This window comes from Perognathus longimembris, chromosome 1, assembly GCF_023159225.1.
Source record: "Perognathus longimembris pacificus isolate PPM17 chromosome 1, ASM2315922v1, whole genome shotgun sequence".
NCBI lineage: Eukaryota > Metazoa > Chordata > Mammalia > Rodentia > Heteromyidae > Perognathus > Perognathus longimembris.
Genome location: NC_063161.1, coordinates 55206122 through 55340522, shown reverse-complemented (window position 1 = coordinate 55340522; position 134401 = coordinate 55206122). Strand labels below are relative to the sequence as shown.

The 134401-nt window shown below is 44.4% G+C and overlaps 4 protein-coding genes and 3 non-coding genes across 18 annotated transcripts; 1 reads left to right on the top strand and 6 right to left on the bottom strand.

Annotated features, from left to right (window-relative positions):
- Positions 1 to 3787: 3787 nt before the first annotated feature.
- On the bottom strand, positions 3788 to 23306 carry Kansl2 (KAT8 regulatory NSL complex subunit 2). Of its 5 annotated transcripts, none has more exons than XM_048365444.1 (10): positions 23166 to 23306; positions 22350 to 22608; positions 20807 to 20985; positions 20360 to 20474; positions 17935 to 18098; positions 17655 to 17821; positions 16065 to 16161; positions 11048 to 11301; positions 5270 to 5389; positions 3788 to 4525 (listed from the first exon to the last, which is right to left on the bottom strand). In XM_048365444.1, the coding sequence occupies exons 2-10, from the start codon at positions 22598 to 22600 to the stop codon at positions 4403 to 4405; spliced, it is 1470 nt and encodes a 489-aa protein (XP_048221401.1). In that variant the 5' UTR covers positions 22601 to 22608; positions 23166 to 23306; the 3' UTR covers positions 3788 to 4402. The 5 variants fall into 5 exon arrangements, 4 of the variants coding, with proteins under 4 accessions (XP_048221401.1, XP_048221421.1, XP_048221408.1 ...); XM_048365464.1 differs by lacking the exon at positions 23166 to 23306 and adding an exon at positions 21101 to 21261 and having other exon boundaries at positions 22350 to 22412; XM_048365451.1 differs by lacking the exon at positions 23166 to 23306 and having other exon boundaries at positions 22350 to 22672.
- Positions 4717 to 4853, bottom strand: LOC125341581. The gene has a single exon (XR_007209014.1). It is a non-coding gene; the product is annotated as a small nucleolar RNA SNORA2/SNORA34 family (small nucleolar RNA).
- LOC125341586 lies at positions 6172 to 6304 on the bottom strand. Its single transcript, XR_007209015.1, has one exon. It is a non-coding gene; the product is annotated as a small nucleolar RNA SNORA2/SNORA34 family (small nucleolar RNA).
- Positions 15834 to 15969, bottom strand: LOC125341578. Its single transcript, XR_007209013.1, has one exon. It is a non-coding gene; the product is annotated as a small nucleolar RNA SNORA2/SNORA34 family (small nucleolar RNA).
- A 9660-nt stretch (positions 23307 to 32966) lies between the features above and the next one.
- Positions 32967 to 61451, bottom strand: Ccnt1 (cyclin T1). Of its 3 annotated transcripts, XM_048365412.1 has the most exons (9): positions 61134 to 61439; positions 59741 to 59822; positions 54229 to 54357; positions 49109 to 49169; positions 44991 to 45053; positions 40518 to 40563; positions 37190 to 37353; positions 36961 to 37031; positions 32967 to 34929 (listed from the first exon to the last, which is right to left on the bottom strand). In XM_048365412.1, exons 1-9 carry the CDS (start codon positions 61292 to 61294, stop codon positions 33520 to 33522), a joined length of 2187 nt encoding a protein of 728 aa, XP_048221369.1. In that variant the 5' UTR covers positions 61295 to 61439; the 3' UTR covers positions 32967 to 33519. The 3 variants fall into 3 exon arrangements, 2 of the variants coding, with proteins under 2 accessions (XP_048221369.1, XP_048221376.1); XR_007213693.1 differs by lacking the exon at positions 37190 to 37353 and having other exon boundaries at positions 34791 to 34929; positions 61134 to 61451; XM_048365419.1 differs by lacking the exons at positions 37190 to 37353; positions 40518 to 40563 and having other exon boundaries at positions 61134 to 61442.
- A 4131-nt stretch (positions 61452 to 65582) lies between these two features.
- On the top strand, positions 65583 to 86526 carry Tex49 (testis expressed 49). The gene is made up of 3 exons (XM_048365433.1): positions 65583 to 65836; positions 82288 to 82410; positions 85561 to 86526. Exons 1-3 carry the CDS (start codon positions 65758 to 65760, stop codon positions 85713 to 85715), a joined length of 357 nt encoding a protein of 118 aa, XP_048221390.1. The 5' UTR covers positions 65583 to 65757; the 3' UTR covers positions 85716 to 86526.
- A 546-nt stretch (positions 86527 to 87072) lies between these two features.
- Positions 87073 to 111790, bottom strand: Adcy6 (adenylate cyclase 6). 6 transcript variants are annotated; one of them, XM_048365382.1, is made up of 22 exons: positions 111736 to 111790; positions 104507 to 105368; positions 100127 to 100330; positions 99421 to 99542; positions 99217 to 99328; positions 98924 to 99051; positions 98271 to 98429; positions 98052 to 98193; positions 97544 to 97672; positions 97030 to 97055; positions 96665 to 96812; positions 96369 to 96466; positions 96128 to 96215; positions 95876 to 95992; positions 95445 to 95603; positions 94999 to 95177; positions 93297 to 93332; positions 93082 to 93211; positions 92100 to 92363; positions 91021 to 91225; positions 89395 to 89519; positions 87073 to 89190 (listed from the first exon to the last, which is right to left on the bottom strand). In XM_048365382.1, exons 2-22 carry the CDS (start codon positions 105365 to 105367, stop codon positions 89065 to 89067), a joined length of 3558 nt encoding a protein of 1185 aa, XP_048221339.1. In that variant the 5' UTR covers position 105368; positions 111736 to 111790; the 3' UTR covers positions 87073 to 89064. The 6 variants fall into 6 exon arrangements, with proteins under 6 accessions (XP_048221339.1, XP_048221356.1, XP_048221347.1 ...); XM_048365399.1 differs by having other exon boundaries at positions 104507 to 105371; positions 111736 to 111762; XM_048365390.1 differs by lacking the exon at positions 111736 to 111790 and adding an exon at positions 110476 to 111003.
- Positions 111791 to 134401: the final 22611 nt, after the last annotated feature.

Sequence of the window (134401 nt, the reverse complement as noted above, 5' to 3'; positions counted from 1 at the left end):
GGAGGGTATGTGTTTTAATACTTGAAGGATATTAAACAGGGAAGACGACACTGGCACCTTGACACAGCCCAAGGAAGGAGGGGCTGTAGGCAGATTCATATGAATCCCCAGGGGGAGAGGAAAAGGAAGTCGATGTTGGAAAAGATTGCTGGTGGTGTTTTCCCTGTGAATCCTTTTGAATTGGCTCAGCTTCATTAAGTCCTTGTACTTGAATAAGTATTAAGTCTCTGGTCCAAAATAAACTATACTCCCTGGAAATAAGGACACCTAAATGACAAAGACAGCAAAACATCCACAATCAAGATAGGCTCAGTCTTGCTGATGGTTCTATAGTAAAACTCCTCACATGGTCATCCCATCACCAGCTGGAGGCACGATTCAGATGATAAAGCACTGGCCGATCAAGTGTAAGGCCCTGAGTTCAAATCTCAGTACCAAAAAAAAAAAATTCCTCTATGGTATCTTCAATAAGATCACCAAGTATTCTAAGACAGAATGTCCTTGTTCCTGTTAGATTACCTCCAAAAGGGTTATGCATCTGAAGGATACTCCAAGACTCCAAGGCTTTGCCTTGTCTTGTCTTGCCAGCAAAAAAGCCAGAAGTAGAGTTGTGGTTCAAATGGTAGAGTGGCAGCCTTGAATTAAAAAGCTGGGTTTAAACCCCTGCTGGCACCAAAAAAAAATGGTAAGGCAACACTGAGGCTGAAAAATGCAAAGGTAGAACAAAGAAAAGGGCGAGGAAGATGACAATAAAAGACTAAAAATAGCTCTGATGCGGGATTTTTAAAAAAATAATTTGTTTTAGCCAGGCACTGGCATCTCACACCTGTAATCCTACTCAGGAGGCTGAGATCTGAGGATCACAGTTCAAAGCCAGCCTGGCCAGGAAAATTCATGAGACTCTTATCTCCAATAAACCACCAGAAAACCGGAAGTGGCACTGTGGCTCAAAATGGTAGAGCACCAGCCTTGAGCAAAGACCTCAGAGATGGCGCCCAGGCCCCAAGTTCAAGACCCATGACTGACCAAAAAAAAAAAAAAAAAAGTTTTGCCCTAAAATAGGCTTTTAGGAAGAACATATGTAAACACAGTGCTTCACAGTCTTCCTTTTTTGTCACTTTTCCTCTCCCAGCAAGTTTCTGGGGTCCAGGCAGAATCCATCCTAGGTCCTCTTCCTCTTCCACACTGTTCTTTGTTTCCTTCTCTCATTTTTATTCTCACTGAACTCCAGTCCTTGCACATTTTCCTTACTCTCTTCTGTTTAGGCAGATTACCCTAACCTTAGAGATCAGATTCTCATTACTGAAAATGAGCACACTATCTCCCCAGCTCCCTCTCGTGGTCATAAATAATAAATTGCAGACACCTGCCTTGCACCACACTGGTCGGAGCTGATGGCAGACTCTTCCACTGATCACACTGGAATTGACAATTGAACTGAGCTTCCTCTTTGTATCCAGCACTTGTCTGCTGCTAAAAAGTCGGTGACATTAACAACTAGTGCTAAATTTTTATTTCAACAGCTGTTTTGGGGCATTGTTGAATGCATACAGCTATCAAGAGTCACAGATTCATCTTGCCAGACACCAGTGGCTCACACCCATAATCCTAACTACTAAGGAGGCTAAGGATGGAGGTTCAGCCTAGGCAGACTAATCTCTTATCTCCAATTAACCAGCCAAAAAAGCCCAAAGTAAAGGTTGTAGCTCAAGTGGTAGAATGCCAGCTGTGAGCAAGTTTCTATGAAGCTCCAGTTTTGGCGCACACGCGCGCGCACACACACACACAGTCCTGGGGCTTGAATTTAGGGCCTTGTGTTCTTGCTTGGCTTTTTCACTCAAGGCTGACACTCTACCACTTGAGCTTCACCTTTGCTTCTGGCGTTATGCTGGTTAATTGGAGACGTATCTCTCCGATCTGTCTGTACAAACTGGCTTCAAACTGGAGTTCTCAGATCTCAGCCTCCCAGTTAGCTAGGATTACAGGAGTAGGCCACTGGCACCAAACACAAAAGAATTTCTGAAGTGCTACGAGCACATATTCTCTGGCCTTTCAGAAAAAGCTCATGAGCCTATGTTATGACTTGGATATTAAATGACTTCCAAAGGCTTTATGTGTTAAAGGTTTGATTTCCAGTTGATGAGCTATTAGATGATCAGCCAGGCACTGGTAGCTCATACCTATAATCCTAGCTACTCAGAAGGCTGAGATGTGAGGATCACAGATTGTAGCCAACAAAGACAGAAAAGTCCATGAGACACTCATCTCCAATTACCCAGCAAAAAGCCAGAACTGGAGCTATGCTTCAAGTGATAAAGCACCAGACTTGAGCAAAAACAGCTAAGGAATAGTACCCAGGCTTAGGTCAAGCTCCAAGACTGGCATTTAATAACTAGATCATGAGGGCTCTCACCTTATCAGGGGAGTAGCCCGTTCATGCATTCATGGATTCTTAATGTGATGACACTATTAGGAAGAAGAGTCTGGCTGGAGGAAGTAAATCACTAATGCATATTGCTGGCTTTACCTCCCCATGCTCCAGGCTCCAGGTCCCCTCCACCAAGCTGACTCACCAGACCCATAGCAATCAAGGTAGTGTAGTGGCCAGTGACCAAATCCGTAAGTCCAACTCTGTTCTTTTGACTCAGGTATTTGTCACAACATCAACTGGCTTCATTTATCTTGGCGTATCTGTATTCTAGATCACATATTGTTAAGACAGGATACCTACTCTCTTAATCATTTGGGCAGGAGCAATATCATTCTTGCTCATAGCTATGTATGAAATAATGTTTGGGAGGTGGCTATAGGTTCACCACTATACCACCATACCGCATAAGTAATTTTTGTTCTTGTGGGCAAAATGCAACTACCAAAAAAAGCTATGGAAACTAAAGAGTATTATTGCAAGACCTATCAAAATGACCACCTCCATTTAATTAGAACAAAGCTCAAAATAACCTTTGACCATTTGGTTGTATCTTACCCAAAGATGTGGACTGAAAGTTCTGAGCAGTACTCCTGCAACCCTCTCACAAACAACTCCACCAGGAATAGATCTTCACATCCATGTATATACTTTACAAACACTTCCTTCAGGAAGTAGAGCTGTGGCTCAAGTGGTAGAGCACTTAGCTTTGAGCAAAAAATAGCTCAGGAATAGAACCCAGGCCTGAGTTCAAGCTTTGGAACAGGCACAGGCACAGGCGCGCACACACACACACACACCCCATACACAAAATCCTAACAAATCTTTCCTTCAGAGCCACGAGATTACTTGAAAATGAGTACTGGTCTAGTGCTGGATTAGTGTTTATGAAGAACAGCCATCTTCCTGCTGGCGTGATGTCTACTTGGTAACTGGAGATATTAAGCAGCAGCGTCTTCAAGCACAGAATGTGATATGTGCATGTGCATAACTGATGTTACCTGGGATTTAGACTTCATTCTACTCTGTCTCCTTTGTTTTCTTAGCTATCACCCCATCTTTAGCTTACTAGTAAAAAAAAGTAACTTACAAATTATTTCATCTAAAGCTGTTTGATATTAATAAATATTTACCATCTTAAAAGAACAAGAAAAGAAGAAAGATATTTGCAACTGGTTGGCTTTAATAAGCCCTCTTTTCATTACTTCTTCCAGGTCTTTACCTTATCATCCAAAACAAAATGAGTTACTTGAAAACTTATTGTCTAGAATGGAAACATTTTTCCTATTTTCCTTTTCCCATCAGAGGTGGCTCCCAACCCCCACCCTCAACAAAAGACAAACAAAAACAAATCATGCATTCAATTCAGGCAAAAGCTTTACATTTTCGTAATATTTTAACATTTAATAGAAACTATATACAATAACTTCTTACTATATTTTACACAGAATAGCCACATCGAATACCTAAGTTAGAAGATGGTTTGAGCCCAGTTTTGTGGGCTTTTCTCATAAAGTTGGAGTATACTTGGGAAAGGGGTTCTAATGGCACAGTTAAATGAAGGTGAGGAAAGGCTGAAGTGCAAGCTGTTAGGTAAGAGATAACCAGACACTGGAGCTACCAAATTCTCAAAGGCACCATTCATAAACACAGCCCCCACCTAAACATCTGTGTGAACTCCTGCTCCTGACAGGAAACCCACTACGAAGATGTCTCTTCCTAAAGCAGTCCCAAATACTCAACTCCTGAGACAGGCATTAATAACTTTCTTTCTTATGAAGAAACCTTTTAACTTTTAAAATACTACTGGTCCATTCCCCCTAAATCTGGTTTTATGTTTAGTTACTGAACTATACACCCACTAGAAAAACAATGCAGCCTGGGTTGTCCTTGTTTAGTGAGAAGTGAGTAGATACTTGCTTGAAGGATGGGAAATTCAATCCACCAAAGCCAAATGGCTCCCAGAACAAACTGTCAAGTGGGTTCTGGCTTCCCATTTGCAGTAGCGAATCCACTTTGAGGCTGCAATGCACAAGCTTTCTCAGAATTCCGAGATCCCTGGGATCTGCACCCATCTCCAGCCAGTGGCATTTGGCTCTATTAAAAAATGAAAACATTCTGTTGGAAATTTATCCGTTGTGGTCTGAAGCATAGATCTGACTCATCAGGGCCCAGTTATAACAGAAACAAGACTAAGACAGAAGAAATACAATCACTGTGGGCTGCTGCTTTTCCCAAGACCCAACAATCCCAGAGTCAAAAGTTGCTTCTGAAGCTAGAGAATTGTAGATTGTTTCTTCCAAATCCAATAGCCATTCTCCACTGAGGTTCCAGAATAGCCAGCAAACGACAGGAAGACAATCCTTTAGGCCTCTGCTTGAAACCAACAGCTATCACATAACTGCTGGTCTTCAGTCAGGGCCACCCCACCCTCTGAGTAGGGAAATCAACATCTATGGAGAAAACAATTCAGTGATGAACTTTTTTTTTTTTTTTGGCCAGTCCTGGGGCTTGAACTCAGGGCCTGAGCGCTGTCCCTGGCTTCTTTTTGCTCAAGGCCAGCACTCTACCATTTGAGCCTCAGAGCTCAGTGCTTTTTCTGTTTATGTAGTGCTGAGGAATAAAACCCAGGGCTTCATGCATGCTAGGCAAGCAATCTACCACTAAGCCATATTCCTAGCCCCTGAACTCTACCTTAAATGGTATAATTAAGACAACAAACTCTCAATCTCCACCTTTCATTTAAATAAATTTGTGTCCTATCCTAATTCTCCGGATGTGCCTACGGGTCTGATCAGGTTGCTATAGAGGGGGGAAGTCTAGCTTGGTTTTTGCACTTGCCAAGATATCCACCGGGCCTTCAGCAATTTCTTTGATTGAATGATCTTCAAGGGTCAGCGATGGATCAAAAAGCAAAGGGGAGGGAGGACACTGCATACCATCACCCACGACATCCAAGTCCTGGGAAGGAAGAGGAGAGCCTGCCATCAGCAGCATGAAGAGAACCAATACGCTAACGGTAAACATTCCTCAGCAAGCACAGGTCACCTCATTCCCTCCTCATCCCTGCCAACCAAATGGTCAACAAATGACAAGAGCCAGGAACTCTGCGTTGTCTAATCATCATAAAGGACAATGAGTTAGCAAGAACATTAAATATTTTTAATACCAAGGAGTTGTCCACTTAAAACTGGTTAAAACATTTTGTTACATATATTTTACCACAATAAAAGTTTTTAAAAAATATTTCCTGGGGCTGGGAATATGACCTAGTGGCAAGAGTGCTTGCCTCATATACATGAAGTCCTGGGTTCGATTCCTCAGCACCACATATATTCAAAAAGGCCAGAAGTGGTGCTGTGGCTCAAGTGGCCGAGTGCTAGCCTTGAGCAAAAAGAAGCCAGGGACAGTGCTCAGGCCCTGAGTTCAAGCCCCAGGACTGGCAAAAAAAAAAAAAATTCCTGAGGCTAATTATAGTCAACATCCAAGATTATTCATGATAAATCTACTAAGGACACTTAATACAGCTGAGGTGTTAATTTCACTCAATGAAACAGCAATGAGACTAAGCAATCACAAAACTAATGAGTAAGAGAGGACAAAAAGCTTAAAAGTTCCTATAAATAGCTAGGATGTACTGTTTTGGCTAAGTCTCTTTCCCTACAGAATAGATCTCTGGTTCTTAAAACATTTCAATTGTTCTATCTAAAGGGGGGAGGGGAGAAGATTTTATATATTCTGGACTATGTTTCTTCCCAACAAATGAGCCATTCTCACTGCAACAATGAACAGCCCACAGACCAAAGAAAGACATTACTCTTGGCTCCTGTTTGAAACCAGAAGCTACAGCAAGCACTGGTCTTGATTCAGGGCCTAAGATGTTGCAAAAACTCAAACAATAAAGCCTAATTTGCACACCTAAGGGTGTGCACTGCTAAGGGTAGTGTTAAACTTTCCTTACAAAGAAATGTTTTTGACTCTCATGCAAAATCTACTTCATCAAAACTGTGTTTCTAATAATATAGCTTCATAAGCTTCGTTTATGCTTTCAAATAAATATAAGAATTTGTAGTGTTGATTAAAGCTTGAAATAAAGGTAATTAAAAGCATATATTGATGGCACATGCCCATAAACTCTAGCTACCAAGGAGGCTGGGATCCACAGGATGCAAGTACATAGCCAACAGAGGCTTTAAAATAGTTCTTTAGACTCCATCTCCAAAATAGACAACAACAAAACAAAAAACCAGGCTGGAACATGGCACACGTAGTACAGTGTAAGCTAAGTAAATAAACTGAGCAAGCAAAAGGTCCACACTTAAAATCCTAATACTAGTACCCCCCCCAAATTAAAATAGGCTGTATGCAGTGGCACATACTTATATTTCAAGAAGATAAGAAGTGTAGCAAGTGATTCAATTCCCTACTACCAAAAAGAAAAAAAAAGGCCAGTAAAAATGCCTGTTATAACCTAGTGCCAGTGGCTCATGCTTATAATCCTAACTACTAAGGAGGCTGAGATCTAAGGATCATGGTTCAAAGCCAGCCCAAGCAGGAAAGTCCAAGACTCTTATCTCCAGCTAGCCAGTAAAAAGCCAGAAGTGAAGCTGTGGCTCAAGTGGTAGAATATTAGCTTTGAGCACAGAAGCTCAAGGATATCAGGATATCACCCAGTCCTGAGTTCAAGCTCCCGGACAACCCCACCCACCCCCGAAATCTACTATAAGAAGTTTAGAGACTAAACTCATTACAATGACAGAATCCATGTTTTGTTCTTATTTCAAAAATCTCATTCCCAGAAAATGAAAAATCAAAGTTAATAGCTATAATAATCATCATTGCTCTTTTCCAACTACCCTTGTATTAAAGCAGAGAAAACAGGCAAATAAGATCAAGAATAAAAGCTTTTTTTTTTTTTTGGCCAGTCGTGGGCCTTGGACTCAGGGCCTGAGCACTGTCCCTGGCTTCTTCCCGCTCAAGGCTAGCACTCTGCCACTTGAGCCACAGCGCCGCTTCTGGCCATTTTCTGTATATGTGGTGCTGGGGAATTGAACCTAGGGCCTCGTGTATCCGAGGCAGGCACTCTTGCCACTAGGCTATATCCCCAGCCCATAAAAGCTTTTTTTAATAAAATATCTGATATCTGGCCTTCCCACAAGTACCAGCAGTTAGCATTAACAAATTAGAGATAGTGTTAAGATTTTTTTAATTCGATTAAGTCAGAAAGTTATTTCACAAAATTTTATGCTAGTTAAGTATTTCCAGAATGTTATGGGAATTTTTACCCTTTAAGAATTACACTTTTTTTTGTTAATCAGTCATGGGGCTTGAACTCCGGGATCTGGGGTGCTGTCCCTGAGCTCTTTTTGCTCAAGGCTAGTGCTCTACCACTTTGAGCCACAGTGCCACTTCTGGTTTTCTGGTAGTTTATTGGAGGTAAGAATTTTATGGACTTTCCTGCCAGGGCTGGCTTTGAATCTCAAACCTTAGAGCTTGGCCCTCCTGAGTGGCTAGGATTACATATGTGAGCCACCAGCATCTATCTGGCCAGGGTGCTCTTTTAAGTAAAATTTTGTTTGGTTTTGGTTTTTTGCCAGTCCTGGGGCTTGAACTCAGGGCCTGAGCACTGTCCCTGGTTTCTTTTTGCTCAAGGCTATCACTCTGCCACTTGAGCCACAGCGCCACTTCTGGCTTTTTATATATATGTGTGGTGCTGAGGAATTGAACCTGGCTGGGACTTCATGTATACGAGACAAGCACTTTACCACTACGCCATATTCCCAGCCCTTGTTTTGTTTTTTTTGCCAGTCCTGGGGCTTGGACTCAGGGCCTGTCCCTGGCTTCTTTTTGCTCAAGGCTAGCACTCTGCCACTTGAGCCACAGCACCACTTCCAGCTTTTTCTATATGTGTGGTGTACTGAGGAATCAAACCCAGGACTTCATGTATACGAGACGAGCACTTTACCACTAGGCCATATTCCCAGACCGCCGAGTAAAATTTTGAAGCAGTATTTTCATGAGACAGCAAACAAACAAAAACAGAACCTTTGAGAGTCTCAAAACTGAAAAAAAAAAAAGGGGGGGGGGCTGGGAAAGTAGCTTAGTGGTAGAGTGCTTGCCTAGTAAGCATGAAGCCCTGCGTTACGTTCCTCAGCATCACATAAATAGAAAAAGCTGGAAGTGGTGCTGTGACTCAAGAGGTTGAGTGCTAGCCTTGAGCAAAAAGAAGCCAGGGACAGTGCCCAGGCTGAGTTCAAGCCCCAGACTGGCCAAACAAGTAGGGCTTACACAAGGTCCATGGGATTTTTATTTTTAAGGAGTAGGTTGTTGTTTTAGTCAGTTCACAAAAGAAAATGTAATAATATACCAAAAACAGTAACAGTACCTAGTCTAATTAAAGTCCTTTTCTGTGGGGACACATTACTCTGAAAATAAAAGGCTTTACTACAGGGCCAACACACAAGTTTGAATATCCAAAGTTGGCTTCTATAGGACTTCAAATTCATTTAAAAAATAAATCCACTGGGCTGGGGATATGGCCTAGTGGCAAGAGTGCTTGCCTCGTATACACGAGGCCCTGGGTTCGATTCCCCAGCACCACATATACAGAAAATGGCCAGAAGTGGCGCTGTGGCTCAAGTGGCAGAGTGCTAGCCTTGAGCAAAAAGAAGCCAGGGACAGTGCTCAGGCCCTGAGTCCAAGCCCCAGGACTGGCAAAAAAAAAAAAAAAAAAATTTTTAAAATCCACTCCTAAACATATACAAAAGGAAATGGAGGGCTGGGAATGTGGCTTAGAGGTAGAGCGCTTGCCTAGCATGCATGAAGCCCTGGGTTCAATTCCTCAGCACCATATAAACAGAAAAGGCCAGAAGTGGTGCTGTGGCTCAAGAGGTAGAGTGTTAGCCTTGAGCAAAAGGAAGCCAGGGACAGTGCTCAGGCCCTGAGTTTATGCCCCAGGACTGGCAACAAAAACAAAACAAAAGGAAATGGAGAATTGGAAATACGTCCACCTAAGACCCTGTACATAAATGTTCCTAACAGCATATTCCTTTAAATGTCAAAAATGGAAACTCTTATTTATGGGAAAGATCCAGAAGCCCCAAGCAGCTTAGGAAGCTCATTAACCTAAAACAGATGACCTGGAAAAGCTAGTCATAGTTCTCATTTTGTTTTATAAAATACCAATTTTTATTTTAATAAACCAATTGTTTTTTAATCTGTTCAACTTTCAGGGAAACAAATTGTTGAAGGAAATGGTCATCAATGCTGCAAAAATACGAAACAGGACCTACTAATACACCCTGTGCTGCAACATCTAAAAGGACCATAGATCTAAATGCAAATCTGAAGCCGCAAAAGCTTAAAAGAAAAACAAACAAATCTGTGACCTTCATAAAAGTTAGATATGATACCAAAAAAAAAATGTTTTCCTGAAATAAATGAAAACTCAAAATTTGACTTCTTTAAAACTAAACTTTCACAGGGCACAAATGGCTCACGCCTGTAATCCTAGCTACTCAGGAGGCTGAGACTGTGGTTTAAAGCCAGGTTCAAAGCCAGGTTCAAAGCCAGACCAGGCAGGAAAGTCCATGTGAGACTCTTCTCTTCAATTAACCACCAGAAAACCAGAAGTGGCACTGTGGCTTAAGTGGTATAGAGTGCTAGCCTTGAGCTGAAGAGCTCAGGGACAGCACCCAGGCCCAGAGCTCTACCTCCACAACCAACAAAACAAACAAACAAAGCCTTTCAACTCTTGTCAATGTGAAAGATGAACAGCAAAACAGGAAAAACCAGCTAGATATGCTATCTAGTAAGACTAAGTATCGAGAATATATAAACAACTCAGTAACAAAATTTCATCAACAAAAATTGGAAATATCCTGATACCGAATTTACAGAGAAAAAGTACATCCATGGTTGACAGAAGAGGGCCAAGGTACTGAGTTTCTTTTTGAGGTGATAAAAACATTCTGAAAGTAGATAGTGATGATAGTTGCCTAAGTGTTAAGTGTATACTAAAATTTTCAAGAAATCATTAAAGTTTTTATAGTGTTTCCAGTTAAGTTTGTAACATGTGAATTTACTAAGAAATGGAGCTGGGAATATGGCCTAGTGGCAAGAGTGCTTGCCTTGTATACATGAAGCCTGGGTTCAATTCCTCAGCACCACATATATAGAAAAAGCCAGAAGTGGCACTGTGGCTCAAGTGGCAGAGTGGCCTTAAGCAAAAAAAAAAAAAAAGCCACTCGGGTCCTGAGTCCAAGCCCCAGAGCTGGAAAAAACAAAAACAAAGTAAGAAATGAGGCCAGGCATGCTGGCACATGCCTGTAATCCCAGCACTCAGGAGGATAAAGCAGAAGGATGCCCAGTTCCAAGGCCAGCCTTTGGCTATACAGTAAAATACTGTCAGGAAATATAGCACAAGAAAATAAGTAAAAGAAAGAAAAATAAGTTAAAGCAGAAAGCCTAAAGGAATATGCTAACATACAAATAAAACAATGCATTTATCACTTCAAAACTCCTATCAATTCTCCTGAACACAGAAGACCAACTTGTCTCACCATTAATAAACAGGGCCTTGCCTCAGGGGCCAATAAGAGCAGAGTTTCTCTAACTTACATCACTGAACTCCAGTGGTAAACTCTCAGTGGGCTGAAGCTCAGCAGCACTCAAGTACAGATCCATGGGGCCGGCTTCCAGATGGTGTGGCACAGACAGTACCTGCTGGGGCTTATACATCTGAGGAGGCAACTGGAAATGCAGTGGGCAGCAGGGATCCTCAGAAAGGCTCACAGGAACTGGCTTGTTGCAAGGCACCTCTTCAGATCCCTGGCAGCATTTGAAGAGAACCTGATTTGTGTCCTGACAAATATCTGTAGAAAAACTGTCAAGGGAAATAAAAACATGATCTATTGGAGGTACAAAATACAATAGCATTGTCCACCATGTAAAACTCCAAAGTGTAGACCATACAGATCATCATAACTACATCTGATATGGAAAACCAAATGCAGTTATTAGTTTTTAAAGTTATCCCTCAAAATAAGTACCAGCAACGTAAAATCAGTACTCAACCAATCATCAGGAGATAGATACAATGAGGTTTCTACTGTTAAGTACACTAGCTAAGTTTATAAAAACTTATTGTTTCTAATAACATGGTAAATTCCTTTAAAGCATGTCTGTCTCAGGGGGGTAAGAATGGGGGATATTGCTATGATACCAAAGATAATTTTACTCATGAAAGCCCTGGAAAGCAGCACTCTGGGAATACTATGAGATTTGTAACAACTTTTGTTAAGAGCAGATACAAACAAGGGCTATTTCAAAGTTGGCAATGAAGTTCTACACAATGAATCAAAATTGAAATCATAATTAGACAAAATAACTTCAAACTGAAACTACCTTACAAAGTATTGTTTTGTGTGGTCCTGGGCATTGAACTTGGCCTGGGGGTACTGTCCCTAAGCCTTTGTGCTCAGAGCTAGTACTCTACTACCTGAGCCGTAACTCCACTTCCAAATCTTACGGACTTTCCTGACAAAAGTCCATACTGGATTCAAATTTCAATCCTCAAATCTCAGCCTCCTGAGTAGCTACAATTACAGGTATGAGCTGGTGCCTCGCTTTATTATATTACATTATATTCAAATGCTAACACTCCTTAAAATGATCATGTACACCGCAACTTTTTAAACCAAATAAATTTTAAATAAGGCATTTCTTCCTAGCCCTAATTGAAAATTGCTTAACTCTAAAAAGCAGGGTTTCACAAATGCAGAATTACTGACCATGTGAGCTAGGTAACTTTTAAGATGAATATAAAATGTTTCCTAACATCCCTAGTCTTTACCTTTACCTCCCACCACAATCAAAACTTTTCCAAACATTGTCAAATGGTGGAGCAAACATCCCCAACTGAGAACCACTACCCTCAATCAACAGTAGACAGTAGAGATAAGTATTTACTTAATGACTCTAATGAGAACAGAGCTGTACTATGTGCTTAAGAATAGCTAATGTGCTCAAGAAACCTAGTTGGGTGAACACATGCAACAGTGGTACTCACTACTGTGTAGAAAAATGGTCTATAAAAGAAAAACAGGGTGTAAGATATCACAAGAAATGTACACACTGCCCTACTATGTAACTGTACCCTTTTTGCACAACACCTTATCAAAAAATTTGTGCTTAATTAATAAATAAATTACAAAAAAAAGAAAGAAAAATGGTCTATACAACTTATGGGTGGGAATGGGAAAGAGAACTAGGGAAGAGAAAGGGAAGGGGTGAGACGGTACCAGAAGTATACTCTTTACCTGACTGATGTAACTGTACACCCCTCTGCATATCAACTTTATAACTTTAAAAGCATATACAACAATGACAAAAGTCAAGCCTGTTTTTAGGTAGGTGAGGGCAGTACTGAGGATTGAACTCAAGGTCATGCCTTTGCCAGGTATAAACAATACCACCTGAGCCATAACCCATGCCCAAGTCTATATTTAAAACTAATTTGCTGAATTAAATGTCTCAGCAAAATATTTCTTAATGAATTCAGAGGACTTGCATAAAGGTCTCTTATTTAATACTATACTAACCTGGACAAATTGACCCCATCCTCTTCTACCCACTTTCCTTTTAGATAGGGACAACAGAGATAAAGGGAGTGGATAACCTACAACTAGAATGTGGTCCTTCACTTTCAATCCAGGGCTTGGCTCCATTACACCAGAGTAAAGTTAACAGGCCATCAATGGCAGGCGCATCTTTCTCTGGGGTACCGACTTAAGGAAGGGTAAGTGACTTAGAAAACTATGGAGTGAGAAGAAAAGGAACATAAAAAGGAAAAAAAAACACTTCCCCTTTTAAATATATTTCATCTTCAAATCTGCTGTTTAAAAAAAACACTGACAGGCTAATAAAGTGACTTACAGCACATAAAATGTCTAAAATAGTACCTATCTGTACACTGGCTTTTTCTTTATTAAATCCTACTTCACCTAAAAATCACCAAGTAAACAAAGGAACAATGAAAAATGGACATTCATACTCTCATCATGTAAAAGTAACCACAATTCTACACTCCGTCCCAGTATTTAGTTCTGTGCACTCAAAACATCATCTATAGAATTCCATTCTGTATCAGTGTTTAATGCCTGAAAATACTGTGAAGTGCTATAATTTATTTCCCTATTACTTGCTTCTCAATATATTTTAAGACAGTCTCCAGTTAGAATTTTGGTTGTATTTGGTCGGTTGTGGGGCTTGAATTCAGGGCCTGGGCACTGTCCCTGAACTTCTGCGTCACAGTGCCACTTCAGGTTTCCTGGAAGTTAACTGGAGGTAAGTCTCATGGAGTATTGTTGCCTGGGCTGGCTTTGAACCTCCATTCTCAGATCTCAGCCTCCTGAGTAGTAAGGATTATAGGCATGAGCCACCAGCTCATCAGAAATTTTTCTAACAATACTGGCATTTTATTATGTTCTTAAATTACCTTATCAAAATGTAAATGTCAAAACTGCTTTGCAAAAAACATCTGTTTCTATCATTACTAGCAATGTTTAGAAGCCCGTTTTACCGTAACCTCACTTTTTAAAAAGTTAAACCCACCTCCAGACTTTTTACAATTATGTTTTGAGACAGGGTCTTGCTTTTCAGCCAGGCTGGGCTGGACAGTGATCCTATGACACTTCCTGTCACAGCTCCCACAGCAGATGAGCACTACCACATGCAGATGTTTCTGCTAAGGGCCTGGAAAGCTTTTTGCCAGACTGGCCTAATCTCAGCCTCCTACATAGCTGGGGGGCGGGGGGGAAGGAGGGGAGAGCGAGCCTCTCTCCAATCCTCCCAATCTCCACTCAAACAACAAGGACAATCATGAACCACTGCTGCCTGATTAAAAAGAGTTCAATTTTTGCCAGCATTAGTGGCTCACACCTATAATCCTAATTGCTCAGGAGGCTGAGATCTGAGGATCTCAGTGCAAAGAGAGCCCAAACAGAAGTCTTGAGACTCTTACCTCAAATAAACTCAGAAAAAGATGGAAGTGGTACTGTGGCTCAAGTGGCACAAAGCTAAATAAACTTGAACACAAAAAGGCTCAGGGACAGCACCTAAGCCTTGAGTTCAAGCCCCAGGACTGGCCAAAACTAATATTTAATTTTAAAATGTATGTACAAATATAGAAATTAAATTTTTTTCAATTTTCCTTTTTTCTCATTTCAACTATCAGTCACTTCTACTTTTATGTATCTGCCAAGAATAAATCAGCTTTCCCATGAAACATCAAAAAATGGTTCTCTTCTCCACTTCCCATCAAAGTTTGTTTTATTTTTGAGTCAGTGTCTCACTATGCTACCCAGACTGGTGGGTCTTACATGGTCCTTAGCCTCCCTTGTGATGGAGATACAGGAACATGACACAATAACCAGCTAAGAAAAATATACGGGGGGCAAGCTGGAATTCAGGGCCTGGGCAAAGTCCTTGAGCTTTTTCACTGAAGATCAGTGCTCTACCACTTGAGCTACAACTTTACTTCTGGGTTTTTGGTGGTTAATTGGAGGTAGAAATCTCATGGATTTTCCTGTCAGAGCTGTCTGAAATACATTTAATTTTGCAAGTATTTGGTATCTCTTGCCATACAAATGAAATCCAGCAAAATCTATGCCTTTCAGATAAATATCATATTACAGCTGCTCCTATTGTATGAACTTCCCTTAACATGTAAGAAAAATGCACTTACAAGATTCAATTTTTTTAATGGAAAAAGTTGTACCATAATAAATTCCTTTTAAAAAAAGGATTGAACAGTACAAACAGTTCTGTAGCCCAATGGTAAATACAGACCTATAGCAGAATCAAGATACTACAATGGCTCAAGTCAAATTATCTAAAAGGTGGGGGAAAAAAATTCATTCATGTGAAGAGTTAGCTTCTAATATGAAGATTAAAATATTCAAGTGAGCACACTAACCATACAAAAGACAGGACTGAAGTTCAAAGGACAGGTCACCATTTGAATTAAAAATTTTTAGTAATTATGTTTTGGGTAATAAATGTGATGGCATTATGTAACTCAAAAACTATCTAATGAGAAATCTGCGGGTAAAGACTATATAAGACATTTTTGGAATCTCAGAATTAAGACTACAAATTAAGTATTAGCCTATATTTATTTCAATGACTCTAATACTACTACTTTCCTTTTCAGGGTTTGAACTCAAGCCTCTTCAACATTCCACTTGCTCTCTTGAGCCACACCTCCCATTCAGCTTTTCTTGTTTTTTCTGGTTAATTGAAGATAGGAGTCCCCCAAGGTTTTATGCCCGAGCTGGCTTCCAGCCAGGCCTCCAAATCTCAGCCCAGAGATTAGGTTTACAGGCACAAACCACCTCACCTGGCCAAGTGTTTCTTTCTAATGAACTGACCATTACATTTCCAAAGTTCTGAAATGGCCAACAGACCAAGAAAGACATTTCTTTAGGCTCCTGCTTGAAACCAACAGCTTCAGTGAACTGTTGGCCTTGATTCAGGGCCAAAGGAAATGAAGACTTGCAGTTAGGCCAACTGGCAAATTCCTATTAGCCCTCTTCTAACTAGCAAAACAGCCTCATCAGGCAATTTGAAAAGATACGGGTAAGGCAGTGTCTGGTCATTGGAAGAGACTGATTGGAGCAACGAACATCATCCACAAAGGCCAAGCACCTCTGACTGGAACGAGTAGTGTGAGCCTAAAATGGAGAAAACAGATAAAACTGACAAATGAAGCCACAAAAAAACACTCATCTCAGTATGATGAGAATACTTACCGGTGAAAACACAGGTATAAATAATTTGTACATTTTCAGTAACTTATTACTTTATATTGTTCTAAAAGGAGATTGGAGGAGCCAACTTTCTTCTTGGCTACCACAATGTACGATGTGTGCCCTGCTATTGATGATGACCTGAAACCTCAGAAACTGAGCTGTCAATGAGACGGTGCCACATGATACAAATTAAACAGATAGAAAGAGTAACCACATGGCTCTTCTTCGTATCAACCTTGCCTCCAGACATATCCTTCCAGCTATCTCCTCTCATTCATGATGGAGCCAAAGATGGCCTCAAACTCATGACTTTCCTGCCTCAATCTCCCCAAACGCTGAGATTAGACATATGAAAACTATACCCTGCTCTTTCCACCTTTCTTGATACTAGGAATGAATCCATAGGCACTTACACCATTTAAGCCATGCATGCCCCCAGCCCTCTTGTATGAGATTTTAAGTCTTGAGCTGGGAATATGGCCTAGTGGCAAGAGTGCTTGCCTCGTATACATGAAGCCCTGGGTTCAATTCCTCAGCACCACATATATAGAAAAAGCCGGAAGTGGTGCTGTGGCTCAAGTGGTAGAGTGCTAGCCTTGAGCAAAAAGAAGCCAGGGACAGTGGCTCAGGCCCTGAATCCAAGGCCGAGGACTGGCACAAAAAAAAAAAAAAAAAAAGAAAGATTTTAAATCTTGATAACTTCGCCAAGGCTGACCTTAAACTCTTAATCTTTTCAAGTAACCCAGTTACTTTCTTCCTTCCCTCATTCATGGGGTTTTGTTTGAACTCATAACCTTGTTCTTGCTAAGCAGGTGATACCACATGGGCCTTTATGTTCATGCCCTTTATTCCTTAGTTTGTTGGATAGGGTCTAGTATATTTCCTGAGACCAGTCTCAGACTAGGAACTTCTTTTCTATGCTTCCTACATGGCCCGGATTACAGGCACACATTTCCCCTCCCAGTTTATTGGTTGTTCTTCAGCCTTGATCTTCCCAAAATTTATTTCCCAAGTTGAGTCTTCCCATTTTTAAAACAAGACAAGTGGTGGTGCTCACACCTGTAATCTTAGAAATTCAGGAGGCTGAGATCTGAGAATCACAGTATGAAGCCAGCCCAGAGAGGAAAAGTCCATGGAACTAACCACTAGAAAACTAGAAATGGCACTGTGGCTCAAAGTGGTAGAGTACTAGCCTTGAGCTTTGAAGCACAAGTCTAGTCACTAGGAAGCAGGGAAATTAGAATCCAGTCTTCCTGACCTCCAGTGAAATGCTTTTTTTTTTTTTTAAGCTAAATGATTTTACTACATATCTAGTTGTAACTCAGATTTCAGAGCAAGGAATGAACATGGTGTTTTGAAATTACTCACTACAGATGAATATATAAACCCTACAACAGGTATATAAACAAAATTACTTGTTGGGCAGCACCATCGGTGGCCAGCATTCTGCGCTCCTTCAGCTGCCTGTGTAGTAGGGCTTCCACTCCATAGCGTTGACGGTATCGCCGGAGACATTTTAATCGCTTTAAGTTTTCTCGTTCTTTGGCCAAAAGTCCCTCTGGGCCAGTCAGAAGACTACTACCTAAGAGTTATGAGAGTCACAAGTGAACCCAACAACACATCCAAATGTTTTGGAAATAAATAAGCAGGAAGTTTTGGGCCATGAAATAGATACACTCAATAGAGTAAACTTGCCTAGAGCTTCATGTTCCACTTTGCGATTATGTAAATACCGGCGCTTCTTCTCTTTGAGCAGATGTTGAAGTCGTTTAAACTGATCAATGTACAAAGACTGCAAACGAATTAACTTCTCACGCATAATCAGGGCCACTTCTTCCGCTGTGTAGACACCAGCATGTCTGGAATACACAAAGTATTCAACAAAGCATAAGAAAAAAAACAAAAACAAAACTTAGAGCTGGGAATGTGGTTTAATGGTAGAGTGCTTGCCTTAGCATGCATGAAGCCCTGAGTTCCATTCCTCAGCACCACATATATAAAGCCGGAAGTGGCGCTGTAGCTCAAGTGGTAGATTGCTACCCTTGAGCAAAAAGAAGCCAGGGACAGTGCTCAGACCCAAGTCCAAGCAGGACTGGCAAAAAAAAAAACAGGGCTGGGAATATGGCCTAGTGCTTGCCTCGTATACATGAAGCCCTGGGTTCAATTCCTCAGCACCACGTATAAAGAAAATGGCTAGAAGTGGCGCTGTGGCTCACGTGCTAGCCTTGAGCAAAAAGCCAGCGTCAGTGCTCAGGCCCTGATTTCAAAGCCCAGGGCTGGCCAAAACAAACAAACAAACAAAAAGGGTATGATGTAGCTCAGTGGTAGAGTGCCTACCTAGCATGTTCAAACCCCAGCACTGGGGTAGGCTGGGGAGGGGAAGACAACTGAACTCAAGTCTTTCTTAAAAACTCTGGTGTGCTGGTGTATGTCTATAAGCCTGGACTACATATGGACTTCAAGACTGGCCTGGGGTACACAGGAGTGACACCAGAGGAAAGGGAAAGGTTAAAGGAAAAAAAGAAAAAATCTCCAAGAGACACTACTAATACATGATCTCACAAAATGGGATATCTCATTATTACGTCATCATTTCTCCCAGGCACTGGCAATGTTTTTATTTGGTTTTGGGCTAGTACCAGGGGTTGAACTCAAAGCTTGCTTGGCTATACTTGAGTTACTCCTCCAACCTAGCGGTTTGCTGATTAATTTAGAGATGGAGCCACTCGGACTTTTCTGTTTTTCTGCCCCAAGTGGCTTCCTCCAGGACTCAGCCATCTGAGCAGCTAGAATTACAGGCATAAGCCATGGCACCTGGTTGTATTACATTTAAGCATAGTATGAATGAAGCACTGAAGATGTAAAACATGACTTTTTTTTTAGATAGCCATACCAGCTCTATTCTGCATTCTTGTTTCATTTATTGATTAAGTGGTTTGGAGGGCTGGCTCAGATGGTAGAGCACCAGCCAATGAGGGAAAGCAAGGTAACAAATTTGAGCCAGGAATCAGTGACTCATGCCTATAATCCTACCTACTCAGGCGATCTGAAGATTGCAGTTCAAAGCCAGCCAAAGCAGGAAAGTCTGTGGGACTCATCTCCAATCAACCACCAAAAAAGCCAGAAGTGGAGCTATAGCTCAAATTATAAAAGTGCTACTCTTCAGCAAAAAAGCTCAGGAACAGTGCCCAGGACCTGGGTTCAAACCCCAGGAAGGCGGGGAGGGGAGACAACAAAATAGCATAAAGAAAAAAAGAAAAGCAAAAAAAAAGAGCACTTGCCTATAATGTGTAAGGCGTGAGTTCAAGTCTCAACATTACTTCCCCCAATGAAGGGCAAAAAAACGTGGAGTTATGGCTCATCTAATAAGCACAAGGCCCTATGTTCAAACCCCAATAGTACCTAAAACACATATATGAATATTAAAAATCCATCAATTAGCTCTTGAAATCCATTATCCCTCCCTCTCTACAATACTTGGTATCTGAACTGCCAGCAGGAAGTGTTAAGACAAAAATCAGAAGGCAAAGTTTTTACTAAAGCCAAACCATGAGATGATGTAAGAGACTGTGGAATAATATGGACATTTTGATGTTTCCACACCTCCTAAGGTGAGCATGGGCTTAATCAAGGGAAAAACCTTAGTAATATATAATTGGGAGCTTCCTGAGTTTCTAAATAAGTTTTCTCTTAGGAATAAAATAAAGGCAAACTGCTTAACACTTTAGTTTTGTTTTTTTAAAAATCCATTAACATGAAATTTTGCAATAAGCACTTAAGTATAATCACCTCTTCATTCCTGAGGTTTGGAATCTGCAATTATTACACATCCATTTTCTTTTCATTAACGGTCTGAACATTTTTCTAACTACCTCCCACATCCATGCCCAAGAGTTCTCCTAATTTCTCCTCTACACTCTGATAGGTACAATTCAGTGTTTAGTAATTTTTCCAAGTTACAAGGTTTCTAGAAAAGAATCAAACCTTGCTGTGAAGCAAGATGATGATGATGATGAACCATGATACTGGACCCACCTAGGTAATTAACAACATGCCACATTCTATTCTACATACTAACTACATGAAATATTCAAAAGCCTTATGGGGAGCTACAACTTACTTTAGGGGATCTTCTTGATCACTGTCTATGCTATCAGCTTCACTGTCAGGGTCACCTCTCCATGTCTGATCCACAGTAATGGGTTCCTGGTCCCCATCACTCCAGCTGTCTTCATCTGAGGCAAGGAAGGGAGAGCGGCCATTAAGACTTCCCACCTCTGTAACTCCACCACACAAAACTAAATTACTTAAAAGATCAATCCAAAACCTTAAAATTTGAAAGGGGTGAGGGACTTTATCAAAGGAAAAAGTCACCAATTCAGGAACATAAATCTAAGCAAATTACTTCAAATTCAGAAGAATTACAAACACAGCAATTCCGGAATTGTGACCAAATCCCTGATGAATTAACAATAATATTGCCACATATGGTGAAAGTACAGAGCTGAACCAAAATTAAGTTTTCTCAACCTTCTTCCTTTTCTATTCTAGGAAAGAAAAGCCTTACCCAGTATTCGGCTGGCTTCACTCCGGCTGCTTTCTGGAGTCTGAGAACCCAGCTCTGTCTTAGCATATGAGCTCAGCTGACACAAGAGTGTCTCACCCACAGGTCCAGGGTTGGTCTTCTTCATTTGAGCGTGCAGTGCTAGGGCATTCCTACGGGCATGTTCAGCACAGAAGGACACCCTAAGGAGACAAAATATTAATATTTTATAGGTCCCTATGGAACGGGTTCAATGATTTTTCAGTCACTAATCTTTAGAACATTTTCAAGAAATTAAAATAACTATTATATTCACACTTAAAAAGGCCAGTGAACAAGAGGAATTTAACTGGCCCAAGGTCATGAGGTTTGATTTTTTTCTGTATGTCTGTTGCTGGGCAGTCAAACTTCAGGTGTCACAAATCAAAGTGCTCTTCTATTAATGGACCTTAACCAATGCTCTTGCCACCAAATCTTCACTGTAAAAATGTTGACACAATCACACAAGTCAAACACATACATCTGTTTTGCAAAACTAATGATGGAAAGTACATTTTATATCAATTAAGTGTTGGTAGTTAGATGTACAATTGTTTTAAAACTAAAAGGTACAAAATTATCCAGCAAAGTTATGTCTCTCCATGGATAACCATATAAAATGAAAGCTATGAAGTCTCTTCCAAAAGAATACATGAATATAAAATTCTGCGTATTTTTGGCAATACTCAAGTTTGAACTCAATCTTCTCCTTGGGCCACACTCCCAGCAATTTTTTGTGCTGGGGCTTGACACTCCCTTAAAGCACTTGCTCAAGGCTCCCATTCTACCATTTGAGCCACAGCTCCTCTTCCTGCTTTTGTGGTGGTTAACTAGAGACAAGGGTCTTACAGACTTACCACACAGCTTAGCTTTAAACCAAGATCCTCAGCTCTCAGCCTTTTGAGTAACTAGGATTACAAACAGGCATGAGTCATCTTTGCATTTTATTTAATAGGAAGGGGTATATTGACAGCCAAGATCCAGGTACCCCAGCATTAATGACTTAGAGCTGCCAGTGATGGCGCAGACCTTAATCCCAGCATTCCAGAGGCTGAGGGTGGGAGGACTATGAGCTTCAGGTGAGCCTGAGCTACACAGAAACAAGGCCCTACTCTCTAGAACACTGAAGGGGTAAAAAAAGGAAAGTAGTAATATTCTAGGAGTCTTCATTTTAGCAGAAATGGGAAAAATGCAGAGACAACTAAGTGACTCCAACTCAGGTATTACCACCATTTTAACGTTTGGGGTTTCCCCTCCCTCACCCAACACCAGAACATATCCATAATCCCAAAATTACAGGCATAAAACTGAGAAGCTATGCTCAAGATCACACATCATATCTCCTCTCTCACCTTAAGACAAACTAGTGCTTCGTTGGGTGGTTTGTTGTTGCTGTGTTGTTGTTGTTTTTTTTGGGGGGAGGGCAATTTGTACTGACCATACACAAGGTCCTGTGTTCAGTCCCCAGCATTAATAAAGTTTTTTTAAAAAAGCTAAAAACACGAATATGGATAAATAGAATATATACCCATCTTTCTTCTCTGGCTTTGGAGCAGCACTGGGACATCTTTTTCCATTCTTCGTCGATGTGTAACTACACTGTTTAAAAGGTGCATTCTTGTCTTCAAGGATATGTTTAATGCAAAATTCCTGGCCTTCCAGACGAGGTTGAGAGCATGGGCGATGAGTGAATGAACAAGTCAGGGGCTCCTGAGACCTGGGCACTGGGGTGATCCTTCCCCGATTGGTTGGTAAGACGTGAATTCGAATCCTGTTCATACCAAAACCTGTAGGGTCACACGAAAGATCAAGATGCCCTTTTTACCCTTCCCGAGCGCGGTCTCACTGGATCCGGCTAATTCCCCACCGCCTTCCATAGTCTCTGGTGTCTGACGTCCCCCCGGTTCTGCCTCCAGGCCTGGGGCCTCCCGGACCCCACGCTGACCCCCATCTGCGGGAACCGCAGGCTGCAGCACCGGAAGCGGAGCGCCGGCCCCACGCGGTCTGCCGCAGCCGCGCCGCCACGGGCCGGGTCCCAGCGCCAGGTCCCAGAGCAGAGCAGCGCCCCGCCCCGCCCCGCCCCGCCCCGCCCCGGCCCGAGCTGGGCCCCAGCGCGCCGCCTTTGTCCCGGCCCTCTTCAAAGCTCGCGGCTGAGCCCTGCCCGCCCTTTACAAGCGCCATTTTGTCCGACGATTCCAGGCACCAGAGGACCTAGGTCCCGGAAATCTACAGGGAAGGAAAATGACTTCGACGTCGGAGTCAACGTAGCCTCTCTAAGCGAACAGAAGGAACGACTAGCGAGGCTAACTGCAAAAGCAAGCCAAAGGCAACAGCGCCATCTTACCTCCGCAGCCGTCCTGCGCCACGCCGCTCGCCCTCGTCTGGCAGCGCCAGCCGCTCCTAACTCAGCCCTGAGCTTCTCCACGCCCCCAGTTGCTGATTGGCTGTTGCGCTTACAACGGCCTTCCCCCCCCCCCATTGGTCGTATAGGGTGGGACACTGAGGGTAGATGCGGCGCGAGTGGCTAGAAGAACTGTCAGTCATCAAAACTCCGCCCCTGGGGTGTAAGCCGGCGAGAAAGCGGGCTGCGAGAGAATCGCCCTCTCTGGGTATTTTTCCACCTTGCGGCTGGGCTCGCCTTGAGCTTTTGGTTCCGCTGGCTCTAATCCTACATCGCTGTTTTTTCACCAGCCCTGTGCAGAAAATCGGACAGACCGAGACCAGTGCATCACCACACATTTGACCCTTATCATTTTGGTGTAAAGAACTCTTGAATATTTTGGGGGTGTTTACCACAGGGAAATCACAGGTCCTATTTATTTAGTTGTTATTGATTTTTTGGAGCAATCCTAAGTGGTAGAGGATATTATCTAAATTTTATGGGTAACTTGACCAAGAAGCAGAATAGGCCCATAACTAGGAAATGGGAAACAGGCAAATTTGAACTCAGCCCTCACCCTTTATCTCTTACTACCTTTTAAATACTAAAGTGTACTGGGTTGCCTGAGAATACGGAAACATGAGCTCTGGTGTAAACCTTGCTTTTCAAAATACTGTGCAACGGTTCTCACAAATTCTCTGCTTCCGTGCCACATAATGCAGGTATTAATAGAAATGACTGGCAGTAGCAAGTTTTATCATCCATTAAAGATTTCCAGCAGGGCTGGGAATATGGCCTAGTGGCAAGAGTGTTTGCCTCATAAAGATTTCCAGCAAAGTATCTCTTCTATCATTACCGCCTCTCTGGTAGAAATGGTCCAAACTTTTCTAGATATTTCTTTGCACCCTAACCTCCCTTATCTACTCACTGCATTTCATTTAAATAAGATGTTGTCTCCTTGACCAAAGAGCAGGTGAACAAGATCACAGTATTCAGAACCCACAACCCTCAAGGGAAAAAAAAAAAAGGCTAATTAGGAACAAAAAATGATTAAAACAAATATTGCAGAAGGATACTGTTTCCAAACACTAAAGCAATCCTAGAAAAGGCCTGCACCTAAAATTCATTCATTTCATAAATATTTATTAAGCACCTAAAGTGCCTAGCATTGGAGATACAGGAGAAAACAAGAATGATTACCCAAAGCAAACATAATATCAGTAGCAACAATAATAATATACATGAACATACCAACCCTCAGAAGCGGTACAAAGATATTTTGTTACAAACATTGTATAATAAAACTGGAAAGTCACATTACAGGAAATTTGAGAATCAGAATCTGCAACCTAATGTGGAAATATTTAAAAGGAATGTTAAAAGTAATAAGCAAGTAAAGAGATAAGATAGGAATTGAATGAAAAGGAGTTTTTTTCTGATTAGAGGGACAATCTTTCTAAATTCAAGACAAAAAAAATTGTTATTTAGAAGTATTTCCAGAGGGGTGCCAGTGATTCATGCCTGTAATCCTAGATACTTGGAGGTTGAGATCTGAGGATTGCAGTTTGAAGCTAGCCTGGTCAGGAAAGTCCCTGAGATTCTTATCACCAACTAACCACCAAAAAGTCCAAAGTGGAGCTGTGGCTCAAGTGACAGAGTGCTAACCTTGGGCAAAAAAAGCTTGGGGATAATGCTATGGCCCTTATTTCAAGCCCCAGACTGGCCAAGAAGTATTTCCTTAGTGTAGGGAAGCAGAGATAAGGTTTTGTTGTTTAAATGAAGTAGATAGCTATCTCTACTTGCCTAGTTCTGAGCATTGGACCCTTCTCTCTTCTACCAACAATGCCCTTGGTTTTCTGTCTTGTTTCATCATGTGTAAGTCTAGCCTAGACCCTTCCTTTGAACTTCCACAAGCTCTCACCATATCAACCCAAAGGCCAAGACTACTTTGCTTCTGTTATGACTTAACTGGCCTTGATCCTATTGAAGATAAAATCCTCCATTTGTGTGCTAGATCCTATTTCATCTACTCAATTATATCACTCCACCTCTCTAACATTCTCATCTTTCCTATCCACATATGTACATTACTTCTGCCACTTTAAAAATAGCAAAAAGATTGATCTTACCTCATCCTTCAGCTATTGACCCATTTCTCTATTTTCTTTTGGCAGGGAAACAAGGTTTTGTTACATTTGGGATCCAAGTTTGTCTCTGACTCATCCTCCTCCATCACCTTCTAGAATTGCAGGTCTCACACCAGTTCTCATTATCTTCAGCACTTGAAGCCTTCATCTCTTACCTAAATTGAGATCTTCCCCCATGATACCTACAATCTGCTTTCAACATAGTAACCCAAAGAAAATTTAAAACCAAGATTACCATTTCTCTGTTGAAACCCCATCTCCAAAGGTGTCTGTGACCTATTCACTGTTTTCATAATGGTCTGTAAGATTTTATGGTTATCTGGGTTTCTATTGCTTCTTCTTTTTTTTTTTTTTTTTTTTGGCCAGTCCTGGGGCTTGGACTCAGGGCCTGAGCACTGTCCCTGGCTTCTCAAGGCTCAAGGCTAGCACTCTGCCACTTGAACCACAGTGCCACTTCTGGCCATTTTCTACATATGTGGTGCTGAGGAATCTAACCCAGGGCTTCATGTATACTAGGCAAGCACTCTTGCCACTAGGCCATATTCCCAGTCCCTTCTATTGCTTCTTGAATCTCATGACTTCCTAACTTTTGTTTCCAGCATGATCTCACTTGAGAATCGTTGCTCTATCAGATGATTTCTAAAATGATCTTTTAATGATCATGGCTATTCCCATGGCTTGGTGTCTCTCCTTTAGGTATTTGCTAAAATGTGTCTAGGTGGCATCTCTAACCCAACTCTCCCTCCAATTATATAACTACCCAACTTACACACACACCTTCTTTCCTAGCCTGATAGTCTTAAGTATTTATTACCACCTAACAAACTATGCTTTAAGTATTTATAAACTGCTCAAAGGCAATTTATTCATTGCTATATTCACATCAGTAAACAGTACATAGCACATAGCACTATCTCCTGATCAGTAAACAGTACATAGCACATAGCACTATCTCCTGAAGTATAAATGAAAGGGGAGTCTTTAAATTACTTTTCCATTTTTTATTTTTCACACACAGGTGTTTCAGAAAAGGATTCAAGTATCTATAGTATGATGAATGGTAATAATCTTTTTAACTTTCTAGTGATCAAATAAGGACATGATGTAGGCGCTGATCATAAATAGAAACCTAGCTCTGGTGCAGTGTCATGTCATCTCCAATGCAGACAAAAAGTAGAAAAACAAAACAAAACAAAACCAACCCTATCTCCAGAATAACTAGTGCAAGCCAAGTGCTGGTAGCTCACACCTGGAATCATAGCTAATCAGGAAGCTGAAATCTTAGAATCAAGGTTCAAAGCCTCCTCAGTCAGGATAGTCTTAACCATCAAATTAACCATCAAAAAGCTGGAAGTGAAGATGTGGCTTAAATAGTGTGCCAGCCTTGAGCAAAATGCTGAGACAGCACTCAGGGCTCCAAGTTCAAGCTTCAGTGCACACAGAGACACACACACACGCGCGCACGCGCGCACGCACAACTGGGTACCAATGGCTACATCCGTCATTCTAGATACTCAGGAGGCTGAGATCTGGAGAGCAATTTGAAGCCAGCCAGGATGGGAAAGTCTGTGAGACTCTTACCACCAATATGGAAGCAGAGCTGTGGTTCAATTGGTAGAGTGCTAACCTTAAGCAAAAAAAACTTCAGGGATAGTGCCCAAGGGCCTGAGCTCAAGCCTCAGGACCCACACAAAAACATACAGAAAGCTATGCAAAATGGTCTGAAAAAGTAGCTCACCAGTTGAGTGCCTGTCTAGCAGGAGGGAATGCAAGTTCAAACCCCTGTACTGGGGGAAAAAATATTCACTTAATCACTGGGCCCAGCTATACTCAAACTTGCAATTGATTTATACATCATCTCTTCCAAAGGCTGAGTAACCAGACAGTAATTGCTAAAATGTTAATAACTTCTGAAAATTTTTCAAGATATAAAAAGAAAAATTGAGATACTGTGGGAGAGCAATGGAAGGGGTGACATTGATCAAGATGCACTGTGTTCATGCTAGGCACTAATGGATCATACCTGTAATCTTTGCTACTCAATAGCTGAGATATAAAGATCATGGTTCAAAGCCAGCCCAGGCAGCAAAGTCCATAGGACAATTTTTGCCAATTAACCACTAAAAAGCCAGGAGTGGAAATGTGGCTCAAATGGTAAATCACTAGCCTTAAGCAAAAAAGCTCAGAGACAAAACCCAGGACCTGAACTCAAGCACCAGGACCAGAAAAAAAACAAAACAAAAACAAAAACAAACAATGCATTGTACTCATAACCTTTGTTAGAGAACTGAGATCTCTTTGTACAACTACTTAATGCAAGAACTGATCTTAACTAGACACTAAACTAGCTCATTATACAGCAATATTTCTTCCAATAGAAACAAAATCATGTATAAATAATTTTCTACTTTTGCTTTTTATTAAATTTTTTAAATTGAGACGAGATGGAGAAAATTAAGAGTAGAAAATTTGTCTAGCATGCACATGGTCCTGGGTTCAATTCTTAGCAAAATATAAGTGCTTATCTAGTGAATAAAACTTTTAACCTACCTTATTTTGGAAAATAACAATGAGTCAGATGCTGGTGGCTCATGCATACAATCTTAGCTATTCAGGAGGCTAGGATCTAATTCAAAGCCAGCCCAGGCATAAAAGTCCCCAGACTCCAAGTCCAGTCAACCAGCTTAAAAAAAAAAAAAAAGCTGGATTTGTAGGCATGGTTATGCAATAGAGGATCAGCCATGGGGGGGGGGGGGGGGGAGGAGGGACAAAAAAACATGCCAGCCTGTAAGGCCTTGAATTAAGTCTCTTTTTTTTTTTTTGGCCAGTCCTGGGGCTTGGATTCAGGGCCTGAGCACTGTCCCTGGTTTCTTTTAGCTCAAGGCTAGCACTCTGCCACTTGAGCCACAGTGCCACTTGTGGTCATTTTCTATATATGTGGTGCTGGGGAATTGAACCCAGGGCTTCATGTATATGAGGCAAGCACTCTTGCCACTAGGCCGTATCTCCAGCCCTTGAATTAAGTCTCTAGTACAAAAAAAAAAGCCAAACACATACTTTCTGCCTGGGCTTGGTGGATGACTGTAAACTCAGCTCTCAAGAGGCTAAGGCAGGAGGATCTCAGGTTCAAAGGCCAGCCTGAGTGACACAGCAAGACCCTGTCTCAACATAAACACATTTTCTCTGACAACAATTTCTGTATCCATCTTAACAGTTCAGAATTTTCAAACATACAATTATGAATCATACTGAACATGTTAGAGCTACAAATTTTTGTTTACAAGTTATGCTTCCAGGTACTCATGCAACAATACAGAGTGAAGGGTTTTTTTTTCCCATCTGTCTACAACACACTTTATACTGCCAGGTTCACTATGGTGGCCAATTCTTAGGTCTTCCCAATGAATCTTCAGTCTCCATAGGATCTTGTACAATAAGAACAATTCTATGAAAACTGAAGCAAACTAGTCATATCAATAAAATGATAAAGACTAATTTGGATCATAGCACATACAAACAACAATCAGATGGATGTTTTATCATTAACATTTATTGACAGGATGGATAAATACAGATTGAGAAACATACTTGACAGCAAGGGTATCAAACTGATAGCCAGCCTAAAAGTGTATACAACATCCTTCTTTTAAGTTTTTTTTTAAATTTTTTTGAATTTTTTACAAAGAGCCCTTATGATAATGGTCACTTACATCCTATCATTCACATAACAGCAGTACAGATCCCAAGGATAGCATCCAAAACTGAGTGCCCCAAAGAGGAAAAGAGGCAACAGCAGAATAACACGCTGAGAATGGACTTTTAAGAGCAATACAAAGAAACACACACACAAAAAATCTCACCACAAAATAGTACCTGAGTGACGTAAATTGGTAAAGTGTTTTACTTTTTTTTTTTTTCCTTCTGCTCTTTGGTCTGATATAGAAACGGAGTTTTAGGTGTATAGAGTAGGGCAGGAAAAGGTCAGTTTCAAGTTCAGAAACTTAGGCTCATCCTAAATTAAGCTGCTGCATTCTTTTCTTTGGGTGTCTAAGCCAGACAACTCTTTCACTTTGTAATCGATTTCCTTCTGCTCAACAATCAATCAGTCCCTCAGCTTTCACTGAAGAGTTCCTGATTACCTGATAGACACAGTTACTTGTTCTGGCTTCAATTAGCATGCTGTCAAGCATCCCTCTCCATGCTTAAAACCCAAATGTCTTTCTCCTCATACACCAGGAATATACACTCATAAAGGGAAAGAGTAGACATTAGTTTTTATTAAACACTTTTCTCTTCATTCCCTTTCCAACACCAAATTTTAAAAAACTTCACAAACATTAAAATGAAGCTCTCTCCAACTTAGATCACTCTGATTCTTGACCACTGTATCAGTTAACATTACAGTACCATCCTTGTTTCAAATTCATACCCACAGAGGCAAAATATAGAACTTGACAGTGTGGTACAACAGAACATCTAGACCATCAGGAGCCAAAACTCTGTGAAAAGCTGGATGTTAACAGTAAGCAACACCAACACAACTGAGGAGGTATGGAAGTCACTGAACACTTAGTAGGACCAAGGAGGGCTATGCTGTTTCTCACCATATGATGGGTTGCATAGATGTCTTAAAATTCTCCCACACAAGAGAATAAGAGCTGTGTAAAATGTTCTAGCTTCTCTTTTATCAGCATTAATATCAAAACAACTCAACAAAAGAAAAAAATCTTTAAAAATTATTCAGTTCCCAAAATAAAGGAAACAGTTATTTTGAAATCCAACCAACTAGGATAGACAGGGCCCCTCAAATTGCCTTTGTCTAGAAGCAAGGTAATAGGGCATGCATTTTCAACATGAAGAATTCGATAGCAGAGGTTTCAGGAAACTCAGCAGTGACATGACCATGATTTTACTTCCATACTCAATCCATTGCTGCTTGCAACTGGAGATTTTAATGTTTTCTGTCACCACTAGTGAACCCAATAATACTGAGTTACATAGGATACACTAAAGCAAAGCATTAAATAATTCAAAATAAAAAGGATGCAAAGCTGGGGGTGTGGCTCAGTGACAAGAGCACTTGCCTGGCATGCCCAAGGTTTTAGGCTCAATCCCCAGCATCACACACCTCACATACCAATAAAAAAAAAAAAAAGGATGATTGAGGGCCTTGGGTCTCAGATATGGAAACACAATGATTCATGAGCAGGAAGACTAGACTAATATGTTGGTGTTTTCTAAGCCCAAAAGGAATATGTCAACAAAAACTTTATTGGCTCTATCAATACTTTACTAGCATTAAGCCAATAGGAACACAGGTATCTGCATAAAAGTCCTAAAAACAGCCCACAGGTATTTGGCTTCTGCCAATGTAGGGAAATCAAGCAAAATTTTAGGGATGAGATTTACAGAACTTGAAGCTCCAAGCCTGCATAACCATCACTTATCCTTGACGGTCTAGACTAAAAAGAAACAAAAAGCCATGTTACAAGATTAACTTTGGATAGATAAATTCCCTTTCTCACCCTTTCAAAAACAGGGAAGACACAGCTTAAAAATCATACAAGCTGTAGAAGCCTTATTAAGTTTATTGCATCTGGATAATGTGCATGCTAGCTGACAGGCATAACTGCTAATCCAAAGATAATGCAGCAGCTTCATGCAGAATCCATGAGGAGGTTCATGATATATGCATAGATCTAGAAGCAGACACTGTATCTTTTTAGAGTACCAGGAAGCATTAATATAGAAAGGTCTCTAAATTGACCTAAATCAGCAACTACCTACTAGTGCAAAAGCCAGCTAGACTCCACAGCATAAAGCAGCTCTTTAGGTACTAAAGCACTTCTTTCCCGCTCACTCCTGACAACATTCTAAGTATCTTAACTACAATATTACCATGGAGAATTGGTATGACACCAAGTAGATATGTGGTAAAGGAGGGCACGTGATTAGCAAGTAGGTGACATTAATGAGAATAACTGAAGGCTGAAGGAGAGACCTTTTCAAAATCAAACCAGTTATCAATTCCGCAGATGAAGATGCAAACTAAATGGCATACTCCCTTTTGGGAAGGTCTGAATAGGAAGCAGACTCCAACTAACCAAGAACCTAAATGATACAGACACTAAAGTTACTAAACACAACTACACATTGATCATTTACCTAGCACAACAGAGTATCAAGGAGAAAGAGGAAAATGTCATCTATAAAAATGGCATTCCAAGTATTATTGATTTCGGTCAGCAGAGAACTCCTTTCTGTTAACACAATGGCTAGCACTCCAGACAGCTCAAAGATGCAGAGAAGTAGAACCACTAGAGTTCGCCTTCCTTCAATTCAGGCCTATTGCTTCCTACAAATTTCTTCCCAGAAGTAAGCAAGTACATCAATATTAACTGCCTCACTGTCTTTCCCAATCTGTTCCTGGCAAGCAGCAGCCTATGTGCAACTCTTGTCACCCTATGACTTTCAATTTTAAAAATTGGACTTTTCCCAAGACTATTAGGTATAATGGAAGCTGTATTAAAAACAAAAGACAATTTCAAATTGCACCTTCTTTTCCATAGAAAAAAAAGCCATGGCAACCAAATAGCACATAATATGATCTGTTGCTAGGTGGCATTTTCAGACAGACAGCTTGGTTTAGGCTCCTTTCTAGCTAAGATTGTCTGAAAGATTCTCTTCCTTAATACAATGCTCACTCTTAATGTCTGGGATCATGAAATCCCACTCCCAGGCCTCCCCAGAGATGGCTTTGTATAGAATGTTAAGACCACCAAAGATAGATAATCTAAACAGGAGCCTCTCTTGGCCAGGCTTGCTCACTCATGGCACAATCTCCTATCTCTGAAGTCATGAGGGCTGCAAACATTTAAGGGTGCAGCTTTTTCCCTTCGTATAGACAGACACAAGACAAGTCTTACATTCATAATGTAATTTAAAATATAATGCCCTAAGAATTCCAGATCACAACTTCATTGTTTTCAGTATCTTCTACCTCTGAGGCTTCTCCCAGATCTATGATCACATAAAGGTCTGGGCTCTTATAAGCAAGAATAGATATACCACATCTTCTTTCCTCTTCGGAAACTGAGACTGCTCTTATTTGAATACTTTCCCAAAGCCCAACTTGAAAACAGGACACATCCAATTCTGTAGGGCAGAAGTTGGCCTTGTTCTTGAGCCCATCTGCCTTATTTCTATACCTCCATTCTGCACTAAAAAGCAAATAGCCGTTAAAAAAAAAAAGGAAGCTTTCATAATGCTGTTAAGAGTCAGGTCATTGGCTACACTTGGCCAAACTAGAAACTAGAAGGCTAGTACTCAATTATAACATAAAGGGGAAATACCATGTCTAAAACAAGCTTCTTCCATCATGTTCTCAAGGCCAATCACATTCTCTTATAAAACAATGTTGAGAAGTCAAAGGATGTAGAGGGAAAGATAAAACATGATTTTAAGCACATATACTTAAAAACACACCCATACTTACATACACACTTAAAGGACTCAACACTTGCCAAGTGGCCTGAGCCTCAATTCTTGGCCAAAACCTACCCTCCCACCCACCCTGCACACACTCCCACCCTCCATTACCTCCCCCCAAGGAGTCCTTGCTATGCATCTCATACACACAGCAAAATCCCCACCCCTTCCCGATTATATAAAAAAACTAAACAGATAACTTACTTTCTTTAAATTATTTTTTAAAGTCTCTTAAAAGATTTTGACGTTTAAATACTTCCTCTCTTCTGATATATTAAACATCAAAAGAATCCCACAATTGTTTGAGAAAACAAACCCTCCATGTTTCAGTTCCAGCAAGAGGGAAGATTTACTACTCCAATCAAACTAATCAAAAGGTGGAGAGACCAATAGAGAAAGTGTTCTGAATCCTTCACAGCTTCAACACATTCCCACCTCTTTAATACCAGTAAAAACTATAATAAAATAGTTAAATGTAAGAGGCAGCAGGTATAATAACCGAGGCCCTCCACCACCCTCCCATCTATGTGTTAACATCAATTTATTCCATAGTCCAAGAAGGGTGACATATTTCATAAGGTAATTTTCTTAATCCAGTATCAGTAGTCAATTTTTTTTTTAAAAAAAGCATGTTTTGTTTTGTTTTTAAAACAGGTTTTTCCCCTCGCTTCTTCATTTTCTTTTCACTTAGGAAGGGGTGGAAGTGGTGGAGGAGGTTCTGATGGTAGAGGTGGTGGCCGGGGTTTGTCTGTATTGCCAGATCTGGAGATTCCACCAGCACGTGGGTTCAGGTATTCCCCATATGAATGGACAAATTCAAATGCAGGGGGCTGAGTAGGCTGAACCCCTTGGGCACTCAGCAGGGAGTGAAGCATATTCACAGTATCTTGATAGTCTATTGCTTGGGTTGGGTTGTGTCCATTGGCCCCAGTAGGTCCTTTATCCAGTTTCATATGGGGAACTCGAGTTTTACAGCTGGGCTGCGAAAATGAAAGGCCACTTGTGTCTGAGCTATGCCCAGGCAACTGGGCCATTGAAGGAAGTGGAGGGAAAGGGAAATTTAAGGAAGAGGACTTAGTGCTCTTGGCAATCTTGGCTGGATGGTCAAATACTGCCCCTCCAGTTTCTTCAGGGGGCCCTCTTTTACGAGTAGAGCTTGACGAGGAAAAAGAACTCGATAAGCTATAGGTTTTGTGTGCTAAGGTGCTTGCCTGACTGGCATGTTTTTGATCACCTGGACGTTTGTTCCCAGCACCAACTGGCAGCTGTGAATGAGAGTGTTTGTGTGAATGATGATTATGATGATGATGATGATGATGATTAGATGGATGAATCTTGTGCTTTTCTTTGTGCTCACGGCTCTTGGAGACACTGTCCTCTAAGGAATTGTGCTTATCAGCTGTACCATGGACTTTAATGCGCATCTTTATCTCCTCTAGTTTTGAAGAGGCAGTTTTATCTCCACCAGCCACTGGGAGTCTCATTTTGAGAGCTGTTTTGTCAGCCTTCTCCAGAAAAGGACGCTCGGGGTTTTCTGAGCCCTCTATGGGCATTTTCAGAATTACTGAAGAATGGCTGTCATGATGCGACAGGAGATTCTGGGCAGCATATGCATACTGTGATTTCACATTGGCTTCCATGTTCTCTAGTTGCCGCTTTTGGGCCGCCAACTCTTCTGCATGCTTTGCACGGTATTCTTTCAGTGACACTTTAGCTGATGGCACACTCTTATTACTCGGCTTCTGGGAAATAAATGCATTTGCACCATCTTTTTGCAAGGAATGATCAGCTCCTACAAGTGATATATTCTCACTAGTCCGATGACCCTGAGCAGATTCTAGTTTAAAAGGAGGTTGAGAGGAGAGCCAACGCTCTCCCTGCAACATCTCCACACTGGTTAGGTTGCTTGATGATTCCTCAGAGGCTGGATGAGAAGGCACTGCATTAGTGGTAGAAGTTGTTGACATGCTCATTAAACCTGCAATAGTTGTATCTGAAGAGCTCTGGGAAATCATATTGAGAATTGTCTGCTCTGAAGTATTTGCATCTGCTCCTCGGCCATCTACTTTTGTTTTCTGGGCAGCTTGGCATGGCTAGAAGGAAAGGGAAAAAAAAAAAAATATATATATATATATATATATATATCCTTCACTTCAGGCAAATAGAAAAATACTGAGATGATGTTGCAACACTGAAGTTCTGGCTAGATCACAGAATTCCCCCACCCATCCCTATACACACTGAAAGCCAATAAATATGACCTTCAAGAAAAGTAGCAAAATCAGTATCAATATTACAAGACAAAACAAAACAATTTAGGTTTATATAAAATTATTTTGTTTGTCTGAGATCAGGACTCGAACCTGACACTTTCACACATTGGTTGGTGCTCTACTGAGCCATACCTCCAACCTTGGTTTATATAAAATTCACAAACCTTTAATATAAATACTTGTGATTACAGTTAAGTCACAGTTAAATTCCAAGAATTGGGTGAGGTTTTAAATGAAAATAAAGGCTAAATGTGCTCTCAAGTCTGCGTCTAACTGTGAGGCTTGGAAGACACATTATCTTCTCCAACTCATTCAACTTAGGAAAATGAAATTAAGCTCATCAGTTAAGAGAAATCTGAGATTTTTGTTTTTGACTGTTGAAAACTGAACCCAGGGACTTGTGCACACTAGGCCCAAGGTCTTACCACTGTGCTACACACTCAGACCCCAAGGAAAATACTTCTGTGCAGGGGCTTGAACTTAGGCCTGGGCACTATCTTTTAGCTGGTGCTCTACCACTTGAGTTCCATTTTTGGCTTTTTGGTGATTAATTGAAGATAAGAGTCTCTGAGACTTTCCTGCCCAGGCTAGCTTTGAACCACAATCCTCAGATCGCAGCCTCCAGCATAGCTAGAATTACATGTATGAGCCAATGCATGAGGCTTAAGGTGCTGCTCTGGGCCTTAAACACAGAGCCAGAGAACTCCTTGAGCCTTTTTGTTAAGACTAGCGCTCTACCACTTGAGGCACAGCTGCATTTCCAGCTTTTTGCTTGTTAATTGGAGATTAAGAGTCTAGAGCCTAGGGCTGAGAATGTGGCTTAGCAGTAGAGTGCTTGCCTTAGCATGCATGAAGTCCTGGGTTCCATTCCTCGGGACCACATAAACAGAAAAAGCTGAAAGTGGCGCTGTGGCTCGAGGTAAAGTGCTAGCCTTGAGCAAAAGAAGCTCAGGGACAGTGCCCAGGCCCTGAGTTCAAGCGCACAAGGAATGACTGACTGACACCCACCCCATCCCACCCCCAGAAAAACGTCTGGAGCCTGTCTGGACTGGCTTCAAACTGCTATCCTCAGGTCTCAGTAGCTAGGATTTTAGGCATGAGCCACTGGGTGCCCAGCAAGGGAACTATTCTTAAGCTTTCTATTGAATGCTGGGAGGAAGAAGAGAAGATAGCATTATTTTATAACTTTGGACTTCAACTCATATAAAAGTTCTAAAACCATTTCAAAAGTAGGTTATTGCAATGTAGAACCAGCCTGAGTAGACAAATCCTCAAGACTCTCAGCTCCAAATATCCAGCAAAAAGCTGGAAGTAGAGGCATGTCTCAAGCAGTAGAGACCCAGCTGGGGGAGGGGGGAGGAAGAAGAGCAAGGTTCTGAGTTTAAGCCCCAGTACCAGCCCAAAAAAAAAAAAAAAAAAGATAATCTTAAACAGCAAGGTGCCATTAGCCTTAACCTCATAATTATATCTATTTTTCTCGATCCAATACTCGAACTCAGAAAAGTCATGTCTCTTTAATAGTTTCCATACATAAAAATTTTCAGCCATACTAGAGGTATGACTTAGTGATAAAGTATTTGCTGCCTAACAAGTACGAGGCCCTGAGTTCAAACCCCAGAACTACCAAGAAAATAGTCAATGTTGCTGACCAAATAGTCTCATATTGGGTACTGTACAACAGAGAGCAAAACCTACAATCAGCTATAGACACACACTTCTTGGCCAGTATCCAAGCTATGAAGTCATGATTATTGAGTAACTACAAAAAGGGAAATTCCAAACATAAGGCACATTCTCGTAAATTCACTAGTACAGTCAAAACAGAACAGGTTTGACAGGAATAATTCTTACCCTCCAATTCCGAATACGTTTGAGCCGGCTTGGAGTTTTCTCCAGAATTTGTAGAAATTCATGTGTCAATTCTACAAATAAAAACAGTCAAGAAATACTCAGAGACAAAGGTAATAAAAAAAAAGAATAACCTCAACTAACTATTATCATCTGAATCAAGTTGCCTTTGGCCAGACACATGACAGACCAAGATCAAGTGCTTTTCAAGGTCCCTTACTCTAAAACTTACCATCTAAAAGTTCCAAGGTCACAGTGGCGTCAACATACTCCCACCAGTGCTTCCCGTCAGTTGAGACTGGGATCTCCCAGTTGGACCACTTGCAAGCCAGATGGATGCAGACACAGGCCACCACAGGAGGTGTGTACTGCAGGCTAAATGTGGTCAAATGCAGGCTGACACCAGAGGGAAGGAAACAGAGAGTGTCATGAGCTCTCAATTCTCAACCCAAAGCTAAAACTCTCCATTATTTAAAAAAAAAAAAAAAAAAAACTACAGGAGAGCAAGAAGAGAACTATCCCATGCTGTCTGATTCAGCACTCAATATAATGGGTTAACAACCATTCTAAATTTCATATTTATAAGTTCAAAGAGGAAAGGGGAAAGGGTTAGGTATTATTGTTTTTTTAACTATTGATTTCTACACCAATATCCATACCTAGAAATCAATGTTTATTACCTATTATTCTGAGAATAAGCTCAGAACTTAAGGGAATTATGTGTGCATATTTAATCACTAAATCAAATAGTAAGTACCCAAAAATTATTTTAACTTTCCACAGACTATCCTGCCTAGGCTGGCTTTGAACTGCTATCCTTAGACCTAAGGAGCTATGACTACAGGCATGAAATACCAACACTGGGATTGACTTTTTTCCCCCCTGGTCAGTCATGGGGCTTCAACTCTGGGCCTGGGCACTCACTATCCCTGAGCTCTTCAGCTCAAGGCTAGAACTCTACCACTTGAGCCACATTGCCACTTCCAGCTTTCTGGTGGTTAATTGGAGATAAGAGTCTCAAAACTTTCTGGCTTTGAACCACAATACTGAGATCTCAGCCTCCTGAGTAGGTAGGACTACAGGCATGAGCTACCAGTGCCCGGCTCCCAGACTGACTTACCAATTATACTTCTGTTCTACTTAAAATAACGAACAAGCAAGTCACACTGTCTAATGTCTGTTATAGCACTACTTATATGTCTATAGATGACCAGCCTAGGCAAAATCTTGATAAGAGGCCATCTCAACCAATAAAAGTTTAGGCAAGCCTGGTCCCAGTGGCTCACACCTGTTATCCCAGCTACTCTGGAGACTAAGATCTAAGAATAACAGTTCAAAGATAGATGAGGCAGGAAAGTCTATGAGACTCTTATCGCTAATCCCCAAAAGCCAGATGTGCAAGTATGGGTCAAATGGTAGTGTACCACCCTTGAGCAAAAAAGCTCTGGGACGTGTCCAGTCCCTGAGTTCAAGGCCCAAGACTGTCACCAAAAAAATAAAACAACCCACAACTAGGCATAGTAGTACCTACCTATTATTTCAGCTATGCAGGAAGTATAAAATAGGAAGATCATGGTCTAAAGCTAGCTCGGGCAAAAATTAAAACCATAATGGAAAAATAATAAGTAAAAAGAGTATGACTCACATCATAAGAGTACCTGCCTGCAAGAACAAAGCCCTGAGTTAAAGTCCCAGTACTGGTGACTCACCTGTAATTCTAGCTACACAGGAGGCTGAGACCTGAGTGAGGATCATGGTTCAAAACTAGCCCATGGGCTGGGAATGTGGCTTAGTAGTAAAGTGTTTGCCTAGCATGCATGAAGCCCTGGGTTCGATTCCTCAGTATCACATGAACAGAAAAGGCTGAAAGTGGTGCTGTGGCTCAAGTGGTAGAGCACTAGCCTTGAGCAAAAAAAAGCTCAAGAACAATGCCCAGGCCCTGCATTCAAGCCCCAGGACTGGCCAAAAAAAAAAAAAAAAAAAAAAAAAAGACTAGCTCATGCTAGACACCAGTAGCTCATATCTGTAATCCTAGCTACACAGGAGGCTAAGATCTGAGGACAGAATTTCAAAGCCAGCCCACGTAAGGAAAGTCCATGAGACTCTTACTACTCAGAAAACACTGGAAGTGGGACTGTAGCTCAAGTGGTGAGCACTAGCCTTGAGCAAAAGGAAGCTCAGAGATAGTGCCTAGGCCCTGAGTTCAAGCCCCAGTATGGGCACACACACACAAAAGTACATAAAATGAGTAATTATCAAATCTGAATATACTTGACTGAAAGATTATTTCAAAATTATCTCTTTATTAAGTTATTAAAACTTAACCTTTTCTTTTTGCCAGTCCTGGGGCTTGAACTCAGGGCCTATACACTGTCCCTGAGCTTCTTTGGCTCAAGACTAGCACTGTACCTCTTGAGCCACAGCACCACTTCCAGCTTTTATTGTTTATGTGGTACTGAGGAACTAAACCCAGGGCTTCATTCACGCTAGGCAAGCACTCTACCACAAAGCCACATTCCCAGCCCCAAACTTAACTTCTTAGTGCTGACAGTTATTAAGGGCTCTTGATTTTCTATCAATAAACAATACTGGAAATGAAAGATGATCAAGTGGAGTTTTAGCTGAAGAGCACTAGCTTTATGCAAAAGAAGCTCACTAATGGTGCCCAGACCTAAGTTTCAGCCCCAAGCCAAGCACGGGGGGGGGGGGGGGGGGGGGAAGAACCCCTACAAACACACTTAGTGGGTGCTGGTGGCTTACACCTGTAATCCTTGCTACTCAGGAGTCTGAGATCTGAGGATTGCAGTTTGAGGCTGACCAGGGCAAAAGTCCTCTGATTCTTATCTCCAATTGACCACTCAAAAACTTGCAGTGACACTGTGGCTCAAAGTCACAAGAACACTAGCCTTGAGCAAAAGAGCTCAGAAAGAGCGCCCAGGCCCTGAGCTTAAGTCCTATAACCCACACAAAAAAAAAAAAAAAAAAATCACAGCAAGCAAGCATCTGGCAATGTAAGCTATATACTAAATTTAATATTTACACAGGTTAAGTGCTCATTTGTTTTGGGTACATGAGAAGAAAAAGTCTTTTAAACCATCTCATTCACTGCAAAACCCATTTAGATTTTAGTCGTCAATGAACCCTAAATTTACATGAATTTTCAAGCTGTGCCCTTGTATTTTTTTATCTTTGTTGGTGATAATGGGATTTGAACTCAAGGCCTTGCATTTGCTAAGGCAGGCCCTATACCACTGAGTTATATCATGATTCTTATTCTCAGATACTTTAAAGCAAAGACTGAGTAGACTAGCAAAAAGTCCCTACTAAATAATCACCTTAGCATATTAAAAAGCACCACAGAAATGTGAAGTACAACATAAAAACTGCCGAAAAACCAATATTCCCTGGAAAACTCTCCTTAGCACATTGTATCAGAGATTATTTCCAGATCGTTGAGTTCTAAATTACTAAGTAGTTCTATATACTCCTCAAAAGGTGCTAATTCCAACTTAGGTAATTTTAGTTCCGAAAACAGAAAGGGAGAAAATTAAAATATAAACCTGTTTGTTGCCATGAAGTAAGATGTCTGTGCTAAATCCTTGCTTGCTAAAAAAAAAAAAAAGAAAAAAGTTTAGTGATTTATTATTTGCAAAGTACTACAAAAAGAACAGTAAATAAAACAGAAATATTGCCTGATCATATGCTATGAACATTAATATTAACATCAATTGTGAGGGGAGTGTGGGTTGTTACAACAACTGAACCTAGGGCCTCATGTATACTAAGCAAGTAAGTGGTCTACCACTAAATTTAGCCCCTTATTGACTGACTATGCTGGTAGTGGGATTTGAGCTAAGAGCCTCATGCTTTCTCCACTGGAGGTTCTATCACTTGAGCCACACCTCCAGTCCAGTATTTTTGGCTAGTTAATTGGAGTAGAGTCTCTTGGACTTTCCTGCTGACTTCAAATCAAGAGATCACAGCCTCCTGAGTAGCAAGAATTATAGGCACGAGCACTCCCCCCAATTTTTTTTTTATTTTAATGGTAATGCTTCCAGGGTTGGAGGGAAAGTTCAGCTGGTAAAAAAGCCAGTCATTGAACAAAAACAAGCATCAGAGATAGTGAGTTCAAGTCCTAGTCTCAGACCAAAAACATTATGCTTCCAAACCTAGGAACTCAAGCTTTATTCCTTACAGCAGGTATTGGAGGTACTTGTTTAAAATACACTGGTGAGTATAGTCCCTAGAGTTCAATTTAGTGTTTGAATTCTAATGCAGAACTCACTGAGAAACACTAAGCTAGGATATGAATAATAGGATCTGGTAGCAAGGTCAGAATCCAGAAAACGTTGATATATTTTGATAACTTTTGAGTGCAAAAAAGAAAAAAAAAACTTGAGTAGTGTTTAATTCCTGAATCATCAAATGACATCAACTGTTTAATACACTACACTAAAAAAGAACACATTCCACTACTCTCCCTCAGAAAAAAACCCACCACAGTCTGGAGTTATAAAGCAATTTTTTCTCTTCTTCAGATCCTGTCTTTTCAATATTAACACAAATCCCTATATGTTAATAATAACATATATCTGTTAAGCCCTATCCTTGCTCAATATAAACTTTTTTTTTGGCAGGGGAGATGGGGGATATCAGTTGTAAGGCTTGAATTGAACTCAGGAGCCTGGGTGCTGTCCCTGAGCTCTTTTTGCATAAGGCAAGCAGCACTCTACCACATTCAGCCACAGCTCCACTTCCAGTTTTTGAGTGGTTAATTGGAGGTAAGAGTCTCACAGGGACTTTTCTGCCTGGGGTAGCTTTAAACCATGATCCTCAGATCTCAGCATCCCAAGTAGTTAGGATTACAGGCCTGAGCTACCAGGGCAGGACCCAGCTTAATATAAACATTTTAATACTTTTAAGTATGTACTTGGGAACCTTTAGGATTTCCACATGAAACACACATTATTAAAATACATCATCATTGGAAGTGGCACTGTGGCTCAAGTGGTAGAGCACTACAAGCCTTAAGGAAAAAAGCTCAGGGACAGTGCGCAGGCCTAGAGCTCAAGCCCCATGACCAACAAAAAATAATAATAAAATATATAATTGAACCGGGCACTGGTGGCTCATGCATGTAATCCTAGCTACTCAGGAGGCTGAGATCTGAGGATCACAGTTCAAAGCCAGCCTAGGCAGAAAAGTCCATGAAACTCTTTTCTCCAGTAAACCACTCAGAAAAAGCCTGAAGCGATGCTATGGCTCAAGTGGCCAACTGCTAACCTTGAGCAAAAGAGCTCAGGGACAGTGCCCAGCTCCAGAATTCAAGCTCCGGAATGGAAAAAAAAAAAAAAAGTAAAATATAAAATAGCCCTAATTATCAGTTTAGTATACAAAACTCCAACAGGCACTTAAATAGGTGTTTATTTATTTATTAAAACATTATTGTCTTTTTTATGTGGCACCTCATATATGCTAAGCAAGCACACTATACCACTAAGCCACATTTCCAGCCCCCTCCCACTTTGTTTAAAACAGATCAAACCCAGGGCCAAAAGCATACTAGGCAAGCACACTACCACAGAGCTATATATGGACAGACGTAAAGTTTTTTATTTTAAGAGTATAGAGGTAAGGGACAGATACTGTGTTTAACTCAGAGCCTATCACTTGAGCCATGCCACCAGCCTATAGATAAGCATCCCCCCTCTCCCCCAGTGGTACTAAAGTTTGAACTCAAGAGCTTTGAGCTTTGCTAGGCTCATCCCATATGACTTAAAAGCCTCCAATGGCTTTTTGCTGGTTATTTTGGAGATGGATTATAGCAAACTTCTAGTCAAGCAGGCCTTAAACCATAACCCTCAATGGAATAAGAACTGAGGGCTGAGGATGTAGCTCAAGTACAGTGTGTCTAGCTGGGCACTGGTGGCTCATGCTTACAATCCTAGCTACTTAGGAAACAGAGATGTGAGTATCATGGTATAAAGTCAGCTTGGGCAGGGGAGTCCATGGCTCTTATCTCAAATTAAGGACCAAAAAAAACCCCAAAAGTAGTGCTGTGTTCAAGAAGGTAGAGCACTAGCCTTGCACACACACACACACACACAAAAAAAAAAAAAACTAGGGAGTGTGCCCAGGCCCTGAGTTCAAGTCCCAGGACCGCACCGAAGGAAGGAAGAAGCAAGGAAGGGAGGGAGAGAGAGAGGGAGGGGAGACTGCCTATCATGTGTGAAACTCTTAGTTTAATTCCCACTGCAAAATACAATTAAATAAGGAGAACAAGGGTTCATTCAACTACAGGTACTATAATTAAATCAGAACAAAACAGAAGTCCTACCAAGAGATTTTCAATCATGAAAACAAATTCCATACCATCATTTGGAGGGCCTTTAATCAACCCTAGAATTAATGTATGATCACCTACTTCCTTAAGATTGCCAATGGAATCCAGGCATGGTTGTATAGCCTGTAATTTCAACTACTCTCAGCTACTTGGGAAGCAAGAGGATAGCAAATTTAAGGAAGGGCAAGGCAAAGCAAAGTAAGCCTGTCTTGAAAATAAAAAATGAAAGAGCTAGGGTGTGACTCAAATGACAAGTATCTGCTCGGTAATTAACAGACTCTGGGTTCAATCTCCAATACAGCCACACACATACATATATACACACACATACACAAATTAATATTAAGTATTTAATGTTTTAGAGACTTCAAAATTTGCTGACAGGTTTGATAAACACCTTTACAACACCTTCTAAAGAGAGGCTAATTAATTCTCCTTAACTGGAGCATCATCTAAAATAATTATAAGAATTGTAGGGGCTGGGGATATGGCCTTGTGGCAAGAGTGCTTGCCTCGTATACATGAGGCCCTAGGTTCAATTCCCCAGCACCACGTATACAGAAAACGACCAGAAGTGGCACTGTGGCTCAAGTGGCAGAGTGCTAGCCTTGAGCAAAAAGAAGCCAGGGATAGTGCTCAGGCCCTGAGTCCAAGCCCCAGGACTGGCCAAAAAAAAAAAGAATTGTAGCCAGTGCTCGTGGCTCACCCAGGAGGCTGAGATCTGAGGATCTCGATTCAAAGCCAGACAGTGCTGAAGAGTCCCACTGAGACCCTTATCTCCAATTAACCACTCAAAAACTGAAGTGAAGCTATGGCTCAAAGTGGTAGAGTGCTAACGTTGAGCAAAGGAGCTCAGGGACAGCACCCAAGCCCTGAGTTCATGCCCCATGACTGCCAGTCCTGGGGCATAGACTCAGGGCCTGAGCACTGTCCCTGGCTTCTTTATGCTCAAGGCTAGCACTCTACCTCTTGAGCCACAGCACCACTTCCAGCTTTTCTATATATGTGGTGCTAAGAAATCGAACCCAGGGCTTCATGTATACGAGGCGAGCACTTTACCACTAGGCCATATTCCCAGCCCTAACAGGAAATCTTTTTTTTGCCAGACCTGGGTCTTGGACTCAGGGCCTGAGCACTGTCCCTGGCTTCTTTATGCTCAAGGATAGCACTCTACCTCTTGAGCCACAGCGCCGCTTCCAGCTTTTTCTATATATGTGGTGCTGGGGAATTGAACCCAGGGCTTCATGTATATGAGGTGAGCACTCTTGCCACTAGGCCATACTCCCAGCCCCAAATATATATATATATATATAAGAATCTTAACAAGGAAAGTCCAAGTCAGACTAATTATTCTGATAGTAGACATTTTATTATTCTGTTTTTTGTTTGTTTTTGCCAGTCCTGGGGCTTGAACTCAGGGTCTGAGCACTGTCCCTGGCTTCTTTTTGCTCAAGGCTAGCACTCTACCACTTGAGCCACAGCGCCACTTCCGGCTTTTTCTATATATATGGTGCTGAGGAATCGAACCCAGGGCTTCATGTATACGAGGCAAATACTTTACCACTAGGCCATATTCCCAGCCCCGACATTTTATTATTCTGATAGTAGATAGTTTAATACAACTTTTTAGCCAAACAACTGTATGTACTTGTCCACAGCAAAGCAATTTAAGATAGCTGGCATTCCTTACCTCGAACCAGTTGGGTGCACTTTACCACATGTGTATGTGGGTGATCAATTGTCAGTTCAAAACCTGTAAGAAAAAAGTAGCTGGTTAAAGTTATTCAACACATTTCATCCTTCTTTGGAGTTATTAAAAGTCTTCCTTATCTTTATTTTCCCCGAATTGCTGTAGAAGGGCTAAGAATATAGTATATTCTCTAAGATGCATTTTCTCCTCTAAGTTGCCTATACAGCTCTCCAAAGAGCTGAGTAATCAATCCAGTTAAGATCACAAGACTGTCAGTTGCATGGCTCAAGCCTATAATCCTAGCTACTCAGAGGCTGAGAGCTGAGGATCACAGTTTGAAGCCAGCCCAGGCAGGAAAATCTGTTAGACTCTTATCTGCAATTAACCACCCAAAAACCAAAAGTAGAGCTGTGGCTCAAAGTGGTAATCTGTTAGACTCTTATCTGCAATTAACCACCCAAAAACCAAAAGTAGAGCTGTGGCTCAAAGTGGTAAAGCATTGGCTTTAAGCAAAAGAACTCAAGGACAGTGCCGAGGCTCTGAGTTCAAGCCCCATGAGCAAAAACTAAATAAATGAAAATTAATTAAATAAATTTAAAAAAATCACAAAACCTCTAAAAGATCAAAACAGAAAAATTTTAGGGCTGGGAATATGGCCTAGTGGCTAGAGTGCTTGCCTCCCATACATGAAGCCCTGGGTTCGGTTCCCCAGCACCACATACGTAGAAAATGGCCAGAAGTGGTGCAGTGGCTCAAGTGGCAGAGTGCTAGCCTTAAGCAAAAAGAAGCCAGGGACAGTGCTCAGGCCTGGAGTCCAAGGCCCAGGACTGGCAAAATAAACAAACAAATAAATAATTTAGGTGCACAGGACATAATACGATTAAAAAGGTAATCACTGAAATGACTTTTTAAAGCTTTATTTTGAGAAAAATTTAAACCTATTCCTTACCTTAGTTTGTTGCTTTGTGTCATTTCAATTATAACAACTATTTATCATTTTACCCAATCTCAAACAGTCTCTATCAAAATTGCTTATTAAGCAGGGTCAGTGTGTCTATAAAAATTACATTTGAAGCTTGGTGCCAGTGGCTCATGCCTATAAATCCTATCTCCACAGAAGACTGAGATTTGAGGACTGTAGCTGGAAGCTAGCCTGAAGAGGAAAGTCCTGAGACTCTTATCTCAACTAATCACAGAAAAAGCCAGAAGTGACACTGTGGCTTTAGCAGTAGAATGCTAGCCTTGAGCAAAAGTAGCTCAGGGACAGAACCCAGGGCCAGAGTTCCAGCCAGAGGAGGAAAAAAAACAGGTTTGAATAATTTCCTTTCTTAATTATACAAATAAAATTTCCCAATACAAAAATTCTGAGAAAGCTTGGAATATGGCCTAGTGGTAGAATGCTTGCCTCGCATACATGAAGTCCTGGGTTCCACTCTCAGCACTGCATATGTAGAAAAAGCCAGAAGTGGCTCAAGTGGTAGAGTGCTAGCCTTGAGCTAAAAGAAGCCAGGGACAGTGCTCAGTTCAAGCCCCAGGACTGGCAAAAAAAAAAAAAAAAAAAAAAAAGAAAAGAAAAGAAAATACACAGCCATGCACCAGTGGCTCACACAATGTAATCCTAGCCACTCAAGGAGGCTGAGATCTAAGGATGGTGGCTCAAAGCCAGCCAGGACAAGGAAGTATGTGAGACTCTTTTTTTTTGCCAGTCCTGGGGCTTGGACTCAGGGCCTGAGCACTGTCCCTGGCTTCTTTTTGCTCAAGGCTAGCACTCTGCCACTTGAGCCACAGCACCACTTCTGGCCATTTTCTGTATATGTGGTGCTGGGGAATTGAACCCAGGGCCTCATGTATACGAGGCAAGCACTCTTGCCACTAGGCCTTATCCCCAGCCCCGTGAGACTCTTATCTCTAACCACCAGAAAAGGGGGAAATGGCGCTGTGGCTCAAGTGGTAGAGCGCTAGCCTTGAGCTGAAGAGCTCAGGGACAGTGCCCATGCCCAGAGTTCAAGCCCCATGACCAAAAACCAAACCAAACAAACAAACAAATCCGAGAAGTTTACATGATTTAAAATTTTCTAACAGGATAACTCATTTCTTCTTCTTTTTTTTTGTCAGTCAGGCTTAAACTCTGGGCCTGGGTGTTGTTCCTGAGCTCTTCAGCTCAAGGCTAAGGCTGTACCACTTGAGCCACACAGCACCACTAGGATAACTCATTTCTGTGAATTATATCTTACTCGTTTCTGTACTTAAAAAAATAATAAAAATGTGTCACTTCAGGAGCTGGGAATGTGGCTTGGTGGTAGAGTGCTTGCCTAGCATGTATGAAACCCTGGGTTCGATTCCTCAGCACCACATAAACAGAAAAAGCCGGTACTGGCAATGTGGCACAAGAGGTAGAGTGCTAGCCTTGAGCAAAAAGAAGCCAGGGACAGTGCTCAGGCCCTGAGTCCCAAGCCCCAGGACTGGCCAAAAAAAAAAAAAATTGTCACTTGAAATATACCACTATTCCTTGATGACTTTGAGGACTGAAATAAAAAATAGCAGAAGGGCTGGGAATGTGGCCTAGTGGTAGAGTGTTTGCCTCCTATACATGAAGCCCTGGGTTCGATTCCTCAGCACCACATATATACAAAATGGCCAGAAGTGGTGCTGTGGCTCAAGTGGCAGAGTGCTAGCCTTGAGCAAAAAGAAGCCAGTACTCAGGCCCTGAGTTTAAGGCCCAGGACTGGCCAAAAAAAAACCACAAAACCAAAAAAATAGCAGAAACTAACTTGAGATAAACTATGAAGAATTCAACGGTGTGTGTGTGTGTGTGTAAAATGCAGTTGTACCAATAATTTTTTTTTTAAGGTCAGTTGTGAGGCTTGAACTCTGAGCCTGGGCACTGTCCCTGACCTCTTCAGCTCAAGGCTAGCACTCTACCACTTGAGCAACAGTGCCACTTCCAGTTTTCTGGTTGTTAACTGGAGGTAAGAGTCTCATGGTCTTCCTGCCCGGTCTGGCTTTGAACCTCAATCCTCAGATCTCAGCCTCCTCAATAGCTAGGATTACAGGTGTAAGCCACTGGCGCCCAGCTCCAATAACTTTTATTAACTTAATTTCATTAATACATTTTATGTATTGATCTTTCAAATAATATCTCATGACTTCCTACCCTTCTTAAAAAAAAAAAAAAAAAAGATAGCTCATAAGATTAAGAAAGCTGGGCACACACCTGATTAAGAAAGTGGCTCACGGGGCTGGGGATATGGCCTAGTGGCAAGAGAGCCTGCCTCGTATACATGAGGCCCTGGGTTCGATTCCCCAGCACCACATATACAGAAAACGGCCAGAAGTGGCGCTGTGGCTCAAGTGGCAGAGTGCTAGCCTTGAGCAAAAGGAAGGCAGGGACAGTGCTCAGGCCCTGAGTCCAGTCCCCAGGACTGGCCAAAAAAAAAGAAAGTGGCTCACACCTGTAATCCTAGCTACTCAGGAGGCTGAGATCTGAAGATCACAGTTCAAAGCTAGCCCAGGTAGTAAAGACTGAGACTTTTATCTCCAATTAGCCACCAAAAAGCAAAAGTGAAGCTGTGACTTTACAGGTAGCACACTTGCCTTCTATGAAAAAGCTAAGACCAGCATTCAGGTCCCAACTTCAGTCTTCAGTTCTAGTACACACGTACACACGTACACACGCACACACACACACACAAAATTTCCTATCCTTCATTAGATTTGTCTATTCAACCCTAATATTTTCACTGTTAGCTAAACACTGGTTACCAAATTTAAAAGCAAATGCTCTTAGCAACAATGACTGACAGACTGAAATAATCATGGTAAGAAAATGGTCCTTTAAGATTTTGCCACTACTTATTAGGTTAAAAAGTACTAAGCATAGGGAAAAAATAATAAAAATAAAAATGTCAATAACTACTGTTTTAAGGGTCAACTGTCCCTTCATTCCCTTTAGGATATAGTCCAGGGTTAAACTATTAGTCTGTAACCATTCTTATTCCGAAACCAATTTATGAACTTGGCAAAAATCCTGCCAAAGGATTTTCTTCCTATTTTCTATTTTATAAATATTAAGTCATTATGCTACAATAATTTTTAAAATTAAAAAAAATTAAACTTACCTAAAGTCTGCAAAATTATGCTTTCCAAAATCACTAGATCTTGAACTTGCTGCAGGTAAGCCTACAGACAAGAAAACAAATTATTCTCCCCAAAGGCATAGTATAAAATGTAAACAATTTTAACACCCTATCCCAGACAAACTGAAACATTAAAATACAATCCTTATACCTATCCCAATTCAACATGCAGTTTCCTTTATATAAAAACAAAAATAAGAAACAAAACTGGCTAGGCAGCCAAGCACTGGTGGTTTACATCTGTATCCTATGTATTCAGGAGGCTGAGATCTAAGGATCATGGTTCAAAGGGAAACCAGGCAGGAAAGTGAGACTCTCATTTCCAATTAGCCATCAAAAAGTTGGAAGTGGGGCCATGGCTCAAGTTAGTAGAATGCTAGCCTTGGGCAAAAAAAAAACTCAGGGACAATGCCCAGGCGGAGTCCAAACCAGGAGCTGCAAAAACAAAACAACTGCTGGGCGGAGCACCAGTGGTAAGCCATCTATAATTCTAGCTACTCAGTAAGCTGAAGTATGAGTATCAAAATTCAAAACCAGGGGCTGGGGATATAGCCTAGTGGCAAGAGTGCCTGCCTCGGATACACGAGGCCCTAGGTTCGATTCCCCAGCACCACATATACGGAAAACGGCCAGAAGTGGCGCTGTGGCTCAAGTGGCGGAGTGCTAGCCTTGAGCAGGAAGAAGCCAGGGACAGTGCTCAGGCCCTGAGTCCAAGGCCCAGGACTGGCCAAAAAAAAAAAAAAAAAAAAAAAAAAAAAAAAAAAAAAATTCAAAACCAGGGGCTGGGAATGTAGCTTAGTGGTAGAGTGCTTGCCTACTATGTATGAAGCCCTGGGTTCGATTCCTTAGCACCACATAAACAGAAAAGGCCAGAAGTAGTGCTGTGGCTCAAGTGGTAGAGTGCTAGCCTTGAGCAAAAAGAAGCCAGGGACAGTGCTCAGGCCCTGAGTCCAAGCCCCAGGACTGGCAAAGCAAACAACAAAAAATTCAAAACCAGCCTAAGCAGGAAAATCGGGGAGACTTTAATCTCCAATTAACCACAATAGAGGTATGGCTCAAGTGATTGCCAGCCTTGATCAAAAAAAGCTAACGGAGTGCACCCAGGTCCTGTGTTCAAGCTTTAGTAATGGCACATGTACATACACAGCACTATTCACAATAGCCAAACTATGGAATCAGATGCCCATCAACTGAATGGATAAGGAAAATGTGGTAATATACACAATCATAAAAATATGAAATTTTTATAATTCATAGGACAATAAAAGGAAATGAGATGTTAAGCAAACTTCCCTTTAACTGAAAAAAAAAAAAAGCTTTCTCTCTTATGTAGAATCTACACATTAAAAAAAAATTAACCACCAAGCCAAGCACTGATGGCTTACATCTATAATCCTAACTGCTACTCCTGAAATCTGAGGATAGCAGTTCAAAGACAGCCTGGGCAGAAAAGTCCAGAAGTGGCACTGTGACTCAAGTGGGAGAGTGCTAGCTTTGAGCAAAAGAAGCTCTCAGTGACAGTGCCCAGTCTAAGTCCAATCCCCAGGACAAGCACATATACACATAAAAACACCAAAGAGGAGGAAGCAGAGCTATGACTCAAGTGGTAGAGCATTAGCCTTGAGCAAAAGAGCTCAGAAACAGCATCCAGGCCCGAGTCCAAGCCCTAGGACTGGCACAAAACAAAATAGCACCATCAAAAAGCCAGGAAGAGCTAGGAATATGGCCTAGTGGTAGAGTGCTTGCCTAGCATGCATGAAGCCCTGGGTTCGATTCCTCAGCACCACTTATATAGAAAAAGCCGGAAGTAGGACTGTGGCTCACGAGGTAAAGTGCTAGTCTTGAGCAAAAAGAAAACAGGGACAGTGCTCAGGCACTGAGTTCAAGCCCCAGGACTGGCAAAAAAAAAAAGCCAGGAAGTAGAGCTGAGCCTTGAGCAACAAACTCAGGGATCAAGCCCTAGGACCAACAAGAATGATAGAAGTGTAAATAGAGACTGTTTACTTAGGTTTCCATCTACTGGACCAAACATCTGCTGACCACCTCATAAGAACCAAAGATTCAGGGAGTAATTAATATAAATATGTTTTTAAAAAGTGAATATTACTTGGATGTGATATGAATATGAGATGTTCTCCCAAGATCCATGTGCTTAGTGTCAGCTAGAAGTGTAGCTCAAGTGGTAGAAAACTTGAGTACTAAGAACAAAACACTATACTATGTTCAAACCCAAATATTTTTCTCTTTTTCTCTCACACACACAAACACATACAAATACACACACACACACGATTGGTAGCAACTGATAAGCTTTTGGGAAGTGATTATATCATGAAGGGTCTCTTCGTCAGTAGACTGATCCATTGATGGATTGAGAATTTGATGGCACTATTAGGAGATGGTAGAAACTAAGAAGCAGGTGAAGAAAGAAGTCCCTGGAGGTAGTCCTGGAACAGTATATGTTGTTCCTAGCCCTTTCCATTTCCTGTCTGCCATGAAGTAAGCCACCTTACTCTAGTATAAGCCCCTCACCATGATGTTCTACATACACATGGACCCAGAAGCAACACAACCAAGTTGACTATCAACTGAAACCTCAGAAACTAAACCAACATAAATACTTTCTCCTTTAAATTGTTTTCTCAGGTTGCTTATCATAATAATAATTAACTTTGTTTTTGTTGTATTTTTGTCAATGCTATGAACTAGTCTCAAACCTAAATAACAGTACAGAACAAAAACTTTGTTATCAATAAGGGCTATTACTAGTAAGACATATTAGTAATCATAGCAATCATGAGACAGAAGCAAAAAAATGCCAAATTCAAGATCAGCCTGAGCTATAGGCAAATACTGCCACCAAAAGATCCACCAATAACCCAATTAAAAATGGGAAAAAGGATGGGCTGGGAATATGGCCTAGTGGTAAAGTACTCGCCTCACAATCAGCACCACATATATAGAAAAAGCCAGAAGTGGCGATGTGGCTCAAGTGGTAGATTGCTAGCCTTGAGCAAAAAGAAGCCAGAGACAGTGCTCAGGCCCTGAGTTCAAGCCCCAGGACTGGCAAAAAAACAAAACAAAAAAAATGGGTAAAAGGAGGCTGGCAATATGGCCTAGAGGTAGAGCGCTTGCTTCATATACATGAAGCCCTGGGTTCAATTCCTCAGCACCACATATACAGAAAAAGCCACAAGTGGCACTGTGGCTCAAGTGGGAGAGCACTAGCCTTGAGTAAAAGAAGCTCAGGGACAGTGCCCAGGCTGAGCCTCAGGACTGGGAAAGGGTGGGGGGAGGGGAAAAGAGGACAAGGGGGAGGGAGGGAATATGAACAAATGCCTGTGAGGATGTGAGGGAAAAAGAAAAGAAACCCTAATACACTGTTGGTGGGATTGTAAATTAGTGCAAGCACTCTTGAAGTCACTATGGAGATTCTTCAAAAATCTAAAAACAGGAGCACTACAATCCAGGGACATCACTCTTAGTCATTTATACAACAAAGGTACCTGCACATCCATGTTCATTACAGTACTATTCATAATACTCAAGGTATGGAAATAGTTCTTGATGGATCAATCAAATGTGGGATACACACACATACCCCAAATGGAATTTTATTCATCCATTAGGAAAAATAATATTTCATTTTCAGAAAAATGGATGGACCTGCAAAATATTTAGTGAAGTAAGCCAAGCTCAGAGAATAAGAGTGCATGTTTTGGGCTAGGAATATGGCTTGGCACTTGCCTAGCATACATGAAGTCCTGGGTTTGATTCCTCAGCACCACATAAATAGAAAAAAACAGAAATGGCTCTGTGGCTCAAGTGGTAGAGTGCTCGTCTTGAGCAAAAGAAGCTCAGGGACAGCGCCCAGGCCCTGAGTTCAAGCCACAGGACTGGAAAAAAAAGAGTGCATGTTTTCTCTCATATGTAAACATACTTGAGAACACATACAGGGTCATACACAAATACACACAATCAAATTGACTAAAGGATGGTAGGAATGAGATAGATAGCATGTATATGTAACCTATGTGAACAATTAACAGGTAGTTCAACAAAATGAATACAAGGAAGTATGAATATGTTTTGACCAAGGAGTATGGGGACTAAAGAGAAGGGAGGAATGAAAAGAGGAATGGTAGGTGAATACATACTACTCAATATGAAAAGTGAACTAGGAAACTTAAAGAGATGTGTGGGGGATGGGACAGATTGGGTAGAGGAGATGCTGGAAAGATGCTGATCAGATGCATTGCATACATAAAGTGATGTTAAATTGAAACTCCTTTGTAAGACTATTTGCAGAAAAAATTAAAAACAAAAAAACTAGTGACTTTCATAAAGGATCCATAACAAAAATTTATCATTAAGAATGCACAGGGGCTGGGAATGTAGCTTAGTGGTAGAGTGCTTGCCTAGCATGCAGGAAGCCCTGGGTTCCATTCCTCAGTACCACATAAACAGAAAAAAGCCAGAATTGGTACTGTAGTTCAAGTGGTAGAGTGCTAGCTAGCCTTGAGCAAAAGAAGCTTGGGGATAGTGCTCATGCCCTGAGTTTAAGCCCCAGGATTAGCAAAAGATAAAAATTAAAAGGTAGAGATATTTACATTTCTTAAAGAGGGAATCATTTGGGGCATATACATGTATATGATGAAATTCTACCTACATATTTTTCCCCTTTACTATCAAAATGAAGTACAGAAGGGTTAGTTTCATATGTAAGGCAGTGAGTACATTTCTTGTTCAACTTGCTACCTCGTCCCTCCTCCCCCCACCTCCCCTCTACATATCTTTTTTAAAGTAGAGAACAGGGAAATATTTGGGATATATTAAGAAAAACAGAAAACAAATGCTTACATATTGATAGCTGCTCATAGAAAGGCAGCTGACTATAGTAATTCATTTATGTCTACATCTCTATGGTCCAAAATGCATCTAAATGATATATTTTCTTTGCTTCTGTACATTTTTCCATTTTACTACAATAAGCTTGCCAAAAATAGATTTCTTGTTAATAAGAACATTAAACAATCCTTGAACAGCCTATGTTCAAAATAATAGTCCATTAAAAAAATAAGAACAGGTAATTTAGTACCTACCTCACTCCTAGTGTCAGGAAGTGATTCCTGGGGATGGAGACAAGCGTGAGCTACCTTGATAACATGCTCCAATTTTTTGGGCTGTTCCTCAACCTTTGCTGCTAGAAACAAGGCTGCTGGAGCCACAGACTGCAAAGAAATAAAATTTCAGACTTATTTTTAGATTAAGATAGACCTAAGGAAGATCTCTCAAATCAAGTTCATTGCTTGCCACTACTTCATCACCTCTCATTTATTATGCTTTTCACCTACTTACAGTACTGTCTTTTCCTCTGCTATCTACTTGCCAACACCAACCCTTCAACAAATTCTACAATAGTTTTCTACTTAAAATGAGATTCTTAGCCAGGAGCCCAGTGGCGCAAGCCTATGAACCTAACTACTCAGAAGGCTGAGACCTGAGGATCACAGTTCAAAGCCAACCCAGGATTTGCGACTCTTTCCTCCAATTGAATTGACTACCAAAAAAGCAGGACGTGGAGTTACATGGCTCAAGTGATAGAGCTCTAGCCTTGAGCACAAAAGTTCAGGGACAGCACCCAGGCCAGATTTCAAGCCCCAAGACCAGGAAAACTTTAAAAAAGGAGAGAAAGGGACAGACAGAGATAGAGAAAGAGAGACACAGACAGAGGGAGAAAAAGATTCTTTCACTATTTTTTTTTTGGGGGGGGGGGTGGGCTGGCCCTGGGGCACTGTCCACTGAGCTCCTTTTGCTCAAGTCTAGCACTCTAACATTTGAGTCGCAGCACAACTTCTAGTTTTTTCTGTGATGAACTGGCAGTGTCTCACAGACTTTCCTGCCCCAGCTGGCTTCAAACCGTGATCCTAGAATTACAGGAATGAGCCGCCAGCACCCAGGTCACTGTTTTTGTTTTGTTTTGAAGACAGAGTCTTGCTAGCCCAGGCTATTCTGGACTTCATGATCCTCCTGCCTCAACCTCTCAAGTGCTAGATCACTGATGCATGTCACCACAAATGATAACCTGGTTACTGTTTTTGAGACAGGGTCTTTTTAAATTTGCTTGAGATGGCATTGAACTTACGACTCTCTTGCTTAGACTTCCAGAATAGCTGGGATTACAGGTTATGTACCACTATCCCTGAAATGCTTATTTATAATCCTGCTGTTTTAGCTATGTAGCAAAAGAAAAAAAATCCCATACAAGCAATACACAATAACAGTTCTTTTCCTTTGCACGCTTCAGTTATATATAGAATTTGCTGTGTATACATACACAAGACAAGAATAAACAAAGTCAGAGAAATATGGGCATAAAGGTATGGGCATCTAGGCATGAAAAACATTTGAACACTAAACCTGAATAGTTAAGTGAAGTAGATAATGGGCTGTGAGATACTAATGGTTTAGTAAAACTACCACAGATGATTTTAGAAAACAAATGTGGAATTCAAGGATTTAGGAAGATTAATCTGGTGATGGTTGAGACTAGAAGGAAAATATGAGATGCACTGAAAAATAAATATATATGTATATGTGTATATGTATGGTTTACTGTTTTCTGTTTATTCAGTCAGTCACAGCCTTGAACTCCGAGCCTGAGCACTATCCTGAGCTCTTTTGCTCAAGGCTAGTGCTCTACCACTTGCAGCCACTGCGCCACTTCCAACAGCAGCAGTTCCAGTTTTCTTGTGTGTAATTAGAGCCTCAAGGATTTTCCTGCCTGGGCTAACTTCAAACTGTGATCCTCAGATCTCAGCCTCCTGAATAGCTAGGATTAAAGGCATGAGCCACCAGCACCTGGCCTAACAGAGTAATTCTTATACCAGTTAAGAACATAAAATTTTCTTCATTAAATTAAAACAACTACTATAGGCTTCTTTGGGCAGGTACTTTGTATATTAAATTATTTAAATCCCATCAATTACTCTATGAAATAGGTACTATCAATGCATATAAAGATGAGAAAGAAGCCTGAGGCCTATGGTCATATGACATGCGCAAAGTCATGTAGTTAGTAAGTACCACAGCAAGGTTCCCAGTCTAGAAACATTGTTTCTCTTTGGGGGGAAGGGGGAAGGGGGAAGGGGAAAGGATACCCTAAGTAGTTCATTATTTTATATTTACATTTTTAAAAATATTAAAGATGGTAAACAATTCAATTAATGCCAGGGAGGATGGCACACATCTATAATCCTACCACTCAGAAAGCAGGGCTATATGGTAAGTTCTCAGCCAGCCTGGGCTACATAGCAGAACCACAAGGGCTTTTTAGCCCAGCTACAGTTGAAGTATAAAAAAGGAGGACCTCAGTTCAAGCCAGCCTAGGCAAAAAAAGCCTACATCAAAACTATCCCAGAGGGCTGGGAATGTGGCTCAGTGGTTGCCAAGCATGCATGAAGCCCTGGGTTCGATTCCTTAGCACCACATAAACAGAAAAAGCAGGAAGTGGCCCAATGTCTCAAATGGTAGAATGCTAGCCATGAGCAGAAAGAAGCCAGGGAAAGTGCTCAGGCCCTGAGTCCAAGCCCCAGGACAGGCAAAAAAACAAACAAAAGAAGCTCAGGAACAGGAAAACAAAACTATTCCCAGCAAAAAAAGGGCTTGAAAGCATGTCTCTCTCAAGTACTGCCAAGTTCAAATGCCAGTGCTACCAAAAAACAAAAGTTAAAATAAGAAATCATAATAAAATAATGTCCAATATATACACTGTTAAGTGATAAAGGAAAGTTGCACCAAAATGGTGTAGTAAGACATTTATTTTGTGTTCCAGTCCTAAAGCTTGAACTCAGGGCTTAGGTGCTGTCCCTGAGCTTTGCTCAAGGCTAGTGCTCTACCACTTGAGCCACAGCTCCCCTTCTGTTTGTGTTTTTTTTTTTTGTGGTTAATTGGCCCTAAGAGCCTCACAGACTTTCCCCCTTGGCTGGCTTAGCACAATGATACTCAAACCTCAGCCTCCTAAGTAGCTAAGATTACAGGTATGAGCCACTGATTATAGTTTATAGTTTATGTATAGAAAAATGGCCAGGTACAGTGGCTCACACTTGTAATTCCAGCTATTCAAGAGGTAGAGATCAGGAGATGGCAAGCATAAAGTACAATGTCCTATCTGGGAAAATAAAGAAATAAACAAAAGCAATGTGTAACAAAAGTAACAAAAGTAAATTGGGCCTATAATCCTAGCTACTCAAGAGGCTGAAATCAGAGGACCCATGCTTGAAGTCAGCCTGGGCAGGAAAGTCGGGAGACTCTTCTCTCCAAACTAAGCTTAAGGTGGAGCTGTGCCTCAAGTGGTAGAACTCTAGCCTTAAGCAAAAACAACAAACAAACAAAAAACACCACAGAACAGCACCCAGGCCCTGAATTCAAGCCCTAGGACTGAAACAAAAACAAAATCCAGGATTAAAACAAAAAGAAAAAAAGGTACAAGTGGGCCCTTTTGCCTACCAAACACCAGGCCAAATTCAGACCCCACTACCACCAAAAACTAAAATAAGTTAAAAAATAAGATGTCTGGGCTACTCTATGTCAAATGTTGATAATTACCTCTGGAGAGTGAGATTACACAAGAGATTTCCTTTTTACCTTTATACATTTCTTTGCCAAGTCAAATTATTACCTTTGTAATTAGAACAAATATGAAAAACGAACAGGAGCTTGATAGGATATGTGACATCAATGTCACAACAACTTGCTAAGCACTGTCAATTCTAACTTCATAGGCTAGACTAAATGGGTGTTATTTTTATGCTAATTCCAGAACATATCTAAAATCAATCCAACAATACCAAGTTTATCTAATAATTGGATTTCAGAAAAAAAATCTGATATTGAAAACAAGATCTCCACATTAAGAAATTAACAATGGAGGCTGGGAATGTGGCCTGCGGTAGAGTGCTTGCCTAGCATGCACGAAGCCCTGGGTTCGATTCCTCAGAACCACATAAACAGAAAAGGCCAGAAGTGGTGCTATGTTTTGTGTTTTTTTTTTTTTGGCCATTCCTGGGCCTTGAACTCAGGGCCTGAGCACTGTCCCTGGCTTCTTTTTGCTCAAGGCTAGCACTCTGCCACTTGAGCCACAGCACCACTTCTGGCCATTTTCTGTATATGTGGTGCTGGGGAATCGAACCCAGGGCCTCATGTATACAAGGCAAGCACTCAGCCCCAGAAGTGGTGCTATGGCTCAAGAGGTAGAGTGTTAGCCTTGAGCAAAAAGAACCCAGGGACAGTGCTCAGGCTCTCAGTCCAAGCCTCAGGACTGGCAAAAATAAATAAAATAAATAAAAAATTAACAATGCTAGGTGTGGCAATAAATGCCTATAATTCTATCAGGAGGTGGCTGAGGTACAAGATCAGTTTGAGGGCTGGGAATATGGCCTAGTGGCAAGAGTGCTTGCCTCGTATACATGAAGCCCTGGGTTCGATTCCCCAGCACCACATATATAGAAAATGGCCAGAAGTGGCACTGTGGCTCAAGTGGTAGAGTGCAGTCTTGAGCAAAAAGAAACCAGGGACAGTGCTCAGGCCCCGAGTCCCAGGACTGGCCAAAAAAAACAAAAACAAAAAGATCAGTTTGAGGCTGGCTTGTACTGCATGGTGAAACTATTTCTTACATTATAAGCGCTATTATCGAACTTTACAGATTGCCCAAAAGCTATTACCCTAAATCTGAAAAAAGATTCATTAAAAACTAACATTTGGGCTGGGAATATGGCCTAGTGGCAAGAGAGCTCGCCTTGTATACATGAAGCCCTGGGTTCGATTCTCCAGCACCACATATATAGAAAACGGCCAGAAGTGGCGCTGTGGCTCAAGTGGCAGAGTGCTACCCTTGAGCAAAAAGGAAGCCAGGGACAGTGCTCAGGCCCTGAGTCCAAGCCCCAGGACTGGCCAAAATAAATAAATAAATTAATTAAAAAAAAAACTAACACTTATAAAATAATAATAGAATGTGTGATCACTAACCCATGTGTTCATCAAGTTTATCCTTTATTACCCTGAGATGTTATTAGACAAATACAATCTTACCTGCAACTGGGTTATCACTATGAATTGATCTCCAAAGGATTTACAGTAACATTAAAGGGCCCATTTCAGGTAGCAAAACTGAAAATACCACTACTGTATTAACAATTCTGTCCAACGGAAATACAATATTTTATATTTAAAATAAAGTATTTTATATTTAAAATTCCTTAACAGTAATTTCCTCACTTGTCATCACATATTGTACCCTCTCCTCCAACTATTCATTCTTTGGATTTTATCATATTTTTGGAAAACTGAAGATATACTTGGTTTTCCATGATCACATTGTTTTTCACCACCATAAAAATTATATAGATGATTTTTCCCTTGAGTGTTACTCCTCCAATCTATTTTTTTAATTAGGGAATCTACTCATTATAAGGACATACTAAACCTACCAGAAACCTAGTCACTTCACAGGGTCAGTCTGAAATTCTAAAATTCAAATCCCAACTCAGTAGCAAAGGCCCAACCACAAAATAAACCCTTGAAATCAGTCACAAAAGAAAAAAAAATGGTACTTACATCTCCAGGAAACTGTGTAAAAGACTGGATCATATAGAATCGATGCATGTATACTATAGCAGTGTTGATAGTCAATTGTGAGCTGAAGTGTTCAAGTTAAGGATCAAGAACAGGTAGGCTAGCACACAATTCCCACAATACAATCTCCATCTCCTCCCCCCAAAAATAATGGCCAAACACAATAGTAGATAGTCCTAAATGGAAGTAACCTTCAAAGTGTAGGTCTGTAGGGTTATTTTTTTTTTCAGTGTATTAACTGCAATTGACGGAAGTTGTCTTCCACACAACTGATACTTTAATATAAACGTTCAAACCAAAACCTCCTCACGATGTGTGAATCCAAACTACCTAGGATCTTAAATCTTTTTTGGCTATTTGCATTCCACAAATCCTTAATCAGATTAACTAGACACTCCCTAACCTAGCCCTAAGGTATACTCCACTGTTTCTCTCCCGAGCCTTCTAAACTCCAGCAATTAACTTTTCAATTTCACTTTCCCGAACTCATAAGTGGTGATCCCGCGGTCACACACACTTGAAATGGCTTGATATTCATGCACTGAAAATACTCTCTCTCAGCACACACCTCAGGATCTTGTACTAGCATGGTCACTTTCACGAAGCCAAAAACAAAAACAAAAAAAACACCCTTTAAATGCCTTACTTCTAAAGACCCTTTCAGGCACATGAAGTATACAGACGACACAACCCCAAGGTAGCAACAACTTTAATAACTGTATTTTCCAAAATATTTGAACACTAGATCTACAGATCTACATTCTTACAAACGTAAACCGACATCTCCCTCTAAAATTCTGTACAACTCTAACAGCTACTATTAGAACGTCCGAAAGCCAAGCGTTGTGATGGGAATCGAATCAAGCGCCAAGACACCATTTTACAGACAAAAACGACTAAGATTTTGACAGGTTGCTTAAAACAGCTAACAAGTGTGAGGAGCGGATTTTGAGACAGAAACTGGGGCACTAATTCTAGACCCCCTTAGAAGGCCTTCATATACCGAGTTTCCCTAAACTCTCTTTACACAGTAAAATTCTGTAGGACACATCAGAAAGGAAAATCTCCAAGTTACACGGACAGGTCAGAATACACTGAAGAGCAGATAGAGAAGGCAGGCTCAAACATAAAGCCGGGAGAACATTCGAATTTCCACTAAGGTTGGTGGCGAGCGAGCGGGAAATTGACTCCGCCTCGTTTCCCTCGCCCAGTTTCAACCCGCGCCATTGTAAACTCTCCCCGGTTTGGGGAGAAAAAAAGAAAATCAGCTCCTGCCATTTTCTTACTCAATTCCGTCCCTGCCGGAGCCTGAACCACGGAAGCCGAAGCATGGCAGGGCCCACTCCAAGGCCGAAGGCCTAGGCCGCAAGGATACACGTAAAGACGTTGTCCCATCTCCTGGAGTAGATTGGCTGCTTGCTGGCGATAAGAAAGTTCTTTATCTGAGTCCAGGCCAAAACGACGGGATGGGCTATTTTCCAGCTGCTCTCGAGTAAAATACCATCGTTTGTTGTCGTTCTTCCTCTCTCCCTCCATAGTGCTTCAACCAAAAGGCAGCGGCAAAGGCTGCAGGCGCTTCCTAGCGTCACCTAAGCGGCGACACACATCCGCTGTACCGAGACAACTGCGACGTGACGCACTTCCTCCGAGAATCGGCCGCCAAGTGGTGACCCGCTTCCGCCAAGGAAGCGAAAGTCAAAGGGTCTACTTCCTGTCTAGATCTCGCGATACCCTGCAGATGAACGAATTAGCCACTTGGCGACTAGGAACTACCTTGAACCTAGGGCGCAGGCGCGGGTCACGTGATCGTTGAGTAATGGGGTGTAACTAGAAGTGTGTGTGGTTTTGGTTTTTTTTAATAAAACCACGTTTTTTCGCGCGAGAACTGGGCTGAGCCGCGATAGAGGGCGGTGTTGCGGCTGCGCATGTGCACGCCCACGCGCCGCGCTGTGGTTTCTTGGAGAGGTGGGTTCCTCGGTGGCTGGTGGTGGGGATCCTAGTAGAGAAAATAGGTGAGCCTGTCAGAAAACAGAAAAAGCTGAGGGTTGGTGGCCCACGCCTGTAATCCTAGGTACATAGGAGTCTGAGATCTAAGGATCGCGGTTCAAGGTCAGACCGGGCAGGAAAATCCTTGAGACACTTAGCTCTTAACTAATCACCTCAAACCCGGAATTGGCTCTGTGGCTCAAGAGGTAATGCGTTAGCCTAAGCAGCTCGCGGACAAAAACCTAAGCCCAAGGTCCCAGAGTTCAAGTCCCAGAAAAGTGGTCAGACACAGAGTCCCTGCTCCAAATCCAAAGTTGTTGGTAGCAGTGTCAGGTAGTTGGAAAACAGCCGAAGGGATTCCTATGTTTTAGTCACAGAGATCCAAATTAAAGGAATAAGATGGAATTAATATCATTTACTAAATGTTTACATTTCCCAGACACAATATGGGCCTTAAGCTAGCTAAGCAGGCTCCTCTTAAGAGGTGAGCTCCAGCCGCTGCTGACTTAAATATGTTGTTTCATTTAGTCGGCATAACTCAGGCAAGAAAACGTTATTCTAATCCTTGTCTATAAGTGGGTAAATTAAAACTGCCTTTTCTGTATGGAAAGTTCCACCACCATCCCGCACATGGAAATTTTGAGAGTTCATGACCTCTGTCAAGTATCGCAGCTCCAACGTCTAATAACTGGTTGAGCCTGGAAATACATTAACTTCTGTACCTCTTATATAAAATATAAATGATAGTACTAACGTTTAAGTTGCCAAAGCGTGGAAATGAAAATTTAATGAAAGGCAATTAAAATATTCCTGGTACTGGGGACGTACATTCTGTGCATCTTATTGTCAAAGGTTTTTGTTTGCTTTCTCTTGCTAGTCAGGGCCACATTCCCTTAGCTTTTTCTCTCAAGGGTGGTACAGCTCAGCTTCAACTTTTTGCTACTTAATGGGAGATGATGCTCTCTTTCTCTTTCTCTTTCTCTCTCTTCACACCCACACACATAAATGGCTGTTTGTATATACATACACTTATTTGTATATACAGCATACTAAAAGAAAAAATACAAAGCCAGATGTTGGTGGCTCACACTTGTAATCCTAGCTACTCAGGAGGCTGAGATTTGAGGATGGTAGTGTTAGAAACCATCCCGGGCAGGAAAATTCATGAGACACTAATGTCCAATTAACCACTCAAAAACTGGAATTGGAGCTGTGGCTCAAAATGGTGGAGTTCAAGTCCCATGACCAACAAGAAAAATAATAATAAAAGCATCAGAACCAGATTCATGTGTTACAGAAAATTTTAAATTATTAGACAGAATTTAAAATAAACAATATCTAAAGATAGACAAGTAGAGAATATGCAAGAACCTAGAGGGGTAATGTAAGGTAGCCAGAGATGAAAACAAAGAATCAAAAGGAGAACAGGCTAGTAATACAAAAACAAAAAACTGTAGTGGGGCTCAGCTCAAATATTTCAGGCCTGCCTGACCCAGGCAGGGTTTAAAACCCCAGTACAGGGGCTGGGAATATGGTCTAGTGGCAAGAGTGTTTGCCTACTATACATGAAGCCTGGGTTCAATTCCTCAGCACCACATATACAGGAAAAACCAGAAGTGTCGCTGTGGCTCAAGTGGTAGAGTGCTAGCCTTGAGCAAAAAGAAGCCAGGGACAGTGCTCAGGCTCTGAGTTCAAGCCCCAGGACTGGCCAAAAAAAAAGGACAAAAAAGAAAAAAGGGACTGGGAATATTGCCTATTGGTAGAGTGTTTGCCTCGTATACATGAAGCCCTGGGTTTGATTCCTCAGCCACATATATAGAAAAAGCCAGAAGTGGTGCTGTGGCTCAAATGGTAGAGTGCTAGCCTTGAGCAAAAAAGAAGCCAGAGACGGTGCTCAGGCCCTGAGTTCAAGGCCCCCCTTCCCCCCCTCCCGGCCAATCCCCCTGGCAAAAAGAAAAAGAAAATACACAGCCAGGCAACAGTGGCTCACACTTGTAATCCTAGCTACTCAGGAGACTGAGATCTGAAGATCGGGTCGTAGTTGGAAGCCAGCCTGGGCAGGAAAGCCCATGAGACTTATGTCCAAGTAACCAGCAAAAAGCCAGAAGTAGAGCAGTTATTCAAGTGGTAGAGAGCTGGCCTGGAGCAGAAAAAGCTAAGAGACAGCTCTCAGGCCCTGATTTAAAGCCCCAGAACCCACACCAAAAAAAGGACACTGTAACAGATAAAAATGCTTTGAGGGCTGGGACTATGGCCTAGTGGTAGAGTGCTTGCCTCATATACATGAAGACCTGGGTTCAATTCCTCAGCACCACATATGTAGAAAAGGCCAGAAGTGGCGCTGTGGCTTAAGTGGTAGAGTGCTAACCTTGAGCAGAAAGAAGCCAGGAAAAGTACTCAGGCCCTGAGTTCAAGCTCCAGGACTGGCAAAAAAAAAAAAAAAGAATGCTTTGATGGGTTAATCAATAAGACTAGACATAAGTAAGGAAAATAGCTTGAAATGGCTTGAAAATAGTTCTACAGAACTTCCTAAACTGAAAAAGAGAAAAAAGGAATTAAAAAATATAAACTAATTACTATAGCTAATCCTAAAGTAATTAGGAAAGTATTCAGTTTTAATATTCATTAGCTTTTTTGTGTATGCCTGTCCTGGAGCTTGAACTTAGAGCCTGGACACTGTCTCTGAGCTTTTGTGCTCAAGGCTAGAACTCTACTTCCAGCTCCACTTCCAGCTTTTTTGATAGTCAATTGGCGATAAGTATCTCACAGACTTTTATGCCTGCCTGGATTTGAACCATGATCTTCAGACCTTGGCCTCCTGAGTTAGCTAGGATTACAGTTGTGAGCCACAGGCACCCAGCCTGGCTTTTAATGTAACCAAGTCTTAAAAGTCAGCATAGACTAACATGCCACTGATAAAATAATGAATCATCTGAAGTATATTCAGATTTAAGTACTACTAAAGTTCCATTATATACTGAATATTGTACTAAGAAGATTTGCATGTAATATTTAAGACTCATAATTGTTAAATAGCACATTTATAAGAAAGCCAGGAGTTAGTAGCTCATGCCTCTCAAGAGACTAAGATCAGAGGAACCTGGTTCAAAGCCAAACCTGGCAGAAAAATCTGTAAGACTCCTCTCCAGTTAACTAGCGAAAAGCCAGAAGTGGGGCTGGGTATATAGCCTAGTGGCAAGAGTGCCTGCCTCGGATACACGAGGCCCTAGGTTCGATTCCCCAGCACCACATATACAGAAAATGGCCAGAAGCGGCGCTGTGGCTCAAGTGGCAGAGTGCTAGCCTTGAGCGGGAAGAAGCCAGGGACAGTGCTCAGGCCCTGAGTCCAAGGCCCAGGACTGGCCAAAAAAAAAAAAAAAAAGAAAAGCCAGAAGTGAAACTGATTCAAGTAGTAGACCACCAGCCTTAAGCAAGAGTGCAGGACCCTGAGTTCAACACCTAGTACCAGTACAAAGATAAAGCATAAAATATAAACTAAAGTCAGGTACCCATGGCTCATACCTTTAAACCAAGCCAATCAAGAAGCTGAAATCAGAGGATGGCAGTATGAACTAGCCTAGGCAGAAGAGTCTGACTTTCCAAATAACCAGCAAAAATCCAGGCTGGAGCATGACTCAAGTGGTACTTGCCACTATCCACACGAGAGCCCAAATCTCCAAGTTCCAGTTCCAGAAAAGTAAATAAAATAAAAAAGTAAAAACAAAGTCTTAATTTATTGAAAGTTATAGACATCTAGAGAATGGCAAAACTTACAGTGCAGCCCAGGTTATTGCTTTTTCTACTCACTGCTTTCTCAAACAGTAGGAAATGGGTCACAAAAAGGTTATTGACAATTTGTCCCTTTTCTTGAAATTATTCAGCTTGTGAACTCATAAGTCCTGTACCTCATTAGACAAAGAAAGGACCATGGTAATTCTTCAGGTTGTTGCTATGGTTACCAGAATCCAGTGCTCCAATGTGGACATTCCGGAAGAGGGCAAGGAAGAGCTGAGATGGCTTGCTTCAACTTGTATCTTTTGGGATATCAAAATTCCTTTCGGAGCAAGAAAAGGGATACAACTGAAAAAACAAGTAAGGGGACTATAGAGTATAGGCATGAAAGGGCCATGTCTTTTCCTAGCCAATTCATAGCTTCCTAGCCATTTCCATCTTGGGTTAGAGACTTATCAGCCAAGATTGACATTTACCCTAATTAAAATTAAGCAGCTGAGATAGGATTTTTTTCAGCTTCACTCTCCTGTCATTTAAAATCCTTATTAAGATACGCTTTTTTTTTTTTTTTTTTGCCAGTCCTGGGGCTTGGACTTAGGGCCTGAGCACTGTCCCTGGCTTCTTTTTGCTCAAGGCTAGCACTCTGCCACTTGAGCCACAGTGCCACTTCTGGCCTTTTCTGTATATGTGGTGCTGAGGAATCGAACCCAGGACTTCATGTATATGAGACAAGCACACTTGCCACTAGGCCATATTCCCAGCCCAAGATACACAATTTTTTAGACCAAATAAATATAATCTTAATTCATTTGCTCATTTAGCAAGCACCAATTATGTGCCAGTCTTTAAGTGACTCGGGTTTCAAAAATAGAATAGTGATACAATAAGGTCTCTACTATAAAATAGCTATCTAATGAGGAAGATAAATTTGAAAACAAAAAAGTAATATAGTTTATAAATTAATTAAATATAGATTTCCAGGTAACCACAAAGGAATAAATAGTATTGAGTTTGTTTGTTTTGCACAGTTTCGGAGCTTGAACTCAGGGCCTTCGCTATCCCAGAGCTTCTTTTTGCTTAAGGCTAGCACTCTACCTTGTAAGTCACAACTCCACTTCCCACCTCTTGGTAGTTTATTGGAAATAAGTATCTCATGGACTTTCCTGCCCAGACTGGTTTCAAACTAGGATCCTAAGCTCTCAGCCTCCTGAGTAGCTAGTATTTTAGCCATGAGCCATCAGCACCAGGAAATAGTACTAATTTTGAAATCAAATCGGAGACTCCTTTAGAGAAAACTTCACACAAGAAATAATTTCTTTGGCTAGTAAAGAATGGTTAAAGTCCAGTAGGTAAACAAAAAGGGAATACAGATGCAAATTAACACACCTTAAAATCTAAGCAGGAGTCAGATAAAGATGCTGCTAATCATGCCAAGAATTTTAGCTTTATAAGGAATTATTGAGGAATTCTTACTATTTGTTGAGGAAATATTTGATCAGTATTATATTCACAGTGCCTATCCATGCCTCATACATACTAGAAGTTCAATAAATATTTGTGGGGTGATAAGTGAATACAAAGTTTTGAATAACTATAAAATAGGAAATATAAGAGAAAAGGTCTTCAGGTAGAATACATGAGGGAAAGTATAGGCAGAATAGATAGATAGATAGATAGATATAGATCTATCTATATATATACATATATATACATACACACACACACACACACACACACACACACACATATATATATATATATATATATCCCCTGGGGCTTAAACTCAGGACCTGTGCACTGTCTCTGAGCTTTTGCTCAAGATTAGCACTCTACCACTTAAGCCATGGTGCCATTTCTGGCCTTTTCTGTTTATGTGGTACTGAGGAATGGAACCCAGGGCTTCATGCATGCTAGGCAAGCACTCTACCACTAAGCCCCATTCCCAGCCCAGTGAAAACTATACTGATGTAAGAAAGAGATGACCAGGAAAGTGTAAAAGCATAAAGTGAAGAATTAGGTAGTATGGTCTCATATAGCCCTCTGTGGACTATCCTCTCTAGTTCTACCAAGGTTCTGTTTTACTATCCAGCTTCCAGGTAATATTTGTGCAAATGATCCCTTTATAAAAATCCCTTAATAGTTCTATATTAACTCTCCACATTCCTGTTATCTCACTTCATCTGTGTCTCAGAATATGGCTATTCTTATCCAAATAATAGTGTTTCTCTATACCCTGTCTTAAAGAAACACATCCTTGGACTGGGGATATGGCCTAGTGGCAAGAGTGCCTGCCTCATATACATGAGGCCCTGGGTTCAATTCCCCAGCACCACATATACAGAAAATGGCCAGAAGTGGCGCTGTGACTCAAGTGGCAGAGTGCTAGCCTTGAGCAAAAAGAAGCCAGGGACAGCGCTCAGGCCCTGAGTCCAAGCCCCAGGACTGGCCAAAAAAAAAAAAAAAAAAAAAAGAAACACATCCTTTGGGGAACTCAAATTTCCATTCTCCAGCCCATAGTATGCTTCAAGGCTAACACTCTACCATTTGAGCCACATCTCCACTTTCAGAATTTTTGGTAGTTATTTGAAGATTAGAGTCTCACAGACTTTTGTGCCTGGGCTGGCTTCCAACCTCAGTCCTCCATATCTCAATCTCCTGAGTAGCAAGGAATACAAGCATGAACCACCAGCAAACTGCTTAAATTTTCTTCCTGTTCCTAACATTCTGAAATTTCATAATGATATATAACTTGATATGACTCTTTTTACCTTCAGTGTGATAGACATTACATGAACTCTTCCATCCTGGAAATTGATGTCCTTCATTTCTGAGAATTTTGCCTTTAAAAAAATTACTATTATTTCCTATAGTCCCTCTTTTTCCTATTCCTCTAATTGCCACCTGCAGAACCACATGAATTGGCCTGGAAGCATTGCTCAAGTGGTTCAGTGCTTACCGAGAAAGAATGAGCCCCTGAATTCATTCCCCAATGCTGCAACAACAACAAAAATGCTCATCTAATTTATTAATCTATTTATTATTATTATTCATTGGAATACTTCCTCAATTTTATCTTCCACTTTTCTGTGCTTCTTTTCTATTACTACATAGCAAATTACCCTAAAATAGAGAGGCTTAAAACAAGAAATATTTATTACCTCTCTCTAAGAGTCAAGATCTCAGAAAACCCATACATTAGAGGGTTGGTAGGTGGTAGAACCTATAAGGTAGGGGGAGAGTAGACCTCATAGGAGGCTTTTAGGGCATTGGGGATGTGCTCTTGCAAGGAATTATGGGATTGTGGCCTCTTCCTCCTTTCTCCATGGCTGTGAGGTGAATGGTTTTGCTCTTCTATTTATTCATACTATGATGTGCTACCTCACCTTGGGATACAGAGCCAAGCTAAGCATGGACTGGGACGTTCAAAACTGTGAACCAAGGGGCTGGGGATATAGCCTAGTGGCAAGAGCGCTTGCCTCATATACATGAAGCCCTGGGTTCGACTCCCCAGCACCACATATACAGAAAATGGCCAGAAATGGTGCTGTGACTCAAGTGGCAGAGTGCTAGCCCTGAGCAAAAAGAAGCCAGGGACGGTGCTCAGGCCCTGAGTCCAAGGCCCAGGACTGGCAAAAAAAAAAAAAGAAAGAAAGAAAAAAAAAAAAAAAACCAAACCTGTGGGCTGGGGATATAGCCTAGTGGCAAGAGTGCCTGCCTCGGATACACGAGGCCCTAGGTTCGATTCCCCAGCACCACATATACAGAAAACGGCCAGAAGCGGCGCTGTGGCTCAAGTGGCAGAGTGCTAGCCTTGAGCGGGAAGAAGCCAGGGACAGTGCTCAGGCCCTGAGTCCAAGGCCCAGGACTGGCCAAAAACAAACAAACAAACCTGTGAACCAAAATAAACCTCTTCTAAGTCAACTGTCTAGACATTTTGTTGCAGTGACAACCAACTAACACAGAAAAGAGTTCCTTAATCAAGCTTTACTCACAGGAAAGAGGAGTAACATCATTTTTTTCTTGTGCCAGTCCTGAGGCTTGAAATCCAAGGATTGGGAACATCCTTGAGCTTTTTTGCTCAAGGCTAGTGCTCTACCACTTGAGCCACAGCTCCACTTCCATCTTTTTGTTGGTTAATTGGAGATTAGAGTCTCACACACTTTACTTCCTGCTAGCTTCAAACTGCAGTCCACACACTCATCCTCCTGGGTAGCTAGGATTACAGGTGTGAGCCACTAGCACCTGAGTTTTTTTTGTTGTTGTTTTTTGTTTTTTTTGAGCCCCTGATTATTAAGGAACAAAAAAAGCTGGCTAGAAGCCTCTGGGAAGAGTTGTGCATTGTGGGCTTACCTAGAAGCTTTCCCCTGGAACTCTACAGTGTCTCCAGGGAAGCAGCCTGCAGTTGCTTCTCTTATATGGTTGTCTATTAGCACACTAGGAGTATGATAAAATAAAAAAATCTTAAGAATCTCACTTTTAGTTGATGGCTCATGCTAGCAACTCAGGAAGTTAAAATCTGAGTATCACAGTTCAAAACCATCTGAGGCAGGAAAGTTCATGAGACTCTTATCTCCAGTTAAACACCAGAATACCAGAAGGAGAGCTGTGGCTCAAGTGGTAGAGTTCTAGCCTTGAGGAGAAAAGCTCAAGGACAATGCCCAGGCCCTGAGTTCAAGCACCAGGACTGGCACCTGTTACATATGCCAGCCCTCACAGTGAATCCTGTTCAAGGACAATGCCTCATCTATTCTGTCCCACCAGAGAAATCTTCTTTAATTGGGCCAGGGTAGTTTGTTCAATTGACTATGTGTTCTACAGACAGAATTTCAGTGACCACCTTCCTTTCTTGGGCCTATTTTGTATTCCTACATTTTCTTGTACCTACTGTGCCTATAACATTCTAAGTTTAGAGTCTCACAGATGAATTAGCTCAATTCTACATATATCGTCTACTGTAGAATCTTTGGTTAAAATCTTACTCTTCTATGTCAGGTTAGTTGCTGCCTCTCCACCCATTTTCCAGAAGGTAACTCTAGGGAAATATCTGTCACTTTGTCTTTTTTGTTGTTGTTTTTTGGGTGTTTTTGGGTTTTTTTTGCCAGTCCTGGGGCTTGAACTCAGGGCCTGAGCACTGTCCTTGGCTTCTTTTTGCTCAAGGCCAGCACTCTACCACTTGAGCCACAGCACCACTTCTGGTTTTTTCTCTATATGTGGTGCTGAGGAATTGAACCCAGGGCTTCATGTATACGAGGTGAGCACTTTACCACTAGACCATATTCCCAGCCCATCACTTTATCTTTTTGCCTTGAAGGCTAATGCCACTGTGATGAGGAGGCAGAAGAGGAGGAGGAGGATGGCATCATTTTAGAAATTTAAGAGGGACAGCAAATAAACTTGTGATCTATTTTTAAATTCTTTTGGTAATGGATTTCAAAGTTACAGAAGAGTTGTAAGAGCAATAAAAGTAAATTGCCTACACCTTTTCCCCAAATTAACCAATGGTTGATATGTCATCACTTTTCTATCTAATACTTTTGCATTGTCTCTTGTCTAGCTAGTTGAGAATTAGCTAAGTTGTTCATATTATATGCCTTTACTCCTAAATACTTATTTGTACTTCCTAAGACCAGTTATCTACAATACTGGTAACAATGATATAGCTTTATTAGCTAATTACCTGTAGTCCATATTCCACTTTAGTCAATTGTCCTATTAATTCCTCCCAGGATCCAATTAATAATCAAGTATTGTATCTGGTAAGTTTGTCACATTAGTCTCCTTTAATCTGGAACAGTTTCCCTGCCTTTGCTTCATAGCACTAACTTTTTTGTAATAGTACAAGCAAGATGTTTTATAGAATGTTCCTTAATTTGGCTTCTCCAATGCTTGTCATGACTGGATCTGGTTTAAGCATTTTGGGCAGGAACAGGTGACATTATGTCATCAATTCCTCAGATCAGGATATTTTTATCCAATTCCTAGAGTGTTCGCTTTAACCACTTAAGGTAATTTGCCAGTTTTCTCTTCTGTCCAGTTACTGCTTTCCTTTATCGTAATTAATAATTTCTTGGATATTGCTTTGAAACAATGTAAATAACATTGGATCACATTCTGAGGCTGGCCCCAGGCAAAATCATGTGACCCAATTTGAAAAACAAGCTAAAAAAAGCAATAGGATTGGGAGTGTGGCAAAACTGGTAGAACACTTGCCTAGTAAACACCAGACCAGAGTTCAATTCTCAGTACCCTCCCATACACAGAAAAGAGACAGTAACAGAGGAAGGAAGGAAGGAAGGAAAGAAGGAAGGAAGGGAGGGAGGGGGGAGGGAGGGAGGGAGGGAGGGAGGGAGGGAGGGAGGGAGGGAGGGAGGGAGGGAGGGAGGGAGGGAGGGGCCTCAAGTACAGTGGGAGTGTTGCAGGAAGGTTTTGTTAAAATTGTTTTTGGGATTTTTTTGCCAGTTCTGGGGCTTGAACTCAGGGCCTAACTAAGCACTGTCCCTGGGTTCTTTTGGCTCAAGGCTAGCACTGTATCACTTGAGCCACAGAGCCACTTCTGGCTTTTTCTATTTTTGTGGTGCTAAGGAATTGAACCCAGGGCTACATGTGTACGAGGCAAGCACTCTTCCACTAGGCCACATTCCAAGTCCTGCAGGAAGTTTTTTAAGGAGAGGTTTTTGTTGTATATAAAATTTTGACCTGTACCTAATGGCTTTTGTCTTTTTTGTTTGTTTTTTGTCCAGTCCTGGGGCTTAAACTCGGGGCCTGGGCGCTGTCCCTAAGCTGCTTTTGCTCAAGGCTAGCAGTCTACCACTTGAGCCACAGTGCCATTTCTGGCTTTTTTTCTGTTTTTGTGGTGCTGAGGAATGGAACCTAGGGCTTCATGCATGCTAGTCAAGCACTCTACCGCTAAACCACATTCTCAGCCTGTATCTAATGTTTTTATCTAATGTTCTGAAATACATCAAGAAACTAGGGCATCTTAATTACTAATAAAAATTTAACTACCTTGTCCTGGACCAAGTTAGAGACTCCTAAATATTTATGGAGTTCAGAATGTGAGTCAGTAGGCAGAAAAGTGAAAATGTCAGATGCCTTTTCAGGCAGTTTGAGACTTTAGAATTTCTCAGTAAAATGTTACCAGAAGATAATGATACCTGACAAAAATTGGCCTGCTATATTAAAATTCTAATAGAAATGTTCAGTGGAAAAGCACTTGCCTAACACACTAAAGGCCATGAGTTCAATCCCCACCATCACTGTATTTATAATGATGATTTAAGATTATGGAATAGATTAGTATAATAAATTATGCCAGGTTCTGGTAGCTCATGCCTAAATACTGCTACTCAGGAAGCTGAGGTCTGAGGATTACAGTCTGAAGCCAGCCTGGTCAGGAAAGTGTGTGAGACTATTGTTTCCAGTTAACCAGCAAAAAGCTGGAAGTAGAGCTGTGATTCAAGTGTAGAATGCCAGCCTTGAGGAAAAAAACTCAAAGACAATGCCCAGGCCCTGAGTTCAAGCCCCAATACTGGCACAAAATAATATCAATAATACACTACATGTCAAATTAAAAGGATATATGTGTATATATATGTTATGCCTCACTAAAAATTAAAATTACAGTTTGTATTTTTATTTGTTTGTTTTATTTATTTATTTGCCAGTCCTGAGCCTTGGACTCAGGGCCTGAGCACTGTCCCTGGCTTCTTTTTGCTCAAGGCTAGCACTCTGCCACTTGAGCCACAGCACCACTTCTGGCCGTTTTCTATATATGTGATGCTGGGGAATCGAACCCAGGGCTTCATGTATATGAGGCAAGAACTCTACCACTAGGTCATATTCCCAGCCCTATAGTTTGTATTTTTAAACACCGTTTGCAAAGCTAGGCATGGTGGCACACAATTATAATCACCACACTTGGGAGGCGGAGGCAGAATGGTGAGTTGAAAGCCATTCTGAACTACATAAGATTCTATCTCTAACTGTATTTTTTAATATCTTTTTTTGATACTAGAGGTTGAATGATCCTATCTCTAAGATCCTATCTCTAAAGAAATTAAAAATAAATGCATGAAGAAAAAAAATATGTAAATAATAAAAGAATAAATGCACGACCAAAGCCTACATAGTGGTTATTTAGGAAGCTGAGGCAGAAGGATTACATTCCCCCTCCTCTGTGCCAGTACTGGAGCCTCAAGCTCTCACTTGGCTTTTTCACATAAGGCTGTACACTCTACTACTTGAGCCACACCTCCACTTCCAGCTTTTTACTGGAGATAAGTCTCACAGACATTTCTAGCTTCAAACCTCAATCCTCAGATCTCAGCCTCCTAAGTAAGTAGGATTATAGGTGTGAGCCATTAGCACCTGGCTCCATTTCATTCTTAACACTCTTACTATCATGATACATTTTAAGTAACTCACAATTTTAATTTGAAGGATGGTTTTTTCTTACTAGTAGATGTGAGTGTATTAGCATTCAAAAGAGCTCACTCATGCTTTTCTTATTATAGTCTACTGAAATCTCACAGAGGTGAGTCAACACATGCAATCAAACACTGACAGTCCTTGCCTCCTCTTTTATTTTTTTAACTCTCCTGACGTTTATCAGGAGAAACCAAAGTAAAAAAAAAGAAGAAGAAAGAAAAGTCAAACAGAAAAGTAGGGTATGGGAAATAGACCTTAGTCTCTCCTCAATCAGTAACTCAGTTTGTTGCTGTTGTTGTTTGCCGGTCCTTAGGCTTGAACTCTGGGCCTGGGCCCTGTCCCTGGTCTCCTTTTGCTTAAGGCTAGCACTCTACCACTTGAGCCACAGCGACACTTCAGTATTTTTCTGTGATTATTTGGAGATAAGAGTCCCACAGACTTTTCTGGACAGACTGGCTTCGAACCACAATCCTCAGATCTCAGCTTCCTCAGTAGCTAGGATGACAGGTGTAAGCCACCTGTGCCCAGCTAGTAACTCAGTTTCATCAGCCCAGGATTATTCACTTTGGGGAGAGATAAATCACACTAAGCAAATATATAATGCTTCAGTTTCCTCAGCTGTAAATGAATGGAGATAGTAAGATCTATTTCTCTGTTGTGGTGATTAAATACTGAACATAACGCACCACACAGTGTATAACTTTTTTAAAAAAGGAAAATCATAAATTGTATTTAAGTTAACTATGTACATATACTTTTCTTTGTCTACTACTTAAGATAAACTTGTCAGGATAGGATGATTGGAAAGCAGACTATTTTCGTGTGTGTGTGTGTGTGTGTGTGTGTGTGTGTGTTGGTCCCAGAGCTTGAACTCAGGGCCTGAGTGCTGTACCCAAGCTTCCTTTTGCCCAAGGCTAGTGCTCTACCACTTGAGTCACAGCTTCACTTTTGACTTTTAGGTAGTTTATTGGAGATAAGCATTTCATGAACTTTCCTGCTCAGGTTGGCTTTGAACCTCAATCCTCAGAGCTCTGCCTTCTGAGTAGCTAGAAGTGCCATCAGCAAGTGCCCAGAAAGCAGAATATTTTTAACTGTAAGATTCCTTGAGGAAAAAAACTGCTGACTAGCTTCAAAGTCTGCATCATATATGCTATGAAAGAACCTAGTCAAATACCACTGCCAACAAAAGAGCACCCCTGACCTGGGACCAGAATTGCTATATCCACTAATCAGATTCCTGTTTTTCCCAGACCCTCCTGATCCTAAATATGGGATGCTCTATAGCTTTAGCTGCCAGAGTTTGTTTCCTGATCTCTTGAGTGTATAAAGTTTCCAATCTGTCCTATCCAGGGGGAGCAAGACTTTGTACCTCTGTCCTTTCCTTTGCTGATTTGGTCTTGCCTGCTTTGAGCCCTGCTCTCCTACCCATTCTTAGCTTCATACCTACATATTCCTCTTGGTCTTAATTTCAGAAAAATCCTCTCTAATCTGGAGCTTTGCCAAGGTAGCTCCCTAGCCTTTTATCTGATGATCCTAGGTCTGTCTAGATTGCACCATAATACAGGTGCAGGCACAAGACACTGCCCACAGACAGGAGTCTCCAAACAGGTGAGTGTGGATGGTACAGCTATCTCTCTTAGAATGCTCTGTGTGTGTGTGTGTGTGCGCGCGCGCACGTGTGTGTACTTGAGGCTTGAACTCAGGGCTTGGGCACTGTCCCTTAGCTTTTCTACTCAAGGCTGGTACTCTACCACTTGTGCTACACTTCAGTTTCCAGCTTTTTGCTGGATAATTGCAGATGAGATGATGACTGATGTTCCTGCCTGGCCTGGCTTCAAACTGTCATCCTCAGTGCTCAGCCTCCTAAATAGCTAGGCATGAATTACCAGCATGCAGCCTGAGGTGCTTATTCTTGAGACAAATGACTTTTCCCTGCCAGATCATCAAAAGACTGCCCTCTGACCATAAGCACATTGACCTCCAGACTCTAAGAGTCTCATTCTGCTTCCCTGAGGAATTTACCTGTAGGTCTTCAGAATTGCTCCCAGTTCAATTTCTAAATTAATTTTTTAAAAGAAAGACAAGCTGTACTTTGGTAATACTGAACAGCCCTATGTTTTTATTTCATCAAGTGGTTTCCTGGTTTCTGCACATTCTCCTAGGCCTCCTGGCATCTCTAGCTGCTTGACTGGTGACCCATCTGTTAAGACACAGCTAGAGCTGGGCATCAGTGGCTCACACCTGTAAATAATCCTAGCTACTCAGGAGGCAGATATCTGAGAATCATGGTTCAAAAACAGCCTGGGCAGGAAAGTCCATGAGACTTATCTCCAGTTAACTACCAAAAAGCAAGAAATGGTAGGGCACTAGGCTTGGACAGAAAAGCTTGGGGAGCTCCGGGGGGGGGGAGGGGGGAGAGAGAGAGAGAGAGAGAGAGAGAGAGAGAGAGAGAGAGAGAGAGAGAGAGAGAGAGAGAGAGAGAGAGGAGAGAGAGAGGAGAGAGAGAGAGGAGGAGGGGAGAGGAGAGCAGAGAAGAGAAGATCAGAGAAGAGAAGAGAAGAGACAGAGACAGAAGAGGATAGAGAGCTAGAAATGCCGCTCTTAAACTCCAGCAGAGGGCACTGTAGTTCTGGCTTTTGAAATGGCTAAATGATACATACAATTCAGCTAAATGATCAGTGGCTCATGCCTGTAATCCTAGTTACTCAGGAGAATGAGATCTGAGGATCACAGTTCAAAGCCAGTCCAGGAAGGAAAGTCTGTGACACTCTTATCTCCAATAATCTCCAATGAACCACCCAAAAGCCAGAGGGCTGGGGATATGGCCTAGTGGCAAGAGTGCTTGCCTCGTATACATGAGGCCCTGGGTTCAATTCCCCAGCACCACATATACAGAAAACGGCCAGAAGTGGTGCTATGTATGGCTCAAGTGGCAGAGTGCTAGCCTTGAGCAAAAAGAAGCCAGGGACAGTGCTCAGGCCCTGAGCCAAGCCCCAGGACTGGCCAAAAAAAAAAAAAATACAAAAGCCAGAAGTTGGAGCTGTGGCTGAGTGGTAGAGTACCAGCCATGAGCAAAAAAGCACACAGGGACAGCACCCATCCCTTGAGTTCAAGCCCCAGGACTGGCACAAAAAAAAAAAGAACTAGACAGTCTGAGGCCCTCTCTGCCTTTCCTAATGGATAAAACTACCGAAGCTATATATATCTTGGAAACAACCATAGTGTCTCATCACTACTATAGACTATCATGGCCTATATCCATAAAATTAGAGGGGGAGGTGTTCATGCTACTTATAGCCACATCTACCAAATTTAGCTGGTAGGTCCACCTCCAGGATAGTGAATGTGTCTCCAGGCAGTAAGCAGGCTACTTTTCCCACAGGTGCTTATCCTTTCCCTACTGGCCTTTCCCATTGAGACAGCCCAATCCACTGGTAGAGTGACCCACCCAAATTCCAGCCCTCTCTGCTTCCCTGATGCTGGCCATAGGAATGATGCTCCACATTTCAGTACTCAGAGTGCAGGTTCTGCCTCTGGATCTAAGTGATGAGGTCGTGTCTCTATCCAACTCCAGGCTGCTATGGGGAAGCAGATACCTTCAGCAGGACCCCCCAATCAGTTGTACCCCCAGAGCCCTATCTACAGGGCTAAAGCTACTAGTCTAAATCCTTGGTCTTTCCTAGAAGTTCTAACAAGGTTATTTCAAGAGGAAGTTTAGCATAGTGGGTAGGAGCATGAGCTCCAGATCCAAGCTATGTGGGTTAAACCCCGAGCTCTGCCACATGCTAATTACATGAACTTAGACAAATTATGTGCCTCTGTGTCTCTTTTGTAAAATAATAATAGTGCCTACTTTCCAAGAGCTGTATCAGGCACATTAATTATTAGCTATTTTTATTGTTATTGTCTCTAGAAAAGCTACATCACTGCACTCAATTCCTCCTCCTCCTCCTCCTCCTCTTCTTCTCCTCATTCTTCTTCTCTCTTCTTCTCTTCTTCTTCTTCTTCTTCTTCTTCTCCTCCTCCTCCTCCTCCTCCTCCTCCTCCTCCTCCTCCTCCTCCTCCTCCTCCTCCTCCTCCTCCTCCTCCTCCTCCTCCTCCTCCTCCTCCTCCTCCTCCTCCTCCTCCTCCTCCTCCTCCTCCTCCTCCTCCTCCTCCTCCTCCTCCTCCTCCTCCTCCTCCTCCTCCTCCTCCTCCTCCTCCTCCTCCTCCTCCTCCTCCTCCTCTTCTTCTTTTTTGGCCAGTCCTGTGCCTTGAACTCTGGGCCTAGACAATGTCTCTAAGCTCCTTTTGTTCAAGGCTAGTGCTCTACCACTTGAGCTACAGCAATATTTCTGACTTTTTCTCGGATTAATTGGAGATAAGAGTCTCACAGACTTTCCTGCCCATGCTGGCTCTGAACCACAATCTGCAGATATCAGCTTTCTGAGTAGCTAGGATGACAGGGATGAGCCACCTGCACCCAGCTCTCAAATTTCTATCAGCAGTCTGTAACCAGAATTGAGGCCTACTGCTGCCTCCTGCCCCACACACTTTCCCTGAGGTCAGAATCCTGAACAAGCACATCAAGGAAGTTATTTGTAAACATGAAGGCAAAGTGACAGCCCCCACATGGAAAATATGCCCTGAGGATTGGTCTGGTTCCCTGGACTAGTGCTTCTCACCCTCATGCACTTCCTCTCATTTCTCTGATCATTTCTCTGTATCAAGACAGTAAGTGCAAGATAGCCTTTCACATACTTTAGCCTACTTTAGTACATCTTAGTGTTCCAGCCAATTAATGTTAGGATTAATGCCCAACATTTGATATGACCTCCTAAATAGGATTTTTTTTTCTTCTGTGCCACTACTGTGGCTTTTTCAGTCAGGGCTCCATGCCTATAGCTCTTTTTGCTCACAGCTAGTGCTCTACCAACTTTACCTCTCCAGCCAGGCATTTTGCTGGTTAATTGGAGATGGACTTTTAGAATTGTCTGCCCAGTCTGGCTTTAAAACCCTGATCCTCAGATCTCAGCCTTCTGAGTAGCTAAGGTTACAGTATGGACTACCTGTGCCCAGCTGCCAAATGCTTCTTCATTTAGGAGAAAAGGCATCCATGTGGGTGAAACTGCCCAGTACAATTGCAGGCACACATGGGAGGCTAGATGTCTTGATGGACATTTGGAGGTAATAGAGAAAGAACATCAGCTGGCTATACCCTTGAGGACAACTAGGCTGAGACCTGAAGACTGAAGAACTTTTACTGTCTCCTAAGCTCAGACCACCAATTGATCTCAGCCCAGATCCCATCACCCACTAGGAATGTGCTCTGGGTTTTTTCTCCTCACTCTAAACCTACTTTTCGATTCTGTTATTTTCTATTTTTTTTTGCCAGTTCTGGGGCTTGGACTCAGGGCCTGGGCCCTGTCCCTGGCTTCTTTTTCCTCAAGGCTAGCACTCTACCACTTGAGCCACAGTGCCACTTCTGGCCTTTTCTGTTTATGTGGTGCTGAGGAATCGAACCCAGGCCTTCCTGCATGCTAGGCAAACACTGTACCTCTAAGCCACATGCCCAGCCCTATACCTACTTTTCCATAAACATTCTGCCATCCATCTTACTCAAAGTTGAATAACCAAGTTCAAATGTCCCCTCATTGCTGCAACCTGTGTTGGAATACAAACCAGACTCCACTTTGGTCCAGACTTACAGAACTCTACAACTCTCACAAGGCTCCAGGACTTCAACCTCTCTTTTTAAGTCCTCAGCCATATAAGGAAAGAGGCTCAAATTGTGCCTTGAACTGGTGGTGAAATTATCTCAGATTCAGATTGTCAAAGGAGATTTCCATTGGAGGGCAAAAGGGAAGAGGAGGGACAGGGATGATGAACTGAATGAGACTAAGCCAAGAGGACTAGGAAAAAAAGCAGGAGCTGGTGAAGAGCTCTGTGATGGAAGCTCCTCCCCATCCTCCATCAGAAATGATGCAGCAACTCTGAACAATTTCCATCAAGGATGCAAATGCTGATCTCGGTCCTGACAAGCATCTATAAGCAAAAAAAGAGAAAAGGCTCCATGAAAACAGAACAGAGAACAGAAAACAACAGATGAAGAGCTGGGTTTTATTCTGCATCTGAGACTTTTTAGGGGAGATAGAGCAAGGGGCCTAGCTTCTTCTGGCATAGATGACAAAATGGATGGAATTATCACAAGATAGAAATCTGGAACGACCCTCCTAGATATCTCTCTCTGTGCATGTTAAAAAAGTTTTCAGGGGCTGGGACTGTGGCTTAGTGGTAGAGTACTTGCCTAGCAACATGAAGCCCTGGGTTTGATTCCTCAGTACACATAAACAGAAAGGCTGGAAGTGGTGCTGTGGCTCAAGTGGTATAGCCTTAGCCTTGAGCACAGAGAGGCTCAGGGACAGTGCCCAGGCACTGAGTTCAAGCCTCAGGACTGGCACACAAAAAAAAGTTTTTTCAAATCTACTTTTATTCAAGAGTCTGAAATGCAAACCAAATCTAGATTATTGAAACAGAACATGGATGTATTAAAAGAATATTTGTGTACTGGTGGCTCATACCTGTAAGTCCTAGCTATTCAAGAGGCTGAGATCTGAAGATCAAGGTTCAAAGCCAGCCTGGGCAGGGAAGTTCATGAGATTCTTACCTCCAATTAACCAGCAAAAGCCAGAAGTGGAGCTTTGGCTCAAGTAGTAGAGCACCAGCCTTGAGTGAAAAAGCTAAGAGATAGGCTTTGAGTTCAAGCTCTAGGACTGACACAAAAGGAAGAAAAAAGAAAAGAAAATTGGGTAGCACATAAAATCTGCAAGAGAAACGAAGGACTGAGTTCAGTAGATGTTAATCAAAATAATGTTCAGAATCATCTCACAGACCTGCTCTGAGATAGACACTATTGCATTCCATGCTATTGTGGCTCTCTAACACCAAAGACACTACATCCTGAACACTGCTGTGCGAAACAAGAGGCAATGCCACTGATATCAATGCTCATCACTACCAAAACAAAAAGTTACATCGTCATTGCTCCCTTGCAACCCCATCCTTGATTCAAAATATAGAGATTTGTTTAATGGCCTAGCCAAGCCAGGCACCAGTGGCTCATGCCTATAATCTTAGCTACTCAGGAGGCAGAGATCTGAGGATCATAGTTCAAACCAGACTGGAAAGGAAAGTCCATGAGATTCTATATCCAATAAACTACAAAAAGAAAAAAAATCCAAAAGTGGAGCTGTGGCTCAAAAGGTAGAGTGCTAGCCTTGAGCAAAAGAAGCTTAGGAATAGAACCCAGGTCCTGAGTTCAGAATTCAAGCTCCAGGACCAATACACACACACACACACACACACACACACACACATACACGGGGTGCGCGCGCAAGACTGTGGCCTAACCAGAAGTTTTTGGCCAGCCCTTGTTACAAGAAAGCATAGGTGTGTGTTGTGTGTGTACGAGAGAGAGAGAGAGAGAGGAGAGAGAGAGAGAGAGAGAGAGAGAGAGAGAGAGAGAGGAGAGGGGAGGAGAGAGAGGAGAGAGAGAGAGAGAGATCTGGTCCTTGGGGCTAGGAATATAGCCTAATGGCAAGAGTGCTTGCCTCGTATACATGAAGCCCTGGGTTCAATTCCTCAGCACCACATATATAGAAAGGGCCAGAAAGTGGCGCTGTGGTTCAAGTGGCAGAGTGCTGGCCTTGAGCAAAAAGAAGCCAGGAACGGTGCAAAAGCCCTAGGACTGGCAAAGAGAGAGAGAGAGAGAGAGAGAGAGGAGAGAGAGAGAGAGAGAGAGGAGGAGAGGAGAGAGAGAGAGAGAGAGAGAGAGAGAGAGAGAGATATCTGGTTCTTTATGCTTCTACAGTGAGATACCAGATCATGTTTCATGAAAGACCAGGTCCATTTCAAGCTCCATCCTGTCTCTCTCCACATCATCCAGGACCCAAAGCAACAGAAAGCTCTCTGCTGCCTCTCTACTGCTTCTAATGCATTTGCTGTCCTGCTACCTAAAGAGCTCTTCCTGTTTCTGCTAGGGCCCATGAACTCCTACCTATCCTTCAAGACTTAGCTCAAATATAACTTTGCATTTGAGACCATTTGAAGTTCTATAGACTTAAGAAGGAGTATTCACACAAGTGAAGGACATGTTCACCTGCATAAAACCTAGGTATCTGTCCAGTATCAGCAGTCTAGCAGGAAGCCACACAAAACACCCCAAAATCAGAGAGCAATGAGGAAACTCTTAGAATCATTGGTCTCTCTTCCTCTGCCACAGACAAGATGATCAGATGTGAATTAGATCCTGCCATGTACTTCATGGGCAGCACAGAGACCAAGGACATAGAGAATCAAACAGCCTCACTTGCTAAGTACTCAGCATGAGTCTGTTCTTGTTTCAGCCCAGAAGGAGTCAATGCCCACTAAGCTTCCGCCTATTACCACTGAAAATGGGAATTATTCTGTGCACCAGAATAGCCACATGAGATACCATGAAGCTGTACAGAAGGTGTTGCTGAAGACATGTAAGTTCCTTAGAGTGGGCACCAGACTAGGCACTGAAAAAGATGTGCCTGAGTTCCTAAAGAATGTCTGGGGAGGAGCTCCAGTGGCGCAATTGGTTAATGCGCAGTACTTATATATTTGGTTTTGTTTTTGATGCCAGTCCTGGGGCATGGACTCAGGGCCTGATCACTGTCCCTGGCTTCTTTTTGCTCAAGGCTAGCACTCTACCACTTGAGCCACAGCGCCACTTCTGGCCTTTTTCTATATATGTGGTGCTGAGGAATCGAACCCAGGGCTTCATGTATCGAGGCGAGCACTCTACCACTAGGCCATATTCCCAGCCCCTGTGCGCAGTACTTATAAGAATGTCTGGGGAAGGGAGGAAGAAAAATCAGGAGACTGACAAGAGGCAGAAGTAGACTTGAATGCAGGGTGAGAATGACAAAATAGAAATTGAATTGGTTTGGAAGCCCAAACAAGGTCTGGACTTGAGTCCTAATTCTGCATCAACATCTCACTTTATTAAGTCACTTACCTTTTATTAATCTGCTTCTGCAATTTAAATGAGAGATGGATGAAAAACCCGGTCTGCTGTTTTGCCAGTGTTGCAGAATGGTGAGGGATGACACCAAAAGTAAAGCTGTCTGTATATTATCACCGACTGCCCCTGAGGGGTGAGAGAGTAGAGCAAGCACCAGCTTTGGAATTTGGCTGAACTGAACAAGTTGTGTGACCCTGAGCAAATTCCTTCAGTCACTTAACCTCCCTGAAGCATCTGAAAATAAGAATACTCTTTAGCATAGTTGTGAAAAGCCAGACAGGACAAACTCCCAAAGGCATGTGCAAATCTCCAGGGAAATTCCTAAAAAGAATCTCTGTAGGAATCTCCGTAGAGAAAGCCAGTACTAGTGACAAGAGTGTTTGCCTCGTATACATGAAGCCCTGGGTTCAATTCCCCAGCACCACATATACAGAAAACGGCCAGAAGTGGCGCTAGAGCTCAAGTGGCAAGTGCTAGCCTTGAGCACATCTGTCATCCTAGCTAATCAGGAGGCTGAGATTTTAGAATCAGATTATGAAGCAAGGAAATGAAACCCAGGTAAGGAAAGTTCATGAGACTCATATCTCTGGTTAACCAGCAAAAAGCTGAAAGTAGAGATGTGGCAAGTAGTAGAGCACAGGAGGAGGAGGAGGAGGAGGGGGGAGGAGGAGGAGGAGGGGGGAGGAGGAGGAGGAGGAGGAGGAGGAGGAGGAGGAGGAGGAGGAGGAGGAAGAGGAGGAGGAAGAGGAGGAGGGGGAGGCACTCTTGCCACTAGGCCATATTCCCAGCCCTTTTTGTACATTTTTTGTTTGAAATAGGGGCTACTTCCTGCCCAGGCCCATGCCTGGATTCTGACACACCTATTTTTTTTTTTTTTGCCAGTCCTGGGCCTTGGACTCAGGGCCTGAGCACTGTCCCTGGCTTCTTCCTGCTCAAGGCTAGCACTCCACCACTTGAGCCACAGCGCCGCTTCTGGCCATTTTCTGTATATGTGGTGCTGGGGAATCGAACCTAGGGCCTCGTGTATCCGAGGCAGGCACTCTTGCCCCTAGGCTATATCCCCAGCCCCTGACACACCTATGTTAAGCTTCCCATCATGGCTAAAATGACAGGTGTGTGCCATCATGCTCAGCTATAGATTGAGAAGAGGATTTCAAGCTTTTCTGTCAGACTGACCTTGAACTGAAATTCCCCTGCTCTCAATCTTCCAAGTAGCTAAGATTATAGGCATGGGCCCTCTGCACCCAGCCCCTGCTTCCTCCAAATATATGCATGTAAATATGAACATTTAACTCTTGTAGGTAAGTCTGTGTCTGTGTCTGTGTGTGCTATTCCTGGCACTTAAACTCTGGGTGCTGTCCCTGAGATTCTTTTTTCCTACTTTTTTTTTTTGTTTTTTGACCAGTCCTGGGCCTTGGACTCAGGGCCTGAGCACCGTCCCTGGCTTCTTCCTGCTCAAGGCTAGCACTCTGCCACTTGAGCCACAGTGCCACTTCTGGCTTTTTCTATATATGTGGTGCTGAGGACTCAAACCCAGGGCTTCATGTATACGAGGCAAGCACTCTACCACTAGGCCATATTCCCAGCCCCTGAGATTCTTTTTCCCAAGGTTAGTGTTCTTTCCCTTGAGCCACAGTTCTACTTCTAGCTTTTTGGTGGTTAATTGGAGATAAGAGTTTCACGGACTTTCCTGCCCATGCTGGCTTGGAATCTCAATCCTCAGATCTCAACCTCCCGAGTAGCTAGAATTATAGATGTGAGCCACCAGTGCCTGGCTGATAAATCTGATACTTAAAAAAAGAAAAAAAGTGTGGGTCCTGAGGCTTGAACTCAAGACTTGGACATTGTCTCTGAGCTTTTCTGCTCAAGGCTAGCACTCTTAACACTTCCACTTTCAGCTTTTTTGGTAGTCAATTGGAGACAGGAATCTCATGAACTTCCAAATTTTCAAAAGCACCTTCTACAACATCTAGAAAAGATAGGCATTTGATAAATTATATGTTTGCATCTCCAAGAAAGGTAGAGTTTAAGCTTCAAATTTTTTCCTGGAGTACTTTATTTTAGAAAGGAAAGAAATGAAGATCAACCCCAGAAAAAAAGAAAAACATTTTCTCAGTGGACTTCATCTTCTGAGTTGATCACTTGATTTTTAACTGTCATAGCACTTGGGGGAAGCTCTCTTAGATATGGGATTAAGAGCAGCGGGAAGAACCAACACTAATTCACTGGACCAAGGATGTGAATTTTGGAATCCAGAAGTGAGATAGGGTATGGTGACATTCCCAGAACCTCTCAGCACATGGTCAGGCTCAGCTGCTGGCCTATACTTTCTTTTTGTCTGTCATGGGGCTTGAACTCTGGGCCTGGGCACTGTCCCTGAGCTCTTCAGCTCAAGGCTAGAGCACTACCACCTGAGCCACAGTGCCACTTCTGGTTTTCGGGTGGTTAATTGGAGATAAGAGTCTCACAGTCTTTCCTACCTGGTCTTGCTTTGAACAGAGATCCTCAGATCTCAGCCTCCTGAGTAGCTAGGATTACAGGTGTGAGCCACCAGCACCCGGCTAGCCTATACGTTTGTTATGGTGAATGTGAGGTGTCCAAACACCTGATTTTCTCCCAACCCATCCAGTCCCCAATCAGGTCTACAGAGTCCCTCTGACTGATGCTCAGAACTTCAGCTTCTGGTGGTCACATGACCCAGGAGTGAGACCAGAAGAAGCTATGCCTTGGATTCGGATTCCACGCCACTGCCTCATTAAGAGCCCAATGACCAGGTTAGGCTGAGAAGGGTCAGGGTGGGGACACCAACAGAAATACCCTTCTCTTTACTGAAACCCTTCAGACCAGCTTCAGCTTCACTCACAACGGGGGAATAAGAGAGGTTTGGGTCTTACTAGGAAAGCTGGGCCTGGAACCTGGACAGTATAAAGAGTGCATTATTGAGTTAAAAATGTGTCACTGGTTTTCACCTCTGAGCCAGGCCCAACACCAATGTCCATAGCACTCCTGCTGGAGCCAAGGATGTTTCTGCTCTCTTCATCTCTGTCATTCCACCACTTCCAACCACCACCCCATTGGCAGTAGTCCTATGTCATCAGTACTGATTCCCCCATTCTATCCCCAGACAATCTTGGGGAATATTATGAAGGGTGCCCCCAAATGCATACCTCCTCCTGCATGGCCTGGCTGAACCTGAAATGCTTTTTCTCCATTTCAGATTTATGGAGCATTCTATTCTCAACGACAGAACCTTCAGTCTATATTGAGGAGGATGTGCTTGCAGGAGGACAAGATGGAGCATGGAAGGAACAGTGACTGAGTAGTGGGGAGAGGGCTCCACAAAGCAGAGTAAAAGATGGGACTAGATGCAACTTGTGTACACTGGGGGTCAGGAACAGGGAAATACCCCATTGCTCTGATTCCTGTGAAAGCAGGCGTAGGAGCTTCCTGAGAAGGTCAAGCCTTGGTATGAGAGGTCTGGAGGGACCAAAGTGCTGGAAAGAACACAGGAGTCAGAGTAACACACCTGGGAAAATACAATGGCCCCTGCCATGCGGAAGAGCTTAGAGCAGTCACTTCTCCCAAGGGACTGGAGCTGCATCTCGACAGGTAAAAAGCCACTGGAAGCTCTTGGACCATAGATGAAAGACACCCATAGAACCTTGGGACAAGAAACCACTGATGTGGCTTTGCCACATCTGACCCAACCCAGATCCCAGAACAGCTGCAGAGAACAGGGAATTTTACAAAGAATTTTGATTTTTATTGATATTTAAATATATTAAATATTTCACTGAAATACATGGTACACCACCTTCCCCCACTCCCACAGTGGTTACATCATAAAACCAAAGCCCATGGCCTCTCATCCCCGGACTCCCCTACCAAGCGGTGAGGAAAAGAGCAATGGTAACCCAGTGGAAGGGCATGGCTGGCACTGTGGTACAGGGAGCCAGGGTGTGGGGAGGCCCCTCCCACCTGGCAAGAAGCACAGACAAGTCCCCCAAGGCCAAAGGTTTCCCACCCTGGCTTACTGACCCCCTCATCCCTACTCCATGGCACCAAGCATTCCCTTCCTATTCAGGGATATGGCTGGGGGAAGAGAGTCAATTTTCTGTCTGGACCAGATCTTTTTTTTTTCCCCTTCCCTTCTCTGATTTGGCAAATGAGTTGCCTGGTGGCCCATTTGTTGATTTATAAAAATCTCCAAAACAGGCAGTACCAAGCCAGAAACCAGGCCTCTTTCGGGGAGTTGGTGTCAGAAGGAGCATAAGGATAGGCAAGAAAACTTCCTGTCTCCCTCCTTCCTTCCTTCCTTCCTTCCTTCTTTCTCCCAACCTGTTTCTCCTCTGCCTTTCTAGTCAACTTCAAGCAAAATTCAGGCTAATGCCTCTGGCTTAAATAGGTACAGAAAAAGAAACCAAGGCACCAGTTACTTCAGGCCAGAGTCAAGGAGGGTGTAGGGAAAGGGGTAAAAAGAAGGCAAGGGCAGGAAGGGAATCGAGTCCAACTTCCTAACCTGTCTACCAGCGCTTGTACGCTTCACAGGGATTGGGAGCTGAGACCAGTCTAGCTGGGCTAGACTGTGGCTGAAGTTTAAGGTTTCCCTGATCCCACACCCTAGTACCAGTATCTGGGTCCTCAGAGGGAGCCCATGCTACCCCAGTCACAATGCATACTACATCCCAGGATAAAAGCTGGCAAACCCAGGAAATTTCTGGGCCTTTGCCCACCAAACTCCATACAGTTCAAGTGCATGACACACTGGAGCTCAAACAGGCATTTGCTTGGGTCCCTGCCCCAGGCGGGAGACAGTCATACTGCACACATGGCCCCCAAATGGCACTTAGGGATTTGGCACAAAAAAAAGGAACTCCTCTCCCCAGGCCCCACCTTCTTTTTCTCTCACACCCCCCATTCTCCTCCGTGATACCTGGCTATCTCTCTCCATCTCTTGAAACATGAAACCCTGCCTTCATCCCAGAAGACAGAAGCCCCAAAGTAGAGAGGCAGTCCAGGCAGACAGCTGAGGAGCAGGAGCACAAGGACACACAGAGACCTGGAGAACAGACACACACACAAAGAGCAACATGCCCACACAGCTACACAAACACACAGGCCCTCCCCAGTGCCAGTCTTGGAGGTGGGGGGACCAGGTTTGGGATCAGGGCCATCTTCCTGGGTGTGCCCTGACCCTTTTCTATTTGGCCACAGAAGGGGTAGAGATGTTCCATCCCCGCTCCCCCCCCCCCCCCCCCCCCGCCCGCAGACAGCTGGAGGAGCCACCGAAGGAGCTAACCCTGGCCCCTCACTGGCCTCCTGCACTCTTTGGCACCTGTAAGTGAACGTCCAGCTCCTGATCTTCTGACATACACACACACAGGTTTGCTCTCTGGCTGGGCATTTTCACAGTACCAGTGAGGCCCAGACACCCCTTTCCCCGGAGCTCAAAGGAATCGAGGCTTAACTCTGAGCTGTCAGAGGTCCCTTTGTTCCCCTTTGGGGACAGATCATGGGACTAGGATTTGGCAAATGGAAATATTCCCCTGAAATGTGGACAGAGCTGGGTCCCTTCCTCTGCTCTGCAGCTAGGGGGAAAAAAACAAACCTAGCTGAGGCTACTGGTACCCAAAACCAGTGCTGGGGACATAGGCATAGCAAAGGCAAGCATGGCATAGGCACTCCTCATGCCTGCCCCAGTCTCTGTACAAAATATTTGCAGGGAAAAAAAACAAAAAAAAAAAGGAAAGGAAGGACCAAGCCCCGAGCCCATTGCCCAGATAGGGAAACAGGCATGGCAAGTTGCCCTTTAAATCCCTCCGGCAGGAAGTAGGGCTACCCCCACTTCTGCTGCTGTTCCCTCGACTGCTCCCAAAAGCTGGAAGAATGTAGAGAGAGAACAGACCTGTCCCAATTAAAAGAAGAAAGTTGCTTGGATAATCACTTCTTGGATAATCCTCCTTTGCCAGTTGGAGGGCAGACGAGCATGGTCCAAGCAGTCTGCTAGGGTGTTCCCTTTTTTTCGGCAGCAAGATCTGGAGGCTCAGTGCCACTTGCTACAGCATGCCCAAGCAAGCTGAGTTCACTCAATGTCCACCTTGGTCCCTTTCGCCGGATGTGGAGCTGGGCCCTGCTAACTGCTAGGGCCTCCGTTGAGGAAGTAGGTGGTCATCTCTCCCTTGCCCTTTACCTTGACCACCCCTCGACACTCCAGTTGGTAGCCCTTGGCAGCTAGAACCTGGTACAGATCCGTGGTCACCTAGGGGAGTGGGAGAGGACCCTGCTTAGCCCAGAATCCATCCTGCTACCTTTGCAGATGAACATGGGTTTTTTAGACAGGCTAGCTCCCCTCCCCTACCCCATCATCCACAGAAGACTACCATCCTGCCTCTGTGCCATAGGAAGACCTGGGAACTCTCTGGATCCGTGCCCCTCTCCCAGCCTTGGCTCACATCCCCCTCACCTGTATCCGATCAGGAACCCCTGTGCTGTCCATACGACTAGAGACATTCACTGTGTTCCCCCAGATGTCATACTGTGGTTTCCGAGCCCCAATGACGCCTGCCACAACTGGGCCCATGTTCAGTCCTGAGTTGGGGAGAACAGCAAGACATGAAGGCTAGTGGGTGCTCCAGGGCCAGCCCAAGGAGTTATCCCACCTCCTGGCACCTTGAGAAGGAGCCAGAAAAAAAAAATAGAAAAGGAGCAGAGGGCCAATGGCTCATACCCATAAACCTCACTACTTAGGAGGCTGAGATCTGAACATCAGTTCCAAGTCAGCCCAGGCAAGAAAGTCTGAGTGTCTTATCTCATAAGCAACCAGCAAAAAGTTGGATGTAGAGGTGTAGCTCAAATGGTAGAGTATCAGACTTAAGCAAAAAAGCTAAGGGGCACTACCCAGGCCCTGAATTCAAGTCCGAGTATCAGCGCACACACATGTGCATGCACACACACATACACACACACACCAAGAGGGAGATCTCTCCTTACAGTCTAGAAAAATCATGTTGTAACAGTAGCTATTCTGTGCCAGCTATTAGAGGAAGCATGTTACACAGGGCTTTTGCAACCCCTCTCGAAGGTAGGCAGTGGTATCCATATTGTATAGACAAGGTACTGGGTGACACTACAACAGTAAATGGAGCAGCCATTGTAACAAACCAGTCTGACTCCAGAACCATTTATTAGCAAATCATTGCTTGCAACCAATTCATCTGAAAGGAAGCACTTCTATCAGACTGGCTACAGATAAGAACAGGAGCCCTAGAGTTTAGATAAACCTGGAGTCACTCCCCTGCTCAGCCACTTACTAGTTATTTGACCTTGAATGAGTAATCTCTGAGAGTCAGTCTCCTTATCTTTAAAAAAGGGATAATAATGTGAGGATTAAAATGTGCTAAAAATATCAGGACAGAGCGTAGGCTCACTGTTTACTGTGTGTGTGTGTGCACGCGCGCGCACATGCGTGAACACAAGCGCTATAATTAGACTAATTAGGGCTAGAACTCAGGGCCTGGCCACTGTTCTTAGCTTTTTTTTTTTTTTTTGGCCAGTCCTGGGGCTTGAACTCAGGGCCTGAGCACTGCCCCTGGCTTCTTTTTGCTCAAGGCTAGCACTCTACCACTTGAGCCACAGTGCCCCTTCTGGCCATTTTCTATGTATGTAGTGCTGGGGAGTCGAACCCAGGGCTTCATGTACAGGAGGCGAGTGCTCTACCACTAGGCCATATTCCCAGCCCTGTTCTTAGCTTTTTTACTCAAGGCTGGCACTCTACCAATTGAACCACACCTCCACTTCTGGCTCTTTGAAGGATAATTAGAGATAAGATTCTCATCGAAGCCCAAGGCTGGCTTGGAACCATGATCCTCAGATCTCAGCTCCTGAGTAGCTAGGATTACAAATGAGAGGCACTGGTGCCAAGACCAGTCTCCATTCTTAATATGAGACTTGATATCAAAAGTGGGAGGAGAAGAATCCCCGCCCCCGCCAGGAGCTCTAATGACCTGTGACCCCCATCCCAGCCTGTACCCTTAGCTTCACCCAGAAACAAGTCCTGGGGGAAACCTGTCAAAGGACCAGGTCCTCTCACCAATCTTCATCTGGAAATTATTGAAGGAGTGTTCATTGATGTGCTTCATCTGCTCCATGAGCCGCATGGCGTAGTCGGCCAGGGCAGTTATGTGGGAGCGGCCCACCTGGTCATAGGTGCTGGCATTCAACCCAGACGCAGCCATGTATGTGCTACCAATGGTCTTGATCTTCTCCAGCTGCCGGAACCGCTCCTCACTGATGATCTGGACAAACAGAGGATCTGGCTATCAAAGCAAAGAAAGCAAACCTAGCCCTGCCCCACGTTTCATTCCATGCCCTGCTTTTGCTGGCTTCTGCTCTTCCCTGCCTCAATAGGGCCCCTCTTTTAGTAGATGGGCCCATTCCAGTGGCCACTTGCAGGGCAGGTCTGAGGAGTCAGGAAACCAGACAGACAATCCAGGACCCTAGTATAGGAATTAGGCATACAACCTTTTCTAAAAGGTTAAGTGGGATGGCCCCTCACACAATATAGGACAGAAGAGAGAAGGTTAAGCATTAACTCCTCTTGGGAATTGAGTCCTATAGTGAGGAAGGGCCTTCCTCTAGAACAGTGGAGGTCTTTTTTTGTTTGTGGTATTTTGCCGGTCATGGGGCACTACTGTCCCTGTACACACTCATCAAAGGCTAGCGCTCTAACACTGAACAGCTACAGTGCCACTTCTGGTTTTCCAGTGGTTAATCAGAGATAAAAGTCTCACAGACTTTTCTGCCCAGGCTGGCTTTGAACCACGATCCTCAGATCTCAGCCTCCTGAGTAGCTAGGGTTATAGGTGTGAACCACCAGCACCCAGCTTGCTTTTCTCTTTAATAATACTACCTGGTGCCTACCTTATTCCACACAGGTCTTTATGTTCTCCTTCATTCTCCAACAAAGATGACCCTACCCAACCCACTGAGGCTGACCCCTCAGCTGCCCCTCATACTTCCTGGGCTCCTGTTCCTACCTCTCCTTACCCCTACCTGTGACACCTGGAACCCTCATCAGATCTCCCAGTAGCACCTGCCCCTTTCAACCAGCTCTTTAACCCTGGCCCTCAGGTCTTCCATTTCAGCCAGTGCCAGCCAATAGTCAAGTACCTCATCAAAGTCAGCGATGATTTCATTGAGCAGCCGCAGGCATTCGACACCCTCATTGTTTGCCTCCAACTCCACATAGAACTCAGAGAAGTTGGCAATGGAGGCAAACATAACAGCCACACATTCACACGACTGATAGTAGAGCTCATCATTCCGGCGCTCCCGGGCCAGGAAGTGGGCAGCCACATCCTTGGGCAGAATGTTATGCAGAAGCCGCCGGTTGTAAGCCTGGAGCTCCTCCATCTCTTCCTTCTCCCCTGTTGCCTGTGGACACCACACCATTGCCCAGCAGTCACAAGGGATGTGTGCAGTGGTGAAAATGGGCACCAAAGAGAATCACATGCAGAAAGAAAGGCTTAGGACAGATGAGGCCTAAAGAACAGGCAAGGAAGTGGCACTGTGGCTCAGCTCAAGTGGTAGAGCACTAGCCTTGAGCACAAAGAGGCAAAGGGACGGTGCTCAGGCTCTGAGTTCAAACCTCACAACTGACAAAAAAAAAAAAAAACCAAAGGGGGGGAAAACCAGCAAAAGACTGGGTGCCTGTAATTCTAGCTACTCAGGAGGCTGAGCTCTGAAGATCGCAGTTCAAAGTGAACCCTGGACAGAAAAGTCCTTAAGACTCTTGTCTCCAATTAACCACCAAAAAGCCAGAAGTCGAGTTCTTATTCAAGTGGTAGAGCACCAGCCTGGAGCAAAAAAGCTAAGGGATAGTGCCCTGGCCCTGAGTTCAAGCCATAGTACCAGCACACACACACACACACACACACACACACACACACACACACACACGTGTGCTTGTGCAAAGAAATGTAGGGGGCAGACACAGAATGGGGTAGGAAAGAGAAAAGAGGTACAAAGAGTCATGAAGCCAGAACAGACTTTAGACTTAGGGGCCTGAACGTTGGCCAGATAGCAAGACATGCATTTGCAACTTGACCTAGGCTCTGCCCCCAGGCTCCTCCCTCTCCTCCATCCAAGTTACCTGCAGTTTCCAGAGGAAGTCCAGGCGAGCTGTTGACTCCACCTGCTGGGCATGTAGGTATAGGGCCAGCACAAACACCAGCAGAATCACAGGGGTCATGTATTTGAGGGCCACCCTCCCTGAAGCTGGGCTGAGGATAAGCAGAGAGGTATGCTTGGTGTCTGAAGGAGGCATTGGCCAGACTTACCCTTTGCCTCCCTGGAATCTTCACTTACCATTCCAGCTCACTAAAGGTCTCATTGGAAGAAGCCCTGGCAGGAAGACAAAAGACAAAGTCACTGGTGCTTCCTGATGAGAAGGTCATGGAGGCCAGGACTGGGAGGACCACAGAGAGGAGGCAGCGACTGTACTGCCAAGCCTATACCATTACTCACGAATTGAGTCAACTGGGAGAGAGGGAGGGAAGGGCTGACACTGTCCAAATGGAAAGGTATTCTTTGCCTGACTTATGTAACCATAGCACCTCTGTACATCACCTTTATAATAACAGTTTAAGAAAAAGAATTGAGAGCTGAGAATGTGGCTTAGTAGCAGAGTGCTTGCCTAGCATGCATGAAGCCCTGGGTTTGATTCCTCAGTACCACATACACAGAAAAAGCCAGAAGTGGTGCTATGGCTCAAGCCTTGAGCAAAAAAAGGAGCTCAGGGACAGTGCCTAGGCTCTGAGTTCAAGCCCCAGGACTGGCCAAAAAAAAAAGGATTGAGTCAGGGCTCTTCCTGAAATTAACTCATTTGGTGCAAGAGCTACAAGAACTTTTCTTCTTAGTAGTAGGTTCTCTACTTACCACCTATACACCTTAGGACAAGCTGCTTAAAACTCTCTAAGCCTCAGTTTCCTCATCAGTAAAATAGTGAGCCAATCTAAATAATGCACATAAAAGTCTTAGCCTGTGCCTGGCATGCAGCAAGCCTTCGTAAGTGTTTATTACTCTAACTTTTTTTTTGTTTTTGGTCAGTTGTGGCTTGAACTCAGGGCCTTGGTGTTGTCCTTGAGCTCTTTTACTCAAAGCTAGAGCCAGCCCTACCACTTTGAGCCACAGCCCCACTTCCAGTTTTTGAGTGGTTAACTGGAGATAAGAGTCTCATGGGGACTTTTGTTCCTGGGCTGGCTTCTAACTGAGCCTTTCAGATCACAGCCTCCAGAGTAGTTAGGATTGCAGGTGAGAGTCATCGGTACCCAGCCACAGAGGCTCTATCTACCACAACCAACAGCAGCCCCATATCACAAAAGACAGGGATTTGCAGAGGAAAAGCCAATGTGGTGTCCAAAAAACTCCTCAAAATAGAGGTCAGACAGGACACTGGAAGCTCATACCTGTAATCCTACCTTCTCAGGAGGCTGAAATCTGAGGAGCACAGTTCAAAGTGAACCCCATGCAGGGAAGTCCATAAGACTCTTATCTCCAATTAACCACCCAAAAATCAGAAGTGGCACTGTGATTCAAAGTGGTAGAGTACTAACCTTGAGCAAAAGAGCTCAGGGCCAGCATTTAGGCCCTGAGTTCAAGCCCCATGACTGACAAAAACAAACACAAAAAACCCTAAAAAAAAACCAGGAGTCAAAAAAAAACAACAAAAAACAAAAAGCCCAGGAGTCAGAGATTTGGTTCCTAGCCAGTATGGATCTGCCACCGAGCAGCAAGCAGTATGGTGGTAGGTGGTTAAGATAGTGGGTACCAGGCAAATGAGAGGGAAATTAAAAAAAAGAAAATCTAGTCTAATGACAGGAATTTCCCATGACTGGGGTTTCCGTGGGCTAACTGCTTAGGGTCACAGGAATTCCCTCATCTCCCTTTCTCCCACAGGTTAAGTGGTAGTATTCTAAAAGCACAAGGGACTGGGCACCAGCAGGTCTCAGTGACCCTTCAGCCTCAAGGAGACTCTTTGGGGGATTTACAAAGCTGAGCAACAACTTACAAGCCATGGACACCAAGCAGGAGGTCATAGTTGTCAAAGATGGTGGCTGCAGGGCCCAGCAGAAGCAGCACCAAATAGATGAGTCCCAAGACAATGGTCATGGCCAGCTTGCCAATGCTGCTGATGTGCAGGAAGACAGAGCTGGCCAAGAGACTCAGCAGCATGTTCCCGATGAAGTACTGGGAGGGGGGATGATGGCAGAGGCAGTGTTGGGTGACAGCAGAGGCTGGGGCACCCGGGACAGGGAGGACCCTTCCTGATCGATCCGCCCCTCCATAGCCCTGAAGCGTCAACTCCCTTTACCCTCCATGCCCAGCCTACACTACCCTAGGACCCCTGGTTGTGCCTGGAGTTGGGGGGACTCAAGTGAGTTTCTGGATCCCCAGTGCCTGTCACCAGGCCTGGCATAGAGGGGGCACCCCCCTGTCTGAACACTACTTGGACACCTCAGGGAAGCTGCAGGTGGGTGCGGTGCCCTCACACAGGGGAGCATCCAGGCCCAGAGAGTAATTGAGCTGTTGCAGGTGGCAGGCGGTGATGTCAGTGGGAGTTAAATTCAACATCTGGGCTGCGCAGGTCTGTAAGGAGGTGTGGTTACAGGTGAACTGCAAAAAATGAGGTGCATATTAGGATAACCAAGAAGAAGAAAGGTTACAAGAACAATACCTAGGTGCCTCACACTCCAGGGAATGAGTTCTCAGGGATGACAAGAAGTAAGGGAAATCAAAGGGGGAGAACTAGAGTTCCTCCTCCTCCTCCTCTTCCGGCTAGAAGGAGCCTTGAGAGCAGGAAACATGTCATGCCCCGCTGTATTCCCAGTACTCAGAAAAGGGGTTGGCATAGAGTAGAGGTGGCACAATTCTCACAGGACCCTTACCATGTTGGCGATGGCAGAGATGAACACAAGCAGGACTGAGAAGATGCCAACTGCCGTGCTGTGTGCCCGGGAGCGAACAATGCTCCGAGATAGACGCTGCAGGACCTTGGGGAACAGCTGGAGTAGCAAGAGACCAAGAAGTAGGCTCCATATTAACTAAGGGGGAAGACTAACCAGGGATGAGGCCCAGCGAGAGACGCATGGCCTCCTCTCTCTTACTCTATGAGGCCCTGGGGCAGTCCCCTTACATACAGAACCACAGGAGTATACAGCGCAGATCAGCACGGTGACCAGCAACATTAGGAAGATGCTGATGTAGACCCCAAGCATCAGGGTGGAGCTGGAACAGAAGGGAAAAGTTACTCGAGAAGATGTGGACGTCCTTGTCCCACCCTTGAAACAGGCAGGGATTCAGGCACCAAGAAACAGGGGTCTTGTGTGTAGGTATTTTAGGAAGGTTCTAGAGAGGGGTAAGGAAAGACCGGACTCTCACTGTGGGAAGATGAGGAGCTGGATGAAGCAGATGAAGCAGAAGACCAACAGGGCACAGGCAACGTAGGCTCCAAAGCGGGGATCCACCTTCCGTGAGTACTAGAGGGAAGAGACGGAGCTGGAGGCTAGGCCTTGCTCTGGAACAAGTCCAGGGCACTACCGGGGGCTTCAGAGAGGGAAGAGCTGTCCACTCTACTCTGAGGTCCCCCTATCCCACTCCCCAATAATTACTCCTAATCCCTTACTCCTGAGCCCTCACTTCTACTCAGCCCCCAGCCCTCATCCTTTTGCCCAAACCTTCTTCTCAAGATCCTCTCTCTGGAAGGTGAGCAGGAACCGGCGTACATGGTCTTTCCGCAGCTGATCAATGCTGCGGGCATCGATGGCACGGCCCAGGAACTCGTCCACCTCATCCTCAGGGTTCAGGGCATCTTGGGCACCTCGGCTGAGGGCAGGGGACATGCTTCACCAGGTGCGTGAGCAGTAAGGGCCACATGATAAGGGGAGGGCTACAGCAGCAGCCAAGGGAGCCTGTGAGCCATGTGTGGCTCCTGCTCTCACACAGCACATCAAAGGCCCAGGAGAGGGAGGAACTCTCAGTTCCCACAGCCCCATCCCAGGGCCTTTGCCCTCATCCCCCTCTCCTCAGGGTCCTGACTTACTTGTCTTTGCTGGAATCATCAATGCCCTGGAGAAAGGGACAGAGTGTGTAAGTTAGGGGAGGGGCCAGCCACCTTTACTTTGCTGTCCCTTCCCATGTCCCAACTACGCTGAGGTTTCCCCCAAACAGACCTGAAGCCAGGCACTGCTGGCTCACACCCATAATCCTAGCTACTCAGGAGGCTGAGATCTGAGGATCACAGTTCGAAGCCATCCAAGGCAGTAAAGTCCATGATATTTTTTTCTCCAATTAATCACAGAAAAAGCCAGAAGTGGAGGTATGGCTTAAGTGATCAAGTGCTAGCCTTGAGAAGAAGGAGCTCAGGGACAGTGTCCAGGCCCTAAGTTCAAGCCCCAGGACTGGCAAAGAGACAAACAAAAAACACTTGGGGGTAGGGCCCTTGGAGTGAAGCCATCCTTCCCACTCCCTGCATCAGAAAGTATGTATGGAAAATGCAACCACAGAAAAGAAAGGAATAACAGTGCTAAGGAAGACAAGAGAGCAAGGCCCCTTACCATCTGGCGGAATGCCTTGGAGTCCTTGGTCCGGGAGAAGGCCCGATCAGGCACCCAGCGTGGCATCAGGCCTTCCATGGAATTGGCCCGTGTCCTCTGCAGCTTGGCCAGCATGGCCTTTTCCTCTTTCTGTATGGACAGCATGGATAAGGGCTCAAAGAAGGACTTTAAGAAGGCTTTTGCTAGGCTGGTGCTGGTGGCTCATGCCTGTAATCCTGGCTACTCAGGAGGCTGAGATCTGAGGATCACAGTTCAGAGCCAGACCAGAAGGAAAGTCCAGGAGACTCATCTCTAATTATCTACTCAAAAACCAGAAGTGCCACTGTGGCTCAAAGTGGTAGAGCACGAACCTTGAGCAAAATAGCTTAGGGACAGTGCCCAGGCCCTGAGTTCAAGCCCTATTACCACCACCACCACCAACAAAACCAGAAAGCTTTAGCTGGCTCCTCCCCATTTGTCCCTGTCCTTGTCTGCCCCTCCCCCACCCCAGCTCTGCCTTGGTTCTGACCCGTTTCTGGCTGGCACCCAGGATGAGGAAGGTCTCAATGCGTTGCTCCTTGAGATATGCATTGCGCTCACCGCCACGGCCTGGTTCCACCTCATAGTCTCCATTCAGATACTGCAGCGTGGCCCGAGTAATGTGGATGCGGCTGCATGGAGCCAGGAGGTGAGATACTGGTCCTCCCACCTCGTGCCCATTCCCAGCCACCTGGACCTCTGCACTCACCCAGCCCGACCCCCTGCCTCCATGTGGTTGGCCAGGGTCACATCGTTGGACCACACATCGAATTGCCATTTCCGCAGACCAAGGACCCCGCAGTGCACCCGTCCACTGTGGATGCCCACGCGCATGTTGACATTCACGCCTGTCACCTCACGCACTAATCTGGGGAGATATAGCTCCAGATCAACTCCTGAGAAAGTCTTCCCCTCTCCCAGCCCAGCACCCAGGCATCCCAGTGGGCAAGGAGAGACCCAGATGTAGGGGACAGGAGGCTAGCCTTGGCTGGACTTTGGCAGATTACATGGGGCCTAAGAACAAAGATTTGAGAGTTTGTGTTTATTAGAGGCTGGCAGAATCCTGTGAGATTGAGCTGGGAGAGGAAGAATCAGTTCTCAGCCCTGGCCTGTTCAGCTAGGATTCTCAGCATCCCCAACCCATGGCCACTTTACCCAGTTTCCTCCATCCTCCAGCCAGCTGAGGATGCCCAGGGGTCCAGTTGAAGGAAAAAAAAAAACACCCCAAAACTCACTCCCTTCCCAAGCGATAAAAAGATGTCAGTGATAAAGCACCAAGACTAAGCAAAATTCTTGAGGACACATCAAAGCAGTCTGGGACACCCACAGTTCCAGGAAGCCTAGGAAGGGGGCACTGCTTACGAGATGGCCTCGATCATATCCACCCCCATCTCCACACAGCAGTGGGCATGGTCTGTCCGGGCCTCTGGTAGCCCTGACACACAGTAGTAACAGTCACCTAAGATCTTGATCCTCAGACAGTGATTTTCCTGAAAGGGGAGAGGTGAAGGGAAAGGAAGGCCTTTACTCTCTTGCTCACCATCTTCACTGTAGCCTCTAATCTACCCCCCCACCCCCGCCGCACCCGCAGCCACCACTAGCAAAGCTGTGTTCCCACCACAGTCCAAACTGCCCCCAAGCCCCAGCACCCTCACCGCTGCTAGCTTGTCAAACCGGGCAAAGAGCTCGTTCAAGGTCATGACCAGTTCCTGCGCAGTGCACTGGGAGGCCAGGCTGGTGAAGCCCTCAATGTCTGCAAATAGGATGCTATAGGCAACGGCAAAAGGCAAGATGGTCCATGTAGCCCTCGAAGAGACTCTGAAACACCCCTCCACCAACCACCTCCCTGACATCCCTACCTGACATTGTCGTGCTTCTGGATGTAGATCTTGTGGAACATCATGTCTTCTTTTTTTGTGTTGATATCTTCTTTCATTTCCATGGCAACATGCTGGGGCAACACTGACAGCAGCAGCCGCTCCTAGACCAGTGGTTCCAACAGGGCACTGCTATCTTCTTTGTTCCACGTTTTGATCCTCCCCCAGCCATTCTGCATTGCCAGGGCCTTCCCATACCTTTCTGGTGATCTGAGCTTTCGCTTCCCTTCTGTTGTTGTTTGTTGTTTTTTGTTTGTTTTCTGCCAATCCTGGGGCTTGGACTCAGGGCCTGAGCACTGTCCCTAGTTTCCTTTTGCTCAAAGCTAGCACCCTACCACTTGAGCCATAGCACCTCTTCTGGCTTTTTCTGTTTATGTGGTGCTGAGGAATCGAACCCAGGGCTTCATGCATGCAAGGCAAGCACTCTACCGCTAAGCCACATTCCTAGCCCTTCGCTTCCCTTCTGGACCAAGGCTTGGCTCTACCCACCTGAGCCCTCAGCAGACTTCCATCTCAGCCCTCCCTGATCAGCAACTACTCAATCCCCAAATGTACTCCTGTCTGCTCTTTCCCACCCTTGGAAGGAGAGGCTCGCAATATCAAAGGTATCTGTGATGCAGTCTAAAAGGACCATTTAGACTGTGCGCTACAGACTCAAACAAAGAAGCAGATCCAATTTTCAAATTACTTGGGAGTGAGATTGGAGGGGCGGGGCACCCTGGTCAGGGGAAGCAACCCACACCTGCTGCCGATTCTCATGCTGCAGGTGCAGTCGAGCCTGGATGTAACCGCGGGTCTCCTGAAAGGCTTGGCGCTGAGACACTTCAGCCGGGTAATGCGTGCAGATGCCAATGACGTTGGTGCAGAAGAAGAGCACCACATTAGCACCAAGCTGCAGGAGGGTGGCAGAGGCAGATAGTGAACACCCCTCAACACACACACACACTCACACACACACTCACACACACACAACCTGACAAGCTGTCATACACAACATGTCCGTTTGGGCAAGAAACAAGGGTCCTGTATCCTATCTGTCCCCAAACGGTGTCCATTCTGCAATGCATCTCTTCCATTCCCCACAGGATTCCAGATCCTAGCTCTGTGCCTGAATCACTCCATGACTACAACAGTGTTCTTTTCACAGCTTCAGGGAGCAAGAGCATCAAATAGGGCCAAGTAGGTCACGGAGTCCAGTCCAGTACTCTGATCTCCTGCCCCACAAGTATCTCAAGCAAAAGACAAGTGCTGCTTCCTCTGCACTGATTCTTCCTACAGGAGGCCAGCACCCATAAGGCCTGAGCTCTCCTCCTGAGTGAGACACATGACAAGTCATCTCACCTCTCGGGGCCTCTTTTTGTTCATCTGTAACCCAGACAGAGGAAATAGGATCTGTAAAGTCTCTCCCTGCTCTGCAGACTGAACAAATATAATTAATACTATTATTGTTATTATTATTATTATCATCATAGCAAGCTTCTTAGCCACCTGCAATATGCTAGAAATTTGTTTTGATTTTTTTTTCTTGTGCCAGTCCTGGGACTTTAACTCAGGGCCTGGGCATTGCCCCAGAGCTTTTCTGCTCAAGGATAGTGCTTTACCACTTAAGCCATAGCTCACCTTCTTCCCTCATTTGGGTGGTTAATAGGAGATAAGAGCCTCAAGTCTCAGCCTCCTGAGTATCTAGGATTACAGGCACAAGCCATTGGCATCTGGCATGTGCTAGGATTCTAAGAGTCTTTTCTATATATTAACTAATGCACTTCTTTTTTTTTTTTTTGTCAGTCATGGGGCTTGAACTCTGGACCTGGGTGCTGTCCCTGAGCTCTATTAGCTCAAGGCTAGCACCCTATCACTGGAGCCACTGTGCCACTTCTGGTTTTCTGGTGATTAATTGGAGATAAGAGTCTCACAGACTTTCCTGCCCAGGCTGGCTTTGAATCACGATCCTCAGATCTCAGCCTCCTGAGTAGCTAGGATTATAGGCATGAGCCACCAGTGCCTGGCACGAATGCATTTCTTACAACTCTATGAATTAAGTAACAGTATCCCATTTCAAAATTGAGACTCTGACAGAGAGAAGCTCATTAACTTGCCCAAGACTGCACTGTGGGTTGTGGCTGGCAGGGGAACTCAAGTCCAGGACAAGGGCTGAATCCTATACCCTAATCTCACTGCCCAGTGCATTCCAGGTTTTTGAGGGTCTTCTTCTCTCTACTGACTCTAGCTCTTGAGGATCAACCTCAGAGGTCAGGTTTAGGAATCATCCATTCTACTGATACAGGAACTACCTTTCACTGGGGGCTAAGGTGCCACTGTGCCAGACCACACCCCCTGACACACACTTGACCCTGCCAAGCCCCACACCTAGGGCCCCCACTGGAGAAATAGTCAGCCCTCAACCACCATCAGTAGCATTATGTAGGGGAGCAAGTCCACGGGGAGCTGGCTTCAGTGTTGCTGGAAACTCAGGGGTTAACCTGGGACTTGCAGCTCCACCCCAGAGCTGGATAGGGCAGGGCTGTGGTTGGGGAGAAGGGAGGGAAAACTCACCAACAGCCCTGAACCAGAATGAATCCTGCAGATTTGGAAAGGACACTCAATCTTTAGGACCTGAGTTCTGCTGGGCAACACTGTGGTCTGACTAACCCCTAGGCGTTTCAGCTCTAAACCTTTAAGATTGGTCTCCCAACTCCCCTTCCCCATCCACAGCACAAGGCCTCACACAGCCTAAGCAGGGGTGAAGAGGGGGCACACTATATCCCTTGGGGGCTTCTAAGAATAGTCCCCAGTGGAAGAGAGAAGAAGGGGGGGCACAAACCAGGCAACTTCCCTTCCTAACCCCAGGAGCCCTAAAGGAAAATGTGAGTCATGCTGGAGGGAAGGGGAAGAGGAATGAGAGACTGAAATAACTCTGTCCACACATATCCCTGTCCACTGTGAGAAAAAAAAAGGAGGGGGATACTGGGGCTTTGGAAGGGACTCTTGCCCAGGCTGGGGTCACTAGATGAAAGTGTTCCATGTATCTAAATGAGTGATTCAGGGAAGAAAGGCCCTTCTTACCATCCTGAGCTGAGAAGGGACTACCCTAAGAGGTTAGCATAGAGACCACAAGTCTCCGCCCTATCCAGAAACCCACAAGCCCAAAGGGGCACCGGGAATTGTCCTCAGTGCCCCCAGGCAGGCATGGGCTGCATGGTTTTCTTCACCATAATGTGTATGTGCTGAGATCAGGCTGGGGATCAGGCCGAGGCCAGGCACCCCTGGGGAGATCAGAGGCTGGCAGTCCTGTCCTCCCTAAGGCTGAGCCTCCCCAATCAGTACTCAGCCTGGCTCTGGGCACCATGCCAGTTGAGAGCAGGAACGAGAAACACACCCAGCTCCTGGCCAGCTCAAGAGGAAGGGGGAGGGGAGGCACTACCTTCAAACTCCTTCTCCCCTAAGGAGGGTAATCAGACCCCAGCTTGAGAGACAATCTGGAAGAGAGTCTGGGGGACTAGCATGAACAGAAAGATCTGGCCCTTTAAGAAATCTCACAGTGCCCAGCAGGCATACGCTCCACAAACAAACCAGCTATAAAGTTACGTTGAAAAAGGTACGTTCTGTTCAGGAGTACAGGCTGGGCGGAGATGGGCATCATGCCAGAGCACCCAGCCTCTCACCCCAGGAGCCCCAAGCAACTTCCTCTCCATGCATGAGGCCGTGGTGGGTATGGGCCATGAGCCTGCGACAAGGCAGCGGTTGGTCTCTCCCACAATGAGGGAGGCAGATGACCACTCTAGAACCAGCACCAAGATGGTACTAACTGGGGACTGTGTCTATGGCAACCAGGCTTCTGCTCCTTGGCCAAGGAGGGTAACATGAGAGGGCAGACCACACAGACATGTCTCTCTGAAAGTGATTCCCCAAAAGCCCTGCTGGCCTTCCCACAGCTGGCCACACTCTGGTGATAACCATGCCCCATCAGGTCCCACTCCACTCTTAGAAGGTGGAGCCCTAACAGTAATACCTTGCATGAGATACTATCATTAACCTCTGTTTTGCAGTCTGTGAAACTAAAGCCAAGAGAGATGGAATGAGTTGTCTATGAGCCCATGGAGGCAGAATGCAGCTCACTGGACAGCCAGATCTGATCCTTACTTCACACAGATACTGAGCTCCATTTAGCCCGCAATCAGAACCCCGAGGCAGTAGGTGGTATAGCAGGAGAGAACCTCAAGACAGGGCTGCTGGTCTCCCGGTGCCCAGTACGCAAAGGCAAGGTGATGTCAAGCTCCCACACTCCTGTATCTCTGTTGTCCAATCTCTCCTGGCCCAGGAGAGACCTAATCCAAGCATTCCTCTTTCCCTGTCCTCTCAAAAACTGCCTTGGAGCTGAATACTAGAGGCCTGTAATCCTAGATACTTAGGAAGCTGAGATTGGGGGGTTGTGATTCAAAGCCTTACCTGGGCAGCAAAGTCTGTGAGACTCTTATCTCCAATTAACTAGCAAAAAGCCAGAAGTGGAGGTATAACTCAAGTGATAAAAGAGTACCGGCTCTTGAGGGAAAAAAGCTAAAGAACCATGCTCAGGCCCTGAGTTTAAGCCCTAGTACCAACACAGAGAAAACAAAAGAAAAACTACTTTGGTCCTGGAAAGTGGACAAGGTGACATCTTCCATCCAGATCACCACTTAAGAGTTGCTTGTCGAGGTTGGCATCAGGGCCTATAGTCTCAGAGGGCAACCTGGAGACAGAGATGCCAGCTGGACCCAGCCTGAACTGCCTCTCTCAATCTCAGCATCCTACATGATGTCTCTCCAGGCTGTTACTTCAGCAGGCTCAAGACGAAGAGCTGCGGACTGTGGCCTATGGTGACAGCATTCAGGTTCCAGTCCTGGGGCCCTCCCTCCTCTCAGCAGTGCCATCTGCTCCAGGAGCTAAATGGAGGCCCATCTCTGAAACCTGGGCCTCCTGGGTACAGCCAGACACCCCTGCTATCCAGGATCCACACATGACTCACTCATCCTTCCTTAGCAAAAAGCCCTCTTCCCTCTCCCGCCCCATGCACTTCAGCACACACGCCCACCTGCTTCCAGAGGAAGGCATCTCCACGGTTGAGTTGCCAGGCCAAGATCAAATGCAGGATGGAGAGGCCCAGGCCACTGAGCACGGCAGCCCGCATGCGGATGGGCAGGAGCGTGTAGGTGATGTAGACGAAGAACACAGGGACCCAGAGGCCTGCCGAGGGGCTGTGTGGGTTGGCTGCCAGGGCACCCCCGACCTGCAGAGCTGCCAGAATGCCCAGCACCACGTAGCTTACCACCCACATGGAGTCCTGGCGGAAGCTATGTCGGTTACACACCACCATGAGCGCCACGAAGAGGATGGCAGCACAGATCAGCAGGACCACATAGGCGGGATGAGGAGAGGCGGGCGCCGCATGGAAGGCCAGCAACACGGCCGTGAGCAGCACCAGCACTGCCATCAGCAGCGTTAGGCTACTTTGGTTCATTTGGAAGAAATAGCGTTGGTATAGGCGTTCCAGCTTGGCTGAGCGGAATTGCTTTGACTGGAAAACCTGCACGAGACGGCGCCAACAGGATCGTCCACTCCTGGATGCCCCATCAGGTGCCACCTCAGCTGCCCCACCTGCTGTTGTGGTCATCTCAGTATCTTCAAAGCCCAGGGCCACGGCCCGCAACCCCAGCTCCATGCCCCTGCCTGGGCCAGCCCTCCGAATGAACGCCTCATCCTGCCAGGGGCACCGTGCAGGAGCTGCAGGAGTGGGGCTGGGTGGTTCTGCATCCTGGAGGCAGCTCATGTAGCGGGGTGTACAGAAGCCACTGGCTCGAGTCCCATGACGTGGGCGCTTCTGCCCATTGCGTTCACCCCAAGCTGTTTTCCGTTCATCCACTTTGGGGACCAAGAGGCCACTAAACCATGACATGCTGCTAGGAGAAAAATATGAGAAAGCATTAGTACCACCATCAGGGCTACTGCCTCCCATAATAGCTCACTATATGAGCCCTTCCCAGGAATGAGCTAAGCACTTTCATACACACCGTCCTCATAAAATTCCTGAAGCAGCCCAGTGCTGGTAGCTCACACCTATAATCCTAGCTACTCAGGAGGCTGAGATCTGAAGGGCATGGTTTGAAACCAGCCCAGGCAGGAAAGTCCATGAGACACCTATCTCCAATGAACCACTAAAAATCTGAAGTGGAGGAGCTATGAATCAAGTGGTGGAATGCCAGACCTGAGTGAAAAACTATGGGACAGTGTCCAGGCCAAGTTCAAAACCTAGTATGGGACATACACACATACACAATCCTGAAGTAAACAGTGGCATCTCCGTGCAACAGGTGAAAACAGGTAAGGAAACCAGGATTCAGGGAGATGGAGAAATTTGCCCAACATCTAACAACCATGTAAGGAAAAGTCTAAATCAGATTTGTTTGACCCAAAGTCAATACACCTAGAAATTCACCTCTGAAGTTAACATGTTTTGTTTGTTTGTTTTGCAATCACGTACTCAAAGGCCCATTTAGGGAGTGATACAGCCCATCAATATGAAGGAAGAGAAATCAAGTTCCTACTCAAGCAAGGGACAAGAGCCACTCAGCACCACTAGACTGTGGACACTAGTGTCCCAGAGAGGTTCAGAAGAAAATCTCAAAATGCAATGTCACATCTTTTATTTTTTGTTTTCTTTTATGCCAGTATTGAGCTTGAAGTTAGGACCTGGGTATTTTCCCTTAGCTTTTTTTTTGGTCAGTTGTAAGGCTTGAAGTTGAGGCCTGGGCCCAATCTCTGAGCCTCTTTATGCACAAGGCTAGTGCTTTACCATTTGAGCCACGGGGCCATTTCCGGTTTTTGAGTGGTTACCTGGAGATAAAAGTCTCACAGGGACTTTTCTTCCTGGGCTGGCTTTGAACCCTGATCCTCAGATCTCAGCCTCCTGAGTAACTAGGATTATGGGAGTGAGCCACTGGCACCCAGCTAGCTCCTTTAGGTTTTTTAACTCGACTCACACTCTACTACTTGAGCCACAGCCCAGACTGTCTTCAAACCTCAATACTCAGATCTCAGCCTCCTAAGTAGCTAGGATTATAGGCATGAGCCACCAGTGTCCAGCTGGTGTTGACAACTAATCCCCATAATTCAATACCACAAGCCAAATAAATCACGTCTGTGGAATGAGTTTTGCCTATGAGCTGCCAATTGGTGACCTCTGAACAAAGGGGAATCTCTTTCCACATCCTTCCTCATCTCACACACACACACACACACACTTCAACATGCTACATTCAACTTCCCACAGGTCACAGCTCAAGTGTAACTTCCTAGGGAAAATTTTCCACCTATTTTACCTCTGTACATTTCCTCCATAAAACTTATTGTAATTGTAATTAAATCGTTCATGTTTAATGTATATCTCTGCCCCCTCTGACTGTATGTTTTGTGAGAATAGGAATGTCTATTTCAGTCAATGCTTTTTTTGGTTTTGGGTTTGTGTGTGTGTGTGCTGTTCCTGGAGCTTGAACTTATTGCCTGGGTGCTGTCCCTGAGCTCTTTGGCTCAAAGCAAGCACTCCTTCACTTGAACCACAGCTCCACTTCTGGCTTTTTTGGTGATTAATTAGAGACAAGAGTCTCATGGACTTTCCTTCCTGGGTTGGCTTTGGACCACAATCCTTAGATCTCAGCCTCCTGAGTAGCTAGCATTACCAACATGAGTCATCAGTGCCCAAGTATTATTGGCTTCCTCAGAATGTAGGAACTGAGAATGTAACTCAGTGGCAAAGTCCTTGCATACACAAGGTCTGGGTTCAATCCCCAGTACTGCATTAAAAAAAATGGGGGAGGGCTGGGAATGTGGCTTAGCAGGAGAGTGCTTGCCTAGTATTCATGAAGCTCTGGGTTCAATTCCTCAGCATCACATAAACAGAAAAAGCTGGAAGTGGTGCTGTGGCTTAAGTGGTAGAGTGCTTGAGCAAAAGAAGCTCAGAGATGGTGCCCAGGCCATAAGTTCAAATTCCATGACTAGCAGAAGAAAAATAAGGAGCCGGCAGTGGCGGCTCATGCCTATAATCCTAGCTACTCAAGAAGGTGATAACACAGTTCAAAGCCAGCCCAGGAAGAAAAGCCCAAATACTCTTATTTCCAATTAGCCAGCAGAAAGCTGAAAATGGAGGCATAGCTCAAGTGGTAGAATACTAGCCTTGAATGAAAACAAAGAGCCTGATACCTGAGTTCAAGCCTCGGTACTTGCAGCAAAATGAGTAAATAAAAAATAAACTAGCAAACTCAATGGCACACGGAGAGAGAAACTCATGCAAAATAATAGCTAGTAATAATAATCCTAATTTTTCATCTTCCTCATTCTCTCCCAACACCAGCTCAGCCTAGCCCGGGATGCTGGTTCTATCTCTTTGTCTGGAACAAGAGCTCCTCAGGTCACTGCCCGAATATCCCCCTTATCACAGAGACTCCAACCATCCTTTTAAAATAGCAACTCCCTTTCCTGGGGCTCCCTATCTCTTCTTCCCAGCTTTACACTTTCTTTTTCTCCACAGCTCTTATCAGCAACTGCCGGTCTATATATTTTTCTTCTTTGCTCATGTCTGTCTCTCCTAAGTGGGATGTCAACTTCACGAAGGCAAGGATTTGGATCTTGTTTTGCTTACTACAGGATCTACAACACCTAGTACAAAGTGAATATAGATACTGGCTGAGTAGATGGATAGCTGTCGGATGAACAGATTCTATTCCATGTTTTTTCTCTGTGTTTTAAATCTTCCAAAGTCTTTTCACATGCCTAATTCCAGCTGAACTTCACCAAGGCCCTGTGAAGCTGGTGCAGAGACCTCGTGGGGCACAGCACAGGCATAAACAAAAACGAAGGCCAAAGATTAGGGTAAGCTGGGCACTGGTGGCTCGCACCTGTAATCCTAGCTACTCAGGAGGACAAGATCTGAGGACCAACGTTCAAAGCCAGCCTAGGCCAGAAAGTCTGTGAGACTCTTATCTCCAATCAACTACTAAAAAAGCTGGAACTGGATCTGTGGCTCAAGTAACGAGTGCTAGCCTTGAGCAAAAAAGCTCAGGGGCAGTGCGTGCCTAGGCCCTGAATTCAAACTTGGAGACTGGTACCCCCACTCCCCAAAAAAGAAAGAAGGAAAATAAAAAGGGTAGGTATAGTTGTATAAAGATCCTGTGTAACCTCTACAGTCCGGGATCCCAGGTTTTCTGGAAGGAGGTGCCTTGAACTTGGTAGACTCCACCACACCAGCTTTGTCAGGTCTCCTGGCTGAGCCCAAGTCATGAGTAGCTGAACATGAAAGTACTGTCCTCCAAAGATATTATTCCCCCACCAAGATTAAGCTCCGTCATACCCACAGGGCACCCCAAGGGGCCCTTTGCACTTAAACATCATCAACATTTGTTCTCCATAGGGAACCAGTGTGAAGACTATCCAGCACTTACCGCAGGTGGCCACAAAACCAGCTGCTCAGGAAACATGACCAACACTAAAGCCATCACCCCAAAGCCTCCAAAGCAGGAAGCAAAACAGAAGACACCTCTGTATGCCCCGACCTCCATCCCTGGGTTACCCTTAGTCAAGTTCTCTTGGTGTCCCTTCTATATGCCAAAGAGCAGACAGCCTTCCACCTCTTAACATCACCAACAGCACCATCTCAAAGGACAAATCAGGAGTACAAGACTTTTGGTTAGCTGGCATTTGAAAGAGGTCACCGAAGAAAGCTTCCCTCTTCTAAATGCTTCATAGAAAGCAACATCTGCTGGGCACTAGTGAATCACACCTGAAATCTTAGCTACTCAGGAGGCTGAGATCTGAGAATCATGATTCTAAGCCAGACCAGGCAAGAAAGTCCATGGGACTCTTATCTCCTAATTAACCCTCAAAAACTCAGAAATGGAGTTGTAACACCAGCGGCAGAACACTAGCCTTGAGTGAAAAAAAAAAACTAAGGGACAGTCCCCAGGCCCTGAGTTTAAGCCCTAGTACAGGCACAAAAAAAGAAGGAGAAAGCAAAGGAGGGAAAAAGGGAGGGAGGAAAGGAGAGAGGAGAGGAGAGGAGAGAGGGAGGGAGGGAGAGAGAAGGAAGAAAGGAAGCTAGGAAGGAAGGAAGGGAGGAAGGAAGGAAGGATGGATCAATCTTTGGTGCAAGACATTACCCTAATTATTTGCTAATTCCACTGCCTTGGACAATTTATTTAACCTCCCTACTTGATTTTCTTCATGTGTAAAATGGGAATCGAAAGGGTCCTGAGGAAATAGTATAATAACCCCTATCATGTAGCAGACACTTGATAATATTAATTCTCTCCACCCTATAACCCTCTGAGCCCAAATCTCTGCCAGGGCCCAAGAGTTAGAAAGACAAGAGAGACATGAGCAAGAACACACATTCCTCCAGCCAATTAGATGCCTGGTTTTATCAGTCCCTGTGTCCTCAACTGTCAGTCCCCAGAGCTGCTGGGGACAGAACCCAGAGTGAGCAGGTTTCTTATTACCCCCACCCACCCACCCCAGCCATGACATTTTGCTTTAGCCTCCTTCCATTCTCCAGTCCCCTGTTATCTCTGCCTCTCCCCCCCCCCCCCCCCACTGGCCTAGACCTCTGTTCCCACAGGGCCTATTTCTGGCTATGTTCCCAGCCTCTGGAAGCATATCCTAGCATCTGGCTCCTGCCCACAGAGGAAGGAGCAGGCACTATCAGGGGAATGCATGACCCTTCCAAGAACACTCTGACCCCCACAAGGGGATGGCTTTGGAGCTCTATAACTGTCCGGCTAACTACAACCATTCTGCCCACGGCTCCTCTTCAGGCACTGTCCATCCCTCAAGAAGTCCCAACACTCCTAGCGCTCTGTGCCTGGCTGGTATGGCAGGTATCAGGAGGGCACTGTTCCAAGACACAAAACTTCTAAAAAAAAAACAGTTTCCCCCAACACTCCCTGTCCAGAAACCCATCACTCTGAATAGGGAGTGCACAACCACCTCCCTCATCTGTTCAGTCAGGCTCCTGACCTCCTTCCTCCCCTGAGTCCTGGTCCTTTGCTTCTCTCACAGATCAGCTGCTCCAGGCACCATCAGTTCCCACAGTCATATCCCATGCTGCCTCACAGTCCCAGGTCCAGGGCCTTCTAGATCTCAAGTTCTTCCCCAACCCTCATCGTTCATGGAGACTGGAATCTGGAGAAGGCCAAGGCCCAGCCCTAAGGATAGCTCTGCCCACTGCTTCACCCAACTCTTCTTCCGGGCCACCTCTCTCCCATCCTGTCCCCAGGGCCCATCTGCCCCTGTCTTCTTTGGCAAAAGGAGCCTCCAGGGTGTTTTTGTTTTTTGTTTTGTTTTTATGACTTCAGAAAGTTCCTCACAGAAGACGTTACCCAGGTAAGGCCCAGCAGTGCCAACACCGCCCACTTTGCTGGGATGTGCCTCCATTCCAGGCCTTTCCACATGTACAGAAGCCTTCCCAGGGCCTTCATCTGTGGGTTCCCTGGTTGCCTTCTCCTTTCCCCAGTCCTGGCACTCACTAACAACTGCAAGAGGGGCTCCCAACCCAGTCCTAACCAGACAACACCTCAACCAGGGCCACTCCAGCAAGGGGGAGGGGGAAGGAGTTGGGGGCGATGTGGACAAGGTCTCCCCCACCACCTAATTTCTATCTTCTTTTTCTGTCCGGCCCCAGAGCCCACTCCCAACAAAGTTCGCCCCTCCCTGCCCACTCGGCACCAGGCCGGCCCTGGGGAAAACGAGGCGCTGCCACTACCCTAGTCATTGCAAATATCTGGAGTTAAGAGCTAGAAGAGGGGGCGCCGCCCCGCAGAAGGCTTTCCTAAGCCCCCTAAATGCAACCACGCTCTGTCCCCCAACGCGAGGCTCCCCCACCCCACACCAGCCCGCCGCCAAACCCCCGGGACAACCCTTCCCCCAGCCCATGCCTTCTCCCAGCTCTCCTCCGGGCAAGCCTGGAAACTCCAGCAAGTGGAGGAAGGGAGTCGGCCGGCGGAGAGTGACAGCGGGGAATCTGGAGCCCGGCTGGGGGGGCTCCCGATCCCCCATCTCCTCCAGCCTCCGCCCCCACCCCCGCCAGCCCCCACGCCTCAGGCTCACCCCACTCCCTCTTCCCGAAAAATATAATCAAGACAGTCAGCACTGACCATCCCGGGGTTCGCCGACCCCGACTCACGCCGCACCGGCGCCACGCTGCTGGCGCCCCAGCCGGGACCCCCAAGACCCCGCCCGGCCGCGGCCCCCGCCCGCGCCGGCTCCCCGCGGGCTCACCTGCCGCCCCGGGTCGGCGCCTCCCCGGGGCCCCCGCCCCGCCGCCCCCGCGGGCTCCGGCCCGCCGGCCGGCTGTCCCGCGATCCTGCTCCGAGGCCGCGCGTCCCGGCCGTCCCGCCCGCCGTCGGTCCGCCGGCCGTCGGTCCGTCCGGCCCTCGCCCCCTCCCTTGTTGTCCAGCGCAGCCGCCCTCTACCCCGGATCCAGAAGTCCCCTCCCCGCCGGCTCCCGGACTCCCCGCCTTAAAGGCACAAGCTCCTTTTGTCTGGGCACCCCCTCCCCCTCCCCCGAAGCGGGGAGGGGGGAGGGCAGAGCTACCCACTCCCCTCTTCCCAGGGGTGGATCGGAGTGTGGCAGCGGGGGGGGGGAGGAGACCAAAGAAGGGGACCCCTCCCTGCGCGCGCCCCCTCCCCTCCTCCGGCCGCTTCCTCCCCCAGGCTCGGGGAAACAAGCGGCTACTGTTCTGGGATCGAGACCCGGGCGGAGGAGGGGGCATGCCCCCGCCCCACCCTCCCCCACCCCCGCGCTGCAGCCTCCCGCACCCCTCCCACCCCCACCCAGGGGTCCCCAGCGCTCCCGCCACAAATCCCCCTCACGGAGAGCGAGCGCGCCCCTCCCCGCCCCCTGGGGGCCGACTCCCCCCCACCCCATCCCGCCGTTGGGAATCCTCCCAGGACTGCGCTGGAGCCCCGCGCCCCCTCCTCACCTCTCCCTCCCCACCCCAACCCCCCCCTCGCCGCTCCTCCCCCCCACCCCGTCCTCTCCACCACGGCCCCGCTCCCTCCCACGGGAACTCAGTTTAATAATTAATTAAGATTTCATTCCACAAGGCGCCAGGTGTGTGTGCCTGGCACCCGCTTGCCCGCACACCACTTCTTTCCGTTTCCGCGTGCGCGCGCACACCCACCCACCCCAGACCCCTGGGGCACCCGCCCTACGAGAACCTTCTGAACTCAGAACCCGAAGTGGGGAAAGCGGCGGGGGTGGGGGGTTGGGGGGGTGGAGGGGGGGATGCTGTGCAGGGAAGGAACATTCTTCCTGCCTCCCCGTGGCCCCACGGCTCTCTGGGCAGCCCTTCCTCTGCACCTGCCAATTTGCTGAGAACCTCCCTCCCCGGCACCTTTTACCCAAAGGGTGGTGCCTCTCTGCAGGGGGTGGGAGATGCCTTGCTGGGTTGGAGAACAGAGAAATTGTTTGCAACCTTTATTTATTTCCCTCGTGAAGCAGCTGCAGGAGTTACCTGGGAGATGGGGAAATCATGTGAAAACTGCTTTAACCCTTTGAGGCTTAGAATGGTAGTAGAATTAGAAAGGAGAAAAGAGTTCATTCCCAGGATGTTGGTGGATCTGACTTTGCGGGAGATGGGGGCGCCCTTAGCAAATGAGAAGAGGGAAGCCTACTGGTTTTCCTTTGAATGTCTCACCACCATACCCTCCACCAGACCTGTGCCTCTACAGTCCAATCCAGTCCAGGCCGCGGGTAACCCTTCCTCCACCTCCTAGGTATCTGAAATGGCTTCTCTCTCCCTCCAGACCCAACCATCCCTATATTCTTCAAGGTTTCCCTCCAGTCCATGCAATTCCCCCGCTGAGATTCTTAAACCCAGGACAGAGCTAGAGGCAGGGAAGAGAAGGGAAGTTAGGAAAACTATTTTCTTTAACTTACCAGCCATCTACTACAGTAAAGGACATGCTTGGATAAATCACTGTCTTACATCCTCATCTGTAAAACAGGGATAAAACCATATGCCTTTCTCAAAGGGTTTTTGAACTCAGATACTAAGATGTTGGTTTATAGCGTTTGTAATTAGGAAATGGGCCAGGCATTGGTGGCTTACATTTGTAATCCTAGCTATTCAAGAGGCTGAGGTCTGAGGATCATGGTTAGAAGCCAGCCTGGGCAGAAAAGTTCCTGAGACATATCTACAATCAACCATCACAAAACCAGAAGTGGCACTGTGGCTCAAAGTGATAGCTCACTAGCCTTTAGCACAAAAGCTCAAGGATAGCACCCAAGCCCCTGAGTTCAAGCCCGATGACTGACAAAAAGAAAAATTTAAAAATTAGGAAATGAAAATCAGAAACTCAGTTCATTCTGTAGTATGATTCCCAGCAAAGGAAGGCCTGGCCTGTAATTTGACCTTTGGGGCCTCTGCCTGTTTTCTCCCTTTGAATAGCCAATGTTCTTGCCACTATCAAACTCTCCTTTCCAAACTTGTATCAGGAAGTATGTACTATTTACCTCCTAGAATAGTGTGGTTTTGCCATCAAACAATTTTTGACAAAGGAACCAAAAACATACACTGGAGGAAAGGGCAGGCTATTCAAAAAATGGTGCTGGGAAAACTTGAGTATCAAAAAAAAAAAAAAAGAAAAAAGAAAGAAAACTGAGTATTACTTGTAAGAGACTGAAATTTGACTCCTATCTCTCATCCTGTACAAAAGCAACTCCAAAGCAACTCATAGAGCTCAAAGAAAGACCTGAAACTACTACAGGGAAAATTCTAGATGTTATAGGCAAAGGTTGACTAAGACTGCAATTGGCCAGAAAGTAAGAACAAGAATAGACAAATTAATAAGTTTCTCCTCACCAGAACCAAGAGACAATCCATGGAATGGGAGAAAGTCTTTACCAACTATTCAACAGATAAAGGATTCATATCCAAAATATACAAAGAATTTAAAGACTTAAACAACAAAATAACAAATAATCAAATTAATAAATGGGCAAGCAAATTGAACAAATAATTCTCAGAAGAAATGCAAGTGGCTCTAATAGATACATGAAGAAATGCTCAACAGCCTTGGCCATAAAGGAAATACAAGTCAAAACTACACTAAGCCAGGCGCTAGTGGCTCACACCTGTAATCCTAGCTACTCAGGAGGGTAATTTGAGGATCAAGGTTCAAAGCCAGCCTGATCAGGAAAGTTTGTGAGACTCTTATCTCTAGTTAACTACCAAAAAGTCAGAAACAGAGCTATGCAAATGGTCGAGTACTAGTCTTGAGCAAAGAGGTCAGAGACAGTGTTCAGGCACTGAGTTCAAGTCCCAGGACCAGCGCACACCCACCCACCACTAAAATTCTATCTTACTCCAATCAGAGTGGTAATCATCAAAACAACAAGAGAAAATGTGGAGGATCCATAAAAAAGGAACTCTCATACATTGTTGGTGATATAAATGGGGCAAGCACTATGAAAGTCAATATGGAAGGAAATCAGTATGGAAGGGCCTCTAAAAACGAAAAGTAAGAAGGCACTGGTGGCTCACACCTAGGTAGTCAAGAGGCTGAGGACCTGAGAATCAGGTTTGGAGTCAGCCCTGGCAGACAACCCATGAGACATTTACCTCCAACTAGCCAGCAAAGAGATGGGCTGAGGGTTTGTCTCAAGTGGTAGAGCACCAGCCATGAGTGAATAAAGTGAGCAAGTGCTTGAGGCCCTGATTTCAAGTCTCAGTACTTGAGGAAAGAAAGAGAGGGGGAAGGAAGGAAGGAAGGAAGGAAGGAAGGAAGGAAGGAAGGAAGGAAGGAAGGGAGGGAGGGAGGGAGGGAGGGAGGGAGGGAGGGAGGGAGGGAGGGAGAAGAGAAAGAAAAGGGAAAGAGAGGAAGGAAGGGAAAGAGACAAAGGGGAGGGAGGGAGATAGAAAGAGGGGGAGGGAGGGAGAAAGGAGAGAAGGAAGAAGAATCACAGGAAAGAAGGAAGGAAGGAAGAAAAGGAGGGAGGGAGGGAAAGAGGGAGAGAGGGGAAGGAAGAAAAGTAGAAGGTGAGTAACATTGTCACAATATATGAAGATGACATAAGGAATTTTAATGAAACATGTTTTAAAGTTGCCAGTGACTCCTAGTGGTAATCCTGGCTACCCAGAAGGCTGAGATGTGAGGATCACCACCTGAAGCCATTCTTGGGCAGACAAATCTGGGATTCTCTATCTCCAATTTAAAAAATGAAGAAGGAGGAAGAAGAAGAAGGAGGAGGAGGAAGGGGGAGGAGGAGGGGGGAGGAGGAGGAGGGGGAGGGGAAGGAGGAGGAGGGGGAGGGGGAGGAGGAGGAGGAGGAGGAGAAGGAGGAGGAAGAGGGCACCAAACTGGAGGCATAGTTCAAGTGATAGAGGGCTGGGAATGTGGCTTGGTGGGTAGATTGCTTACCTAGTATGCATGAAGCCCTGGGTTCAATTCCTCAATACCACATAAACACAAAAAGCCAGAAGGGGTGCTGTGGCTCAAGTGGTAGGTAGAGTGCTAGCCTTGAACAAAAAGAAGCTCAGAGACAGTGCTCAGGCCCTGAGTCCCAAGCCCCAGAACTGGCAAGAAAAAAAAAAAAAGTGATACAGTAAGAAAATCCAAGGTGATGGGCTGGGGATATGGCCTAGTGGCAAAAGTGCTAAGGCCCTAGGTTCGATTCCCCAGCACCACATATACAGAAAATGGCCAGAAGTGGTGCTGTGGCTCAAGTGGCAGAGTGCTAGCCTTGAGCAAGAAGAAGCCAGGGACAGTGCTCAGGCCCTGAGTCCAAGCCCCAGGACTGGTCAAAAAAAAAAAAAAAAAAAAAGAAAATCCAAGGTGAGAGATTGAGGGAAGAGATGACATTGTCCAAAGAGAAATGTACTTATTACCTGATTTATGTATATGTAACTGTAACCCCTCTGAACATCACCTTTACAATAATAAAAAATAAAATTTAAACCAACTACAGTACACACACACACACAAGAAAGAGAGAGAGAGAGAAGAAAATCCAAGGGACAGTGAAGCTCAAAGTGAAATGTACTTTGGAATAGTAGGCTTTGTCTTACATTTTATTTTAGAGTGAAGAAAAGTTGGACAGCAGCCAAGAAAGCTTAAGAAATAGGCTTGGGGTACTTCTCTGGGCACTTTAAGTCATACTTGTTACCTCTACCCTAGTAGAAAGCTGATGTGTTAATCTTTGCTCCGTGGCTCCATTTTCAGTTACTGAAGGGCAGAGCCTCCATCGGCACCTTTCCTGAGTCCCCATTGTAAGTCTATTGCTAGTATCATAGAATGTTGAGCCTTCAAAATTATTCTAGCCATATGGTTCATGGGTAGAAAACACAAGGAAATGCAAATCATGTAGGAAAAGCTCAATTATTGATGTGTGTGTGTGTGTGTGTGTGTGTGTGTGTGTGTGTGTCAGTATGGGGGCTTGAACTCAGGATCTTGAGCTCTCATTTGGCTTCTCTGTTCACATTGCTAGCACTCTACCACTTGAGCCACAGCTATGCTTTCAGATTTCTGCTGGTGAAGTTAAGAGTCCCATTGACTTTCCTGCCTAAGCTGACTTCAAACTGTGATCCTCAGATTTCAGCCTCCTGAGTAGCTAGGATTACAGATGTGAGCCACCAGCACCTGGCTCAATTATTAGATTTTTAAAGTTCATAGGATATTCAAGCAAGAAAGAGTCTTAAAGATTATCTAATTCAGCTGCTCTATTTTATTAAGTAGAATAGCAAGTATTTACTATGTGCTAAACATTCTTTTAGGCTCCTGATACAAAGTAACTCATTGAGGGCTGGGGATATAGCCTAGTGGCAAGAGTGCCTGCCTTGGATACACGAGGCCCTAGGTTCGATTCCCTAGCACCACATATACAGAAAACGGCCAGAAGCGGCGCTGTGGCTCAAGTGGCAGAGTGCTAGCCTTGAGCGGGAAGAAGCCAGGGACAGTGCTCAGGCCCTGAGTCCAAGGCCCACGACTGGCCAAAAAAAAATAAAAAAAAAATAAAACAAAGTAACTCATTGAATCCTCATAACAATTTCTAATGCTATTTTATCATTTATACCTTAGAGATGGGACGAGTAACCCACAGAGACATTCAATAATTTTTCCAAAGTCAGTAAGTAAATGGTAAATTCAGATCATGAGCCCTTGAAGTCCAGCTTCTGGTTTCATATTTGCAAACACATACTAACTACAGAAAACCAAGAAGTCAGTTGGGCACAGGTGACTCACACCTGTAATCCTAGTCACTCAGGAGGCTGAGATCTGGGGATCTTGTTCAAAGCCAGCCTGGGCAGGAAAGTCCCTGAGACACTTATCTCCAATTAACCACTAGAAAATTGAAAATGGAGCTGTGGATCAAAGTGGTAGAGTGCTAGCTTTAAGCAAAAATGCTCAGGGACAGAGCCCAGGCCCTGAGTACAAGCCACATAATCAACAAAAAGAAAGAAAGGAAGGAAGGAAAGAAAGAATGGAAGGAAGGAAAGAAGGAAGGAAGGAAGGAAAACCAAGAAGTCCCTAAGATGTAAGATGGCTTACCCAGTCACACACTGTGATGGAAGCAGAAAAGAACTCATAGCCAATCAACTCAATCTGTTGCTTTTTTAAAATCTGCCTTACTAGGATATCTGTGTTTTTCATGGACATGAATTGTACAGTCTTCCCTTATGTTTCCTTAGAAGCAGACATCTTTCTGCTGATGTGTGTGGTTTGTTTCTATTTGTCTACATGTGGAACAAAATACATTGAAGAGTATAATAGGCACAGTGGGCCTTTGACCTGTAGTTCCCATGACCCCAAAAAGTTTGAGGCATGCTCAAGTTAGTTGATCAATAGCAAAAGGCCAGGGAATCCAGCAGTTTAGGCCTTCTGCCACTCCTTCTATGATAGAATATCCGTTTCAGACATGTTTCTGTCAAATGATGTGGCTCCGAAAAACACCAAGAATGGCTTACAAAGGTTTTCAGGGTAATATCTGGGTAGGAAACATGGAGTCTTTAAGACTAGTTCTTAAACCTGATGCCGGTGGTTTACTCCTATAATCCTAGCTACTCAGGAGGCTGAGATCCAAAGACTGAAGTTGAAAGCCAGGTTGGGCAGGAGAATCCAAATTCTGGAAACTCGTATCTCCAATTAACCACCAGAAAACTGGAAGTGGAGCTGTGGCTCATAGTGGTAGAGTACTAGCCTTGAGCAAAAGAGGTCAGGACAGCACCCAAGCCCTGAGTTCAAGCCCCAAGACCAAAAAAAGACTAGTTTCTGGGGTAAATCTAAGAACTTTCAAAGAAACATGGTATCCTAGCTGGGCACTAATAGCTCATGCATGTAATCCTAGTTACCCATGAGGCTGAGGTTTGAGGATCTCAGTTCAAAGCCAGCCAGATCAGAAAAGTCTGTTAGGTTCTTACCTCTAATTAGCCACCAAAAGGCTAGAAGTGGGTGTGTGGATGTATAGCTCAAGTGGTAGAGCACTAGCCTTGAGCAAAAAAGCTGAGGGATAGAGCTCAGGGCCTGAATTAAGCCCCAGCACCAACACACACACACACAGAGAGAGAGAGAGAGAGAGAGAGAGAGAGAGAGAGAGAGAGAGAGAGAGAGAGAGAGAGAAGATCAAGGTTCTAAGCCAGTCTAGGCAAAAAAGTCTCTATATCCAATTATCCAGCAGAAAGTCAAAGGTGGAGGTGTGGTAGAACACCGACCTTGAGAGGAAAAGCTAAGTGAAAGCTTGAGTCCCTAAATTCAAGCTCCAATGCACTCAAAGGAAAAAACAGAAAAGAAACAGTGTTCTCAGCAGAACAAGATAAAGAGATAATATATTAAATCAATTCAATACATGAGTTTGTACTACAGCAGACCTAATAGAGTCTAGAAAAATGGCATCACGAGTTTTGGAAAATACCATGAAAAAATAGAGAAAATTCTATCAATTTTTTTTCTTTGAACTGGAACAAATCACTTATTATTCAGTTTTCACAGCAAAATCTCTTGATCCAATTCATGGAACATCAGCCCTGCTGAGCCTACATTGAAAACCACTGCAGTAAGTAAGATATGAAGAATGAATTTCCTTATCCTCGGTGGAAAAATAGGCAGCAAATCAGGGAATAATTGGAAAATTTTCAACCTTGACAAAGAGAAGGAAGAAAAGAGAGGCAGTTGACTGGAACTATCTCTATTTCTACAAGTCCAGATTGGTCTTGGTCTTGGTTGGCTTTTGTTTTTATTTTTGGGGTTTTCTTGTTGTTATTGGTTGTGGAGCTTGAACTCAGGGCCTTGGCACTGTCCCTGAGCTTTTGTTCTCAATGCTAGTGCTCTATCAATTTAAGCCACAGCTCCACTTCTGGTTTTCTGGTGGTTAATTGGAGATAAGAGTATCATGGCCTCTCCTGTACTGGCTGACTTTGAAGCACAATCCTCAGATCTCAGCCTTCTGAGTAGCTAGGATTACAGGTGTGATACCCCAGCGCCTGGATTTTTTTTTTTTAATTAACTGGAGATAAGAGTCTCATAGAGCTGAGTGCTGGTGGCTCACGTCTGCAATCCTAGCTACTCAGGAGGCTGAGATCTGGGGATCACAGGCAAGAAAGTCGGTAAGAGAGCTGAGAATGTGGCTTAGTAGTAGAGTGCTTGCCTAGCATGCATGAAGCCCTGGATTCCATTCCTCAGTACCACACAAACAGAAAAAGCCGGACGTGGCTCAAGTGGTAGAGTGCTAGCCTTGAGCAAAAAAAAGCTCAGGGACAGTGCCCAGGCCCTGAGTTCAAGCCCCAGGACTGGCAAAAAAATGAGTATGTAAGACTCTTATCTCTACTTAACCAGCAGAAAACTGGAAATGGAGTTGTGGCTCAATTGGTAGCGTGCTAGCCTTGAGCGAAAAAACTGTGAGACAGTGCCCAGCAGAAATAAAATCATAGCAAAAAGAGTTGGAGGTATAGCTTAAGTAGTAAAGATGTGTCCAGCAAGCACAGAGCCCTAAGTTCAAACCCCACTGTCACACATCCACCCCCTAAAAAAATTACAAAAACCACGTATTGGGGCTGGAATGTGGATTAGTGGTAGAATGTTTGCCTAGCATGCATGAAGCCCTGGATTTGATTCCTCAGTACCACATAAACAGAAAAAGCCTGAAGTGGTGCTGTGGCTCAAGCGGTAGAGCACTAACTTTGAGCAAAAGAAACTCAGGGACAGTGCCCAGGCCCTGAGTTCAAGCCCCAGGACTGGCAAACACACACACACACACACACACACACACACACACACACACACACACACACTTATGCCCAAGTCGCGAGAAGACCACCAAGAAGACCACTGAGAGCCAGATGTTCCGAAATGCAAAAGCAAGGCTATATTCAGGCGAGCTGCAGATCGGGCCTCGTCCTACCCACCGACGCAGTGGAGGTTAGGAGGAAGCCCCGAGCTGCGATTTCACAGGGCTTATAAAGGCAAAAAACCAAAGTTATAGCAATCAGGTGTTCTCAGGGCTAGAGACATTCCGGGGTGATTAGAGTTAAGCATTCCCAGGCGGTTGGTGGCCTGGGTTTGCTCACAGGGCCTGCTTATCTCAGGTTTGCGTAGTAAAGTGGGGCCTGACTTCAAAATGGCTTTAGTCTGGCTCTTCAACACACACACATGTTATAGGATGTATAGGTCTCAATAACAGCTAAACTCTGACAAAGAAAATAATCATTTCCTGATTTTCCATATTAAAGATCAGGTTTCTACACATTTTATTTTATAAACATATGAAAGACAACTGGGTGCAAGTTTTTCATACCTGTAATCCTAGCTACCCAGGAGGATGAGATCTGAGGATCATAATTTGGAGCCAGATCAGGCAGTCAGATCCAAACAGCAGTCATCTCAAATTAAACAGCAAAAAGCTGGAAGTAGAGATGTGGCTCAAGTGATAGAACATCAGACTTGAGTGAAAAAGCTAGGCAAGAATACAAAGCTCTCAGTTCAAGCCCCAGTAGCAGTGTGTGCACATGCACACGTGCACGCACGCACACACACACACACACACACGATGTAGAGACTAATGCTGAGCTCAGTGGTAGAGCATTTATCTAGCACATACAGGGTACTGGGTTTCATTCCTAGCACCACCACCAAAAAAAAAAAAAGCTATGTAAAAATGACCTACATTCATTTAATTCAATAAATGTGTCCTAATATGCTTGCTGTTACCATCACAACCACTCAGAGACTCAGTTTCCTCAAGGGCCTTGGCCAACTCCAGGCTACTATCTACCAACACCCATGGGAGGAGAATCATTGAAAACTCCAGAGGGCTACGAAGATGCTGTCTTGTCCCCATAAGGCCCCAATCATTATTCATGCATTATACAAGCATTTTTTTAAAAAATCAGTTCTGGGCTTGAACTGAGGGCCTGGGCACTGTCCCTGAGCTCTTTTGCTCAAGGATAACACTCTGCCACTTTGACCACAGCACCACTTCCAGTTTTCTGGTTGTTAATTGAAGATAAAAGTCTCACAGACTTTCCTACCTGGGTTGGCTTTGAACCATGATCTTCAGATCTCAGCCTCCTGAATAGCTAGGATTACAGTCATGAGCCACCAGCACCTTGCTATACAAATATTTGAGTACTTATTAGTGCTTAACATAGTTCTATTAATAGGTGTCAGGGGTATAGTAGTGAAACTGAGTAGACAGTTTCTATTCTCATGGAGCTTGCCTTCTAGGAACAAATGACTAGATAAGTATACAGCTGACAACGACGCCCACTGTGTCACGAATGGATTGGAAAGTGACTGAAAGACGAACCCAGGTTGCTTGTCAAGACACAGCTCTCAGGAAGTGACATTTACATAGAGACCTGAATGACAAGGAGACAGCCATGTGAAGAATCTGGGTAAAGAGCATTCCAGGCAGTGGGTACAGTTAATGCAAGATCCCTAAGGCAATCGCAAGCTCCCTGGGCTCGAGACACACAAAGGAACTCAGTGAGGCTGAAGAGCTAGGAGATGAGGTCAGAGAAGACTGCATGCCCTGGCAGGCAGAAGAAGCTCATAGGCCAGGGGAAAGAGTTTGGATTCCATTCAAGGTGTAATGAGAAGCCTTTAGAAGGTGTTAAGCTCGGATGTGGCATGATCTGATTTATGGTTTTAAAAGATCATACTGACTGCTGGGTGGAAAATAAATTGTGGGATCAAGGGATGCAGAGGAAACCACTTAGGAAGCTATTATAGTGGTCCAGGTGGAAAGAACCATGGCTCGGGCAAAAATGGTAATTGTGGGCTGTTGAGAAGTGAAAGGACAAAAAATGTTGTGGAGTTGGGGAGCCCTAATGAGCTATCTAGGTTCTTCTGCATGACCGATCCACAACAAATCATTCTCTCTTTTTGTGCCAGTCCTGGGGTTTGAACTCAGGGCCTACGCACAGTTGTTTAGCTTTTTCATTCAAAGCTGGCACTCTACCACATGAGCCACAGTTCCACTTCATTTTCTGCTAGTTAATTGGAGATAAGAGTCTCACAGACTTTTCTGCCAGGACTAGTTTGGACTGTGAACCTCAGATCTCAGCCTCCTGAGTAGCTAGGATTACAGGCATAAGACACACGGTGTCTGACTTAAAATCATCCTCCCCACCCTCCAAATCTGGACTTGGAACTCTCTATCTCATGCTTGATTTCACTCATTGGCTGGCGCACCCCTCCAACCTTCCAAATCATTCTTGGTAAGTAACAAATATTGAGTGCCTACTGTGTGCCAGGCACTGTGCTAGGCACTGGAAGTTCTAGTCCAGAAGAGAAGCAATACTCCACCTTCTTCTGCTCTACTGCCACCGGAAGCTATATATCAAGACAGAGATTGCCCCCTCCAATCCTGCCCCATCCACAAAGCCAGAGGCACGCCTATCCCTCCCCCACTCCTGCCCTGTTTTCCAGTGCTGAACAGGAATTGATGGGGGATAAAGGGGGAGGTGTTTACAGTTAGAGAATTGATGCCATAAAAGAAGAGAGAGAGTTCAAAGTCCTCATTAGCTCTCCTCTTAACAAAAAGCAGGAGACTCCAAAGCTCCCAGAATGGGGAAAGGTTGCAATAAGGGCCAAAAGGACCTGAGAAATATCTTGGTGTTACCAAGAGTATGGGTACCACTGCTAGTCTTTTTTTTTTTTTTTTTTTAGTGTCCAAGTATCTCTGTTTATTTAACCTAATTGTAACCAAATAATACAAAAACAAGAAAATTAAATTATAAACTCTATTTTGGGGATAATACAGGATAGCAACAGATAACACTAGCAATACATTTTGCAAAAACCAAGAAAAGTGATTGAGTCTCACAATTCCATAAATCAATGACAGTTTCAAGGCTGTAATGATAGAACAACCCTAAGCCTGGATGACAAAAACGAAGCATACCACAGAACTCTCCACTGCTAGTCTTTCTCTGTGTTCCCACAGCCCACCTGCCAGACCCCAGCTCAAGCCAGACTTCCTCAGCTTCTTCCATAACCCTATTCTGCTGTACCACCCCTTTGGTAAATTTCAGAGTCTCACGTGCCCTCTGGTGGCCCATTATCAGCACTGCCACCTATAATTCATCTCCCAGCTTTTCCATACTCAATCTTTTCTCACTTCTAGGGGCAGCATAGGAAATCTGGAAATCCTGGGAAGTGTCATTGCATTAGGGCACAGAACTACATCAGTTTCAGAGTCTATGGCACTTGAGTTAGCTCTTCACCTATTCTGGTTATAATGCCAGATTCACCTTTGGTTGATCAAATTTTTTTATTTTTTTTTTCCCCAGTCCTGGGGCATGAACTCAGAGCCTGGGTGTGGTCCCTGAGCTTTTGTGCTCAAGGTTAGTTCTCTACCACTTGAACCACAGCTCCACTTCCAGCTTTTTTTTTTTTTTTTTTTGGTGCTTAATTAGAGTCTTATGGACTTTCCTGCTCACGCTGGCCTTAAACTGCAATCCTCAGATGTCAGCCTCTTGAGTAGCTAGGATTACAGGTGTGAGCCACTAGCACCAGGCTAATTAAGCTATTTTGAGAGCCTAGTAGGATCTGACCACAGTCACCAACATGTGCTGAGCCCACCTAAGCTCAAATGATGGGACATTCCCACCAAAAGCTTTTTTTAATGTTGAAAGAATTATGTATCAGAAATATATGGACTGAAAAAGTGAATTGTATAACTCATGGGTAGAGTCAGGAGAGAGGAACTGGTAGAGAATGAAGGAAAGGAAGATACTGTATGAAAGAAAATGTACTCATTACCTCACTCAAGTAATTGTAATCTCTGTGCACATCACCCTTATAATAACAATAAAGTTCATAATTAAAAATATGTATATGGCCAGGAGTTGGTGGCTTACACTTGTAATCCTAGCTACTCAGGAGGCTGAGGTCTGCGGATCATGATTCAAAGCCAGCCTGAACAGAAAGATCTGTGAGACTCTTAACCCCATTAACCAACAAAAAGCCAAAAGTGGAGCTGTGACTCAAGTGGTAGAGTACTAGCCTAGAACAAAATTGCTAATGGACAGTACCCTGGCCCTGAGTTCAAGCTCTAGTACTAATACACACACACACACACACACACACACACACACACACACACACACACCATGGGGGAATAGCAACAATTTCCTCATCATGCAAGGTTGTTTTTGTAAATGAGGATCTGAGCTATCTATTACTACACACTAAATCATCACAGAGTTAGTGGCTAAAAACAACATAGATTTCATGGTTTCTACGTATCAGGAAGAAGCTTTTGTTTTGTTTTGTTTTGTTTTTGCCAGTCCTGGGGCTTGAACTCAGGGCCTAAGCACTGTCTCTGGCTTCTTTTTGCTCAAGGCTAGTACTCTGCCAACTTGAGTCACAGTGCTACTTCTGGCCTTTTCTATATATGTGGTGCTGAGGAATAGAACCTAGAGCTTCATATATACAAGGCAAGCACTCTTGCCACTAGGCCATATTCCCAGCCCCTTGATAGCTTCTTTAAGTCCTTCCCCAGCCCAACCCAATCCAAATGAACCCCTCTTACAAATTTGGAAATTTGAAATAGGGCCTTATGTATAATAGGTATGCTCTCTACCAGTGAGCCATACACCCAACCCTGAAAAATGTTCTTTTTAGAAAATATTAGTTGAATACACTGGTGTAGAACACAAAAATCTCAGTCCTGGGGAGGCTAAGGCAGGAGGATAGAGTTATAGGCTACAAAGCAAGACCCTGTCAAAAAAAGTAAAGGGTTGGGCACCAGTGGCTCACGCCTATAATCTTAGCTACTCATGAGAATTAGATCTGAGGATCAAAGTTCGAAGCCAGCCCAGACAGAAAAGTCCCTGTGAGACTCCAATCTCCAATTAACCACTCAAAAACCCTGAGCACAAAGAGGCTCAGGGACAGTGTCCAGGCCCTGAGTTCAAGCCTTATGACCGACAAAAAAAAAAAAAAAAGTAAAGGGAGGGAGGGAGGAGGGAGGAAGGAAAGAAAAGGAGGGAGGGAGGGAGGGAGCCTCAGAGGGCTTCATATCTGGTCTGTATCTGGCCAGAAACCTGCTCACTGCTAGCACACACACCACATGGACAGTTGGGGTCAGACACTCAGGATCAGTAGTTTTCATTTGATTTTGCCCCATGTGGATCTCAGCCCTTAGCAGGATTTGGACTTAGAGCAAGGGTAGGTAATCTCATTGTGGCCGGGCTCAGTTTTGACAGGACTCCAAGCTTGCTACCTCCATGCTGGGGAGCAGATATAACACCTGTACTTCATGCTGTGTTGCCTCAAGAAAAATGAAGAACAACGGCAGCTTCTCCTTTCTGGGTCTCACTTCTATGGCCTTGCCATTCTTCCTGGCAGCTCTCCTCATTTCTCTCCTCCTCTGGAAGGTAATGTCCTCCCTGATAAAGAAAAATGCCATGAAAACTACCTGACTGAAGAATCAAATTTAACAGCACCAAAATTGGACGAACTGATATCATATGCCATCAGAACAGTGCATTAAGGAAGATACATTGTCACCTAGTAGTATTTGTCCCAGAAATGTACAATGTGAATCTAATCACAGGGAAACAAATTTGAGGTCATTCTAAGATAATTGGCCTGTACTCTTCAAAAGCATCAGTGTTGCTGGGCACCAGTGGCTCATGCCTACAATCCTAAATACTCAAAGGCCAAGATCTGAAATCTCAGTTTAAAGTCAGCCCAGGAAGCAAAGTCCCAGAGACTCTTATCTCCACCAGAAGAAAGCTGGAAGTGAAGGTGTGGTTCAAGTGGTAGAGTGACAGCCTTTACAGAAAAACCTAAGGGACAGCACCCAGGCCCTGAGTTCAAGACCCAGCACTGACACACACACACACACACACACACACATACACACACACACACACACACACTCAGTGTTATAAGAGAAAAACAAACTGGAGAAGAGTTTAATGAAATTAAAGAGCTACAGTAATATAACTAAATATTGAGCATGCCATTTGATCTGATCCCAGATTATTTTAATTTGGATTTTTTTGTTTTATTTATTTATTTAGTCAGTTGTGGGGCTTGAACTCAGGGCACTGTCCCTGAGCTTTTCTGCTCAAGGCTAGTGCTCTACCACTTTGGGCCACAGCTCCACTTCCAGTTTTCTGGTTAATTGGAGATAGGAGTCTCATAAACTTTCCTGCCCGGGCTGGCTTTGAACAATGATTCTCAGATCTCAGCCTCCTGACTAGCTAGGATTATAGGTGTGAGCCACCAGTGCCCAGCTCACTTCCAGCTTTTAGCTGGTTAATTTGACCAAAGAGTCTCACAGACTTTCTACCCGGGCTGGCTTTGAATGATGATTCCCAGATCTCAGCCTTCTGAGTAGGTAGGCTTACAGATGTAATCCACCAACATCTGGCTTTGTTAGCCTTCTTAATCTCTTTTAGGGCTCTTTTCTTTTTTCTTTTGTCAGTCATGGGGCTTGAACACAGGGTCTGGGCACTGTCCCTGAGCTCTTTCACTCAAGGCTAGTGCTCCACCAATTTGAACCATAGAGCCACTTCTGGTTTTCTGGTGGTTAATTGGAAATAAGAGTCTCGTGGAGTATCCTGTGTGGTAGCTTTGAACTGCAATCCTTAGATCTCAGCCTCCTGAGTAACCATGGACACCCAGCAACGGATCCTTTTTAAACAATAATAATTTGAAGTAGGCAACAGCAACAATAAACACTAGGGGACTATTAAGCCTTCTGAGTTTTGTTACCCATCAAGAAAATACTCCCAATGCAGAAAATAACAGTACTGTGATTACCCTAAATTTCACATTTCCCGTGGAGGTGAGATCAAGGAGCAACTGTGACTACCCAATACATACCTTAGTGTCAGGTGGCCATGAAACAGAGCCACTGAACAATGTTTATTTAGAATCAATTCCATATTTGGATGGACATGGTGGCACACACCTACAAATTCCAGCTACTCAGGAGGTGGAGGTAAGAGAATCAAGGCATGTCACAGTAAAAGCCTATATGAAAAAAAAAATGTAAAAGCAAAGGGACTGGGAGTGTGGTTCAAATAGAAGACCACTAGGCCGGTACTGTTCACCTTTTTTTTTTTTTCCTTTTTCTTCTTTTTGTTTTTCTGTCCACTTTTGTCACAGCTCCACTGCCAGCTTTTTGATGGTTAACTAGAGATATAAGTCTCACTTTTCCTGCTCTGGTTGGCTTCCAAATGGGATCCTCAGATCTTAGCCTCCTGAGTAGCACGAGCCACTTGGGCCTTGCTTGCTTAGCTGTTACTAAAGAAGGGTGGAGGCAAGAGAATTATGCTCTAAGGTGAAGGGAACCTTATTGCAAAGGCCCTCAGCTCCCTAACCCTCCTTCTGTCATTCTGCTGGGCTCCTGCTCTCCTCTCCTCTGCACATGCCCTTTACTTAGTATCCACTGTGCCATATAGAACTGGTCAGTCAAGGACATTTGGATTCCAACCAAATTGAATGGACATGGACAAACCTCAGAATTTATTTTCCCTTTTTAACAACTATCCATTGGATATCTCCTAAACTCTTTCTCTGACATAACCTGTCATGCTGGGAGTAGACCTATGAAGAGATTGGGATGGCAAAGAACGAATGTATCCAGCAAATAGCCTGCAAGGACTTAGAGAAGGGAAGGTCTCACAAGATAGACCTCTACCCCCTGGTAATGTGTATACAATGTGTGGTTCTTGATTGGCTACTGATTGAAATTCATCAATGTTTGTAAAACATTTTGGGCCAACTAGGATATTTGAGTATTAACTAAAATTAGATATAAAAATTAATGAAGCTGGGTGCCAGTGGCTCATACCTATAATCCTAGCTACTCAGGAGGCTGAGATCTGGGGATCACGGTTCAAAGCCAGCCTCGGCAGGAAAGTCCATGAGACTCTTATCTCCAATTAACCACCAAAAAAACAGAAGTGGAGAGGTGGATCAAGTGGCAGAGCACTAACCTTGAGCAAGAAAGCTCAGAGACAGAACTCAGGCTGAATTTAAGCTTCAAGACCAACACACACACACACACACACACACACACACACACACACACACACACACACTGAGGAAATGGAGATGTAGCTCAGAGGTAGCATGCTCAAAGCCTTTCAGTCTCCAGAACTGGAAAAAAAAATTCCCAGTAAATGAAAGAAAAAGAATCCAGACAAATTCTACCAAAAGTATTAATCATAGTAATTTCTGACTGGTGGCAATATGGTTGATTTATTTTACTGCCAGTCTGTATTTCTACTTTTTTTTTTCATACACAGGCATTGCTTCTGTAACAAAAGATTATTTTAAGAACTGCATTTCAAATATTTGTTAACCTTATTCATTCTGCCTCTGGGGAAAGTTAAGAAATGTACTAACTGCATTATTCCTGATGGAGAAAGGGGTGTGGCCAAGCATAATACAAAGGAATGAAATGCTAATCACTGTGGCATCTCACTGTGGGGGAGTTTGGGGAGGGAGTTCCAATTGCTGAGCTGTGGAAGGCCCCAGTAGACTTTAGTGGGAAGGACCCAGGAGGTAGAATTACAAGATCTGGATCTGAATCCACCAACCGTGGCCATTGACAAGTGATTTCATCTCAGCACTTGAAGGAGCTTTACTGGTCAGTCCGTGGGTGGGTGAGTCACAAGGCCAGGCCTAACCCCTCCCCTCCACTGTCCCCAGGCTGGAACTTTCCACTATGAGCTATTTCCGGTTTCTGATATTTCTACTACCACCCCAGTAATAATTTTAATAGAGCAATTTACAATTTGCAGTATGCAAGTGTTACTGCTGAATGCTCACAGAACTCGGAGTATTGTTCTTTTCCCTTTTGAAAAAGGAGTTTCTGAGCTGGGATGTAGCTCAGTGGCAAAGTGCTTACCTAGCAAGTGCAATGTCTGGGGTCCAATCCTCAGTACCAAAAAGAGAAGACAAAAAAGCTGGGCGCTGGTAGCTCACACCTATAATCCTAGCTACTAGGGAGGCTGAGATCTGAAAATTGTGATTTGAAGCCAGCAGGAAAGTCTGTGAGACTTATCTCCAATTAACCACCAGAAAAATCAGAAGAGGCTCTGTGGCTCAAAGCACTTCAGCAGTAGCCTGGAGCAAAACAGCTCAGGGATAGTGCCCAGGCCCTGAGTTCAAGCCCCATACCTCCCCCTCCTCCCCAAAAAGTGGGGGAGAGTTTCTGAAATGATGAACTTCCCTAGAAATGGTCAGTGGTAGAGAACTTTCCCTTGATCCTCAGACTCCCCAATCCTGCTTTCCTCATACAACACATGCAGGACCTTATTTTTACTGGAGTCAGGAGCTCTGCCTAGAGCAGTCCCTAATATCTTCCTTGCCCTTTCTGTGCTGACCTTAGATTAATCAAGGACAAACCCACGTTCCTCCTGGCGCTGTTATCCCAGAGGCTTATGGGAGTCCAAACTTCCAGCCACTTGAGCCAAGGGTCTCCCAGCCTGGTCCCAGGGTGGCTTCCAGCTCCCTTTATCCATGATGGGAGGGAGGGGCAAGAGTGGATGGCTAACTCTACTAGCTCATTCTGTCCTTTCTAGCTTCTCCTCAAGACCAAGGCCCCACTTTCCCATTCCTATCTAATTCCTACTTCTTAATATCCCTTTTCGGGATGAGGGTGGGAGGGTCTTGCAGCAGTGAGAAACAGTGAGAGGCAATGTTGGGCCCAGGGGGCAGCAGCTGTGAGCTGCCAGCTCTGTGCCCTCTTCAATAATTCATTCTCCAGGAGGCTGCAGGCACCATGGCCTCATTCTGAGCCAGAGGTGGCTATCACAGCTCACAGAACCTTGCTGGGGGGAGGGAGGAGCTGGTGGAGCAAATACCCAGCCCTCAAATCTATGCTGACATATTTGTCAGAGAAGGGTTCTCATCTGGCTGAGATCAGGGTTCCAAAGAGAGACAAATAAGTCCACATACTGCTGTCAGCCAGAGAGATCCATGCAGGGGACCCCCACAGACTCCAACTGTAGGTCTCCATCTCTGAGCCTCCAGGCTACTCTTCTAAATAAAGGAGGCCTATGTCCCAGTCCCAGATTTCAGGGATATGTTTGAGCTGTTCCTAACTCCCCCTCCCCCCCCCGAACCCCCAACACTTTGGCCTGTAACCTGAGTCAAATATTCCAAAAAAATCTCTTCCTAGCATCACCATGCACCCCCACTGCCATCTCTCCAACCTTGGCTTCCCTGGCTAACCTCTGCTGTTTACAAAGCTTGTAAACATGGAGGGGAGGAGGAATGGAATTGACCCCTGTGCAGTGCTGTGTTCTGAATCCTAAAAGGAGTCAGGTCAGGGCTGGGGATATAGCCTAGTGGCAAGAGTGCCTGCCTCGGATACACGAGGCCCTAGGTTCGATTCCCCAGCACCACATATACAGAAAACGGACAGAAGCGGCGCTGTGGCTCAAGTGGCAGAGTGCTAGCTTTGAGCGGGAAGAAGCCAGGGACGGTGCTCATGCCCTGAGTCCAAGGCCCAGGACTGGCCAAAAAAAAAAAAAGGAGTCAGGTCAGAACAGGCTTTGAGGTGAAAGTGATAAAGTTCAAGCCAGTCTCTTTCCCAGCCATCCTAGGACTCTCCCTCCTGTACCTACCCTTCCCATCCACCCCTCCACCCTTCACTCACCCTGGGGGCAGCTTGAGAGTTCTCCTCCTATCTCAGCTCCATTCCTCCAGCAATCTATCTTGAGCAATTAAAATCACCAACAAGGAGCCAGACAGAAAACTGAGACCTAACCCTAAAAGAAATATAAATCAAGCTGAACACCAGTGGCTCACACCTATAGTCCTAAGTGTTAGCACCCCCCCCCCAAGGCCTCAGGTTCTCAGCTCCTCCTATTAGCCTCCAGATCCACCCAAACCTAAACTCTCTACCCTAGAGCTATAATGGGCCACTCTCACTCACCATTCAGATCTACCTACTTCCCTTTTAGCCCCAGAGCTACATAAGCTACCACTTGGATAAGGTGCAGGTACCCCATGTTGCTCCCTCTCCTGTGGGAGATATGGTCCCACTAATAAACCTCCTTATAAACCTTCTTCTCCTATCCGTGACTATCTCTGCATGGTTCCCTGTGATGGCTGGGACATATCCTTTCACTAAGTACTCAGGGGGCTGAGGTCTCAGAATCGTGGTTCAAAACCAGCCAGGGCAGGAGACTCTTATCTCCAATTAACTATCACAAAACCAGAAGTGGATCTGTAGCTCAAAGTAGTAGAGTTCTAGCCTTGAGGGAAAAAGCAGGGACAGTGTCCAAGCCCTGAGTTCAAGACCCATGACCAACAAAAAAGAAATGAGAAAAATATAGAAAAAAAAAAGAAATCAAACACCTATTGGGCTGGGGATATAGCCTAGTGGCAAGAGTGCCTGCCTCGGATACACGAGGCCCTAGGTTCCATTCCCCAGCACCACATATACAGAAAACGGCCAGAAGCGGCGCTGTGGCTCAAGTGGCAGAGTGCTAGCCTTGAGCGGGAAGAAGCCAGGGACAGTGCTTAGGCCCTGAGTCCAAGGCCCAGGACTGGCCAAAAAAACAAACAAACAAACAAACAAACACCTATTATGTACTAGGCTAAGTCTGCCTCTGAGCAATAAAAGAATGAAAGCCAAGCATCTCAGCCAGCTCATCATCATCTCCTTCATAGCTAAGAGGAGGAACCCCCAAACCCACAGAACAATCATACTGTCTGCCTGCTCCAGAATAGACAAAAGTTGGGTCTTGAAGTCATATCTCACCTCTCTCTCTCTCTCTCTCCCCCCCCCTCCCCCAGAGGCCTGCTTGCAGGAAGGAAGGTGCAATCTTTCTGGGCAGTGTCAGCAAGAAATTCTTCAAACATATTTATAGCAAATGCTGCATCAGGGAGTGGAGCCTCAAAGCATCAAATAACATCGCGGACCTACAGGCCAAGCCCAGGAAAAGACTTGATTGCAGCAGAAGAGACTGAGGTTGGATGTGGGAGGAACTGCCTCAGAGTAATATGTGAAGTTGGCCATGGGGATTCCCCATAGAAGCTAGTTCTCCAGAATTTTTTTCCGAAGAGAAAAGGCACTATTCTGAAGAGATTAGGCACTTTTTGTTCAGTCTGGCAGGATAAACACAAAGCAAATACCAGTGAAACACCAGTCACTGAGCAGAGCTATGCTGGTCATACCATGCCAGGCCTCCACCAGGTTAAACCTCTGGCACACAGCTGCATCTGGGGAGAAGGGTCAACAGGGACCCTGCCCAACATCCTGACAACCTGAGGTCTGGAAGGTCCGGAAACAAGGTGAGCTGACCCAATGAGAAGGCATGAAGGCTACCTGGGAAGGGGGCAGGGATGAGCCCCACAAGGGCTGAGGATCCTAGAAGGTGCCCATGCTAGGGGGTCCTTTTATGGTAACCTTCCCAGAGACTTCGAGATCAGAGGCAGAGAAATATAGCCTGAAGGACTTCAAGTGGGATGTGAAGTTGGTAGGTCTCAGAGAGTGAAGAATCCTAAGGTCATCTCACTCCCAAAGGCCTGGGAGAGGCAGATAGGTTCCAAGCTCCAGCTCTAAAGTTTCCTATCTTCTCTTCTTCTCAGTATAACAAAGAAGAGATATGTAGTCTAGCAGTTGGGGTGGAAGTGAGAAAATAGGAAGAAAAGGAAGGAAGGAAGGAAGGAAGGAAGGAAGGAAGGAAGGAAGGAAGGAGAAAGAAGGAGTGGAACTGTCTCCCCCCCCTCCCCCATGCACCGCAGATCCCCTCTGATAGGCCCAGGGAGCAGCAATTGATAATTTCTATCTTAAAGACATGGAAATATTCTCAAGGCTGTAGGCTCAGGCAGAGAGAATGGAGGAAGGGAAGGAAGGGGAAGGCCAGGGACAACTGCTTCTCCTGTGGAAACTCAAGCTGCCCCAAGGCTGAGAGGAGCTATTCCATTAGCTGTGGTCAGCAGGGGAGGGGAGGATAGAAGGGAGGGCTCTCTCCCTCCAGGTCTTACTGCCAAATGAAAGGCAAATCTCTTACTCCATCCATTACCTCCCCCCCCCAAACCAAAACATGAAAACCTACACACATTCTACACACACACACACACACACACACACACACACACACACACACACACCCCACTTCATCTCCTCTGAAGGGTTGAAGCTGAATAACTTGGGGTGGGGTGGACATTAGGGGATCCCTGGATAGGCAGTCTAGACAACAGAGGGAGAAGAGGCAATGCCCTTCCAAGCTTTGTAGGTTAATTTCACCCTAAGGGATAGCTGGGGAGCCGGGGTAGAGAAAACTGATAATGGATTCTCTTCCAATTTAGCTCCCTCTAGAATGGGAGCTGATGGAGAAGCAGCTGAACAGAGAGGGACAGCCTTCTGAGATCCTTAAGGAAAGGGAGCTAAGGGGAGGGGGTCTCTAGAACCTCCAGAGAAAGTGGGTTCTGAGAAGGGAGGCTTGTGAGATAGTAAAGTTGG

What these genes read in the sequence shown, in the direction of transcription:
- Kansl2 (XM_048365444.1), bottom strand. Translation starts at nt 22,600, where the DNA reads ATGAACAGGATTCGAATTCACGTCTTACCAACCAATCGGGGAAGGATC. An exon ending in TGAAGCCAGCCGAATACTGG is followed by an intron (nt 20,475 to 20,806) that starts GTAAGGCTTTTC and finishes TCCTTGCCTCAG; the next exon opens with ATGAAGACAGCTGGAGTGAT. An exon ending in GATCAAGAAGATCCCCTAAA is followed by an intron (nt 18,099 to 20,359) that starts GTAAGTTGTAGC and finishes TGTGTATTCCAG; the next exon opens with ACATGCTGGTGTCTACACAG.
- Ccnt1 (XM_048365412.1), bottom strand. Translation starts at nt 61,294, where the DNA reads ATGGAGGGAGAGAGGAAGAACGACAACAAACGATGGTATTTTACTCGA. An exon ending in ATGGGACAACGTCTTTACGT is followed by an intron (nt 59,823 to 61,133) that starts GTATCCTTGCGG and finishes TGAACACTTCAG; the next exon opens with CTCACAATTGACTATCAACA. An exon ending in GTGCACCCAACTGGTTCGAG is followed by an intron (nt 40,564 to 44,990) that starts GTAAGGAATGCC and finishes TTTTTTTTTTAG; the next exon opens with CAAGCAAGGATTTAGCACAG.
- Tex49 (XM_048365433.1), top strand. Translation starts at nt 65,758, where the DNA reads ATGGCTTGCTTCAACTTGTATCTTTTGGGATATCAAAATTCCTTTCGG. An exon ending in GGATACAACTGAAAAAACAA is followed by an intron (nt 65,837 to 82,287) that starts GTAAGGGGACTA and finishes TTCTTGTTTCAG; the next exon opens with CCCAGAAGGAGTCAATGCCC. An exon ending in GAAGGTGTTGCTGAAGACAT is followed by an intron (nt 82,411 to 85,560) that starts GTAAGTTCCTTA and finishes CAACCCATCCAG; the next exon opens with TCCCCAATCAGGTCTACAGA.
- Adcy6 (XM_048365382.1), bottom strand. Translation starts at nt 105,367, where the DNA reads ATGTCATGGTTTAGTGGCCTCTTGGTCCCCAAAGTGGATGAACGGAAA. An exon ending in GGTTTGACAAGCTAGCAGCG is followed by an intron (nt 99,052 to 99,216) that starts GTGAGGGTGCTG and finishes CTCCCCTTTCAG; the next exon opens with GAAAATCACTGTCTGAGGAT. An exon ending in TCTCTGCCATCGCCAACATG is followed by an intron (nt 95,604 to 95,875) that starts GTAAGGGTCCTG and finishes CATTTTTTGCAG; the next exon opens with TTCACCTGTAACCACACCTC.